Below are 124,488 nucleotides of genomic sequence, written 5' to 3' on the forward strand. Positions count from 1 at the left end.
TGGACCCTGCATGCCGGCCTCCTCTGCCAGCTCGGCTCCAGATCTCACCGGGCCGCCCACACACCCAGCCACCTTCCACTTCCGAGTGGTCTTGCCAATGTACCCTTTTCCTCGGCACCTTGTTTATTTACTCCTTTGTTCTCATTTGTCCCGAGTGAAATTTGGGGGCATCGTCCTCTATTTTCTGTTTGAACGACTTTGATTAGTTTTCCGCCGATCCTGGAGTTCAGGAATCAGCTGTCACACCCTGCGTGGGGCCCGAGGACTAGGGTAGGTTCTTAGAATGGATTATTAGAGGGTGTGACTTTGGGGAGGGTTAGGGCAGGCATCTAAGTTCATCGACATTTTGCTTAAATACGTAGACCCTCACAAAGAGCAGTCACACCAGGTTCGGAGGTCCCTAGTGCGCACACAAGGCAGCATCGGCTTGTAAAGGCTGGATGGCAGGTAAGGAGGTGAAGCTGCGGTGGGCTATAGATGAACCAAGGTGAGCCGTGGGGGCTTCGGGAAGGCGCTGGGTCTTGGCCAACAGCTGGTAGACAGTTTTGAGAATCCCTGGATGATACCTGGGCGTGGAGGCACACACCCGTGATCCCAGCGACTTGGGAGGCTGAGGCAGGAGGATTGCAAGTTCTAGGCCAGCCTCAGCAATTGAGCAAGGCCCTAAGCAACTTAGTGAGACCCCGTCTCACAATAAAAAAGGGCCCCTGGAGGGTTCAATGCCGGTGTAAGGTCTGATTGGGTGGTGCACACAGTTTTCTTCTGTGGTCGTGGAACCCGGGGCCTCCTGCATGCCAAGCCAGGGCCGTACCCCAGGCGGCTTCTCAGCCCTCTGCCACACATGGAAATCTCTAGCGGTTGGGGGGGGTGTAACATGGGACTTGATCTCATTTCTTTTCCCAACATCGTTCTTAGTTATGGATGGACACAGGACTTTATCTGTGGCGCTGAGAATCGAACCCAGTGCCTCACAGGTGCTAGCCGAGTGCTCCACACTGAGCTCCATTCCCAGCCCCCTAATTTCCTTTTTAAATTTTAATTCTACTTATTTTTTTGTGCTAGGGATTGAATCCAGGCCTTGTGCCTGCTAATCCTTTTGCCTCTGAAAAACACCCCAGGCTCTCCATTTCTTTTCTGGGGTTGTGGGGTATGTGGTATGGGGGTTCGATCCCAAGGGCACTTAACCACTGAGGCATATCTTTATGTGTTTTATGTATTTTTTATTTTGAGACAGTCTCCTTAAGTTGCTTAGGCCTCCCTGAGTTGCTGAAGCTGGCTCCAAACCTGCAATCCTCCTGCCTCAGCTTCCCACACCACTGGGATTACCTGCAAGAGCCACTGGTCTGGTTCCACTTCTTTCTTAGCCAATGCAATGCACTTATATTTTATCCACTCTATTTTAAATGCCATCATTTAAAAAGGTGTTCTTTCCCCTGGAGGTTTTGGAGAATGTTTTTTAAAAATCGTCTTAGTTGCAGATGGACACAATAACCTGTATTTTATTTATTTTCATGTGGTGCTGAGGATCCCACCCAGGGCATCACGCATGCCAGGCAAGCGCTCTACCCCTGAGCCACAGCCCCAGCCCCGGTAGGATGTTTTTGATGTCAACTAGACACTAAAAATGTTCTCTTATGGTTGTTGCATTCTGTGGCTTGTGTTTTAAAGTTTACTTATGAGTTCTATGGTCCAGATATTTTAAATGTTGATGCCGCGATACTTCCTAGCATTCTTTTATGACTGTATTTGTAAAATTGAGTTTAGAATGGTATTTCTAGTCTGCAGAGAGAAATATGATTTTACTATTCTTTTGAAATTTTTAGATGACTTTAATAGTGCAAAAGTTGTGTATTTCCATGCTCACATATAAAAATTGGTATCTAGCTCTTCTGATACAAATTCTAGGAAAAATAATTTGGAGATGGTCTCACTGTTTCTCAGGTTGGCCTCCAAACTCCTGGGCTTAATCAGTCCTCCTGCCTTAGACTCCCTAATGCTGGGACTCAAGTATATGCCACCAGGCCATGCAACTTAGGAAAGTATTTTTTTAAAAAGATATTTATTTGTAGATGGACACAATAACTTTATTTTATCTGTTCATTTTTATATGGTGGTGATTCATTGACTGGAATCTCCTGTTTTTGTGAAAACTGGCCCATTGAGATACTCAGTTTGATTCTGTGGCACTTAGCAAAAGTGACTCCATTTGGTCTGCCTGGGTGTGTTGGCCTTGGTGCAGGAGCTGTCCCCAACAATGGCCTCCCACCTTCTCCTGCTGCCTCCATCCTCCTGGAAACTGTTGGGCTTACTTCCCAGGCGTGGCGAGCTGGGGTCTACCAGGGACTCCTTTGTCTGCTCTCTGTGTGGATTCTCTTTTCTCCTACACAATTCCCTTCTCTTTGTTTGGTTGGGTTGAAAGGCATTGTCAGAGGGCTCCTTAAAAAGAGTCCATGGGAGCCTGGATGTGGTGGTGCCTTTCTGTAATCCCAGGGACTTGGCAGGAGGGTCACAAGTAAGAGACCAGCCTCATCAATTTAGGGTGACCTTAAACAACTTAGTGAGACACGGTTTCAAAATTAAAAAAAAAAATTAAAAGTACGACTGTGGGTGGAACTCCGTGGTAAAGCACCCCTGGGCTCAATTCCCAGTACCACTAAAAAAAAAAAAAAAAAAAAAAAAAAAAAAAATCCACAGGAAGTGAGTTTGCTAAGACAATGAGAATCTGAAATCGTCTTCACCTTTTTTCACACTGGAGGATACATGTGGCTGCAGATAGAATTCAGGTTGAAAAGGGTTTTCCTATAAAATATTTCCATCACTCTGGAATTTTCTTTTAGTGAAAGAGATACTTTTTAATTGTGTAAGTGTTGCTAGTATTTATCTTTTATTTCTAATTATTCTGTTCTTGCTTATGCTGGGATGAAACTCAGGGCTTCACACATGCTAGGCAAGTGTCCTACCACTGAGCTACACCCCCAACCCAGTTGGTATTTCTGAGTCAAACGGGGACCATCTTTGTTTTTATTTTCCTACCTTTAACTCTTTATTATACCCTGTTTATTTTGTTCTGCCTTTGGGAACATTTCCTTAACTTTCTCTTCCAACTCTGCTATTGTTTAAGGGTTTATTTTTATTTCAATTCTTTTTGGTACAAAAGATTGAACCCCGGGGCACTTTACCATTGAGCTACACTCGTCCTTTTTATTGTTTATTTTTAGATGGGGTCTCACTAAGTTGCTTAGGCCCTCATTAAAGTACTGAGGATCCTCCTGCCTCGGCTTCTCAAGTCTCTGGGGATTACAGGCATGTGCCATTGTGCCCAGCTTTTTATTTTTTTAAAATTCTACATGACAATAGAATGTATTTTGACAGTTATAAAGTATGGAATATAATTTGCTCTCTTTCAGTCCCCAGTACTTCCTCTTCCTCTCCCTTCCTCCCATCCCCTGTTCCTTCCCTCTATTGCTATTACTTCCGTTATTTACTTAGATTTTTAAAAAAATTGTCTTTGGATGTACATGATGGTGAGATTCACTGAGATCTTTTCCCAGGATACCGAGGAGAGTTAGGTCAGATTCCTTCTACTGTTTTCCCCTAATCTCACCCTCCTCCCTTCCCTTCAATCCCCTTTGTCTACTCCACTGAACTTTCTTCTATTTCTAAAATTCCCTCTTATTTTGGATTAGCTTCCACATACCAGAAAACATTTAACCTTTGTTTTTTTGGGGGACTTTATTTCTTTATCTACAATGGTTAAGGATTTGTTTTGAGCTAGATTTCCAAAAACACATCCTATCAGATTTTCCTTGATTTTAAGACATACTTAATGTATGAGTAATATCTCTTATTAATCTGAGAATACTGATTTTTTTTTTTTTTTGGGGTGGTGGGATGAACTCAAAGATGCTTTACCACTGAGCTACATCCCCAGATATTTAAAAAATGTTTTATCTTCTGGCCGAGGCTGGCCTTAAACTTGTGATTTTTGTGTCTTAAATCTCCTGAGTTGCTGGGGTAATGGGTGTGCACACTGCATGTGGCTGAGAATATTGATTTTAATGTTTTGAAATTTTGTTCTTTTCATAAGGAAAACTTTTTAATTTACATTTTCTGCTACCACCCTCATCCTTTTTCTCTCTTGGTCTCTGTCTTTCTCTGCATTATTCTGTCTCTTCACCCCCTTCATGTTTGAGGATTTCCTCCTTTGGGTTATTAGTTTTTGGCTCCCTGTTCCAACAGACACTGAAAAGCTAAGAGAAGTCTGTTTGATCACGTCTTCCTTTAGGGATGATTAGGCAGCATGTTGGAGTTTTAAAAGTGTACATTTGGATGAAGAATAATGGTCTCCTCTGAGTCGAATTCTCCATGTAAAATGGAAAGCCATGACCTTGGATATCACTAGTTGTCTAATCTGATTCCACGTTTGTGTTTAATAGTGGAATCACCCCTCCTGCACCAAGCCTGGAAGAGAATGGCTTCCTTGGGTCTCACATCTTCTCTACAGGGAGGGAACCATCTGGGATCCTGGGATAGATGGATGGAGAAATTGAGGCCAAGAATTTAAGCGTATTGATCCAAAGTCACCCAGCTTGTAAATGATAGAACCAAAATGAATTCTCAGGTCACTAAACGTCATACCTGCTCTCCACCCTGACACCAGTAATAAATGGCCAGATCAGTAGCTTCAGGGTCTCACAGGCAACCTGAGTAGACAGCACGAGTCCATGAATGATTAGGCTGACAGGGCCTCAAGGACCCACAGGAATTCATGTCACCTATGTGGGTGACATGCCACCACCCTGCTCTATCTCTGAGAGGGCAGGTATCTTCTTCTCCTGCAAGAGGGCACAGCATTCCTAGGCTATGAGTTTCCACTACATTCTTCTGGACCAGTGGGTCCTTGCTTAGCTTGATTCACTTGCCAGTGAGGGAATTTGGGTTCCAGAGAAAAGAAAAAGATGACCCCAGGTTGCTGGGAAAACAAAATGGTACCCAAAGTCACGGAGAGGCGGATGTCCCTCTGGGGGAATTACAGAATGAGGCCCTAGGAAATAGCTTTCTCCACTTGTGGCTTTAAAGTGTACCCTGCTCAGGAGACGTCGGTACTGGTGTTCTGGGGGGTGCAGAGCCGTCCAGCCAGATGAGAGCAGCGGTTTCCACGGGTGAAGGATTTAGACCAGCCTCCTGGTTCTCAGGGCAAGTCCAGGCAGGAAGATCCCACTTGGGTGTTTTTTCAGTGGAAGCCTTTTTTCGCTTCTCTCTGCAGCGAGGTTCCCGCAAAATCGCCGGCAACGTACAAACTTCACACCAGAGCAACTCGTAGTCTTGAGAGACGCATTCCAGAAGAACAGGTCACCAAATTGGGAGACCATACAGGAGCTCGCCTCCCTGCTGAACCTGGAGGATATCATAGTGAAGGTTTGTCCCTGAGTGTGTCAGTCTCTGGGACCACACCTGCCCCAGGGCTTCGTGCACACTTTCAACCCTCATGGTAAAAAGTCCTATGGTTGACAACTGCATTGGGCAGACACACATGTTGAACACTCATATTTGAGTGTCATGACCACTCACCAAGGAACACCATGGCTCACCTCGAAGAATTGTCTGCCAAGGATGAGTAACAAGAGCCTCATCTGGACCCAGGCCTTTCTGACTCCAGGTCCACAATGCTGCATAGGCCCCTGTAGGGCTGGATCTCAGATCCTTCCATTGGGCTTTGTCCCTGTGTTGTCTTAGCCCATTTGATGTTGCTAAAACCAAACACCCGAGATCAGGTAATTTAGAAGGAGGAGAGGTTTATTCTGGCTCATGGCTTTGGAGGCTGCTGTCCAGTCCAGTCCAGTCCAGGCTTGGGTGGCCATGTCTGGTGAGGGCCTTGTGCTACATCACAGTGTGGCAGATGGCACTCATCCCGTGGGGTCAAAGTGAATGAGACCAGTGAGAAGGCACATGGGCGACTGGCTCTTCTACAGCCGTGCCTGTAGTTAATGCAGTGCTGGGAGGCCTAACCACTTCCTGAGAAAGGGCACGCATCCCTTCTTAGGCTGGCGCCCCGTGACCTCATCACCTCCCAGCAGGCCACCGCGTGGAGGGTCTCCAGCTCTCCATGCTGTTACACCGGGGACCAAGCCTCCAGCACACGAATCTTCACCCGAGTGACAGCGTACACATTTCGAGGTCAGCTCACTCAGGTCATTCGTAACCACGCGACTGTCTTGCCACTGAGTCCTACAGAGAGTTGAGGGCAGACCTCCCCACATACCCCAAGGGCATCCCGACTCCACTCGCCCACACTCCCCACTTTAAATGCTTCCTCTGGAGAACCAGAGCCACCACTGGTGGGGATCCCCTGTCCAGGCCCCTCACCTGGGGATGCCCTGTTCTACCAGTGCTGGTGGAGTCCCTCTTCACGCTGGGGACCCAGGACAGCAGGAGGTAGAGAAGCCCCTTCTTCACAGAAGTAGGAATGCAGGCAACACTGGCGTCCTGGAGCAACGACCTCACTCCCCCGAGGAACTCGAGGACACCTCTTTGGGCTCATCTCCTGTTTTCCCTTAATCTTTTTGTGGGTTCTGTTTAGTTACACGTGACAGCAGAGTGTATTTTGACACATCCTTACATACCTGGAGCAAAAGTTCCCTGTCCTGTGCTTGGACACGGTGTGGGGTCGCCCGGGTGGTGTATTCAGTATGATCACAGGAATGTTCTGTCGGACTTATTCCACGGTCTTTCCCATTCCCTCCCCCCTCGGCTCCCCCAATTCCCGCTCCCGTCCAATCAGGGGAACCTCCACTACCCCACCCCACCCCCGGCCTATTCCGAGTCAGCATGGGCACATCAGAGAACGCCGGGCCTTTCGTTTTGGGGTTTGGCTGACTTCATTTAGCATGATTGTCTCCAGCGCCTTCCATGGATGGGCATGTCCCATAGTTACATTCTTCTTTATGGCTGACCTAGTCCCTTCTATTAACGGTTCCTCTTTGCTCTTTCAGACGTGGTTTAAAAACCAGCGCGTGAGATGGAAGAAGCAGCAGCAACAAAGGCAGACAAGTCCCTCCCCAGGACCCTCCAACCCCAGCACCCGAGCGAAGGAGGAGTCCGGCTTGCCAGTGACCCCGGCCAATGCTGACTCACAGGGGTCTGAAAGCTTATGTAACCAGGACTACGGGCCACTTGAGCCTTCAAGTGACGAGCAGCCTGGAGGGGCTGGTGTCCCTGTGCTGAATTCCTCCAGGGGGTCTCCACCTTGTGACATCGAGCAGACATTCCTGGGGACATGGGATCCTCCTTGGGCCAAACTTCCCTATGACATAGACCAAATGATAACACTGTATGATTTACCTGAAGAAGAGGAGCCCCGCCTAGAAAAGTACCTCTTCCCAGGGTGGCTTAATTGAGGGGCTGTGGCCTGCAGGCATCCTCAGGGTGACTGGACACTCACAGTCCCCAGCACAGGTCAGTGATCCAAATGGATGGAGGTGAAAAAGCAACCCCCAGTGGGAAAGGGAGGAAAACAATGGGCTCTGGACTGTCACCATTTCCCAGCAACAGTGGGCTCATGGCTTCTTAGCTTTCGAAGCTGGGGAACAAAGAGACAGTCAATATAGATAGCGAATACTGGGTCCAGAAGAGGACGTGGGGGCTGATGGCACGGAAAATCAAATGCTGCCCTTTCCCCCTTACCGTCCAGGCCCTGCCCCAGAAATTGTTCCTCCCTGCAGGGAGCTGACAGCGGCTCCTTAAGGTCTCCTAGCGGTTACCTCGCACCCTGGATCCTTTGGCCCTCACCCTGTGCCCCATCCTGGTCACTGGTCACTGTGCACCATGTGGAGAGATGAGGGGGAAGATGTTCTGTCGGACTAATTCCATGGTCTTAGGACATCACAGAGGTCACATGCAGGAGGTCACAGGACATCCAGAGGTGCAAAGGGGCCGGATGCTCTGCCTCTCTGGGTGCCAGCTCTGGGCCCCTTTCTGTGGGGAAGTTACCATTCTGGAAAGAACTCACTCTCTGCGCTTCAGTGAACCTGCAAAACTGACCCAGATTCTGACCAGGGGCCATTTCCTTTCTGGAAAGTGTGAAGCTCCAATGCTTAATAAAGACAATCTCGCCCAACCCTTGCTCTGTCTCCCTTTATGTTCTCTTGCCTCCGCTGAAAGGGGCGCCAGGCAGCCTGGTCCACCTGGGTGCCCTGGGGAGCTCCCGGGACCACTCGGTGATTCCTCAGGCCTCACCAGGACCAGCAGTACAGAAGCGGGCTCAGAAAAGGTGCCCTGCAGACAAGGAGCCTCTGGAGGGTGACACACCATGCTGGGGGGTGGGGGTGGGGGTGGTGGTGCCTTGGCTCCCTCCTGCATCCCAGCACCTTGCAGGGTCAGGCTGGAGGATTCTCAGTTCGAGGCCAAACTGGGCAACTCAGAGACACCCTGTCTCAAAAGCAAAAATAAAAGGGGCTCAGTTAATAAAATGGATAAAGAAGAAATAACACTAATTTGTTGAGGCTCACTTAGAATTCACCGTCCTCCTGCCTCGGCCTCCTGAGTCCCTGGGCCTACAGCTGTGCCCCCCCGCACCTGCCTAGCTGCGGGCCTTTTAGTTCCATGGGGCAGAACGTGCCTTCTCTGGCTGCCCATGGTGCTGCTCTTCCTCTTCCTTTCTCTCATCAGGAGAGCCTAAGCGGGTGGAACACACACAGGGCATTGCTTCTCACACACCTCTCTGTACATGTCCAGGAGCCTTGTTCCAGCGCTTGGAAGTAACCCTAGCCATGCACAGGGGGAAACCTGGCCGCTAGCGCCCCCTGCCGGCAGCCACTCAGCTCTCCCGTCAGCTTCACACTGGAGACCCTCTCTGGTCAGAGTACCGGAGGTTGGTTAGTGACTTTGGCCTCTCTCCTCAGGGAATCCAGGGGCATCTTAACACTATAGTCTGTCAGCCCCCATCCCTGTGACCTGTTGGGCTCTCCTGTTCTGCCCGTCAAAGACCAGAAAGCCCTGGAAGAAGCCCCAGGAGTGCTGACTGGTTCCTTCCCCACTTACTCATGCACTAACGGCCAGTGCATGCTCTTAATCTTCCTGCACACTCCTCGAGCCTGTCCTTCCAGACTCCCCCATGTATTCTGAACCTTGTTTGTGCACCCTGCACACTCCTAGGAATGAGGCTGGACCAAGGACCCTGCAGAAATCATCTCAGCTTGTCCCCAGGCCTCCTGAGGCTGGTGGCAGCCGAGCCCTTCCAAAGGGGCCCCAGCCCAGGTGCAGGCGGACAGGTCATGGCCCGTCCAGTTCGAGGGAAGGAAAAATAAACCCTGAATGATTCTCAAAGGCCTTTTCAAGATAGGGCAAGTAACTGTCGATCCTCTGCCCCACGTGTGCCTCCTCCCACACCAGCTGACCAGCGGCTCCCTGGCCTGGGCCGGCTTGAGGAGACTGTGGACAGCACCTGTCCCTGACGTTCTTGACGGAGGCAAGTTCAGTCCTCAACTCCTCTGTCTCTAATTCTCATCTTTCCCATAGTTTCTGTTTTGTGGGATTTCTGTTTATTGTTCTGGCACATAATCCTAATACTCATAACTTCTATGCCCTTTTTATGAATTACACCCTTGGATTTTTATGAAAAATACTTTCTCCCCTCACTTCATCCTTTACAACCTGAATTCCACTCTTTCTGATATGAAATTAGGACCGTAATTCCTTTGTATTTTCTTTGGCCTGTGTATCTTTCCCTGTCTTTTAATGTCAGCATTTACAATGCACTTACATCTGCTGTGTCCTTATATAGCACAGAGTAGGGCTGACGTAGTTTGTAATCCATTATGAAAAATATTTTTAATTAAATAAATCCTATTATTTCAATTATAAACCTATATCGCATATATGTATTTCATATAATAATATGTAAATTAAAACTATAAATACTAGTGGATCCTCTAAGCCTCGCTGGTACATGCCCATGATTTTTTCAGTGATTCCCCAGCACTTTCCCTTTCCCTCCCCCTTGATCTAATCTGTAATTTTATGTAAGGTTTTCTGTGTAAAGAAAAGCACCTTGATCACCGTAGAGTTAACCAAATTGTATATATTCAAGGTGTACAATGTGATATTTTAATACACAGAGACATTATGAAAAATAATCCCGTGCTCAAACCAATGAACATACCCACGGCCTCATCACTGTCTCTTTTACTTTCTTTCCTTCCTTCCTTCCTTTCTTTTTTGTTTCTTCCATTTGTTTGTGTGGAGGGAACACAAACTTCCTTCCACTCCTTCACCAAGTGGTCTGCATTCTTTGCATCTTCTATTTGCATCTGACTTTTCTGCTGTTTTCTTCTCCTAGAAGCCTTTATTTTTTATCATCCCTTTGGCCCTTCATAGCTGGAGAGAGCGCCTGTCATCTCTGCCCCTTGTGAAGATGTCCCTGGCCTCTGTTCCCTTCCTCTCTTCCCTCCTGGTCCAACATTCAATGCCACGATCTGAATATTCCCCTTTTGTACCTTCCCCAAAGAAAGTGAAACCCAGGTTCCTGAAGGCCTTCTTTCAGTTCCTGAAAACCTGGCCAAGGTGAGGGACCAGTGAGAGCCAGCCTGGGCTGGGAAGTCCAGATGCACCTTGTCTTGAAGGACACTGGCTTTCACTCGTGCTCAGTGGACCTGGTCAGGAGGTGCTCTCTGTGCAAAGCTCCTTTCTTGCATGTGCACCAGGACAACTGGTCCTTGGGATCCTGGTCAGACCAGCAAGCTTGGTAAGCTAGTGCTGTGACGTCACTGCTTCTGCACCCGAGCATACAAAGCCCCTCTCTCAGTGGGGACTAGCACAGGCCTGAGGCACTGTGGAGAGCATACCTGTCACTTCTCCAGCTGGTGACCATGAAGGACAGGAGGCGCTGCTTGACAGAGCACTCTAGGGACAGAGGCACTAGCTGTCAGCCTGTGGCTGCTGGACTCTTTTTGGAGCAGTGTCTGATCTCCCTGAGGTCTTTCCCCAAGAAATCCTGTGTCTCCCACGCTGTCTCTGGGCACTCTCTGTGACCTTTCCACAAGCTGCCCCTCTGCCCAGGCACAACCAGGCTGTGGAGAAGACCTGTTTGTTCTCAGTTCTCATCAGTAAGATTTTATTTGTTCTATTTCACAAAAAACTTTAAGCAAAACCATTGGCTCCCAATAATTAATATAAGTGATTAATAAATTTGCTCTACTGTCAATTTTTTAATCCTTTCCACTCCCAATTCACAAAGATACCACTGAATCCGTCACCTGAAACTCCACCCTTCTTTGGGCTTGAAATTAATAGTTTCGTTGCTCATTGACCCTTGGCCACCCACTTCCTGACTGAGAAGTTTGTCCTTTGGTAGTTTCCACCCCAGGAAGCATGAGATCTAGAGTATTCCAGAAGCTACTTCAAGGGTAAAACTATTGGTTCATGGCTTTTGCACTTGAAGTAAGACTTGGTTGGATGTAAAACCTTGTAATAAAAAAATCCGTATATATCTATCAACATATAATTGAGTTATTATAAACTGCATGTAATTAAAGTATAACACTTTTTAGTAGCAGCTTCATTGAGATGTAATTCACCAACCATAAAAAGTTCACCCTTTTAAAGTGTACAATTCAAAAGCCTGTGACAAGTGCAGATTTTAAGGTTTCCTTTCTCTGATACATGAGGGATTCAAGAGGACCCCGATTGCCTCTATTCCACCAAAGGTTGAGTGAAATATCCCAGGAAAACACAAGGAATAAACTAGATGCACGGAGTTATGAATTTCTGTCTCTGTTTCTTCTCGAGTGAATGCCCTAGTTTCCAGAAAGTTCTCAAATGTCTACAACAGAGGTAGTAGTTTTCATTATCTTGATTGTAGATATGATTTCACATGCATCATACGTAAAAACTCACCAAAGTTTACACATTAGCTGCATGTTGTATGATTTCATTTATATGAAATGTGCTGAAGAGGCAAATCCATAAAGACAGTTGATTAGTGGTTTCTAGAAGCTGAGTGGAGGGGGGACAGGAAGTGACTGCTGACGGGTGTGAGGTTTCTTTTGGGAGAGCAGACAATGTTCTGGAATTTGTGCTGATGGTCGCACAACTCTGGGGACTATATGAAGGGCGATGGAATCAGATATTTCATTTTTTAAGTGGAAAACATTTATTAATATTCAAATTCTTCTCATACAAGGCCATATAAAATTTCTTAGCATTTTAATTACACGTGTCTGTTTTCTATATAGTTACAGTGATATATAATAAAATTTATCTTTCCATAATTCATTGATTCAATACATTACTTTCATTAAACGTAAGCATTTATTTTCAAATCCAATACCTCAACAATTTCCTCTACACATAGTTTAGCAGGGCTAATTAGCATGAGATCTCTTTATTAAGAGACATATGATCTAAGTATTAATCATTGCTGGAGTTTGGTATTTTCATACAGCATTTTCCTTTTGCTTGATCACAACACCAAACACTTAAGGATATTGAAATCCAGTAAGAAAAGCCCAGAGACATTATTCTATTGATTCAAATTCCTAACACTGTAGTATTTAAACCCTTAGAAACAAAAACCTTAAAATCTGCACTTGTTACAGGCTTTTGAATTGTACACTTTAAAAGGGTGAACTTTTTATGGTTGGTGAATTATCTCAATTAAACTGCTACTAAAAAGTGTTACACTTTGATTATGTGCAGTTTATTGATGAGTGTATACTGATTTTTTTATTACAGAAAAATAAGGAGAATTTTAAAAGATAGTCTTAGTTGTAGGTGGACACAAGACCTTTATTTTATTTATTTTTATGTGGCGCTGAGGATTGAACCCAGTGCCTCACACGTGCTAGGCAAGCACTCTACCACTGAGCTACAACCCCAGCCCAAGGAGAATTTTTAAATGCAAAAGAAATAGTTCCAAGAAAAATCCAGTAGTTCCAAACCTAATATGAAAGCCTAAAGTTTGTAACATTTCCGGGAGAAATTCTGATCAAAGTGGACACAGGATTGTCCACAGACAGGGCAGTGGCTCAATTTCTACAAAGATTCTCTTCCTGGGAGTGTTATCAGTGTTTTGAAGTGAGAAGGGAGTCTGTTTTTAATTTATTCGTGTTCTCTATGTCTGTAGTATAGAATTCAGTGGACCAAAACGTTTGTCCCACTAAATTTGTTTGTCTGCTTAAATTTTGATGTTCATGCATTGTGTGGGAAATTCTCAGCACTCACTGGACATTGCCAGGACCGGAGTCATAAGGGCATTTCCCACACAACCCAGACCATCTCCTGGGGCCCTAAACAGTATCATCCCCAGGGCTGCAAAAATCCTTTCACTAGTGAGAGAATAAGTCTGGTATGGTGAACTTAGCTGAAAAGTGGAATTGGGCCCAGGGTCCATGAGATAATTGCGGGTTTCTATGGTTTTCCTCAGGACACGGGATTATTTACTCTGACGTGGAAATATGGGGGATGAGATAGAGAAGGGCAAGAGGAGAACGAGGGACACATTAAGTCCATTTGTTCCCAAACCTTCCGAGGCTAAAGGCAATCTAGCACTTCTAAAGATGCCAAACCTGTTGCAGATGTACCTGTCCAAGGACCTGCCCCGGCCTGGTTTTTGGAAAGAAAAAACCCTCAAGGATTCTTAAAGGCATTTTTGAAATAGGGAGACAGTAATACTGCCAGGGTCGTTGCTCAGTTGCCTAACTTCAGGTTCACTACCAACTTTTGGGCTCCAGGGGGCGCCACTCGTATACAACATGAGTGGGTTCTGGGTTCTCAGCTGCGGTCCTCTGATTCCTCTCCTGCCGGGGGGCAGCACCCCTTCTTGGTGGCACAGGGACCCTACTTCCCAGGTCCACGAACTGGTCTGTAGAAACCGAATTGACCCCAGCACTGAGACCCAGTCTCCGGGTCCCACTTTCCAACAAGCTGTCGTGTCCACATTCCCGGCTGTTTCCCGCAAGTCAGTCAGCGTCGAAGACCCGCCCCTTACCCTTGATGTCCAATCAGGAACGAGGGCTGGATCGCTTGCGGCCTCAGGCGGGCAGATTTTTTTTTTTTTTTTAAACGATTGTATACCAAATATTTAAATTTACAGAGAAATAAGATATTCTCCATGCAAATATTAATAACAATAATTGGCATACGAAAAAGCAGAAAATCCAACCAGACTAATAAGCAAGGAAGAAATTACAAAGGAAGTAAAAGATCTAAGAAAGGCACTCGATTCTATGGGCCAATTCTACCATATGTTCAATTAAATTCTAATCGCATGGATTCGGATTGTATGTATCCTCTTAATGTTTCTGCAATTCTAAAACAATTCTAAAATTAAAAGTTTATTTTTTTTAAAAAGTACCCCCCCAACAACCTTAGAAATGTTAGTTTTAAAAAAAATTCTCAATGCCTCCGATTATTGTAGAAGTTTGGGTTCAGAGAACATCGCCCCCTCCACCGGCCATCTGACTTTTATAATATGCGCCCTTTGACAGTTTTCAACCCCAAGGTTAACGGGTCGACAGATCTGGAGGTGGCAGTGGTGTCGGGAAGGGAGTGACCCACTCTGGTCCTCTCTGCTCCATGCCTCAGGGGCAAGTGCCAGGAAGGGCTCCCCTCTGCCCGCTGCCCCGATCATTCACTCCTCTCTTTCCTCTGACAGTGTCTGGTTGAGGGTTAGAAACACGGCCAGCCTGTCTGGCCTTGACAACTAACTTCCTTTCCCTCTTCCCTCCCTCTCTCTTTCTCTTCTCCTTCCTTCCTTCCTTTCTCTCTCTTGTCCTGCCCTCCGTCCTTCCTTTTCTTTCTTTCTTTCTTTCTTTCTTTCTTTCTTTCTTTCTTTCTTTCTTTCTTTCTTTCTTTCTTTCTTTCTTTCTTTCTTTCTTTCTTTCTTTCTTTCTTTCTTTCTTTCTTTCTTTCTTTTTCTTCTTTCTGATTGAAATCCAAGGGTACATTACTACTGAGCTATAGCCCCAGTCCCTTTCCATTTTATTTTGAGACAGGATTTCTCTAGGTTGCACAGGATGACCTCAAATTTGCAATCCTCCTGCCTCAGCCTCCAGTAGCTGGGAATATAGGTGACCTATCTCTTTTCTCTGCAGCTTCTAACTAGCTGACCTTGAGCAACTGGTTCACCTCTAAGGAAATGAGATCCTCAGTTTCTCCATCCATGAAAGGGAGATAATGATACCTAATATCTACTGCATAGAGATGTGAGAATTAAATGAATTAAAATTATGTGTACCGTGCTTTGAACAGTGCCTGGCAGATGTTGAGCGCCGTGTATGCGTGTTTTTATTTATTTTGAGAAGTACATGATATTCTGTGCATTCCTTTTTTTGCAACTGAGGCAAAACTGAGATGAGGTTAAAAACATATTTTGCTTTTAATTTTATATTCTTTGATGCTTAAAAACTTTTGCTACTTTAATGTTTCACTTTCTTGGGGAAATTTTTTCCCCTACATCCTGGCAGTAGAAACATTCAACCCTCTTAAACAGACTTCTTGTCTTAGGTAAAGTCACTAGAAAGACTCCTTCATCACTAAAAGGTGAAGCAAGTTCACTCTTGATTCCTTAGTAATCAGGAAAGGAAAGATATAGAAGTTTTGGAACATTTCTGTTAAACTGGAGTGACAAGATTATGGTCACCTGTCTTGGGAGGATGGAGGGATTTTTATAGGGAAACTCCTTGTAAAGAATAGAGGCCTGTATATTGGATTTATTTTGCATTCTAGAATCAGGCCCTAATACTGAACTAGTGTTCACAAGTGTACGTCTTTTAAAGAGGCCGAGAGAAGAAAGGAAAGCAAATTTACATTTATGACTTTTGCTATATTAACTTTCTTATCATTTCTGCCTCTCTTCACTTGCCATTGTTCCTTTCTAGTTACAATTCGAAGTTCTTTCTTTAGCCAATGCAGCTTTGCTCCAGCGACTTCCTTTGTGCTATTATTGGCAATTATATTATACTTCTATATAGAACTGACAATTACTATATGTTATAGTATAGTTATATGTATAGTTATAGACCCAACAGTACCATACATACGTAGATAATAATATAGTATTGTATCAATGCATCTATCTATCTATCTATCCCTCATCTATCTATATTTAAAATGACTTGAGCTGGGTACAGTGGTGCATTCCTGTAATCCCAGTGACTCGGGAGTCTGAGGCAGAAGGATCACAGGTTCAAACTCAGCCTTAGCAACTTAGTGAGGCCCTAGGTAATTTAGTGAGACCCTGTCTCTAAATAAAAAATAAAAAGCACTGGGGATGTTGCTCAGGACTTAAGGGTCCCTGGGTTCAATTCCTGGTACAAAAAAAAAAAAATTACATAATTGTCTTTAGCAATGCCCTTTGTTTCCTCAGGGGTATTCGAATTACCATCTGGGGTCCCTTGATTTCACTTGGAGAATTTCCTTTTGTAATTTCTGTAAGGGGGGGCCTGGAAGCAATGATTCTCTCAGTTTGTATTATCTGGGAGTCTTTTTCTTATTTTTGTCCATTCATTTATTACTATTTATTTATTGGCACTGGGGATTGAACCCATGGGTGCTTTACCACTGAGGCTACATCCCCAGTCTTTTTTTTTTTTTTTTATGTTTTATCCCCAGTCTTTTTTAGAGAAAAAAATTCTTTTTAGATAGAGTTTGAGCTAAGTTGCTTAGCAACCTGGCTAGAGGCTGGCCTCTAACTTGCAATACTCCTGCCTCAGCTCCCGAGGCAGGTGTTTACAGGTGTGCCCCACTATTCCCAACATATTATTTTGTCTTATTTATTTATTTATTTATTGGTACCAGAGTTGAGCTCCGGGGCACTTAACCACGGAGCCACATCCCCAGCTCTTTTTATATTTTATCTTGAGATAGGGTCTCACCTAAGCTGCTTAGGGCCTAAGTTGTTGAGGCTGGTTTGAACTCTCAGTCCTTCCGCCTGAGCCTTTCAAGTCGCTGGGATTATAGGTGTGTGTCACCATACCTGGCTTTATATTGTTTTTTTTTTTTTTTTTTGTTTTGTTTTGTTTTGGGTGCTGGGGATCGAACGCAGGGCCTTCTGCTTGCAAGGCAAGCACTCTACCGACTGAGCTATCTCCCCAGCCCCTGTCTTTATTTTTGAAACTTTGCTGGATGTAGGATTCCTGCTTGACTTTTTCTTTGAGTACTTTGACTCTATTATCCCATCGCCTGATGACCTCCGTTGTTTGTGCTGTAGGGTTGGCTGTAGTCTTATTAGGTTTCCCTTTGAAGTGATAAAGCATTTTTCCTTTCTGCTTTCAAGTTTTTCTCCTTGATGTTGGTGTTCAGCATTTTTACTCTGTGTGGGTCTTTGTTTATCCTACTTGGAGTTCATTGAACTCCATGGATAAGCACATTGTTTTTCAGTAAATTTGGAAAGTTTTTAGCCATTATTTTTCAGAACAATTTTTTTTCCTGCTTATTTTTCTTTCTTCTGGTCTGATACTCCCATTACATGTATTTATTTTGAAGAATAGTGTCCTGCAGTTCTGTTCCTTTTCACCATTCTTTTTATTCTTTGGATTGCCTAGTCTCTATCTTTTACTTTTTAAAAATAAAACGTGCTCCCTGTGATTATTTGAACACATGTCTAATAGCTACTTTTAAGGCTTTCCATATATCTGGCATGTGGACCCAGTTTGTTGGCAGATTGCTAGCCAGTGTGTTTTTGAGATGAAACTGAAGTCTCCGCAGCTGCTGGCAGGTGACACCCAAGTTTCTCTGCTTCTCCTGACGGATGGATCTGCAGCCGAGAAGTGTTGCAGCTCTTCATGGTGGGCTATGCCCTCCAGTGTGGCAGAAGACCCTGCAGTTCCCCATCAATTTCTTTTTCTTTCTGAGCTTTTGTCATTTTTGTCACTTAGTTTTTATTCATAATCCATAAACTTAACTCTGCAATCCAGCTAGACTTGGGAGGGAAAGAACTGCAGTGAGAACACAAAGATTATGGGATGTTGCGAGCAGATGGGGCGGAGGGGTGCTCTCCTGAGCTACAGAGGAAGGGTTTGGTGGTTCAGATAAACACAAGTCAAATGTATTCCAGTTGTCCACAGTCGATTATGGTGATCTTCTTGCTGGTCTTGCCATTCCTGGACCCAAAGCGCTCCATGACTTCCACGATGTTCATGCCCTCTTTCACCTTCCCAAAGGCCACATGCTTGCCACCCCACCACTCAGTCTTGGCAGTGCAGATGAAAAACTGAGAACCGTTTGTGTTTGGCCCAGCATTTGCCATAGACAAGATCCCAAGGCCGTATGCTTCAGGATGAAGTTCTCATCACGGAACGTCTCCCCATAGATGGACTTGCCGCCAGTGCCATTATGGCTTGTGAAGTCACCACCCTGGCACATAAATCCTGGAATATTCTTTGAAAGCAGGGATCCTTATACCCAAATCCTTTCTCTCCAGTACTCAGAGCACGAAAATTTTCTGCTGTCTTTGGAACTTTGCAAACAGCTAGAAGGAGACGCAGCCCAAGGGCTCGCCGTGGAGGGCAATGTCAAAGAACGCGGTAGGGTTGAACAGGGCTGACAGAGAAGGACCACAGGCGACAGTGGCATCTTGAAAGTGGGCGAGTTTTTGTCTTTGAAGAACGAAATCCACAGAACAGGATGAGTGAGTGCAACTCTCGGAGCGTAAGAGTTGAGGACTCTGCCGTGAGTGCTAGGCTAGGGGTTTATACAGCACTTGACTCACTGCTATTGGTCCGAACTTATGCTAATTAGGGTTTGGGAATGTACTAACGCTATTGGCCAATTCTTGAGTGCCAACTTTCATTCCATTTTCTGGTCACAGGTCAGGAAGTGGGGTTGAGGTCGTGGGATGGGGCTGCAGCGCTGGGTGGAGCAGGCTCTGCCCCAGGCATTCTTACTGTGCCCAGTCCTGGTGGCCGGAGGATAACAGGTCACGGCGCCTTGGCTCACCTGGGCTCGCTGCACCTGTATGGTGGGCTCCACGTGGCTGCGGGCAGAGCTTGCTGCCTGTGCGCCAACCCAATCGCCCGCCACTCAGCTGCCCCACCGCTCTGCTGCCATTTCTCTGTAGGGACCCGTGGGCTGGCTGCACGCTTGGGGGAGCCAGGCCATTCTTCTCTTTCCTAACCAGCATTGCCCAACAAAACCTTCTGCAGTGATAAAGATGTTCATATCTGCGCTGTCCACTGTCTTAGTCACTAGCCGAATGTGGCAACTGAACACTTGAAATGTGGCTAAGGTAACTAGGAAGCTGAATTTTGATTTTTAAAATTTAGATTCATTTACATAACCATACGTGAAGAATGGCTACCTTCTTGGACAACACAGTGCCACTTCATACTGTGAGTACCCAATTTCCTACCCAAATGTTCCTGAACATGCTTTTAGCACCTCTGTGGGCCTCTTTCCAGTCCATCTTCTTCCCAATACTCAGGGAAGGTCACACTGATGTGTGCGCCCCTAGACCCAAGGTGTGGGCAAGGGGTGATGTGGGGATGAACCAGGCTCCATTGTGCAGATGTGGATAACCCTCAAGGGTGCAGGACAGACAGGAAGAGGAAAGGGTGTGAGCTACAGATTGGGATGCGCCGTTTGTTCTCTTGCCCTGGGACCACAATATGAGAGATGGTTTTGAGAGCAGTGTCCTATTCCTTATCTCTGGTGGCTGCATGTGTATGCACTGTATGTTTTCTATTGCACATATATGTATACATGTGAATATGTATTTATATATGCATAACAGATATCTATATCTCACAATTTTTTTTATTTTATTTAGCTTTTAATTTTTTACAGACTGCATTTTAATTCATTGTACACAAATGGGGTACATAATTTTGTTTCTGTGGTTGTACACAATGTAGATTCACACCATTCGTGTAATCACACATGTACATAGGACAATGATGCCTGTCTCATTCCACCATTTTTCATACCCCCCTCCCTTTCATTTTCTTCTGCATATCCTGAAGTTCCCCCATTATTCTCTCATTCCCCACCCCCACCCCCATTATATTTCATCTTCCACTTATCAGGGAAAACATTTGGCCTTTGGTTTTTTGGGCTTGGCTTATTTCACTTAGCATGATATTCTCCAGTTCCATCCATTTATTTGCAAATGCCATAATATTATTCTTCTTTATGGCTGAATAGTATTCCATTGTGTATATATACCAGAGTTTCTTTATCCATTCATCTGTTGAAGGGCATCTAGGTTGGTTCCACAATCTAGCTATTGTGAACTGAGGTGCTATAAACATTGATGTGGTTGTGTTTATATCTCACAATTTGAAAAATGTTTTGTTTTTTTTTTAATTGACCACTATTAAGATCAAGTACAAGTTCTTCCCAGGGCATAGAGAGACGTGTACAGTCTGTCGTCTGCCTGTCTGTCCAACCTGAGCTCTCAGTCGTCTACCTGTCTCCCCCACTTCCTCTCAGCTCCAGCTGGGCCTTCTTGCTCCAGCCACAGGGCCAAGCTTCCGAGGCAGGTGTTTGCTGGAAGAGGTTGAATTGGCCCTGAAGTCAAATCCGTTTGCAAATCAAAGAAAGGAGTGTGATGGGGGTCAAGTGAGGACTGGAGTAGACCCTGTGCCCCCAGCGATGAGGGCAGCCTCCCAGCGGTTAGGAAGAAAGGTGTCTGCTTATATAAGAAAGCTGGAGTCAGTCCTGAAGGTTGCCGAAAAAGGAACACTTGCGGTTGAAGGAGCCATCAATCAGGTGGCCTGAACAGGTGGAGACTGGGCCACTCTCAGCGGAAAGCTGGGCTCAGGGCTCCGGTTACCAGCTGCTGGAAATCCAACGATCAAAGCTGAGGCCAGAAGGGAGGGAGAGGAGGAGACAGAGGCCTGAGTCAGTGGAAAGAGCAATTTCAGAGCACCTGAGGTGACTAAGAACCACCAGCAATGGAGCTGCGGATCAGTAACAATACAAGCCAACTCAGTGGTTCTCAAAGTGGGGTCCCCTGGACCAGAAGCATCACCTCGAACACAGAGCTAAATTCCCAGGCTCACCTTAATGAATATCAGAAATTCTGAGGGAAAAGAAGTGCCCACAAATCAATGTTTCAAAAGCTCTACAGGGTGGTTCTAATGTCCAATAAAGTCTGAGAACCACGAATCAAACTTGAATTGAGTTTAACTCGGAACCGGGCACTATTCTGAGTGTTTTACTTATCTGAACTCGTGGATCCACGTAACTGCGGTATAAAATAGAAGGTTTATCATTTTACAGACGAGGAAGGTGAGGCGGGATAGTTGATGCACCTGTCCATCTGAGCGCCAGCTGGAGGTGGAGCTACGACTCCACCCTGGAGAGCAGCTCTGGGTTCACCTCCGCTTTCTCTGCAGTGCTGCTCAGACTTTAGCACACAGCCCCCCGGGGACTGCAAAAGCACTATTGCTGGAACTCGTCCCTAGAGCCTGTGACCCACGAGGGTTGGGTCCAAGAATAGTCATTTCTCACAAGGTCCTGGGTGGTGCTGGTATATCTGGTCTGTCTCCACACGATGAGAACAGGCACACTGCCCTTCCTAGGGGAAGATTTAATCTCGCAGATGGAAATGTCCACTGGTACTTTTCCATGTTCAGAACCCCTGGCTAGGACTTGGCTAGGAATGACAGAAAATCCAATGGACTATCTTAAGCAAAACAAACAAACAAACTATATATATATATAATATTTGTGATTATATATTATAATATTATGTGATTAAAGCAGGGTCAGTCTGCATGTAGGCACAGCTGGACCCAGGGACCAGAGAAAGTCAGGATTCCCCCTTTCTCCACCTCTCCGTTCTGCCTGCCTCTCTGTCTTCCTTCTCAGGCAAGCTCCCTCTCACGATGACCCCAGGCAGCCTTGGCCTTAGAGTCTACCAGCCAGAAGCCACATAGGAACAGGTGTTCCCCTCCCAATTATCCCAACAGAACTGAACTTGGCTCTCACTGTTCAGATGGGGGTCCAAGGTCCATCCCAGAACAAGTGTTCCGGTTGGGTAAATGCAACATTCTCATTAGCCAGGTCTGGGCCGTAGGCTGACCCCTGGAGAGGCACAAGGTGGGCTCGGCTGCCCCCAGAGCACACAGACCAAGGGGTGGGGAGAGCTGGGGAGCTGGAGCACAAAAAGGGTTCCAAAATGGAGGTCGGACTGGCCAAAAGAATCCATGTCCACTTTGTCGTCCTCAAAGGACAGAGCACCAGGAAGCCAAAATGGTCCAACCCATTAAACTCTTATAAGGTGGGCCCAAGCCCAGAGATGGTGGTCACAGAGAACCCAGAGGTTGTGGTTTATTATTTCATTTGTTTAAAGAATCAGGCAGGGGCTGGAGATGTGGCTCAGTGGTAGAGCGATTGTGTGACATGTGAGGTCCTGAGTTTGATTCCCAGGATTGGAGAAAAAAAGAATCAGGCAAAAATAATCTGTGGTGTTAGAAGTCAGCCGAGTGATTAGGTGCATCCATTATTTTTTGCTGCATAACACATCTCCCCTGCCATTAGCAAGGTATGGATGATAGCTTATTATTAATAGAATTGTATTATCACCTTGCTCCTGAGAGTGGCCTGGGCTCAGCCTGGCAGTTCTCACTTGGGCTCTTGTTTTTTTTTGTTGTTGTTGTTTGGCCTCAGAGATTGAACCCAAGGGTGCTTAGCCACTGAGCCGCATCCCCAGTTCTTTTTTTTTCATTTTCATTTTATTTAGAGACAGGTCTTGCTAAGTTGCTTAGGGCCTTGCCAAGTGCTGAAGCTGGCTTTGAACTTGTGACCCTCCTGCCTCCGCCTCCTGAGCTGCTGGGTCACTCGGGGTCTTGCATATGATATAGTCAGATGGTAGCAGGAACTGGGGTCACCTTGGTGGCCTCCACCCTCACATCCCGGGCAGCTACTGCTGCCTGTTGGCCAGAATATCCACAGATATTCCTCACAGCACATCCAGGGATGAATCTTCCCAGAAAGGGAAGTGGGCGGAAGCCGTATTGTCTTCGGTGACCTGGCCTTAGAAACAACAGTGTCACCTCTACCGGACTTCTTGGTTGTCTCGGTCAAAAATGTCTGTCCGGGATCAGGAGGAGCCATCAGAGACCCCACCGCTTGGTGTGGGAGTGGGTCACTTTCAGAAGAGGGTGTGGACAGGAGACATTGCTGTGGTCCTTTTTTGCAAAATATACAAATGCTCCTTAAACTCCGATGGGGTCATGACCCCAGAGCCCGTGGTCAGTTTTATCATGAGTCCAAAATGAACGTGACCCACCAGTGCACACAGCCTAGCTGAGCAACCCACAGCGTCGCAGGCCGTCCATGGTTCCTTCTCACGACTTCCTGTGGCTCCCTGAGGAGCGGCAGGCGCCTGGCGTGGGCCTTGCCATTCCAGGATACGACCCAGATTCAGAACTCCAAGTACTTCTACTGAACGTGGTCACTTCCACGTCATCCGAAAGCTGAAAAATCCTAAGTCAGACCATCTTTGTTGGCGACTGTTTATGATATGCCAAGGAGGGGGAGGACTGGGAGAGGGGCGTGGGGGGGCCAGGGTGGCACTATTACTGGTGTTTAAAACCAGTTACACCATTTTTGAACGCCACCAGGGTGTCATTTCCAGGGTCTTTGCACATGCAGTCCCTGACTTCCGGTTATCCCCAACTGTGGGGACTACTGTCCTCCCCTGGCATAGGTGGAAATGGCACCCCACACTCCCTCCCCAGCCCTAGTTCTCTCAGCCCCGTGGCTGGCGAGACCTCTAGCCTGGTGCACACCTTACCTCAAACTGTCCCCTTTTTGTGTCTGCACACAGCTCTAGACCAGAGGCCCTCAGAGACGTCTGTCCATATCCCCCATTAATAAAAAGCCTTGGAAGTGTCTCCCCAGTCTCTGTGTGGCGATGTGTGTGGGTGCTTGTGGAATCCACAGGTTGCACTGTATTGATATGCACCGTATAAAGCATGTACTAAAATAGACACGCTTAAAGGATGAGATAAAGTGGTTATAAATAGACTTTCCAATGTTCTCCTACACCTAAAAGATTTGTCTTGAAAACTCCTGGAGAACCAGAATGAATTCCACAAGGACAGATCCCCTCAGGATCCCAACCACTGAACAGGGTGTGAAACTGTATCCAACGGTCCACTAGACTTGTGCTTTGTGCATCTTACAGGATGCATTATTCTCCACTAAAAGAGTTTGCTTAACAATAAGCCAGGAACTGTAGCACATGCCTATGATCCCAGCAACCTGGGAGGCTGAGGCAGGAGGATCACAAGTTTGAGGCCAGCCTTAGCAACTTACTGAGGCATTTAATGAGACCCTGTCTCAAAATTAAAAATAAGGCCTGGTGATGTGGCTCAGTGGTTAAGTGCCGCCCAGGGTTCAATTCCTGGTACCAAAGAATAAGTAGTAAGAAGATGAATAAAAAAGGTTGAAATTTTCAAGGCTGCATGACTTTGAGGTCAGGATATAGAGAAGGTGTATAAAATCCAAGCCACCTCTGGCCCAACAGGCCTGATGACAGATGAAGGTTCTAGTGAAGAGCCCGGGAAAGGGTGGCAATGCAGAGGGTTGCAGGGCGGGAAGCAGAGCAAGAAGCAAAGGGCTGGGTGCTCAGTTGTTCTTGGGATAAGCCGTGACTGGCTGCAGCAATGTGCAGATACCCGGTGTGGCATTCAAAATTTTATTTATAAACACACACACACACACACACACACACACACTGGGTGACTGAACCCGAGGGCCCTTTACCACTGAGGTACATCCCAGTCTTGCTCATTTGCTGAGGCTGGCCTCAAACCTGTGATCCCCCTGCTTCTGCCTCTCAAATTGCTGGGATTATAGGTATGCACCACCGTGCCTGGCTGCATCCTAACATTTAAAAAGAATTCTACTTCAACGAATATTTTATTTAAAAATATATGTGTTCCAGGGCTGGGGGTTTAGCTCAGTGGTAGAACACTTATCCAGCATGCCCACAGCCCTAGGATCTATCCTCAGTAGCACAAAAATAAATAAATGAACTTTATACATATGCCAACTATTTGCCAGCTCAAGTGCCAGGAGCTGGAGAGCCAGCGGAGAAGAAAGCAAAAGCCCCTGGGGGACTCCTCGGCTCTGCCAAGGTCTTTCCTCTGCCTTGACATCCTCAGCACAACAGGCGTATCTCCCAATGGCAGTTTGCACCCTGGACTCACCTCCTCACGTTGCGTACACAGGGACAGCACAGGGAGTTCATTCTAGTCTATCCCTCTCGTTTTAACTCAGCTTCACTGAAGTGACTTATGTGCTGTGAAACATACCCTTTTAAGTCCAATATGGATCCCATTGCTATTCACCTCTTGCTAATTTTAGTTCATCACATATTTTTGTATGCCCAAACAGTGTTTCCTTTTGCTTAGTTTTGAGCTTTAGAACAACAGCATCATCCTCTATAGTCTTATGAGTTTTACTTTATTCACAATATGCTTCTGAGATTCATCTTTTTCTTGAGCATCTGTAGTTCCTTCATTTTCACTAGCATATAATATTCCACCATGTGGATATACCATAATGTATTTATCCATACCCCTTTTAATGGGCAACAAATTTGTTTCTAACTTGCTGTACCAGTGGTGCTACTATAAACTCCCTTTCTCACCAGGTGCACATGGTCAAGGGATTCTTCTTAGCTAAGAACCTGGGAAGGGAGATGTCTAGGCATAAGGGAATCAAATCTTCAGTGTGGTTAAATGTTTCAAAATAACATCACATCATTTTCCAAAGGGTTAGACTAATTGGCAGTCTTACCAGCAACCTAATGTCCCACTCATCCCAGCCGTTACCTTCCACCATCTTAATTTTTGTCAACTTGAAGGTGTGAAGGTGTGAGATAGAGTTTGGGTGTGGCCTTTCTTCCTTTAGGTGTTCATATAATTAAGGGCTGGCTTGTAGTCAGATGGTTGGGATCAAGTGTGAGAAAGAGAACCTGTAGAGTGACGGTGGGGACAATGGGGACGGTGGGGATGGCATGGAGCATGGCCTCGGGGTACGCGGCAGGGACTGCAGAGGGTCCCTGCACAAGCAAGCGGCAATGAGAGAAGCCCGCTGCCATTCCTCAGCTGGACTCTTATTCCTGACCAGCCAGAGCACCTTTGCATATCAAACTAACTAAGTATTGAAGTGACATGAATCTCCAAGGAAAAGACCAACGGGCTGGTTTTTAATGACTTTATTTAAAGCAATGTTTCTATGCAATTAAGGGAAATTTCTGGGGGGGGGAACTATGAAAATCCATGTTATGTCGAAAGCTGATGTAACTGCACAATAAAAAGATCGGGTCCCTGTTTGGAAATGTGCCCTTGGCAGAGGACAGGTCCTGAGGAGGTGCTGGCTGGGGCCAGGACAGGTCCACAAAGAGGCAGAAGCGTGGCACGCGGGTCTGTCTGCCCTGCAGAGTGGTGATGGGAGGGGAGGACACTGCGCGGGTGACAGGGCACGTCAGAGGAGACGCCGGAGGCCAGCTCGAGGGAGGCGTGCGTGGCTGTAGCTGATGTGTCATGTATTCATTCAGTTAAACGTGTGCCTCTCTGTGCTGGGTTCTGGTGATAATGTGACCAAGACGGACTTTGTCCCCATCCTATGGCTCTCCCAGTCTAGGGTGGGACACAGACACTCGGATGCTGACCTCTCAGGTGGTCAGGGCTGGGATCCCAGGGAGCTGTGGCAGCCCATGGTCCTAGCGGGGCTGGGGGCTTTCTGGAGAAAAGTCATCGTGACTGAGGCCTGAAAGACACCTGGAACGAGTCGTGGGCAGCGTGTGATTTTCTAGTAGCCACATTAAAAGAAAGAGAGAAACAGGTGAAATTTAATAATATATTTTATTTAACCCAAGATATCCAAAATATGACCATGTCAACATGTGATCAATATAAAAAACTTCTTGTACCCGACCTGCCCGATCTGGCGGGTATTCTACACTTAACATACACCTCCATCCGCGCCACGTTCCAAGTGCTCAGGAGCACAGGGCGCCAGCTGCCACGACCATGGCATCCACGCGGCTGGAAGCACTGGCATCGCTTGAGAGCTCGTTGAAATGCAGAACCTCAGGCCCTCCTCACACCCAGGCCTCTGCCAACAAGACCCAGGGGACTGACATGCACATTCAGTGTTGGGGGAAAAACGGACCTAGTCCTGCACAAAGCGGCTGCGGCCTCCCGCTGCCCTCGAGTAGACACTCAGCCATCAAGCCTAGCCGCATCCATTCATCCGTTCAGTCACCTGTTTGGCATGTGGTTTACCTGAGCACCTATTATGTGCCAGGCCCCGTGCTGGGTCGTGCTGGGGACACAGCAGGAGCAGACAGACCTGATTCCTGCCTCTTGAAGCTTCCCAGCAGGCAGTTAGAAATGAGTACCCAAGTCAGCGTTCCGTCCTGGCTACAGCGAACACTGTGTGCTTAACGTGAAATCCCATGTGCAAAGCATGTCGAGGGAGGCCTGACCTGGCGTGAGTGGCAGCAGATCCAGAAAGTAACCCAAATAAGGGAAGAGGCCACGGCCGTGGCAAGGGGCCACCGGCAGATTACATGTCCTGCTGCAGGGACGGACAGCCACACAACCCCAGGCTGTCTGCAGTCACTGAGAGGGATCGCTTTCGGGCCTCGGAGCAAGGAGCAGAAGCGCTGGAATATAAGGTTACAGGAAGCCAGCCAGGGCGGCCGCGCTCCACGCACAGACGTGCCTGAACTGGAAAACCGGGAGATAGGGGATGGAGAACCAGGAAGGCCCACTGGCCGGGGGGGCATGGCTCGAGCCAAGGAACTAGTTAGTGGTCAGCTTTTCTTAAAAAAAAAAAAAAAGTCCTTTAATGAAACATATCTGAATTATCTGAAATGCTGTGGACTGACTGAGCAGCGGAGAAGAGTGGGCAGGGCGTGGATGTGCCGACAACTGCTGAAGCTGAGTGACGTCGGGGACCTGGCCGTTCATTCGCTTTTCTTTCTGTTTCTGTGTGTACTTGAAAATTTCCCTAAAATGAAGTTAAAAGTGTTAACCCAAAACATAACCCTACCGACATGTGATCAATATGAATATTTTTTGGTCCCAGATCTTTCAGATCTAGTGGGTGGTGACAGGGACATTGGAAACGGTTTTCAGTCACTGGAGAAGAAAGTAATTTAAGGCCACCCTCCTAAAGGAAGAAATCCCAAGATCAGAAATGTGGCCTTCTCCTTTAAGAACGGTGTCAAGAAAGAAAGTGGCTAAAGGCTCACAGGATAGGACCAGGACCCTGGGGTCTGCGTCCTGCTGTGGCCACTTACTAGGTGTGATCCTGAAGCAACTGAGAGAAACTCTAATGCCTCCCTGAAACATGACGAGTAACAGTAACGGCGACCTCTCAGGGGCTGTGGTGTGTGGCGGGGCACAAGCTCACCAGGCCCAAGGCCCTGGGTTCAATTCCAGCACCTTCCACCAAAAAAACAGAGACCACTGAATTCACGCACACAAAGACCTTAGCACGGTGCTGGGCACAAAGAAGGCACCGGGAGGCACCGCAGTCATTACTGAAGCACCCGCCATCAGATGTAGACAGCACGATGCCCCGAAGCAGATGCGCTGTGAGCTCCTTGACCTGGGACTCACTGTCTGACAGCCACCAGTACCGAGTGGATGGGGATCCCTGAGACGCGAGAGACTCTGTGGACCTTCCTTTCACACAAACTGGAAGCTCCAGATGCTTGTGAGACGCTGTGGAGGCTCGCTACATAGGTCAGGTTTACAGTGATAACTAAGAACTAATGGCAGAAAATGCCTTCAGCCTATGTAAGTGCAAAGGATACTTAGTATTTTATTCATTCTGTTGTGGTATTGGGGTTTGAACCTGGGCAAGTGTCTGCCACTGAGCTGCATCGCCAGCCTGCAAAGGATACTTACCATGCCCTTTAAAAGTCTGCCCTGGCTTGTTCTGGTGACAGGGAAATATGCACGCTCTTCTCTTCCTCCAGTCGTACAATTTTCTAGTAAATGTGATTCCTGAAAGTGTTTCTTCCTAAGCTAAAGCACAAGGCAATTTTTTTCCTTATTAAGTTAACTAAATGCAAGTGCCCACTCACGATGGGGTTAGCTGGGCTGCAAAGCGAGTCAGGGAGCCGAGCCGGGGAGTGAGCCAGAGATGGGCCGGAGAGGACGGGGCTAGGTCAAGGCCCAGCAGTCGACGGGGGAAGGGAGGGAGAAAGTGAGATGTCCAGGAATCCTAGTGGACAAGCCATGGAGGCTGATGGGGCTGGGGGTGGGGACAGGGAGAGAGGTGTCCAGGACGAGGCTCCCAGAGAATGGAAGGACCACCCTGAGACGGGCTGAGAGGAGGACAGGCTGGAGCTCAGGACATGGTATGCGTCATGGGCCCAAGGACCTCCAGGTTGCAGGGAGGTAGGGTCCACAAGGCCTCCAGATCCCCCAGGTCTGGGGCTCAAAGGAGGTCAGGGCTAAGGACAGGAGGGGTGACATCAGCACAGAGACAGGAAACAGACCATAGAGGGTAAAATGGCACAAAGGGCCGAGAGAACAGAGAAGTTGGTGAAAACAAAGAACTTTCAAAGAAGCACAGCACGGAAACGTCAGGGGACAGCAGACTCACAGAGCTGGCGGATGAGCTTTCGAAGGCGGGCAGGGCCAACATGGCCAATTTTTTGCCAAGCTGAGCACTCAGGAGGGCCCACGGAGCCAGGCTTCCCTGCGTCTGACGGAAGTCACAAAGAACGCAGGGTGGGGGGATGGAGCCTCGGTGCTGGACTGGAGCAGGGTGGAGTCTGACCCCCAGGGCAGCGAGCACTCCCCAGGCCGAGACCGAGTTCCTGACACCATTCTCCAAAAAAGGAACCAGAGGTCTTCTGGACAAAGAGCTGATTCTAGGGCTGGGACAGGGAAAGTCCAGTATGAGCCCGGGACATCTTGTAGTGCCAGAATAAGGTGCTCAAGGAGGAAAAAAAGGGGCAAAGAACATAGAAGCCAGCCTGAAAGGCCTCTGATGACCAAAGTTAGAACAACTTGAACAACAACAACAAAAAACAAATAAACAACAACAACAAAAATAAAAACAATTACGACAGTATTGAGTTCTATCCAAGGAATAAAATAAATATCTGTGAGTCCCTACTGATACAACTGCATAAATAAAAGAGAAGGGATAGATCTTCCATGTAGGAGTCTCAATAATTAATGTAAAAGGAAGAGGAAAGTAGGAAATTATCATTAAAATACTATAATAATGGCTACTGGCAAGATCCACTGATAAATGCCGAAAGTAGTGGGTGAAGTTTAAGGAGGAACAGGACATTTGCACAGCTTCAAGGTACCTCTCCCACATCTACCAGTCCTATTGCTAAGGTCTGGATAGGTTCCATGTTCCTCTCCAAGGTTCATGTGCCGGGAGCCTGGTCCTCCGCGTGGTGATGCAAGAGGCAGGAAGGCTGGAGAGGGGAGTCCAGTGGGAGACGGCTAGGTCACTGGGGCGTCTCCCTCAAAGGGATCCATGTAGTTCCTGTGGGAACTTGGTTAGTTCCCATGTGACTGGATTGTTATAGAAAACCAAGACTGGCCCCTCCCCACTCTCCAGCCTCCTGTCTCACCAGGTGCTCTCCCTCATACAGGCTCCTGCCATGATGTCATCTACCATGAGGACCTTGTCAGAGGCTGAACAATGGGGCCACCCAATCTTGGACTTTCGGTCTCCAAAACTTGAGCTAAACAAACCTGTTTTCTTCATACATTATCCAGAGAAAAACAGACTAATATGCCATAGTAGTTTCAACCCATGAAGACAAATTCTTTAGGTATTTTTCTCTCTGGGAAGGAGGCTTAAAACTCCATCCTTTGAGTGAGGCCTTTAGTGACTTGCTTCTAACCAACAGAGGAAGCAAAAAGGAAAATAATAACACTACAAATGAAAACCCGCAGACCCCACCTTAATGAAGGCATCAAGGTTAACATCACCTTGGTGAGGATTCTTCCCAAAGCCTATAAATCCAATCTAACATGAGAAAAATATCACACAAACCCACTCTACAAAATACCTGACCAGTACTCCTCAAAACTGTCAAGGTCATGAAAAACAAGGGACGTCTGAGAAACTGTCACAGACTGGAGGAGACCCAGGAGACACGATGAACAAAAACAACATGGCATCCTGGATGGGATCCTGGAACAGAAGAAGAACATTAGTGGGAGAGTGGAGAGGTGTGGACAAGGTCTGGAGCGTGACAGGACACTAACCAAAGTCAACCTCTTAGCTCTGACAAATGTGCCACGATTATGTGAGCGGAGACATTTGGGGAAGCTGTGTGTAGGTACACAGGTAATCTCTGCATTGTTTTTGCAGTTTTCGTACAAATTTTAAGTTATTAAACAAAAAAAGTTTGAAAAGTTTTAAGTCTACTAACTTGGCCACGAGTAGTGATGGGCAGAGTTCCAAACTACCCTCTGAGTCTTTGCAGATCCCCTCTCCTGTGCACCCTATTCCAGAAGTCCTTCCTGACACCTCACACTGAGTCAGATGCGTGCCCATCCTGGCCATGACCATCAGCTGGGGGGGTCATGTGTCCCACTGGACTGTGCTCTGTGAGGGCTGAGGCTGGCTCAGTCATCACTGCGTCTTGCTCAAGTTAGGAGTAACATGTGTCTCCCTGACTACACTGCATACCTCTCAAACAGGCAGAAGCTGTGCCTGGATTCTTCCGGCCTGACTTTTAACCCTTCTCAGCCCAGAGTCTGCCAGAACCCACCTTTCTAGTATCCCCTCCATTTACCCAATCCAGACACACACAAGGCAACATAAACAGTCCATCCTGCCCACCTACCAAAACAGGGTCAAATCACACCCCTCTGCCCCACAGAGCCATGTGTCCCCCAAAACAACCACTGTCAGAAATATTATAACAGTATTTGGGTGGCCTGCACAGCTCAGAGCCCTCTAAGGCAGACAGCACCGCAGGACTCCTCCAACCATGGTAGGTTGAGCCAGGTCGGACACCTCGACCCCCAGCAATCCAGTTCCCATCTGGGGAATTTGGAGTAGGAACAGAAGAGCTGAGGGAACCGAGGGGAGCTGAGGAGGAAGGCTGCACAGAGCTGGGGCAAAAGCACCCCCAGGGCCAGCCCAGTCGCCTGCAAACGGAGGAGTGGCGCAAAGTGAAGCAGAGACCACAGGCACCGGGGGCAGAGGGCCTGTGTGAATCCACTGTGGTCCTGTGGCCCTCGTTCATGTCTTTCTATTATTATTCCCACCCAATCCACTGGGGGCCAACACTCAAAAGGTGCCCAGACTCCGTTGATGACTGATGGTGCCTGAGTCTGTCCACGTCATTGTCACCTCTCACTGAGAAGCTGCAGTCACCTCCCCCTGGGTCTCCCAGCTCTCAGACCTCATTTCCATCTGCACTCCCTCCCTCAGTGACCCTGGTCTGGGCGTTCATGCCACCAATGTGCCACATTCCCAAATTTACAAACCAGCCCTGACCCCACCCCCAAAGGCTAGTCTCCCCATCCCCTTGGACGCTGAGTCCACCCCACCTTCCCCATTCAGTTCCCAGCACCCCCTCCTTCCCGACTCCCCCTCCTAACCCTACCCACACCCCATAGCTTGATGTTCCCTACAATTATGTAAAAAATCTGACCACCGCTCTTGGTACCGCCCTTGCCAAGATCCAGCCCCTCTGGACTGGACCATCGCAGTGGCCTCCCCAGGGGAGTCTGATGCCCGCAGGACTGGACTCCAGGGCTCACAGAAATCCTTTTAGAACTTAAGATCGTATCATTTTAGCTGGAAGGGCTCTGATTGCTCCCCATGCCACTCAGCGTCAAAGTCAAGTCCTCACCGTGGCCCACCGGGGCCCGCTGACCTTCTCCCACCTTGCTCATCTGCTCCTTCTGCTTCTCCAACAACAAGCATGCCTCGGGGCCTCTGACCTGGGAAGTCCTTTCTCCCAAAATATGTACATAGATGGCATCCTCCTTTTGGGTCAGGTCCTGCATCACATTATAGTCGAAGACACCTCCACCTACAGCCACCCTGTCCCCCCGCAGCTTTAAGCTCTTAGCACCAGTATTCCTTGTCACCCTCTTGCCAACAAGAGTTAGGCTCGGAAAAGTCAGGCTCACTACGTGACCCCAACGTGCAGAAGAGCCCAGGAAGTGCCTAAGAGCTGATGGGTGAACAAGCCAGTGAGCAAACCCTGGGGGGTCAGGCAGGGCAGGTGGACTCCCAGCAGCAGGAAGCCCAGTTCAAGTGGCTTAAATGATAAGGACCTAGTGCGTCCCTAAGGAGAAAGACCAGGAGCAACCTCGCTCCAGGTGATCTGGCGCTCCGAGGATATCACCAAGTACCACTGCCTTTCTGTCTCTTTACCAGTCCTTCAAAAAACAAACAAGCCAGTCTAAAACCATACTGCTAAAGGTGAGCTGACAACGCTTACATTCATCTAACTGAATACCACTTTTATTTTGGGGAGAGGGGTCCTGAGGATTTAACCCAGGGGCATTTTACTACTGAGCCACATCCCCAGTCCTTTCTTAATTTTGACATTTTGAGGCAGGGTCTTGTTAAGTTGCTTAAAGCCTTACTCAGTTGCTGAGTCTGGCCTCGAATTTGAGATCCTCTTGTCTTAGCCTCCTGAGTCCCTGGGGTGACAGGCGTGTGCCACCATGCCTGGCTTTAATACCATCCATTTAACAACTGTGAAAGCTGCAGTGCTGATGAACATGATGCTGAGGTTAGCTATCGCTCATGCAGGGCCTACTGTGGGAGGGGTACCAGGCAGTTCGTTAACTCTTTTACGCCTTCACTTCCTCGTCTATAGAATGGGAATAGTAGGTGACTATTAAGGATTAAGTCATAATGGTAAGATCTTGAAAAATATTAGCTTGTTTCAGTTAGTGACTGCCATGTAACAAATCATCCTAAAACACAGTCATAATATAGCAACCATTTATTTGCTCATAATTCTGCAATTTAGGCAAGGATCAGAGGGTGAGGGGACTCAGGATGGTTTGTCTCTAACCCAGATGGGGTCAGCTGGCAGTAGTTGGATATCCAAGACAGCATCCCTCACATCAGCTAAAACAGCCAGAACTGCTGAGTTCGGGTCAGTTCTGCTCAGGAGGCTGCTGAGTCTCTTTAAAGAGGTCAGGGTTCCAAGAGTAAAAGCAGAGGTCACTAGGCCTTTTAAGGCCCAGGTCCCACATTTGGTAAGTGCCACTTTTCATGGCACTCTAGTGGTTAAAAAATCACAGGCCTACCTAGCCCAGATTCAAGGGGAAGGAAGGAGACTCTGCTACTTCATAGGAGAAACAGTGAAGGACATAGGTGGTTGCCTTTCAGTGCACCATTTTAATCTCACAATAACAGCCTTGTCATTGGTTTTTCTACTTCAGTGCTTACATTTTTTCTACATCTTCCCAACTCACATGCAGGGAGGACCTAAACTCCTTAAAGGATGGAGACTGCCCAAGTCTCTAGGTTCCATCACACTCTTTTCTGTCAATGGAGTTAACACAGCTCCTGCACAGCCTCAGACGTCTCCTAGGATCCAGACCGGATTTCCTGTCAAGTGCTCATATTGCACGCTCTGCCTTTCTTTGTAATTTCACATTTGTGTGATTACCATTCCAACCCCTATCCCTGAGACTGAGTTCTTTGGGGAGAGAAACTGTTTTGTCCTCTACTGTGTTCCCAATACTGAGCACAAGGCAGAGGCAAGATGAAATGTCTGTGGAACGTCTTGAGTCCTCAGAAAAGTTTAAGGTGGCCCCTTTGAGTTGTGCAGGGATAGCCCCCAGGATACTTTGATCCAGATCTGTGCTCTCAAAATAGCTCAATCTGATAAACGGTGAGCCTTACTGTGTGCCAAGCCACTCCTCTAGAGGTTGGAGATAAAGCATGAAATAAATAAAAGCCCTGCCCTCATGAAGTTGATGGTATTGGGAGGGGCATGTCAGTAAAGAAGATAAATTGTACAGTATGTTTAATAGTGATATGATTGACATGAGGAAAAAATGGATATTAGTGGTATAAATTTTCAAAGGATGGTCATGGAAGATCTCAAGGTAAAGGTATTATCTGAGAAAAGAAGTAAAGGAAGTGAAGGGATGACTATGGGTAATCTGGGAGATGAGTCTTCCAGGTAAAGGGAACAGCAAGTGCAAAGGCCCTGAGGCCAGTGTAGCTGGAGCAGAGTGAGTGATGATAGTCCACCATGTCACAGAGATGATGAAGGCATCTTGCAGGCCATGCCGAGGACTCTGGGCTTTAACATGAGTGAGATGGAGTCATGGAAGTGTTCTGAGCAAGGGAGGGATAGGACCAATGTGGACGTTCAGAGTCCATTTGGCTACATGTGAGGAACAGACTCAATGGCTCCCAGAAAGACCATCAAGGTGGCTACCACAGTTCAGTTTGACCAAGATGACTCTAGAAATGCCTTCAGAAAAACAAGGAGATATGAGGTAGGCAATTAGTCAAGAGCTCAGGGGAGTGGTTCTGGGCTGGTTAAGAGAAATGTGAGATACACACGTCTGTTCCTATCTCAAATACTTCATAGACCTACCTGATCTAGCCCCTTCTGACATCTTCAGGCTCATCCGGCACCTTGGTAGGTCCAGAATCCCCACTCCTCCCCCAACCCCCATGCACACCCTGACCCACTTCCTAGCTTTGTGATCTTGGGCAAGTTACTAAACTACCTCTGCTCTCTGTATCCTTATTTGCAAAAGGGAGGTAACAATAGCACCTGTCTCCTACTACCGTTCATTCAAAATATTTTTACTGAGTGAGCTGAGTAGAGCTCAGTGATAAAGCATTCGATCCCCAGCACTGGAGAGAGGGAAAAAAGTTAAAGAAATTTTTACTGGGAATCTAGAGTGTGTGTGTGGGGGGGCACTGCCTCATGTGCCGGAGATATCCCCTCCCCGTCCCTCCTACCCCTTCCACAAGCCTGTCAACTCAACCTTCTGGATTTCTCTCCTACTTGTCCCCATCCTTCCTTCCCTACCATACCCCCTGCTCTGATCCATCCATGACCTTTCCTGCCGAGGAACCTGCTACAGAGACTGCCAAACCCCGGTCTTTTTACCAAACTATTCCCACATCGCAACAAAACTGGACAAGGCTCCTTTCCTTCTGTAGTGGCTCTTCCTTGTTCTCAGGACAAAAGCCAGCTCCCTAGATTGCCAAGAAAATGTCTCACGACTTACATTTATACAGAACTTTCAAAACGATCTCCACCACATAAATAACAATCAACTTCTTTCCATGACTACCTTTGAACATGCCATTCCAGCGTACTGCCCCGCGACACATCCTGCTGTCTTCAGGTCTTAGCTCAGCTCCTATTCTCCCCGGAAAGCCTCCCTACCGCTGCCTCCTCCGGGCTCTCACCACGTTCCAGATTGACTCCATTATTGAACAGGTACAGGTCCGGAACGACGTCCTTGCCTGTCTTCCATGACAGGAGCTCCCCTCAAGTCGGTGATGTCCCTCGTGACAAGGCCGCTTCAAGCCTCAGCTCCTATCTCAGCTCCAGAAACGCGAGCACAGAACCTGCACGCCGTGACTAGAGACCCACCTTCCGCACGCTCGACAGCTGCACACCTGCGCAAACCATGACCAAGGAGCCCCAATACACCTCTACTGTCTCCACCATCCGGGACCCCCGGCTGCTGATTGGCTACCTCAAGCCCCGCCTCCAAACGCGAGCGAAGAGAATTCTGGTCCTTGTAGTTTCCCAAAGGAAAGGGAGATAAAGAAAATGCCTCCTAGAACTTCATTTCCCAGGAAGCGCCACGCCCCAGTGGTGGAACATACCCTTTGTGAACCAGGAAGTTCCTGATTGGCCGGTTGGGAGACAGACATTTCCAAGTTGCCATGGAAACAAGACCACTTACCTGGAACCCCGGGAATATCTTTTTGCCTGAGAATCTCAAAATGCTTTGTTCCGCAATGATTCCAAAGAGGGAAACCAGACTTGGATGGGGTGAAGTCTGTACCCACTGCCTGCCTACTTCTCAGGTGGCACTAAAAGGACCTGCCAAGCGCACCTGGCATGTACCAATGGAGACACTTTTTTTACTCTGTGGGAACCCTGGTTTATGAGAGTCTAACATGGTGTTTTCCAGAGACAGAAGAGGGCCTTTACCTTTCAGGGTTTTAGTTTACCCCAGAAAAGGCAAATGTGGGCTAGGATCCTACCCAGATGTCTAGGAATCTATAGCCCCAGACCTTCTGCAGCCCCACAGCCCACTTTTCTCCAGAAGGGATGTATCCACACACAAAGCTCTTCAGGCACCCACTCCCAAAACTCCCTTCCCCACCATGCTTCTAAGGGCTGGATGAGGGGAACCAAGGCCCTGCAAACGCTCAGGCAGGCATGTGAGAAAGCTCTTTACTGGGGGGTACAGCAAGGAGGAGCAAGGCCATCTCCCCCTACCTGCCCCCACCCCCTCCTAGGGCCCTGGGACGAGGGGGGTCTCCCCTCCACCGGACCACCACTGTCTTTGGTACAATAAATAGAAAACAAGGGGGGATAGGGGGTCAAGGGTCCAGTCCTCAGTGGGGAGAGTGTGGCCAACCCCCTCTCCTTGACCCCCTGCCCCAGGCCCCAATCAGTGCAGGCCTCACCCACCCCAGCTGGGTAGCAGCAATTCCAGTCAAGGGGAGAGATGAGGATGGGAGCCCAGGGCCCCCAGATGGGGTGGGGGGTATGGCTTCAGGAGGGGCCCCAGGGAGAGGGCAGGGTCATGAGCTGGCTGCTGTACTCTGGGGTACACCACGAAGGCCTAGGCGAGGCCCCAGAGTGGCAGGGTCATCTGGGGGTGGGAGAGGTGGACGACCTCCTGTCATCCGAGTCCGGAGGGCTGAGGCAGCCGGGTGCTGGGGGGCAGGCGCTGGGTGAGGTGGGGAGCAGTCTGGAGGGCCGCCCACCAGGCTCACATCCATCAGCTCCGGGGGTGGTGGTGAAGTTGGTGACGGGGGACGGCCAAGGCATCGGGGTTGAGGGGGTAACTGGGCCCCTGTCCCCGGCAATGACGAGGCAGAGGTAGGGGCTTGATGTGTCTTGTGGGGCACATCACCCCCTGCCCAAGGGCGCAGCGGCTGGGAGGGTGGGACCTAAGAAAGCAAAGCAGGGGTTGGTAAGAGACCAAGGTCCTGAGGCCTAGGCATTCCATCACCGCCTCCTAGACCCTCAAAGCCCCCATACCTGGGGGCTGTTCATCTCACAGTCAGTGATGGGGGGCCCAGGGCCCCCACAGTATCTGTTGCTGTAGCGGTAGGTCCGGTTGTCACTGGAGGAGCCACTGGAACCTCCTGGAAGTACCGGGGAGGAGAGGCCACAGGTCTATTTGATGGTCTAGGCCCGGATTTATACACATTGGCCAGAGCCCATCTGAAGGATCCAGCCCAATCTTGAGATTTGGGGTCAGAGTTTTGTTTTGGGTGTTAAGAGTCAACAGAATTTTGGGGGTGTGAGCTCAGGTCCAGTCTCAGAAGTCACATCAGGGTCGTGTGGGGCTTGCCTGCTCCACCCCATTTTGGATTCAAAATTGGGCAGTTTCCAAGCTCTCATGTGGAGGCCCACTGACTAGGTCACACAAGCCAGGGCAAACCACAGCTGACCCCACCCCACTGTACCGTTCTGGGCACTGGGCACCCACCAGAGCTGGAGATGGAGCTGGCGGTGCTAGAGGAGGGGCACGTGTCGAGGGGTGCGGGCGAGGTGGAGGCACTGCTGCCTGCCGGGCCCGTGTTGGTGGCCTCGTCGGCCGTACGGCGGAAGAAACCATGCTGCAGAGCCCCCAGTGGGCTGATGCGGGCGGCGGGCTCATACTCCAGCATGCGCAGCACCAGGTCCTGGAAGCGGAGGTAGTCGGCGGGGCTGTGGCCCGGCTCCCCCGCCCGCCGGCCCCCGGGCCCGCCCGTCTGCACGCCCAGCACCTCCTGCAGCCGCCGTGTCCCGGGGCCCTGGTAATCCTGGCAGGGAGGGGGTGGGAGGGGGGGCAAGAGAGTGGCCGTCAGTGGGCAGGAGGGGCAGGGAGACACACACGGGGAAACAGAGGCACAAGAGAGAAAGTGGAAAGAGAGAAGCTAGAGTTGCGGGGTAGGAGGGAGAGACGGGGTGGGCAGGGGAGGAAGGAAAGGGTAAACAGGCGGAGAAGAAGAAAGGGGAAGACACAGGGAGGGAGAACAGGGAGAGGGAGCCCCAAGTGTGAGAGAGTGAGGGGCCAGCGGGGTGGGAGGAGTGGCGCGGGGCAGGAGCCGCACCTTCCTGAGTTCCTTTGTCCTTCGTAGGGTCCAGCCACCCCCAGGCAGCCGCTCAAAGTATTTGCGAGCCTTGGGTGCCTGCTCCAGCATGGGGGCCGGCGGGATGCCCAGCACCTCCACAATGCGGCTCATCTGGTCCACCTGTGGGCGGGCGGTGGTCAGGGGTACCAGGCCAGCCAGGCTCCACCCTTCCACCACCTCCAGTACAGCCCTTCCTGGGGGCGGGGGCGCACCTCATTGGAGCCGCTGAAGAGGGGTTCTCCCGTGTGCATCTCCACAAGGATGCAGCCCAGGGACCACATGTCAATGGCCAGGTCGTAGGGCGTGCCCAGGAGTACCTCTGGTGAGCGGTAGAATCGGCTCTGGATATACTGGTAGATCTGGGGAAGGGAGATAGTCAGGAGTTCCAGCCTCCCTTATTGATGCCACTGGCACCCCTAAAGCTAAGAGGACCCAACTGAGGACAAGCCCCCCAGATTCCCAAATTGGGAATGGAGGCTCAGCAACCACTTTCCAGAAACCACTGCCATCTTGTTTATCAGAATTCAGTCTCTGCTCGCCTGATTTAACCCTATCTCCACCCTGACTCCTTGCCCCCTCTTGGTGACCAGTCAGAGGCTGGCAGTCTCCAAAGCCCCCTACTTTTTATTCTTTATTGTTCTAGGGCACTGAGCAACATCCCCAGCCCTTTTTATTTTGTGACAGGGTCTCTCTGAGTTGTTTAGGGCTTTGCTAAGTTGCTGAGGCTGGCCTTGAATTTGTAATCCTCCTGCCTCAGTCTCTCATTGGCTGGGCAAGAAGGGGTGTGACATGGCCTCCGGCTCTTATGTAACCTTATTGCCTGTTCACATAAAGCTGCAAAACTGAAGGCCCCTTCCATCCCCAGCTTGAAGAGCACAGAGCAAACAACTTAGCAAAGCAACACCCCAGGCTCCAAAACGACCAACTTCACCGATTGCATCTGGCTATTTGAGAAATTACCCTTCCCCTTCCTAGTAAATAGTGTACCCGGTGGGCCTCTCCTCTACTTCCATTACGCAGGGGCCCTCGAGGGCAGCACCAGCCATATCCCCAACTCCAGTGCAACCCCTCAATGCGAATCTGTCGGTAGGCCTGGGCTAGCCCCGCCCCGCCCACCCTGCTAGCCCCGCCCCCAGGCGGGTCTGAGCCGCACCCGCTGGCCAAGCTGGCAGGAGCTGCCGAAGTCCACAATCTTGATAGCACTGCGCTTGGGATTGCAGAGTAGGATGTTCTCTGGCTTAAGGTCGCAGTGAATGATGCTGAGCTCCGGCGTAGCCAGAAAGAGCAGCGCCGTGCAGAGCTGCTGCGCTAGCTTCCGGGTCAGGTTCAGTGAGACGCCGCGGAAGTGTGTGTTGCGCAGGAGGTCGTACAGGTTGTAGGACAGCAGCTCGAACACCAGGCACAGGTGGTTGCGGAACATGAAATGCCGCTTCAGGTGGACTATGGGGAAGGTGAAAGAAACAGTAACAGAGAAGACAGGTTCAGAGAGGGCCAATGGTAAACCAGGGTCACACAGCAATAAGCACCTCAGCTTCCTAAGCACTGGCTAAATTGTTGTGTGCCCATGGGGACCACCCACCAGTCGATTCACATAGGAAGTTCTCTTTAAGTCTCTGTCAAACCTGATTAAAGACAAAAAAAAGGTCTTCGACACAATTCTACACTTCCTCATTTGATTTTATAGCACTGTTTTCATCATAGTTTTATTTATTTTTGTGGCAAAAAAACACTAGTTTTCCATTTGTAGTAAGGATGTAAATTTTCCTTTCAGGAGAAACACAGTGAATCCACTTGCTAATTCTAAGAGGAATCAGTGTAAGGAAGGAAGAAGACTAGCATAGATGTTGAGAGTCAAGGTCATCAAAATACAGCTCTGCTGAATACAAACTGTCACCTCACGCAAGTGACAACATGGAATGCCTGGATTCCTTATCTCCAACATGTGGGCAACAGCGCCCTGTCCCTCAGGGGCTGTGGTGAGGTCATTTATGTAAAATGTAAAGTGCTTATCACAAAGCCTGGCCCTTCATGAGCGCTTGATAAACTCTGACCATGGTTATCAAGCGAACAGGCAAAAATTACTAAAGCCACAGAGACTCAGTGAGGTTGAGAGGCACAGACCAGGCGCTGCCTGAAGGTGAAGCCCTTCCTGTACAGGGGGTAGGCAGCCCCTCCCTATCCCCAGGAGCACCCCCTGCCAGGTTCCCCCAGCCCAGCCAGTCCCGGCCTCACCTATGTAGTACTTCATCTCAGTGTCATGCTGGTTCATCAGCTCCAACAGCCGGAGCTCAATCTGGGCCTGGTTCAGGAAGGCCTTTTTGTTCTTGATGATCTTGATGGCCACCAGCTCCTGAGTCTGATGATCATAGGCTTTCACCACCTGTTGGGCAGAGCACGTGACCAAGTGAGGCGGGGGTGGAACAGAGCCAGGCACTGCTCTTCTCCCTGCAGCCAGGAGACCCAGCAATCACAGTACTACTACTACTACTACTACCAACTCACCATCAGCTGGGCACTGATATGAACTACCTTGTGTGGAGTCTTGTTATTTGTATTCTTACAGAAAAGTAAACCGGGGCACAGGGAAACATAGTGACTGGACAGCAGTCAGGACTGGAAGCACTGGATGTGTGGATCAATGTTAGTGGGTGCCTGTGCCCCCCAACCCCGGGACAGGGTGGAGGGTATCCTGCACCTGGCCAAAGGAGCCTTTGCCAATGAGAGAGTCAATCTCGTAGCGTTCCAGCCAGCGCTCGCCACTGCGCACAATATAGTCATGGTTGTCGTCATCATAACCATGGTTCAAGACCTTCTTCTCCTTCTTGGTGCTCGAGTCCTGGGGTGGTGCCTGCTGGGCCCGCCGCTTCTTCTTGGCATAGTACACCTGCCCAGCCAGTCAGAAAAATGGGGACTGTGAGCCTGAACCAGCCATGACCCCTCAGCAGCCAACCCGGGAACCCCGACCCCCTGCCCACCTCATTGATATGCTTGTAGGTCTTGATGAGGTCCACAGAGAGCTTGCGCAGTGGGGCTGAGGTCGCGTCCCGGAAGGCCAGGGGCAGCCTCCGAGGCAGTAGCCGCACATCAGGCAATACCTATGGGGCAGAGTGAGAAGACAGTGAGGACACGCCTTCACCTCAGACCTCATGGGAGAGAATTAAATGGGTTGCTGGCTCATCAGCGGCACACACGTCTGTAACTGGATATTGTCTAGCTCCCCCACTAGAATATAAACTCCCCAAGGGTGTAGACACGGATCCTGTCCTTGCTCAATTTCCAGTGCCTTGAGCAGGGACTGGCACGTGATGGATGCTGGCTAGAGATCTGTCCTGTGGATGAAGGAGTGAATGGTTTACCCTGACCTTTCACCCAGACCTGGGGCAGCTCTCACTCTTTTTGAACTCAGTGGGAGAGCCTGTACAGTACACCTGGGCTCCTCTAACATTCCACCTGAGATCACCTATTGGAGGAATCCTACCTCTAAGGTCCTCCGAACTCCATTTGCCCTCATCCCCTGTGGCCTTCCCAACTCCCCCCCACCCCCCAGCATCTCTACCCACTTCCTTCACTGCAAGTTTCTTGGACTGGGACCCTGGCCCCCAGAACTCCCGCTCCACCCTGCTTCCAGCTCTATGTTTCGGAGCCTTGTCTACCACCTCTGTGGACAGCTGCGCACCACTCAGGCCCAAGACCCTTCGGCTCAACCCTTTTCCCCATTTGACACCTCCAGGTCTTTCACTTTGAACTTTCTTTACTCAGTGAGCACATTTTGTCGGCTGTGTGCCTGGCACTGTTCTTAGCATTTTGCTTGTGTTTTGTTAACTTGTTTGACCCTAGCAACGACCCAGTGAGAGGATGACCCTGTGAGGGAGGCACTGTCATTGGCTCAATTTCCTAAACAGAAAGCTGAAGTATGGGGAACCTAATCAGCCCAGATGTCAGGATTTGAACTCAAGCTCCAAAAACTGACTGCCTGAAACTATTCTACTTCCATGGGTCTCACAATGTCCCCTGGAGACTGTCCTGCACAACTACTCCATCATTTGACCCTCAGACCTTTCTACTCCCAGTTTCCCTCTACCGCCAGGCAGGTGAGGAGCCAGCTGAATGCCTACCTGTGTGTGCTCCTGGGGCCCCGGAAAGCCAGAGAAGGGACCATGGCCTGGTGGGACGGCCATGGTGGGCTCAGAGGGCCGCAGGGGTGCGAGGCCTGGAGCGGGAGCCCGGCCGGGGGGCGCCTTCTCGCATCCTGCACCTCGGCTGCCACCGCCGCTGAGACCTGAGAGCAGGTGGAGGTGAAAAAACAACATGGAACAAGGGGATATGTGGGACAGTGCCAGGCAGGGAAGAGGTGGGAATGAGAGAGAAGGCAGGGTGGGAGGGAGGAGAAAAAGGTGCACAGAGCAACAGGTAGCAATAGAGAGAAGACAGAGTACATAAATGGGAGGGGGTGGCACGGCAGAGTCCCAGAGCAAATGATAATCAAATAAGCAAATGAGGCAGCACAAAGAAAAGAACACATACAAGGGGATGATTGGGAGCCAGACAGTGTGGGAGGAGGTGGATATGGACAGTGACAGGAAAGGAGGACAGAAAGACACCAGTAATTGGGGGAGGAGAAGACAAAAACCAGGGGTGCTCTGGGGAGAACTCATTCCTTCCTCCCTTTTCTAATCCTGGCTCTCCCTGGACCCCTTACACAAGACCTCACCCTCAAATAGTCTTCCCTGGACATCAGGATCTGCTCCAGTCCCACAGCAAGGACCCTCCACTTCAAGTAGACCCTTCCCGGTACATTCCCCCAATCCAGAGAACTCTAGGATCCCCCAAACCACAGCAGAGTCCTCTGTAGGTCCCTAAAACCATATCAGGATCCTTAGGGACTGCCAGGACACACCGAGGTTATCTGAGAACCCTTATGTGACAGAATCCTCAACCACCAGGGTACACCTTTCCCGGGGCACCCTTTCCATATCATGACAAGACCTCTTCCCTATATTAGGTTCTCCGAGACCTGGAACCATCCCTCCAGGAGGTCTCCCTATGCCATATTTTAGTTTTCCTGTGCCACCCACAGATCTTCCCCATATTACTTTAAGACCCCCTCCCAGGCAAGGCCAGCTCCTCCACCTCATGGGCTTATGGGGGAGGCACCTTTTCCAGTAGTTTGGAGCTACTGTCCTTTTCTCCCCTATACTGGATCTTTGCCCCCATCCTATTACCCAATATGCCTACCAGAAGTCTTTCTCCAGTCACCCCTCTATCCCAGGTCATTCTACAACAGTGTCTATTCCTAGAAGGCCCCCATAGCCAAATCCCCAAATATCACATAGGATTCTCTCCTTCCAGTGTCTGCCACAACAAAATCCTCTTCCTACAGAACTCTCTCCATGTCAAATCCCTTCTATCCCGTGCCTTGCCACTCCAGGACCCCTTCCTCTCTTGGAGCTTTCCCCACAAACAACCTCTTCCCAGGGGCCCTCCCACATTAGGACCAACTCTCCCAGCCCCCACCCCCTACCCGGGTCAGGGCTGGCGCGGGGCCCACGGGGGGCTGGGGCGCGCTGAGGCCCCCAGTGGGGTGGGCGAGCGGCCAGCATGGCGGTGGTGGTGGCAGCGGTGAGAAGGTGGCAGCCAGTCCCCGGCCCGGCTGGCCCTGCAAGCCCCGCGGCGGCGAGGGCAAGCGGGACAGGCTGCCCCGTGGGTGACAACAGCAGCCGCCGCCGCCGCGGGCGGGGAGAGGAGGGGACGAGGGTCAGCCCGGGGCACGCGGGGGAAGGGGAGAGCAGGTGGAGGGGGGAGGGGAGGGTTAACCCTCGCCCCACCGGCCCCGCCCCGCCCCGCGGCCACCTGCCCCCCGGGGACCCTGGTGTCCCGCCCTCCACCCAGGAGGCCCGCCCCGGCCCGCTGAGACCCGGCGGGCGGGGCCAGAGTTTGGCAATCCGCACCTCCCATGGCAACAACCGTGCCATTGGCCGTCGCTGCCAAGAGCTTAGCCAATCACAGACCAGGGCAGCTGTTGCTAGGCGACGACGAAGCGGCCGGCGGTGCCGAGCCCAAACAAAGGGCGGGAGTGGGGCCCGGCAGCCCCCTCCCAGCCTCCCTCTCAAGAAGGCTCCCTCGGGCTCGGCCCCTTCCAGGAATCCGACTATGAATAGCTAGGCACAGCTCGCACCTGCCCGATGCCCCCCTCCTCTTCTCCCTCGGCCTCGTGCTAACTCTCGCGGCGACGCAGGCAGGGCGGATCCCGTCCTGCCCTCCTTCCCGCAAGTGCGTGCCGCCCCGCCCGTTGCCGCATCGTTACCTGAGGGCGCGGGTAAGGGGACTCAAACTGCTCGGGGAGCCCGAGCTCAGACCTGCCCACTGGCTGAGGGTATCCGGCGGACGCGGCGAGCCAGGGCCCCGATTACCCAGTAATGCAACCAGCAAAATGGCGACCACAACAAACCGCCCCCCCCACCCCGCCTCAGGCTCCGCCCACTCTCCACTCCCCTCACGTGACCGAGGGTAACACTCTACGCCTGCGCTCTGCGGTGCTTACTGGCACACATGCGCAGTGAGCTGCCAACAACCGAAATCTGGGTTAGGACGGCTGCGCAAGAGTTGGCTGCAAGAGTAAGGGCTGTGTGACAGGATGCGATTCCAACCCCCCCACCAAGCAAAGTTGACCGAGGGCACAAGGATCCTGTTGTCTACAGACAACAGCAATTACAGAAAAATCAGCTGCAGGGAGCGACTTGATCAGTCTTTTAATAGAAAAAAAACCAACGATCAACAGTAGCAACACACATCTCTCGGAATCCAAACAGCTTTGAGCTTCAGTTCTTCACCTTTGGAGGTGGCCTGTGTGCAGAAGATAGGAGATTGGGGATGGGGAGTCGGTGTCACGGCTTGTCATCATTTTGGGGGTCCCCAGAACCATGACACTGCTGCTGCTTGGGAGGGAGATCTCTGTCTGGTGGATTACTGGGCCCCTGCTCACCTGTACACACCCACAACCACAGCGTGGTCTCTCTCATAGGGCTCTAGGGTCAATTGCTCCTGGGGCTTCATGTTCTCCTGCTGCATCTTCTTCACTTCAGAGGCAAACACAGCCTCAGCTGAGGCTGTGGAGTCAATGCAGTTGGCCTACAGAGGAGGAAGGATTTGTGATCTGCAGCAGGGAAATGGGCTGTTTCCCTTTTTTAGTGCTTTTTAAACCAGAAGTATGCTTTCATTAGACATTCAAGTGAAACCCAGGCTTTGCAAATGTGGTCAAAGACTTAACTGAATTAAGTTTTAATATGGTTCTAGCTGAAGCAGGATGTTCCTATTTAAAAGTCAGTGTTTAAATTTTAAACCCAGCTTTTTGTTTCCTCTTCTTCTTCCTCTTGGTAATATTAGCATGAAGCTGGGAACAATAAAGGTCGCAAAAGGCTAACAAATGATAAATCTTATGAAAGGCACATAGAGGAGTTTGTATCTCAAATTAAAACATTTTGAAAAATGAAGTCACCACTAATCTATTTCCCATTCCATGACAGGATTTGTTTGAACACTTCATATATGTTGATTAATTTAATCCTTCCATCAATCCTTTTTAAAAAAGGGCTAATATTTCTATGTTGCAAGTGAAGAAACTGAGTCATAAAGGTTAAATAACTTACTCAAAGTCACACAACTGGAATTCAAACTCAGATGGTCAATCTCAGCAATGATATACATGACCACCACTCTCTTGCTTCTTTTAGTCCAAAAGATACCTCCCTGGGATGCTGCCACCCCATCTTAGATTCCAAGCCCCCGCACCTTAATGGAAATCACAAAGTGTCCTCCATTGCGCAGAAAGGTGTGGGCATTCAGGGCCACAATCCGGGTTTGGTCTGGCTGGGCCACATCCGCAAAAATCACATCCACCATTGCTAAGGAGAAAAGGCAGAGTTGTTAAGGAAGTTAAAGTTGGATCCACCCAAGATCTTCCCAGATCCTCCCATGGGGCCTATGCTCCATCACCAGCAGGTTCCTGGAAGATTCTCCCTATTTCCAGTCTCAATTCCTTCAAATGATACCTTTCCCTCCACAGTGCCCTGAGATGGGTCTGAAACTGACGGTCACATCACTCATTCAATCCTCCCAAGTGGTTGCCACCTACTCTTGTAGCCAACCCTAGGCTGGATGTGGGGGACACAGGAGTAAGACCTGGATCCTGGCCTTGAGGTGCTCTGAAGTCTTGAGGATGCAGACAGACACATCATCAAAAAGGCAAGTAAGGTTAAAGGCAAGCGTGGGTACAGGTCTGTCAAAAGAACTACAGGACAAGGGAGGGGATGACTGCGTGGGAAAAAATACACAGAAAAATGAATGGAATGAAAATTTTTTAAGGCAAAAATGAATAAAAAAAAAGAACAGGTGGTTTAATGAAAATTGATTCTTTAAAAACCAGGAAAAGCGGACAGCAAATGTTCTTATCAATTGCCTCTGGGGGAGATTATAATATAAAGCTTTCCATTTTTGTACTATATTTTGGAAAAAAAATTTAATAGTCATTACTATTCAATAGGCCCCTCTGGGCCAGGCTCACTCAGCTTGTGCTTTCTGGGCTAGGATCTCACCAGACAATAAGGATCCCTGAAAGAGGCTTTAAAAGAAAATATAAAAGGGCTGGGGAGATAGCTCAGTCAGTAGAGTGCGTGCCTTGCAAGCACAAAGTCCTGGGTTCAATCTCCAGCACCGCAAAAAAAAAAAAAAATTAAAAAAAAAAAATTAAAAATAAGGAGCAATATAAAGATTAAGAAGAGGGGGAGACAAGACTGATTTTCCCAGGGCATCAGATACCTGAACCCCTGAAGCAGGGTTGCGAACTTCACTGCCTCTCTTGGTTCCCCTCCCCACTCTTCCACTCCTGTAGCCTCGAGAGGCCTGCTCACCCAATCTGACTCCATCTGAATCTGGGCTCCACTGGCCTCTTCCAGGAAGCCTGGTGTGGCATGCCTTACCTGCCTTGGGCCACCCCCCAGACCCCTCACCAATGAGCATGCGGTATTTGTGCGGATGCCGAGCATCTTCGATCACGGGAATAATGTTAGTCCTCTTCTTGGCCAAATTAATGAGGTCACGGCCAGAGCGGTGAGAAAACTCAACTGCATAGACCAGTCCATCCTAAAATAAATCCAATAATAACCAACAATCTTGGTCCTCATCTATGGAGAGACTACTTTGGGTCCGTCAATTACACATAGCATCACTTCAGACCCCACATCAAAGTGCGACTGTTCAATTACTGTTATTACCACACTCATAGTCCACAAGTGTAAAGTGAGGCAAGAAGTCACTGGCCAAGAGTCATTCAGTTAGCAGCAAAGCTATGCAATCCCAATTTGCCTGATGAGAGCCCAGGCTCCCAAAAGACTTAAAACGGGCAACTATAGCACAGAGATGAAGTAACCAGAGCTAAGAGTATTTGAAATAGGTCAGGCACTTTTAGGAATTCTCTTATTTACTGTCAAAACAACCTCATTCTCCAGAGTATTAAACTGAGGCTCAGAGAGGTTAGGTAACTTGCTGAAAGCCACTTCATCTTTAAATACCCAAGAGCCTGGGGTTTTTAACATGCCTATACTCATAAAAATGAACAAGAGGTCAAGAAGTGAGATGCATACGTGCCAGGTGCCCTCTATGGGAAATGGATACACATGAGAAATGCAAACTGGACACCATGAGAACTACTGGTTATTTCAAGAGAAACTGGATGACCAAATTTTGGGGATATGAATCTCACCCCCAACCTCCCATATGGGGGATTGATTCCAAGGAGTTTTATTACTGAGCTGTATCTCCAGCCCTTTTTATTTTTTGAGACAGGATCTTGCTAAGTTTCCCAGGCTGGCCTCAAACTTGACAAGGCTGGTCTTGGACTTGCAATCCTCCTGCCTCAGCCTCCTGAGTAACTGGGATTACAGGTGCGAGCCATCCCGCCTGGCAGGGGATGTAAATTTTTAAAGAAGGCAACAAAACCAAATAGTCTGATATCTCTACCCCAGTTTTGGGTCCCACTAATGCTGGTCACTCCATGCCCACACCTCCTCCCTCAAGGTCAAGAACCCAGGAGTACGGCTGAATGAGTATCTGCTTCAGGTTGCTCCGCTGACTTCAGGTACTGTGACAAAAGGACCTGGCCCAACAACACAAAAGGTGGGGAAGCAGCCAGGCTCCACTTCAGGCTGGCAAAGAGGAGGTGGCTCTTCCCTCCATCCACCTGTCTACCTGTTCACTCACCGGGCCTACGATGTCTGAGACATGAGAGACGGTGGTGCCCGAGGCTGCTCCGAGGTAGAGCACCTTGGCCCCTGGCTTTATGTGGATCTGGTCCACGCCACCGAGGATGGCTGCTGCCAGCTTGGAGCGAAAGGGGTTCCAGGCTCGGTACTCAATTTTGTCATCTCCCTCCTAGGTCAAGAGATGAAGATGGAAGTCAGTACTGGACTCTTCTACAGGACCCCATTACCCTTAACCCTAAGAACCCTCAGAAGAAATGAGCAAAAGAAATTGCTATACAGGAACTGAACATGGATTCCCAGCAGTGAACACAACGGGTATACCCCTGCCTTCTCGTGGATGTGGCTGACTTGGTGAGAAGAGGCAGCAGGAGACAGTAAACAGAATAGAATAATAGTAAGACCTGTGCAACCATCATTTTCCGTCCCAGCACCTGTTTATGCCACTCCTAGTTCCAAGCACAGGACACAACAGTGAGGAAGACTTTGATCCTGCCCTTAAAGGATTAAGAACACACTGAACTAAACACAACCTGGCATGTTAGGTAGTGACACGTGCTTAGAAAGAACATTGAGCCAGAAAAGATGTGAAGTGTGGGAAACATGGCAAGGAACATGTGACAGTGAGAAAGGCCAGGAAGGCTGGAAGATGACTTCTGAATCAGACCCGGAGGGCAGAAGGAGCCATGGCTGCTACCTGGGAAGGGCGCTCCAGGCAGAGGGAGGGCGAACAGGAAGGCCCTGAGCAGGCCCATGGCTGACCACGGAGAAAACGACACAGGAGAGCAAGGCAGGGGAAGGGCGGTAAGGGCTGCTTTTTAACAGACAGGGTGACATGAGCCTGCCCTGTCAGAAAGACCAGGTGATACCTAACCAGAGATGCAGAAGAGAAGGAAGCAGCTTTGCACAGAGCCAGGAGAGGGCAGAGCGAGGCGGCCAGTGTGGCTGGGGGAACTTGGGGGGCTATGGAGGAGACAGGGGTATGGAAGTTAGAATGGGCAGGCCACAGTGAGGACTCAAGACTGCCACCTCAACAGGGAGTCTTGCGAGGTGTTTGAGGAGGGGGTCACTGTTGAAAACACAGCAGGGTAGGGAGACATGACCGCTGTGACACCATCCGCTGGGCCTGGGAGCTTGGAGAGGGGCCCAGTTCTCACCGAAATGGAGACTCTCTTCTCTCCGTACACGGATTCTCCAGGGACCAGATTCTTGGTGACAAGTGCATCTTCCTTTCCACGACAAATGAAGACCCCTGGTGAGGGCAGAGAGCAGGGCTGAGGGCTCAGCTCCGCCCTGCCCTGTCCTGGGGCCGCCTACCACGCTCGCTCACCCTCATGGCGATGAGGTTCCACCATCACATTCTTTCCCGACTGGTTTCCTCTTTTTCCGCCCCGGCCACGACCCCGGTTGCCACCAGGCTGGAAGCCTCCACCTAGGAGGGACAGCTGTAGTAGGAGAGGGGGACCTGCAATCTCCTCCTGGAGGAGCAGGAAGGCCCCTCCACCCCCTCTCCAACTTCACCTACCTCTTCCTCCTCCTCCTCCTCCTCCACCACCTCCTCGGCCACGGCCTCTAAAGCCTCCACCTCGACCTCGGCCTCCGCCAAAGCCCCCTCGGCCTCCACCACGACCACCTCGACCACCTCGGTCACCAAAGCCCCCTCGGCCACCAAAGCCGCCCCCACGGGGACTGAAACCTGTGGTGGAAACAAAGACAGGAATCAGGGCAATGAAGCTTAAAAGACTAAATAGCTCTTTACCTGGCAGTCCCACTCAGGTGGAACACTGGAGGAGCAGGTGCCCATGTACACCAGGACAGTGTCCAAGAATGTCCAGGCGCAGGCAATGCTGAACAGACCTAAATGCCCATTGCCAGAACGGTCATGTACAACGGAGGAACGTTCATAATCAACAATGAAAATGACCCTCCGTCACACACCACAGACAGGTAAGTCTTAGAATTATAACGTTAAGTGAAAAAACCAAGTTTGAGAAGATCACGTCCAGCCCAATATTCTTTTTGTGAAGGTCAGCAACAACTAAAGTTAACGCCACACAGTGTTGATACGTGGGGTAACTGCCCCTAGTCCCCGCCCAGGAGGGGAGGGAATCATAAAGGCGAAATCATGATTTGGGTTATTGATTAGGAAGGAGTTATTAATTATGGTGTAGAGATAGAGGTGGAAAATGAAGAGATGCAAACCCTGCCTGTGAGTGCACTGTGGCAACAGGGTCCCCAAGATCCACCTAACCTTGCATCTGGAAGGAAAGCAACAACCCCTAAACAGAGGGCAGTTTAGCATGATGCTGAGCCCCGCTAACTCTTCTCCGTGCTTCCAAGTTTCCAACATTCTTCCCAGCTCAGGAAAAAAGTGAGGAAAAAAATAGGACGCAGTTGTGCACATCTGTAATCCTAGCAACTCAGGAGGCTGAGGCAGGAGGATCACAAGTTCAAGGCCAGCCTCAGCAACTTAGTGAGGCCCCAAGCAACTTAGTTGAGACCCTGTCTCTAAATAAAATATAAAAATGGCTGGGGATAACGCTCAGTGGTAAAGCACTCATGGGTTCAATCCTCAGTACAGAAAGAAGAAAGAAAAAAAAAAAAAAAAAAAAAAAAAGGGAAAAGGGCCCAAAATGTCCTCTAAAAATGGGCAACCTTCCACAAGTGGTTTAGGGATTGCCAATAAGATCAGAAAGTTTAACAAAAAATGGATTTGGAGAGATTTTGTTTTTGTTACTTCACGACACAGCAAACACTGTTCACAAAGTACAAAACAATGCATTAAGCAGGCAGAATTCTTGTGCTAACCAATTCCATATTTGACTTTTCTGTGATGATTTAAAAGCTTTGAAGTACTATTCTGAGTCATCACAAGTTCTTTTTTCTTTTTGGTGGAACCCAGGGCCTCACATATGCTAAGTAAGCCCTCTACCACTAAGTTACATCCCCATTCCTCTTTTAAAGTTGTATTTTGAAACAGGGTCTGGCTAAGTTGCCCAGGCTGAACTCGAACTTGTGATCCTCCTGCCTGACTCCAGGGTAACTGGGATTACGTGCACAACCATGCTGGACTTGAGAAACCACATGGGTTCTTAAAGCATAGTTAGTTTGAAAATTACTGGTGGTTTAATATTATCTCATGACATAATTTTTCAATAAAAAACTTACTGAAGTTTTTCTAAAGGTACATTATATTCACACCCTGTCAGTTTCATGCATTTAAATGGTATTAAAGATGAAACCATAACTTTATTTTTTTGTTTTCTATTCCTTAGAAAATGTAACTTAATAGCTATTTCTAATTTAAAATTTTTTAAAAATCAATAGTTAAATGTTCCAAATTCCCAAACCTGTCACCTGGAGTTACTTTGTATCTTCTGCTCCCTCTGCAGTCTACTTTCCACATAGCAGCTAATGGTTGATCTTTTTAGGATGGCAAATCAGGTCTCATCATTCCCCTGCCCAAATCCCTCCAAGGATTTTCCATCACAACCAACAACGAATTCAAAATTCCTTTCCCTGGAAGCCCCAAATCAATGAGTCCAACCTGTGGCGAAATCCTTGAAACTTAGAGATGCTGATTTAATTGTGTTGGGCATGAGGACTTTTTAGAGCTCCCCAGCTGGTTCTAACCTCAAGTCAGACCCACCAGATCAAGAATCGGACTTCTGCTGACTTCTCTCACCTCAGTGAGCCCCACAGTCTTCCCACCAAAGAGCAGTCCAGCTTCTAAATCTCCAGCATGTGCAGTTCCCACTGCTGGATTCCTGCAGAGAGTAGCACAGCTCCCCACCCCCAGTGTATTCAGGTCTCTGATCAAATATTCCTGATTCAGGAGGGCCTTCCTGGCTGCATGACCCTTACCCTGCTTTATTTCTCTTCATATTATCATACCTGCAATTTGAATACTATCACTGCTACCTCCTTCACTAGAATTATGCTCCAAATGCACAAGGATTTGTTTTAGTTACCGAGGCATCTCCACCACCGTGCGTGCACAACATCTGGCACAAAGTAGTGACCCAATAAACATCAACTGAGCAACTGCCTAATGACTGTTAAGCCCCTGGGAACTGCCTCAAGGAGAAAGCACCTTCTCTTTTTATTCAGAGAAAAGGTGATCAGGGCTGATGAGGAAAGCCCTGGTCTCTCCCCCACATCTGGAGGGAGATGGCCATGACATTGCCATTCATGACCCTAGAGAGAAGGGGAAGGATCATGATTATCAGTTCCCACCTCATAAAGTTGTAAAGATTAAATCACTTAATACACTTCACATAATACACAATCTGGTACACAGTTCAAACTGAGGGGAGAAGTCACCTCTTCCCACTCTGTAGCAGAGAAGCCCATGAGTCTCAACCCAGACCCAAAAAACACACCTGGCAAGGACCGGCATCTGCACAGGGCGCAATGGGTGCACGCGTAAGCTTTCAGTCCGGTACTCAACATATCCCTGTCCACTTCAGGTTCTGGGGCCCTCAGAAAAAGGTACTGAAAAGGACTCACTCCTCAGAAAAAAAACACAGGTTCACACACACTTTCCAGAAAAGTTCTGTGTTGGGGCGGCCTCCAGACCCTCTGGTTTAGAATCTGCACGTGTCCCACAGCTTCCCCCCATCTCAAAAATGGCACCTCCAACCTTCAGTTACACACCCCAAGCCTTAGTGAGACTTCACTCTGCTCAGACTCCCGCACAATCTGTCAGCTCTCTCTTCAAATTATATTCCCAAATCAAAACGTTTTGTCACCAAGTCCACTGATACCAATCTGGTCCGAGAGTCACATCATCTCCTAGGTCTAGGGAACAAATCCCCACTGATTTACCTGCTTTCACCCCTTGTTTCCACACAGATGCAAAAGAAGGACCCCTTTATAAATATCAGTCACTGCGTCTAAATCTCCCAAAGGCTTCCTCTCTCGCTCAGACTAAAAGCCTTACTTAAGAGCTGACTCCAGACAGTTTCTACAACTCCACATTTTACCCGGTGATAGGATAGAGCAAAGCTGGGTGGCGCATCCTCCCTTCCTTAGGCAATCTCAAGTCCAGAGGACGCCTGCAGGATCACTAGGGTCTCAGGATACACAGCTTAGCAAACCTTCCCTACTTCATGAGACTCCCGGTGAAGAGAAGGGTAGTTCATGATGGAGTATGTGGGGTGTGGACCCACAAAGCCCTTGTGGATTCCTCTAATCTCTCCATATCTGCACACACAAGAAGAAAACAAAACCTGTACTAGAGAAACAGACCCTCTAGGCAATGGTGGAAAACTCCCCAAACTTAGTGGAACTAGTTCTCACACTGAAGGAAGGTGGGTGCTAGCAAGCCTGATTTAGGAAGCTCTCAAACACTAGGGAGAGAAACACTATCTTTGTTCCCCTTGAGACAGAGAAGGATAACAAAGTCAATATGGTAAGTCAAGCACAAGCACTGTACAATTTTCTTTTTAAAAAAATTACTTCGCTTAATCCTAACAGAGTGCCACTTTATTGATGAGAAAGCTGAGGTTCAGAAAGGGAAAGCCACTTATCCAAGGTCACACAGTAGGCTAAGAGAGTGAGTCCGAAATGAACACTGAACTTAGTTCCTTTTGTCAAAGCCAGAACTCTCATCATTCCATCATCAGAGGGAATGAGTGAGGCAGAGTCATCAGAGTAAAAAGGTAAATAGAATAAATAAAAACTACTCATGTTCTGTGACTACCCTCCCTCCACCCGCTAATGCTGGGCTTGCTTAAGTTTCTCCTTCTGCAGAGTTGCGAATCCTAGGCTCCTAAATCTCCACTCCATCTCTGGGGATCCGCCCCCCGTGGAAGTGTAGAGAGCGCGAAAATGGCAAGAGAGGGCCGCACACTACCGAGCGGTGGTTCTCATCCACTCCGGCCCACTCAGAGGAGCTAGTCTGGGAGGCAAGAGGATGGTGGTGGCGCTGGCGACAAGGGGAGCTTTCCAGACCCAGTTCCTTGTCCCAAGATCAGAACTCTCCATCTTCAACCCAAGCCAGATTCCCCAAATCCATGCCCAGATGCCTGGATCCAGACTCCGGTTCAAGATCCTCAAGTGCCGCCCCGGCCCAATACCCGATATCCCTAAAGACCGCATCTCCTAGACGCCAAGACCCCAATCCCAGGACCAAGACCCTCGACTCACGACCGAAGCCAGTCATAAACCTTCAGACCGCCTGAGGTCAGGATCGATCGCGGGGCAGAACCAGGATCACCTCCCCACACGAGACTGGACCCCAGGCTCAGTCAGAACTCAGGCCAAGGCCCCATCCCTCCGATTCCGGCCTGGCACCCGGATTCCCGCCGTCTCCCGTCCCTCAGCCCGAACCCCAATGCCGGCCCGCACCTGGCTTCATGGCTAGCGCCGAAGTTGCGCGGATCGGGGAGTCGGCGGCGTCCCTAACTCCACGAGTCTGGAGCTTTCGCACGTGGAAAGGAGCGCAGGCGCGCGGCGGCGTATGGCCCCGTGACGCAACCACGCAGCCCCGCCCCCTGGGCTCCGGCCCCGCCTGGAGCTCCGCGCGGGCGTGGTAGGCGGAGATTCTCGGGCCTCTCTAGGCACCTCTTCCAGGCCCCGCCCCCTCCACTCGCTGTTAGCGCTCAGGCTGCGCTTCCGGTATCCGGCTTCCCTGGTGCGCACACTGGCTAGTGAGGACTTTTACTTTTTTATTTTATTTTTTTCCATGCCGGGAATTGAACTCAGGAGCGCTTAGCCACTGAGCCACACCCCTAGTCTTTTTTTAGATTTTATTCAGAGACGGGTTCTCGCTAAGTTGCTTAGGGCCTTGCTGAGTTGCTGAGGTTGGCTTTGAACTTGAGACCCTCCTACCTCAGCTTCCCCAGTGGCTGGGATTACAGAAGTGCGCCACCCTGGTGGGCTTCAGGGCTCTTACTGAGGCCCCCATGCGGACTGTACTCTCTCCCTCTTTTCTTTGTTCCTGGCACCCTAAGGCTCCCTGTACACCCAATATGCCTTCCCTTACCCATTTCCACCCCAAGAACAGGCATCTTTTCTGGGTTCACATTCATACCTTCGAAAAGCATTTACTGTGGACCTCGTATGTACCAGATACTATAAAAGTTAGGCGTAGTGGCGCACGCCTTTCATCTCATCGACTCAGGAGGCTGAGGCAGGAGGATTGCAAGTTAAGTCCAGCCTTCTTATCTTAGTGAGGCCCTGTCTCAAAATAAAAAAAATAAGAAGGGGTGGGGATGTGGCTCAGTGGTTAAGCGCCCCTGGGTTCAATCCCCAGTTTAAAAAAAAAAAAAAAAAATATATATATATATATATATATATATATATATATTTTTTTTTTTTTTTTTTTTTTCAAAACTGGGGGATAAGATGGTCAAATCTATTCTGGATTTCTAGGAACTGTGCAGTAATTCAAATGGATCCAGTTCAGGATCGTATTACCTATTTCTTACAGAATTTACTGTTGTCTTTCTAGTTAATTTTTTTTTTTTTTTCTGAAGGACAAAATTATTCAGAGAACAGTGCAGATTTGGACTGCCAGCCCTCTTTCTTGGAATCCTGGCACTATCTCCTGGTTCCAATGTACTTTACCTGCCAACTTGCTCTGTAGAGCTGAAATTGGCATTTTCAGCAAGTAATTAGTGAGTGCCTGCTGCTCTTCTGCTAGGGACACAGTGGTGACCGAGACAGCCCCAGGCCCTGCCCTCCAAGAGCTGCCTGGCCAGTGCAGGAGACAGACTAGCTCCTGCACAGTGTAGGCCCAGAGCACCTGGGTTGGATAAGGGAGGCACAGGCAGACAGGGTAGGGCTGAGGGGAGAGAACCACTTAGGACTTTTGCTGATACTCCCCATCATCTCAACTTCCTCTGAAGCTTCCTTTGACCTTCTGGCTCTAACTACCACGTGTTTTCTCCTGAAGATGGGGCTTCCATGCCACCTTTCCAGGCAGGGGGTTTATTCCCCGTCCACCCTCATACCCACTGGATAAGACCCTCCTAGCTCCTCAGTGTCATTTCTTTCTTTCTTTTGTTTGTTTTTTGGTACCCAGGGATTGAACCCAGGAGTGCTTAACCACTGAGCCACATCCCCAGCCCTTTTTTATATTTTATTTAAGGACAGGGTCTCGCTGAGTTGGTAGGGCCTCGCTAAGTTGCTGAGACTGACCTTGAACTCCTGATCCTCCTGCCTCAGCCTCGCTGCCACCGGGATTACAGGCATGTGCCACTGCCTCCTGGGTATCATTTCTAATCCCTTCTCCTTCTCCTCCCTAAGGAATCTTTGAAGTTTCCCTAGCCACTCTGTAGCACCTGCTTCATTACTGCCAATTCCATCCACTCCCAAGCCACTTCTGCTCTTTGTAATTTTAGCTCCCACAGGATTTACTGCTACCTACACTGCTCCCATCGTTATTTTTCATGATCTCCAAATCCATATAGATGGTCCTTCGACCATTCTGGCCTCTTGGTGCCTTGACCTCCTCCCCTCCTGTGTTCCACCTGGCCCGTCTGCCCTACGGTGGCACTTAGAGCTCTGCAGAGGTCAGGCATGGTGGTGCACACCTGTAATCCCAGTGAAAAGGAGCCTGAGGCAGGAGGTTCACGAATTATTGGAGACCTGCTGGGGCAACTTTGTGAAACCCTGACTCAACATTTAAAAATTGGAAAAGGGCCTGACTGCTCTTGCTCAACAATCCTCTGTGGCTCCCCATGGTCTTCAGAACAAAGCTGCCACTCCTCAGCCTATTTTTCCAATCCAGGACCTGGCCATATCTCCAGCCTCCTTTCTCACAGTCCCCTATCTTGTGCCAAAACAACCCTCCACCCCATCCCATCCCAAATGCCTGTTTGCCTGCTTCATTTGCCCAAACTGTCCCCTCTTTAGTAGTATGCTTTCTTTTCTCCTTCCTCCTCCATTCTCAAATAGCCAAAGCTGGTCATTTCTTTCTGACCCTGTTGAAAGGCTACATCCTCTAGCCCTGCCCTGCCACTGTGGGGATGCTCTTTGTCACTTTGAACCCCTTTAGCACACTCTGTTCCCTTCAGAGCTCTGGCTACCTTCTACACTGGTTAAGATCTTGGGTTTTGGAATCCCATCAACATGATTGTTGCTCCCATTCCACTATAGCCCTAACTGGTGCCTGGATTGCAGCCTGGTAAGACCCTGAAGCAGAGACATGGCCCCAGACTTCTGACCTACAGAAATTGTGAAACAATAAAAGTGTTTTAAGATAATAAAAAAAAAAAAAAAAAAAAAAAAAAAATTGAAAAGGGCTGGGAAAGTGGCCCAGTGGTAAGGCATTCCTGGTTTCACAGTATCAAAAACAATAACTGAAAACCTTGTGCTGAGGACACAATGGTGACTGTGATAGCTCTGGAGATCCCAGCCTGCTGAGGAAGAAAGAACCTATGTCTAAACAGTGACAGCTCTAAAACTATAGCCCCTACGGGATCTCACTTCAGTGCCTCTTGTTTTCTGTCCATTACCTCCTATCGGCTCTACCTTACTCCCTCTGAGGTGAATGCTCCCGCTGATCCTTCCTTCCCCCCTCCATTGAGCTGACTGCCTTCTCACTGTCCCTCACCCCACTGGGACCACATTACCTTTACCATCCATCCAGATTCCCCATTCATCACTGTCGCCACCGTTAGCACAAAAAGACAGGGCAGGTCGCAAACCTCACGAGTCATCTCAGCTGAGGAAGGGGACGCAGGGATGAAATGGTGCTGGTGAACCCACTTTCCTGGTGGAAAAATGAGCCACTCAACGAAGAAAGGGGCTGGGTTTATACAGGTTGTTTTGAGGGGTGGTCTAGTGAGCATACCAGTTTGGGCACTCAGGAAACAAGTGTGCGAGAATTAAAAAAATTGTCCCTGCTGGGCACTAGTTCCACTTGGAGAAGAATGGAGGGTCCGGGGTCTGCGTTCAGTGCTTATCTCTTTCCCTTCAGGGTCCCATTGTACTGTCACTGAGAAAGGATGTATCTGGGGAAGGATGGATGCTTTGGCTTCCTTTCGAGGGACTGTTCTGTCACTGGGAAGGAATGCGCTGAGAAAGCTATCAGTGTGTGGCTTTCTTTTTCGCTCCCTTTCTCAGGCCTCACTGTTTTTTTTTTTTTTTTTTTTTTTTTTTTTTTTTTCATTTTCCATATCTTATAGCCACACCTTCGTTCCCATCACCAAGCTGGGTTGATCCCACCTCTCCAGTTACTCTGCCCCAGCACCCTGGTTGTTGAGCGTGGACAGAAGAAAACCACCTGACCACGCTGGCTGGTTCTTAACAAAACTTGAAGCTACTTTCTGTACATACTGTCTTCACTTCTTCTCATCTTTTCTCTTGGACACATTTCAATCACACCCCCCCCCCCCCCATCACTCCACCAAAATAACTTTCTTAAGATCACTAAGGACCTCCATGTTGCTAAAGCCAATGGTAAATTTTCTTCCCTAATCTTATTTATCATCAGTGACATCTGACACTCCCCCTTGCTTAATATGCTTTTTTTTTATTTTTTCATTTGCCTTTTAGAACCTCCCACATGCTTTCCTAGTGCCCTCTCCTTCCATTTTTGACTTGTTGGTTGAATTAACACATTAAATCCTCACTCCAACTCATTACATCCTGTCCATAATTCCACTTTAAAGAAGAGGAAATTGAGTCAGAGAGAAAGTTAGTGCATTGCTGGGATTATGAATGATGAAGTCTCTCCTTCGTCCGATCATTTGTCTTTTCATCCATCCATTCCTCTAAACATCCATTTCCACATCCTCCTATTTCCGCATTCACCCTTTACCCAATCCGGTCACCTGTGTCTTCATCTCCGCATGCATCTCCACATGCATGTACCCATCCTCTCACCCCCAATATTCATGTCCCAGATTTCCCTCCTGTGCTGGGAGGAAAGTTGGGGGTGAGAAAGAAACATCAGCGTGCGGCTTGACTTGAGATATTTATTCAGTGCTCTCACATTTGGCCTCAATGGCTCAGCAAAGGGGTAGAGCAGGGTAGGGGCACATAGTGCATCCTTCAACCTCCAGAAGGGTCAGGTCTTGAGGTCTCCATTCCTGATGGATGACTGATCAGTCATAACTGCAAGAGACAAACACTTAGCACCTCCTCTTGCAGACAAGCCCCACCCAACCTGCCCGCTTCCCGTGAGGATCCAGATGCTCCTGCCCCCAAGAAGCCTGGCTCCCGCTCTACAGCCCTCACCATTGGGAGAAGTCCTTGGCTTTCCATTTATCCATTCCTGTCTCCTGGGGCACGTCATTGGTCTGGTCCCCGTCAAAGTTTCCACAGGCCCCACAGAGCCTGCCAGCATGGTCATTGCCAACCATCACAGTCAGCTGCCCGTCGGTTTCAAGTCGGACTTGGACCCCTCCCTTCTGGTGGACTATAATGGCGCCGTCGGGTGTCTGCTTCACAGACACAGATGTGAACACGACAGCTGGGAGATCCACTCGGAGACCATTCACCTGGTAGTGGGAAAACATGGAGGTGAAGCCAGAGCCATAGAAGAGCTGGGGTGTTATGAAGATGGAGGCTCCAAGCTAGAGAACAAGGTGCTAAAGCAGAGAGGCAGGTGCTGAAAGAGATGAACACCTGCAGACATGCGCTCGCTGGAGGAATGGTGCATGAGAAGACAGCTGGGGGGTCTGACCGGATGGGCAGGAGGATGGAGAGTCGATGGGTGAGAGGGACTCAGGGACCCACACGCATCCCAGGGTCGCAGGGGAAAGCACTTTGGCCCAGACAGATAAACAGTCAAACCCCAGGATCATCCTGCTTGATCCTAGTTTTCAAAATAAAAGAAAATTTGAGTCCGTTACTCGTTTCCTAACAAGAGCAACTTTAGTTTTGTAATGCTGAAGTCTGAAGATAAGGACTGATCTTAACAAATATAAGAGGAAATTTCTGTCTCTTAGTCATCAGCTGCAGACTCAGTAACCTTGTGAGTTTCTTCTTTAAAGAACTGTTGTCTATTTGGTGGATGATTGAATCCTTCTAAGGTTAGTCAGATTCCCTAACATTAGTTTTTCCAAAGCAACTTCTTTGAAAGAGATGTTTCCTTTTTTCCAAATGCCCTTGTTTGGGGGGCCTTCCTGTCAGATGATTGGAGAGACGGGTAGATAAGATAGGAAAGACAGACGCAGATCTGATGGACTGATGCATGAATATGTGGGTAGAAGGAAGGAAATAGGAAGAAAAATGAAAGAGAGGTGGAAAACAGATGCTGGAAGGGAAAAGAGAGGATGCAAGCAGAAGGGACAGGTGGAGACTCCGTAAATGGAAAGTTTCGTCAGCTGCAAGCTTTGTTTGCAAGTGTAACAACTGGATCCGAGTCATTTCCCTTTACCAAGCACAGTCTGGCACAGAGGGAGGAGGGCTGAGTTTTTTCCCTCTAGCTGCCAGGCTCTGAGCTGGGTACTGGGAGAAAACTGGCCATCAAGATGGTGAGGGTCCCCGCTCCCCTAAGGCCTAGAGTCCAGTGAGGCTGAACCCCTGGGAGTTTTCTTCTTGGGAGTTTGGTATGTGCTAAGCAGAGGCTGCCTAGGTGATCAGCCTCCAATGAAAACTCTGGTCAAAGAGACTCTAATGAACTTCCCCGGAAGTTCCCCTGGAGGATGACGCACGTCCTGCCTGATTGCAGGAGGGGAGAACTCGGGAACCTTGAGCTAGGTTTCCTGTGGACTTCGCTTGGTCTGTCTTTCCCCTTCATAGGTGCTTTGTACTCTTTCATTGTAATAATTCTCCAGAAGTACAACTATATGATGAGTTCTCCTAGTACATCTCAAAAGCTGGCCATGGTCTTGGGGGGAAAACCCTGACGGTCATGTGACCCCCAGACTGACCAATCATAGCATTCCATCCCTAAGGCCACAGTGATTGATTCCAGGGGTGGGCATGTTTCCAAACTGGCCCAGTGAGATAAAATCCTGGTCTTTAGTTGGATCAATTTCTGCTGAGGGAGCTAAACTGGTGGGGCATAGCTTGGGGAAGTTGGAGGGTTATCTTCCTATGAAAGGAAAGCCTGTCTAAGAATGAAGCTGATTTGGTGAACTATAAGTCTAAAAGATAGAGGTATAAATTCCTGATAATATTACCAAGGCACTGGATCCAACCACTCCTGAGGTTCCATCTGTGGATCTTCTAGTTATGTGGGCCAGTCAATTAATTTTTTGCTTAAGGTAATTCGAATTTGGTTTTCTTGCAACCATTAGAGTCTGGATTGAAACTGATAACTAAAACTAATAAGTTACTTGAGTGTGTTTTTGCTTTTCAAGAACTCAGCCCTATGGAAGGACTAAGTCTGAAATGTTGAGACAAAGACAAATTCAGAGACCAAACTATAGAGACCTTGATAAGGAAAACAGCAAGGCCACCAGGGAGCCAGGAACGTAGAACACTGCACTAGAAAGAACAAGGGCCAGGGAGATACACCCACCTGCCATGTCCCAACTTACCCACACGCCCTTGCCTGGGGTCACGGTCACCATACCATTCTGGAAGAAGATGTGGAATTGGCTCACAGCTTCAGGGTTTTTATGGCAGGGCTGGACATTAGCAACCACACGGTACCAGGGGATGGTTGGCCGTAGTGCTGGGCAGCGGGAAGAGATCTCGTAGACACCAGGGGAGCCGAAGATGCTGTTGGCCCCATCGAAAGTGGTGATGTTGGCACCCAAGGAGACGGTACAGACACCCTGGGCAATCCGGCAGTCCCGGGACCCTTCCTGGACCTCGCAGACATGGCCGGCTGGGCAGCCAGCTGCCTCACAGGTCAGACCAGTGCTGGAGGAGCAGGAACAGCGCTCACTGCAGTCCGAGGTCAACAGGGAGGAGTTTGTCTGTGCACAGAAAGGGGCCAGGTTAGGGTGGTACAAGGGACTGCCGCAATGGCCACATACCCGCAATCTTCTGTTCATGCAGTGATTTTGCAGTGGACTCCCATTAAGAAATGGAGTGTATTTTCCCTACCCATGAGCCTGGGCAGGCCTTAAGATTATGCTTTGTCAATCAAACACAGCAGAAGCAATGTTATACCAAGTTCATGTCTAGACCTCAAGAGACCTGACTTCCCACTACACCTCCCACTCCATCTCTATCTCAGAACCCTGCCTAGTCACCATGAGAATAAGCCCAGGCTAGCTTACTGGAGGATGAATGACCACATGGAAGAGAGAAAACTCTCAGCTCGGGCTACCTGTTAGGATTTGAATATGGTTTGTCTCCCCAAACACATATGAGAGTTTAGATCCCCAAAGGCTTATGTTAGTGGTAAGAAGAGGGTGAAAACTTAATCCAAATGGTGGAAACTTTGTAAAATGATTAGATTCAATAAAGTCACTCAGGTGGAGCACCCCTAATTGAAGCCTGGTGGCTTTATAAGGAGGGTCAGAACATCCATTGACAGAGATACACATACACTCCTGACATGATGGGATGCAGCCAATGTGGGCCCTTGCCAGAGCCTGCACCATTGCTCTTTGGACTTCCAGCCTCCAAAATTGTGAGTGGAACAAACCTCTTCTCTCTATAAAGTAGCCTGTCTTAGGTATTTTCTTAAATTCAATGAAAAGTTGACTAATGTACCACTGTAGACCAGTCACCAGCTGACCCACCAGGTGACTACAGATGCAAAAGTGAGATCAAGGGACAGCCAGAAGAACTGCCCAATCCAAACTGCTATCGTAGGCTTACAAATTAAATAAACAGGTGTTGTTTTAAGTCACCACATTTTGAGGTGATTTGTAACCCAGCAAAAGCTAACTGATACAGGTAAAGGTGGGCACTGGAGCTATCCCAGAGACCTAGTACCGACACCTGTTTCCAGAACACAGAGCCCTGGAAATCCACTTCCAGGAACTAACTGTTGTGGTTTTCTCCTCCGTGATCAGCTGCTCTTCACCTCATTTCCAGCCTACTCCTTATTCAGATCCTTCACTCTCTTGCCCAGGGCTGGATCCTCAGACCTTCTCTCTCTCTCTCTCTCTCTCTCTCTCCCTGTCTCTTCACCTGCCCCCTCCATTCACTACCTGGTGATTTCATCAAATTTTATGGACACAAAATAGTGTCTGATTCTCAGTGGGACCCTGACCCAGAGAGGGGTAATTATTCTAATAACATTACAAGGACAAGCTGGCACAGTGGCGCACACCTATAATACCAGTGGCTCAGGAGGCTGAGGCAGGAGGATATTAAATTCAAAACCATTTCAATAAAAGCAAGGTGTTAAGCAATTCAGTGAGACCTGTCTCTAGATAAAATACAAAATAGGGCCGGTGATGGGGGCTCAGTGGCTGAGTGCCCCTGAGTTCAATCCCTGGGACCCAAAAATAATATAAAACAAAATAAAATAACATTACTGGGACAACAAATGAAATCTGAATAAAATCTACAGAATGTTAACTTGAATGAATGTTAACTTGAATGTTAAATGAATATGTTCCTACAGACATATTCATTTATATGGATCATATAAATGAATTTCTTTCATCTGAGGAATACATGCTAAAGTATCTATGAGTAAAAGGGAATTTCATTTGCAACATTTCTCAATTGAGAATTGAGAGAAAATAATGGTATATATTTACATACAGAGAGAAGATGATAAAGCAAATGTGGCACAAAACTAGCAAAGGAAACCCCTCCCTGGCAGGTGGGCAGGAGTGCTTTGTACTATTCTTAAAATTTTTCTTTTGCTTTTTTTGTACTAGGAATTTAATCTGGGGGCACTTTACCAAGCAGCGACATCCCAAGTCCTTTTTTTAAAAAAATTAATCTATTTTGAGACAGAGTCTCACTAAATTTCTGGGGGGCTTGCTAATTTGCCAAGGCTGACCTGAAACTTAGGATCCTCCCATCTCGCCCCCTACAACCTCTGAGCTGCTGGGATTACAGGTGTACACCACCACACCCACCTTCTTATAATTTTTCTTATGTTTGAATTCTTCAAAACTAAAAGTTTGAAAACTTTGAAAGAAAAATGTCAACGTAATGAACAGAATAAACACAGTCATTCTTCAGTTTCAGGACCCCCACAGGACAGCAAAGCCGGTAGCTGTTCAGGTTCCTTATATAAAACGGCACATACTACCTACGCACATCCTCCTGCATACTTTAAATCTTCTCTGGATCGCTTATCACACCTGGCCTAATGTAAATGCTACAGACAGAGCTGTCGTACTGCATATGTTGTTTAGGGAATAAAGACAAGAAAAAAATCTGCACCTGTTCAAAACCGATGCAATTTTGTTTTGAAATATTTCCTGTCTGTGGTTAGTTGAATCCATGACGTGGACCCTGCATGCAGGACTGATGGCACTATCTATATTGATGATGCCTACATTTCTGTCTGTGGGCCATGCATCTCTCCCGAATGCCAGATGCACACATCTAATAAAACTTCCATCACAGACAGAGGGCACTGGGCTGGCATGAGGAAGCAAAGGCAGAGGGGTCAGGGGTAGGGTAGGGAGGTGCAGGCAGAGCGTTGGGGTGGGATGAGGAGGCACAGGGAGATGACCTAGCAGAGGGGTTTCTGGATGGCTTCTGGCAGGCGGTGAGACCCAAAGGAAGAGTAGGATTTTGGATCCACTTGCAAGTGCTGCGAGTTAAAGCCACTTGCCTTTTCTGTGTCACATTTCTTTATTTGTAAAATGGGGGAATAGCAAGAAGAGAGAGGCCGAAGGAGATTTTGTGACCCACACAGGAGAGGAGGAAGAGATCAGAGTGGTGTGGCCACAAGCAAGGAGTGCCTGTGGCAGGAGAGGCGAGGATCAGATATGCTGCCCTGGAGCCTCCAGAGACAGTGCCACCCGGCCAACACTGAGACTTCAGCTTGGCGATCCTGCTTTCTGACTTCTGACCTCCAAAACTGTGGAGGAATTTATTTTCTCTTGTTTTAAACTACCAGGTCTGGGATAATTTGTTACAGCAGCTGCAGGAAACTAATACAGGTTCTCCGCATGGAGTCACTCAGCTGGGATATGATGCTCGGTCCTCTGTCCCCATCCATGAGCAAGCAGGTCACTGTAGAAGCTCTGAGTCTCCCTGAAGCTCCTCCACTCACCCCTGCCCACCTCAAGTCCCTGCTCACCGGCAAGTATTGGCCATTGTAGATACAGCCGCAGTCTCGGGCAGGGATGCAGACGCCCTGGGAGAGCAGGAAGCGGTCGTCACATTCGCAGCCCTCAAAGCAGCGGGTGGTGCAGCCTGTGAGGCCTGAGAGGGCTGCACAGGAGCCCTGGCAGGAGTGTGTGCAGATGGAGTAGTGGCTGTGGGCGGGGCACTCGAGCGCTGCAGAGAGAGGGGACAGGGTGGGGTGACACCTTCAGGATGGCGAGGGTACTCATTGCCCAGGGCTGGGTGATGCTGAAGACAGATGATGAAGACAACTCTGAACTTTGTCCTACAGAGCTCACATCTGGTGGCACTGAGAGCAAGAGCCCCAAGTGACCGTGTTGCATGGGGAAGGAGAAACAGAGGGATCAGGGATGGGATGGGGAAGTACAGGCAGAGGGGTTGGGGGAAGAGGGGGAGTGGGACTGGGCAGACACAGGAGAAAAACAGGGGCCATGAGGACCCAGGGACACACCCAGATTAAGGCCTGGGCTCTGGCTAAGCCACTGGAGGCTGGTGCGGTTGCCCTGCGATGGTCACTGGGGTAGGAGAAAGAGGGATCAGCTTTAGGGAAAAAATTCTGAGTTCAATTGGGAACACAGCAGGTGTGAAGGATGCTGAGGACACTCAGGGGAAGATTTCTAGGAGGCCACTGGACCCCTGGGGCTAGTAGTCAGGGGACAGTTCAGGGTTGGAGATAGACAGTGTCCACTGTCACCACTGGGGACAGATCCAAGGCTATTGGGTATGTGATGGCCCCAGGCATAGGTCCTTTCCTGAGAAGACTAAAGGCAACAGCTCTGCTTTGACCCATGAGGGGTCATTACCTTGTCCTAGAGAGTCTTGAGGGAATCTGTCCCTTCCTTGGGGATTTGAAGGAGAGGTCAAGTCCTGTGTGGGAATCTCATGGCCGTGGCATTGTCTTGGGGGCTTGGGATGAGCCACAAACTCAGGCGTGTGTGTGGACTCCTGACCTTCCCAACCCTTCCTCAGAGGCCAACACAGAGAGAGCTGGACAGAATGCAGGGAAGAGGTGGAGGTGAAGTTTGAGGTGAGTGGGCCCCTGACAGGGGTCTGAGGAGGCCAGTCAGAGGAGTAGGAGAGAAACTGCAGGGGCTGCTGTTGGGGGGCTGGGAGGAGCCCTGCAACAGGGAGGGACCCTTCCCTAGCCACAGACAGAGAAGGGACCGGTCAGGCCTCCTCTGAAGGGCCCATGGATACTCACGGCAGAAGCTGTCTGTCCTCCAGGGCTTCACAGATGAGCCAGAGGCCTGACAGGCTGCTGTGTAGGCTGCCAGGCTCCGGCAGAGGACGGCTTTGTCACCCTTTTGGGCACACATGTCGTACACACATTGGCGGAAGTATTCAGAGGGTTTCAGCACCTCGTGGCAGGCCGCGAAGGGGCCGTGTGGGTCTTGGAGCTGCCCACAGGCCTTGTTGTCCTCATAGGCTTTGGTTTCCTCTGCCAAGCACACAGGGCAGCCCTGAGACCCACACCCCTCAGAACAACCCTCCTGGGAGGAGTCGGGGTCCCTCCAGGCAGTTCCAAAGGCCTCCACGCTGGAGGCCACTGAGCCAGTAGGAAGGACAAAGTCGTCACTCCAGTTGCCATTGAAGTTCCCACAGAGGCCACAGATGCGCCCATGGTAGGAGCTGGGGATGGATATGAGGACGTGGGCGTCGCCATCAAAGAGGAGCCGCAGCCCCTTGGTCGTCTGCAGAATCATGTTTCGGCCTTCGGCGGTCACCCGCACGTGATCCACAGACACGGGCAGGGCCACAGCCTCGCCATTCACGGTGACCTGGATGGAAGGGTCAGGTGGGTGAGGCCCCCCCCCCCCCACACTCCCAGGTGGGGAGCTGTGTGCTCCTCAGGGTAGAGCTGCATCTCCCTCTGTCCTACTGGGGTGGGGTCAATGTCCCCCTCAGCCCCTGCAGGGTGAGGTAATGGCTCCCTCAGAACCCGCTGAGTGGGGCTGTGTGCCCTCAGAACCCCAGATCAGGGTCATGTCCACTCACCTGTGGCCCTTGAGCCAGGCTCACAACCTGGTCAGCCACAGTCACCCTCAGGCGTTGGGATTCTCCAGACGATGCGTTGTTCTTCTCAAGCACGATGGAAAATTCCTCATCACCAGGCTTGCGCTCGCAGACTTCAGCCAAGACATAAGAGCAGGAGCCATGCAGGTCATAGACACGTCCATCGAGGGTGACATAGTGGATACCTCCACTGGCCAGGCAGCGACCGCAGCCCGTGGGGTGACAAGCCTGGATGCCATCCTCTATTCGACACTCCTCGTAGGGCCCGCAGTCTTCGCCCTCCTGGCAGCTGACCTGGCCACCTGGCCCGCACTCACAGCGCCGCTCACACTCGGGGCCGGGGTAGAAGGCCGCGCCCAGTGGGTAGTAGCGGCCGTCATGGAGGCAGCCGCACTGGCTCACGGGCACACAGGTGTCACCACTCAGCACGAAGCCGGCATCACAGACACAGCCCTCACGGCAGGTGGACTCACAGCCCTCAGGTGCTGAGAGGCTGGGGCAGCTCACTGGGCAGGAGTCTCCACAGAGCTCATAGTGGCTGTTGGCAGGGCACTGGAGAGCTGGGGGGACACACGGGGGATGAGCTGGGCAGGAGCAAGGGTGGGCAAGAGGAGGCCCCTGGTGGGAGAACCTGCTTAGGTGTGTATGGTTGGGCTTAGGGATCTGATCCAGAACATCTGGCAGCAGGACTCAGTGTGGGTCTCAGGTGTGTGGGGGAGGGGCAGCTCAGACCCAGGTGTGTGTTACCTGACCAAGAATTTTTAAAGACCAGTGGCTGCCCGGTGAATTTGATTATGTTCATCTGAGTGGGATAGGATTAGAACCAAATGGTATCTAACGGTGTGAATATGACTGGGGTATGGGGCCAGATGTGCCTCGGGGTATCAAGCTGTCTGAGTGGACCTAACTTCGATGTCTGCCATGACCAGGGGCATCCACAGTGTCTGACAGGGCATGTGCATCTGATTGGATGAAGCTGACTGGGTAAACTTGAACCAGATCTGCTAGAAAGGAACTGCCCAGGACTCTCTGACTGTGAGCTTGAATGAATCTCCCTGGAGCTGTGTCAGAATCCTGATTCCATCTGGGTTTAACTGCTCTGGGTGTGTCAGTGTATAATCTAGTTAGACAGCACGGAAGCTATGTGACCAAATTTGTGCGATTGGTTGTATTCTATTGTATAAGACAACTCAGGGGCATCTGAACAGGTATGTAGCTCACTAGATCTTTCTGATTGGGGTTCCTGGCTTCGGGTCAGCTGCCAAGTTCATCTGACTAGGGTATCTGAGTGCATGAATTCCTCAGAGTGTACTGGACTCTGGGTTTCTGCCCAGGTGTATCTAACTGGGTCCAGTCCCTCTCTCGCTACCATGTCTGATCTGGTGTATTTCAGTGTGTGAATTCCAAGGAGTCTCTCAGGAGATACCTGACTCAGGGGAAGAAGAAAGGCCCCGAGCCCAGTGGAGGCAGGAGGGCGCTTAGAGTCCTGGGAAAGGGGTGGGGGCGACTCCCACTATGTGGACTATGTATGGATGGGTACTTACGACAGAAATCAGGCTTCCTCCACTCTTCGAGCTGCGCCCCAGCGGCCTGGCAGGCTGCCACATAGGCGGCCACAGCAGGGCAGAGGCCTCCCGGGTGGCCCTGGGCCTGGCAGGCGTCCAGCAAGCAGGCTTCAAAGTACTGGGCAGGTGGTATGAGGCTGTGGCACGGTGCCAGCGGGCCGTCGGGGGCGGAGATCACGCCGCAGGCGTTGGGGCCACCAAAGGACTCCTGCTCTTCGGGCGTGCATGGTGGCGGGCACGGCCCGGGCACGCACTCCCCGCAGCCAGGTTCTCCTCCCACCTGCCAGCCTTCGGGTTTCCCACCCACCGCTGTCAGGTCGTCCGCGGGATCCTTGTTGTAGTTACCACACAGGCCACAGAGGGCGCCCGCGTACGCCGCTGGCACGCGCAGGCGCACGAAGCTGTCCCCGTCGAAAGTCAGGGAGAGCCCGAAGGCCGTGGTCACCACCACGTCCGCGCCACTCAGGTACGCATGCAGGCCTGAGTCCATCTGGAAGGGTAGCGCCACGAGCTCGCCGTCCACCTGCGGGCGTGGGAAGGGGCGGCAGTGAGTGGAGCAGACTCGGGGTCTAATCCTATCTCCACCACATACTAGCCGTGGAACCCTAAGCCCTGAATCTGCCCTAAGCATCTGTAGACATGTGTCATTGGCCCCTGTGGCTACTCTGAAGCAGGTACTTTCTGCAGACTCAGTTTACAGAGGAATACACTAAGGCTCAGAGAGTGGGAAGCCACTGATCCAAGCTGTGGGATCCTAAGGCTGTATCTGAACCCGTTCATCATGTCAGTGCTAAGGTGTAAAAGGTACTGTGGGGATCGCCAGGCCCCCTACTGTCTGGGGCAGCCCCGAGAGCTGGCATGTGCTTCTGTCTGGCCCACATCCCTGCTCACCTGTAGCTTCTGGGGCCAGCGGGCACTGAGTGTCAGGCTGTGGTTGTAGATATGCAGGGTGACACTGCGGGTGTAGCTGACAGCCTGGCTGCCCCGGTGCTCATTGACCACAGTGACAGTGAAGTTTTCGGTCCCCTTGGGTGGTTCAGGGCAGGGCCCACTCAGTAGGTACTCGCAGGTACCTTGGAAGTCGAATCGGTGGCCATCCAAGGTGGTGTAGTGGGGATCGCCCCAGGCCTGGCACTCAGCTGTGCTGACAGGTTGGCAGCCATGCTGGCCAGAGGGCAGCAAGGTACATTGTTCACCCAGCCCGCAGCTGACAGGTTTGCAGACCAATGAGCCACCCTCAGGTCCACAGTGGCACTGCTGAGAGCAGGTAGCATCAGTCCAAAACTCACTGCCAGCCTCGTAGTAGGTGCCATTGGCCCAGCAGCCACAGCCGCCGTCCAGGGGGACACAACGCTCACCACTCAACACGAAGCCTTCATTGCACTGGCAGCCCTCAACGCAGGGGCCCTTGCAGACAGCTGGTGTCGGGGAAGGTTCAGGGGGTGGGCAGCTGGCTGGACAGGGGGTGCCGCAGAGCTCGTAGTGGCTGTTGTCAGGACAGGAGATCTCTGTGGGTGGAAGAAGGAGGGTGAGAGAGAGAAAGAACAGCATTGGGCCTGGGGTCCTGGAACAGGGAGGAAAGAGACAAAGGGGAGCAGAGAGAGAGCAAGAGACAAAGGACGGAGAGAAAAAGTGAGAAACAGACACAATCAAAGAGACGCACAGAGAAATACTAAGAGAGACACAGAAACAAACAGAAAGATCCAGAAGGACGAGTGAAATCTCTCAGCTCCCAGCCGCTGCTCTGCTTCCCCAACACTCACCACAGCCGGCCTGTGTCCTCCAGTCCTCGATGGCAATTCCAGCAGCCTGGCAGGCGGCAGCATAGGAAGCCAGGGCCTGGCAGAGTATGTCTTGGGTTCCCCCGCCCAGGCACACATCCAGAACACAGCCCGTGAAGAAGCTTTCAGGCGGCACATGGGCATGGCAGGAGGCGAAGGGGCCGGTTGCGTTAGGGGCCAGAGGTCCGCAGAAGCCGGGACCCTCATACTCTTCCAGCTTCTCCTCTGGGCAGGTTGGGCAGGACCCTTTGCATTCATCCCAGCAAAATGGGTCCCAGCCTGGAACGCGCCAGCTGCCACCCCAGGTGGGTATTGAGGGAGCCACTGTGCCATTAGGGAAGACTTGATCATTACTGGGGTTTTTGTCCATGTTCCCACAGAGTCCGCACACTGCTTCACTGTAGCTGCTGGGCAGCTTCACCTCTACCTGCCAATTCCAGTCATAGGTGACTTGAAGCCCAAAGTCAGTCACCAGCACAGCCTTTGATGCTCCATGGGTCACTGAAATCCGCCCACCAGCCACGGAGACAGGCAAGGTTGTCAGCACACCATTCACCTGGGGGAGAGAGGGAGGCAAACAGGGGTCACAGAGGGGAGGGAGGTCCCAGCTCTGGCCCCTGCCTCCCTCTCTCATCCTGCCAGCAGGTGGGAGCGGCCAAGGTCTTTATCAATATGTGGCCGAATAGTCATTTTATAAACATGGTGGATGTTCTCATCCAGGCCCTGAGGTATGAGACCTCACATCCGCTTCTTTTTCTGGTTCTCTCTCTTGATCTCTCTCCCCTCCCCCTTCACTAGGGTTTTCTCTCTCTTCTTGGAGATCTCTCTCTGTCTCTGCATTTTCTCTCTAGATTTTTCTCTGTCCCTCTCCCCGCCTTTGCTCTTTTCATTCTCTGTGCTTCTCTGCGCCTGGACATCTCTACTCACTCCTGGTCACTTGCTGAGCGCCTATCCTGTTCCATGCCTTCCTTTCTCCCTGTGAGCTGCTAGGAATCTGCATCTTCTTCTTCCTGGGCAGAAAGGGTGGCCCCTCTCTCTCTTCCCAACTCTGTGACTTTCTCTTCATGTCTGAGTCTCTAGGCCTCTTGTTTGTTCCCTGACACTCTCGGGTGCTTACCTAGGCCCAGCTCTGAGCTGAGCCCTTGAACTGCACCACTTCTTTGTGGGCTGGGCCTGCTACGATGCCCATTCAACAGATGAGGACCCTGAAGCCCACCAAGTTAGCACTCGCTCAACATGGCCGAGCTCATGAGGAGGAGGGCGTGCCGACGTTCAGACCCAGGTCTTTTACAAAGGCAAATGCTAACGCGCTGTGTTAACACCCATAGCAAAGGGTTAGGCTTCATTCCCAGGGAAAGGATAATGGTTTGCTGTAATTGTTATTGTTTCTGTTGCCAATTTGATTCAGGCCTAGGTGAAGATGGAGATACCCCCCCCTTTTTTTTTTTTTGGCACATGGGATTGAACCCAGGGGCACTTGGCCACTGAGCCACATCCCAGCCCTTTTAAATATTTTATTTAGAGATAAGGTCTCACTGAGTTGCTGAGGGCCTCACTAAATTGCTGAGATGGGCTTTGAACTCAAAATCCTCCTGCCTCAGCCTCCCAGGCCGCTGGGATTACAGGATGCACCATCACACCTGGTGAAGATGGAGAATTTTGAGCTCCTCACTGTGGCTGTCAGGACACTACTGGGGGGCTCAGAGGACCATCCTGCTGAACATACCCGGACTTTGCCGATCTCGTCCTTGTGGATGGAGATGTTGGTCTCGAGGGTATTCACAGTGACAAGCTTCACATAGGACACAGCGGGATTACCCCGGTTTTCATTCTTGGTGGTGACGGTGAAGTGATTCAGGTTCTCAGAACTGACCCCTTGACAGACTGTTGTTGCCAACACATAGTTGCAGGTGCCCTGGAAGTCAAATGCCCAGCCATCGAAGGAGTGGTAGTGTGGGTCACCCCACAGCCAGCACGTGACCTCAGAGATGGGCACACAAATGCCCTGGCCATTCTCAACTTTGCATGTCTCCTGTGGCTGGCACGTCACATCCTGGCATGGATCTGAGGGCAGAGGAGAGAAGACCTTGAGGGGGGCTGTCTATCGTAAGGGTGGCTACTCCCCAGTATCTGCCCCAGTCTGTGCCAGGGATGCTGGCTCTGAAGGTCACCGCATGTTAGACCAGATTCCAGGGTCCTCACACCCAAAACCCAGACCCTAGAGTTTGCTGTGTCCAAGACTAAGCCCTGGGGTTCCCCCAGGTGTGACATGCAGGCTCTCTGAAGGACTATGGCCACAGTCCAAGTGTGAAGGGTCCCATTTTAGGCCCTAGAGTCCTTTTCTCTGGGATCTATTTCCCTATGTTGTTTGAGACCCAGGTCCTGCTTTCAAGATTCAGGCTCTGGGTTCTCTAGATTGAGAGCCCCAGGGACACTGAGACCTGCACTTCAGGGGTCCCTATGTCTGAGATCCCAGTCCCAGGTTCCCCCATGCCTGAGCTCTCAGCCCCCTGATCTCATACCCAAGACGACGGTCCTGGGGGACATTTTGATGGGAACCCTGTGCCAGGGGTCCCAACATTTCGTTCTCTGGCCCTGGGATCCCCATATCTAAGTCTCTTGACCTGGGGATCTTGCACTACAAGACTTCATTCCTGGGGGTTGTTTCATCTAGACTTGGGGGTCTCATTTCTGAGTTATTGTTCTGGACGGCTTCTGTATCTAAGAACTCATACTTTATGTCACTATCTCCACAACACCAACTTTTGGAATCCTCTGTGTCACTTCAAACTTCCTCCACTCTCCCTCTGAACCAGTTATCAATTTATTGCCTCCTGCTTCTAATCCAGCTGCATAGTTAAACTTTGTCTCTAGGGGGCGCTGGAGAGTCACTGCAGGAGGGTCAGTCCCTCATTGGTTCCAACCTGCTCCGATCTCCTCCGCACTTCCTGCCCCTGGGTGTGCCGGGCTGATGACATTTGGGACGCTGGCTCAGGGGGTTTCACTGGCCCCAGCTGGCTTCCCAGCAAATCACCTAGGCACTCCAGCTGGTAGGTTCCCACTGAGTTTTGCTAGTATCTCAGTGGGGGTGTCCTTCCTGTGGCCATGCCATCTTCTCTGCCACCCAAGGGACTACAGTAGGGTCCTCTTAGGTGAGATCTCAGGCTCCCTGTATCTGCCATGTTCCTATTCTTCAGCATTCCCTTTTCCTTTCCTTTTCTTTTTTTAAAATTAGTTTGTTTTTGAGATAAGTTCTCATTAAGTTGCCCAGACTGGCCTCTGTGGGTAGCTGGAATCACAGGTGTGCCCACTACCCAGCTCCCTTACCCTTTGGTAGTTATTCCCCTCTTAGTAGTAAATCATTCTCTTTTTTCTTCTTTCTTTCACTTCCTCTCCTTCTCTCTCTCTCTTTCTTTCTTTCTTTTTTTGGTAGCAGGGATGATTGAGCCCAGGGGCACTTAACCACTGAGCCACATCCCCAGCCCTATAAATCATTCTTTATATAAACTTTCCGTATTCAAACGTCTGTGTGGTATCTGTCTCCTGACAGGACCCTGATTGACGCACCTCCACCTCTGGTGGTCCCTGTTGTTCTGTTCTCAGCCCCGAGGGTCTCAGCCCCCGCCTCTCAGTTCTGGAAGTCCCATTCTTTAGTCCTTGGGGGGTTCTTGCCTTTCCCCGCCTAAGAAACCAGCCCCAAGTTGGCTTGTGTCCCAGATTTAGTCTGGGGATCCCGTGTCTGATGCTGTACCTAGAAATCTGATCCTCTGCTGGAGGGGTCCCTGTAGCCAAAGTCCTTCCTTGGTGGGGCTCTGCTTCAATCTTGGGACTGGGACTCTTCCTGAGACCTCAGAACTCTTGCTTTCTACCCTTGTCCCCTGGTGTCCCAGTCTTTCCTGATCCCCAGTGATGACATCTGAAGCCTTGATCCTCATCCACAAACCAGTGGTCAGCAAACCAGGGTGCCACTCGTTGCCCTTTTTGTAAATAAAGTTTTTTTTTAAAGCCACGCCCCTTCACTTGCTTCCTCTGTGGCTGCTTTCATGAACCCGGGCAGAGCTGAGCTGTTGTGACTGAGAATATGTGGCCTGCAAGCTTACATATTTCCCATTTGGCCCTTGACAGAAAAAGTTTGCCTGTCCCTGCCTTATACTGAGGGCTTCTGACATCGTCTCTCCTGGGAAACCCGGACCTGGAATCCCTGCTAAGTGTCCTTGGCTCCCACGATGTTGATCTCTGCTCTTGACATTGAGAAACCCAGCCCAGGGTCCAACACCTAGCCCTCTGCACCTCCCACAAGAAAACCACCTTGACGCCACACTACCCTCGCTCCCAGGTCTCTGCCCTCTTCCCACAGCCCCGGAGCCCAGCACCTTTGGGGCCAGAGCTGGAGACGCAGCTCAGGACGCCTGCTTGGGGCTCGCACACCTCCTCCGCCGCACAGGTGTGATTCTGGCACACCATGCCTTCGCCAGCGTGGCACACACACTGCTGCTGGCAGTCGTCAATCAGGACTGTCTCCTCTGGCTGTGGAGACAGAGGGCATGCTCATCAGGGATGGATCCCACGGGTGGGCGCCAACTCTGGCATCTCCAGTGATCCAGACGCAGAAGGGTCCAGAGAACATGAACATGGTGTCTTTCGGCAGAGTGGACCTTGGCGCTGGGGCCCAAGCCATCCATCTATCCATTCATTCATTCATTCATTCCCTTTCACGCATTTCCTGGCTCTTTTATTCCAAAATATCCACTAACCATTGCTTAACAGGAGAAGTGGTGTGAATAGTAATTAAGAGCAGACTCACTGGCTTTGAACCTGTTTCTGCTATTTCCAAACTGGAAAACTCTGGACGACATTACTTAACCTCTTTATGCCTTGGTTTCCTCATCTGTACCCTGCAGGCATCTGTAGACTGCATATAATAATAGCATCTGCCAAAGAAAGTGTATCTGAGTTGATTCATGGAATGTACAGATGAAATGAAAAGGGACCTCCTTCCATCATCCAGACCGAAGAGGAAAGTGGCTGGGTAGAGATGACATAAGATTGCGATGTGCAGGGACGTGGAGATTCATTGCACTGTTCTGTTGACATTTGTCATGTTTGAAATTTTTCATCATAAAAGTGTTTATGTAAAATAAAAGCAGGCTGGTAGTAAGCACCACTCACATATTTACTGTGATTTCTAGTATTGCTTGTGTGAGAACAGCAGAGAGGGTCCCTGCCCTTAGAAAGCTCTCAGTCTTGTGAGGGTGACAGATTTGAAACAAGCAAACACTCAAGTCAAAGGAAAAGGATTCACTGTGGGAGAGGGATACAGAGGGGATTGGCAGCTGGTCTGAGAGAGACAAAAATCTCATCTTTGTGGTCATGGAGGCCACCTTTGCCCAGACCTGGGATACAAAGCTAAACTAAATTGTGACCTGGGGAGCCAGGGAAGGGTTTAAAGCTTCAGAACCCATGGTCATATTTATAAAGGTCTTTCCCACTTCCATGTGGAGGGTGGACCAGAGGAAATAAAAGCAGGGGCTGGGAGAGGACAAGCTGGACCAAGGTGGGATGGGAGAGGGGAGGAGATGCAGGAGGATAAGTGGACAGGCTGTGAGGTCCTGGGTCCTGCCCTAAATGTCCAAGCTCCTACCTCATAGTAGGCGCCTTTGTAGTAGCAGCCGCATTCCTGGATGGGCACACAGGTTTGGCCATTGTAGAGGAAGTCAGGGTCACATTCACAACCCTCAGCACACAGTTCCGGGCACTTCAGGGGCGCACTGAGGGCCGAGCAGCCGAGAGAGCAGGTGTCTGCGCACAGCTTGTAGTGGCTGTTCGGGGGGCACTCCATGGCTGCAAGGGAGGGGTGCCGATCAGGGCGTCGGGAGGAAGGTGCCGCGCGTGCAGGGTCTGCCCGCCCCCTCCCCACCCCTCCGGGCCGCCCTCACTCACGACAGAAAGACTCGTTCCTCCAGGGGCCCACTTGGCCGCCCGCCGCCTGGCAGGCGCTCACGTAGGCATGGATGTTGCTGCAGAGGATGCTCAGGTTGCCCCCGCCCAGGCAGAGGTCGAAGACGCACTCTTCCAAGGGCCCCTGGGGGGCGACCAACTTGTGGCAGGCGGCCAGCGGCCCGGTGGTGCTGGTGAGGATGCCGCAGAACTGCTCCTTCTGGTACTGCTCCTCCTGCTCCGGGCTGCACTTGCACTCCTCGCACTCGGGCGGGGGCGCGCAGGGGGAGACCGGCACCGCCTGCTCCCAGGAATTGCCGAACTCGTTGGGGTTGGCGGCCTGTGAGCCGTCGGGCTTCTGGAAGTCATCCTTGGGGTCGCCATCGTAGTCTCCGCACAGGCCGCACATCTGCTGGTAGTAGTTGCCTGGGACGGTGACCCGCACGTAGTACATCATGTCGTAGGCCACGCGCAGCCCGAAGTCGGTCTCGATCACCACGTCCGAGCCGTGCTGGTAGGCGCGCACCTGGCCATCGGCCAACTCCACTGGCAGCTTCTGGTCCACGCCATTCACCTGGGAGGCAGGGAGGCCAGCTTCAGAGGCTACACTCGGAGGACAGGGTCAATACCTCCCATGTCCCTGCCTTTGTGCCCTCACCCATCTGGGCCTCAGTTTTCATGTTTGTAAAGTGAGTCTAATAATGGGGTCTTGGGTCAGAAGTGCGGGTGCACGCCTGTGATTCCAGCTGCCTGGGAGGCTGAGGCAGGAGGATCTCGAATTCAAAGCCAGCCTTGGCAACTTAGGAAGACCCTGTCTCTAAATAAAATATAAAAAGGGCTGGGGGTGTGACTCAGTGGTTAAGCACCCCTGAGTTCAATCCCTTTATTTCCAAAAAAAAAAAAAAAAAAAAGGTTCTGGAAGTAACCTGAACCACTTACAACCACTTAGAACTTCAAAATGTGACCTCATTTGGGAAAAGGGTCTTTGTGGATGTAATTAGGGTGATATCTCAAGGTGAGACCATCCTGGATTACAGTGGGCCCTAAATTCAATGATGGGTGTCCTTATAAGGTCAGAAGAAGGGAAGACACAGACACACAGAGAAGGCCACAGGAAGACAAAGGCAGGGATGGAGTGCCAAAAAACTCCCGGAGCCACCAAAAGCTGGAAGGGGCAAGGAAGGATGCTCCTCTACAGACTTTGGAGGCATCTGGCCCTGCCATAGCATCTAGAATTGTGAGAAACTAAATGTTAACTTAAGCTCCCATTCTGAGCAATTTGTTACAGCAGCCACCAGCAAACTAATACAGATTTCAGTGGAAGCAGCAGCTCACCAGCTAATCTTAATATCAACAGTGCCGTGGTTGACCCTGGAGCCACTTGCCTGGCCTCAAGCACAGCTTGCCCTTACCCTTTCTGTGTCCTTGGGCAGGTGACTCGTCTCTCTGTGTTTCCCCAAATATCAAGTGGGAATTAGGGGCCTACCCCATAGGATTATTTTCAGGATTGGACCAATTAATACCAGTAAATTGCTGAGAGAAGTGGCCTGGATGGGAGGCAGGGTGCTCTGGGAGCACTTCCTGTGATAAGGAGCTACGACTAGAGGTTTTTATTATGAGAGTGAAGCAGCACTAAGGGTTTCTGCTGTAAGCATCAGTGGGTGGAACGCAGGCTACATTTCTGGGGAAATGAGCTCCAAACCCATGAGCTGAGGACCAGTGGAAGACTCTGGGCCCCGGGAGAGCCTTCTAAATCCTTATCACGGGTGTGGTGCACACTGGATTCTTCCAGAAGCGTGAGGCATCAGGGGAGACAGCAGGAGAAAGGCAGGCTCTTGGCTGAGTGTCCTAAAAACATAATCAGCCTCCATATTGTCCAAGTGGGGTTGAGTAGTGACTAAGGGCAAGGGTTGACCTCTGTGCCTCAGTTTCCTCTTCTGCAAAATGGGCATAATGATGGTTCCCAACTCATAGGGAAGCCATGGATTCAGGGAGATGCAAACAAGAACACCAACAACTCCCACGTGTTTGGAGCTAACTGTATACGCCAGGCACTCCTTTAGGACTTGGGATATTGCTAGGGAATACATTAAATCGTGCGATGTGTGTGCAGTGCACAGTGAGCACTCCATAAAGTCATCTATTAATCAGATTATTTGTCAGCTATTTATCAGCTATTTTGTCTGTTATTTATCACCATGACTGCTACCAGGAAGATGGCCGTTTGCCTGTATTTCAGTGGGCTCTCTGGGGAAGTCCCTCCAGTATAGCTGAAATGCCAGTTTCTACATGAGGCCAAATCCTTCTCGGCCCACAAAGCACTGCAGGGCGACACAGGGACCAGCACACAAGCCCGGGTTCAAATCCTGCCTCTGCTGGGGGACTCTGGCCAGTGATGGGACCTCTCCCTCTAAAAACAGGAAGTGAGTCACGGTGCCTCCAACGCTGGTGGCGGCAAGAACACAGTGGCAGCGTGCTGTTGGAGTGCTAGGCAGCCATCAAGGTCTGGGGCAGGGTGTGGAGGCTGGAGCTGCTTTACTGCTGTCGTGATGGTTACTGAGTGGGTGGCAGGGGTCACCTACAGCCTGTCCTCTGTGCTTGGGCCTTTCCCACCCTGAGTGTTCCCAACTTCCGAATGCACCAGTGGGTGGGAGGCCAGGGAGGTGGCTGGGCAGGGACTGAGAGTGGAGTGCGGGGGAGGAAGCGGAGAGATGATCAGAATGGACAGTCAGGAGGCTGCAGGAAAGAGACTGAGCCCCGGGGGAGCGGGTCCCAGGTCCCTGAGGCCTCCTCCCTCCTTGGCTTCCGCCGTGGGCCCTGACCAGCTCTCTCCTTGGGACCCCTGGGCCTCCCACGTCCTCCTCATGCTCTGTGCATCCTGAGCTGAACCTCATCCCTGATCGCTTCCCCCATCCGTGTCCCCTCCCTTGAGTCCCTCCCCTGCCCTTACCGTGACCTTCCACTGATTCTGCTCCAGCCGCAGGGTGTAGTTAGCCACCTGGACTGTGATCGCCTTGGTGACACTGACTTGCCCATTGCCCCAAGCCACATTCTCCTGCAGGACGGTGAACGGGGGCAGGCCAGGCCGGGCGCTGCAGGTCTGAGCCAGCACATACACACAGGTGCCCATGAAGTCGAAGCGCTGGCCGTCGAAGGTGGTGTAATGGGGGTCTCCGGACGCCTGGCAGGTGACGGAGCCCACCGCCACGCAGCCCAGGACTCCATTGGATGGCTGGCAGGCCTCCTGAGGGCCGCAGGAGGCGGGCTCACAGGACACCAGGCCGCCCTCCTGGCAGTGGCAGAGGGATTCGCACCCGGGTCCGGGGTAGAAGCTCTGGCCTGGCGGGTAGTAGGCGCCCTGGTGGATGCAGCCGCAGGAGGCCAGGGGCACGCAGGACTCACCGCTGAGCGCGAAGCCGTCATCACAGACGCAGCCCTCGTAGCATTCCGAGCCACAGCCGCCGGGGACTGGGAGGTCTCCACAGGACAGCGGGCAGCCGTGGGAACACGCCTCGTAGTGGCTGTGAGGTGGACAGCCCAGGGCTGCAGGGAGAGGAGCTGGGCATCAGGAATCCACCATCTCAGGTGACACAGCTGACCCCACACACACAGGGGGCCCCATTAAAAGAAGCCCTATGTCCGGCAGGCCTGTCACAATTTCATCCTGCTCGGTTTTATTTTTTCAGTCCCAGGGACGGAGCCCTGGGCCTCGCACGGGCCAGGCACGCGCTCTACCCCTGACCTTCCCCAGCTCTGAGCCTGATGACGAAGACTCTGTCCCAACGTGACCAAGGTTCGGGATCGTCTGAACTGTCTTTAATGACTTTATTTAAGTTGGGTACAAACCGCTGAGGCATGGTACATCTTTCCAGCGTGCAGGTGTTCGTGCGTGTATGATCTATGCAATGTATTTGTAGTGTTTCTAGCTCCTTCCTTTTATGTGGTAACTAAAAAAATATTTGCTGTTTTTAGTAAATTTTAGGTATTCAGTAATAGTTAATGATTTAAAAAGAATTACTGGGCTGGGGTTATCACTCAGTGGGAGAGCACTGGCCTAGCACACGTGAGGCACTGGGTTTGATTCTCAGCACCACATATAAATAAATAAAATAAAGGTGCACTGATGACTAAAAAATATCTTAAAAACTAATTACTAATGCTGCATTATATTATTTAAAGTATTTAGTGTTGTCATGATTAAAAAGCAAACAAACAAAAACCACTTCTCTTTTCCCTCCAGTCACTCCAGTGGATAAGACAGGCAACTTCCTCCAAAAACCCAAAACAAGACAAAATGAAAAGACTACAACTGAACCAAATCAAGCCTCCTATGCTGTCTGATATGGTAGCCACTAGCCACTATAGCCATTTAAATGTAAATTAAGTAAAACTAAATAGAAGTGAAGATTTAGTCTTTAGTCACATCACTTCTATGTCAAATGTTCAATAGCCACCTGTTGACTCTGGGTGTGGCCATGGTATTAGCTCTGACCACAGGACATTTGCAAATAGGATACCAGGCAGAGCCCCCAAAAGGGCGTGTGCATTGGGGCTTGTCTGCTCTTGTTGGTCTTAGGTATTTTGAGAGCACTTTACAAAGGAGCCTGGGCTGCCCTCCTGAAAGCTGAGACAAAGTGAAGCAAAGAGAGGCAGTTCCAGTCAAGTCACCTCCTAAACCAATACACTGAAAACTGTCAGAAGGGTAAAGGCATCAGAGATGAACCAGCCTCAGTTGAGCTGCTGTAGAGTACAGAATCAATCAAACTGGCCCAAAACAATACAGTCCAGCAGCCCCCAGCATCTTAAGCACAAATAAATACTTTTGCTTTAATGCACTAAGTTTTGGGGTTATTTGTTATGCAGCAACAGCTAACTGATACAGTGATTTTTTTGAAAAAAAGTCTTTCAAGTATAGAAGTATGTTAATTTAGGTTAAATTGTGTTAGGAAAAAAAACATAAAAAGAATTAGGACATCAGTTTGGGAGGGTGAGGATATTTTCCTGTCCCTCCATAGTGTCCCTGGTGCCTAGAACAGTCCCTGGAACATAGTAGGTATTCAACAAAACAGTCATGCTTTGATAAAAGACAGGGATGTGTTCTGAGAAATGCATCACTAAGAGGTTTTGCTATCGTGTGATCACCACAGAGTGTACCTACATGAACAGCTATGATGACACCAGGGGAAAGAGTCTCATGGGACCACCATCATAGATATGTGGTCCCTCGGTGACCAAAGCATATGAATAATTGAAGGCACTTATATTGAAGGAGATAAAGGAACGATGTGACGTTCATGGATTTATCATGTCTCTTTTCAACAGTGGTGTGTGCCAGTTGGTGCTGTGTTAAAAGAGTAACAAAAGTCAAGTAAGATGTCAATATATGTCAATCACTGTGGACACTAGATGAGGGGTCGATGAAAGTGCATATCCTAGCTTGCTTTTGAGGATGTCCAAAATTTTCCATAAGGAAAAGGTTTTCAGGAGTCAGAAGTTAGCCAGAATCGGTGGGGCACACCTGTCATCTCAGCAGCTCAGGAGGCTGAGGCAGGAGGATCACCAGTTCAAAGCCAGCCTCAGCAACTTAGGCCCTGAGCAACTTAGTGAGATCCTGTCTCTAAATAAAATATTTACAAAGGGCTGGGGATGTAGCTCAGTGGTTAAGCACCCCTGGGTTCAATCTGTGATACCAAAAAAAAAAGGAAAAAAAAAAAAAAGACAGAAGTTACCATTTGCTGGAAATTTTATCTTTTGCAATTATTTACACTTAGGATGAAAATATGCGGTTCCGTTTATATAAAAAACCTTTAGGAGTCAGAATGGAGGTTACCTTGTGGGGCAGGGGACTGGAATCTTTTATTTTCCTTGAACTTGCAACTATTTACAGAGATTTGTTCTTCTACTGAAAGCCGAGCAAGCTGTTTGTTATGATATGTACGTATTCTTAATATGTGTATCACATTTCAACGATAAGTAAAAAAATTCAAAACTCAGGGGAGGGGATGCTTGCCTTTCCAAATTTCATTCAGAGGCAAGAAAAATGTCTTCCAGCCATTTCGGCACTCACGTCTGAAGCCAGGCTCTCCAGCCCACTGGCCCTCGGTGGCCAGGCAGATGTCATAAACGAGTGGAGTAGGCCAGATGGTGACCGAGCACTGGAGAGCGAACCAAGCTGCTCTGAAAGGCAGCCCTTCTGGCTTATCACTGAATGACAGCTGTCACATGAGAATCAGACCTAGGGCCACCAGATGTGCTCAGTCAGCCACCTGCATTTGTACTGCCCGTGACTTCCCAGCTGTCTTGTGTAACTGAGAGTTTCTGGACCTCAGTTTCCCCATCTGCTGAATGGGTATCTATGACCCTAACCCATACCTCATGAGGCCGTTGTAAGGATTAAGTGAACTAATGATATTTGTGCATTAATGAACAAACATAAGGCTGGGGCCCCCAGCTGCCACTCTCGGTACTCACGGCAAAACTCCTCAGTCCTCCAGGGTTGCACGGTGGCCCCAGCAGCCTGGCAAGCATCAGCGTAGCTGGCTAATGCCTCGCACAGTAGCTCGGTCTGGCCGGGCAGCAGGCAGAGGTCATAGACACAGTCCCGCACTGCACCCTGGGGGTCCAGCTTGCTGTGACACTCCCGGAAGGGCCCCGAAGGGTCAGCAAGGATTCCACATTCCTTCTTGCTCTGCACCTGCTGGGTCACCAGGGAGTCCAGCTTGGGACAGTCACCCGGTTTGCTCGCTCCACAGTTGGCGGGGCTTGGCTCCTCCTGCCAGCTGTTTCCGAAGTCCAGAGCGTTGGCAGCTTGACCTCCACCCCGCAGAGCCAGGTCGTCAGCCGGGTCCCCGTTGAAGTTCCCACAGAGCCCACACAGGGCGTTAGCATAGCTGCTGGGCACCTTGACGGTCACTAGGGCATTCCAATTGTAGGTGACGGTCAGGCCAAAGTCTGTTCGCACAACGGCGTCTTGGCCCTGGCGGAATACTTGCACCTGCCCATCTGCGGCTTGGAAGGGCAGGTAATAAAGGATGCCATCCACCTGGGCAGAGAAGCGGGAGGGCGAACGGGTCAGGGCATTTGTGGCTCTGCGGCCCACCCCTCTCTCACTTGGCTTCAGGGACTCTGACCTCCTTGTTAATCTCTTCAAACATCATGCTGGGTCCTACTTCAGGACCTTTGCACAGGCTGTTCCTCTTTCTGGAATACCCCCATCACTCTCCATCTGGTTTCCTCTGACTCATCTTTTTGATCCAAATCCCTTATGATGGCCTCAAAGTCCCCACTACTCTCCAGTTTAATCTCCCAGCACAGCCCAATCCCTGCCCTCGGCAACTCCAGTCACGCCGGTATCTCAAACACACCAAGCTCATCCCGGCCTCAGGGCCTTTGCACCTGCTGTACCCCTTCTTGGTGGCGTTCTCCCCGTCTTCCACATCCCTACTCTTTGCCTGGTGGCTGGCGTCTTATACTTCACAATCTGTTTAAAATTGAACCCGCCTACCCACAAGTCCCTACTTGTCCCCACCTTTCTGACCTCGTCTACCAACTGCTCTATCCTGTCTCCCAACTTCATTCCCAACATGCATCATCGCCGGCCTCTGTGCTGTTCTCCTGTGTTCTTCAAGCTCAGTCTAACTCTGTTCCCTCTGCCTAGAAGACACCACTCTTCGTCTGGTGGCCTCCTCCTCATCCTTCAGGCCTCAGCTGAGATCACAAGCCTGATCATAGCCAGCCCACACCTCATCTCCTACTCCAATCCTCACTCCAGCCCTGCTGGCCACCTCGCTGTTCCTTAACTCCTCCAACTTATTGCTGTCCCAGGACCTTTGCACTTGCTGTTCCTTCTTCCTGGAACACCCTTCTGTCCACTTTTCTCCCTGCTAATCCATGTCTTTCCTCAGGAAAGGCAACACAGTGGAATGGTGAAGAGTACAGACTCTGGTCATACATATGCACCATGGAATATTACTCAGCCATAAAGAAGAGTGATATTGCATTTGCCAGGAAATGGATGGAACTGGAGGCTATCCTGATAAGTGAAATAAGCCAATCCCAAAGAACCAAAGGCCAAATGTTCTCTCTGATATGCAGAAGCTGACTAGAAATAGGCAGGGGAGCAGGGAGTGGCGGTTCACTGGATTGAACAGGGTGGAGTGGGAGGAAGGGAGGGGCAGTGGAATGAGTTGGTTATCACTTTCCCATGTTCAAATATGAATACACAGCCAGTATAACTCCTCATCATGTACAACCACAAGAATGGGAAGGTCTACTCTGTGTATGTGAATGGTGGTTCCTTATGCTCTTGGACAGAAGGAGAGAGTCACACAGCCAAGGAGGGGCAGTGTCCCCTGGATGAGGGACCTGGGCCTTAACCACTGGCCACAGATCTTTGAGCAGGCCCCCAACCCTAACCTGAATCCAGAATCCCTAATCTTAGGTGGTGCTTCCTGCCTCCCCCAGCCCGGGGCGCCCTGTCACTCACCAGCACTTGGCCAGGGTACTCCCGGCGCACGGCCACCTCCACACCGTAGGCCTCCACTCGCACGGCGCGCGTGTAGCTCACGGTCTGGCTGCCCCGATGCTCGTTTTCCACCAGCACCCGGAAGGCGGGCAGCCCCGCGTTCTGGCCGCACGAGCCCACCAGCAGGTACATGCAGGTGCCCATGAAGTCGAAGCGCCGGCCGTCGAAGCTGACGTAGTGCGGGTCGCCCGACGCCTGGCAGCTTCCGAAGCTGGTGGGGTAGCAATCCTGGAGGCCGTTCTGGACCTGGCACTGCTCGCCCGCCGGGCAGCCTTGCGTGCTCTGGCAACTCACCTTCTGGGTGGCGCCGTCGCAGGTGCAGCGCTGGCGACACTGATCGTCCGCCCACACCGCCTGGCCGGGCGCCAGGGGCCGACCCTCGTAGGTGCATCCGCACGACGAGGCTGGCACACAGGCGCCGCCGCTGCTCACGAAGCCGGGGAGGCACACGCAACCCTCCACGCACGGGCGCCCCGAGCAGTTGGCCGGCGCCGCCTCGGAGTTGCAGGTGGCCGGGCAGGCGGGGCCGCAGAGCTGGTAGCTGCTGTTGGCCGGGCAGGACATGGCTGCGGGGGCGGGGGAATGGCAGCGGGTCAGGGGGCCCTCCGCGACCCGCAAACCTTGCGACTCCCCGGAGCCGGCCATCTCAGGCAGTGACATTTCCATCCTTCCCAGGGCTCAGGTCCCAACCCTCAGAGGTGTAGGTAACCCTCTCCATCCTGTTCTCTGGAGCCCATCAGTGGGTAAAGGGGGGGAACCCCCTTCCAAAGGCACCCAGAATCTGCCTCCTGGTCCTGTCCAGGGCAGCAGCCTCCTGCCTGGTCTCTTTGCTGCTGCCCCCACAGTAGGTCCTCAGCCAGGTCAGGTCTCTTCCTCCTACAGCTCCATCTTTCTCAAGGGAAAAGTGAGGGTCCTCCCAAAGCCCACAAAACCCCCTCAACCTGTCCACATCTCTTTCACTCACTCCCTGGCCAACTCTGTCCCGGTCCCAGCGGACTCCTCCCCAGTCCTCAAATTCTCTCCTCAGGGCCTTTGCATGACCAATCTCTCCGCCTGTGTCATCCTCTCCTCATAGAGTATGGTATAAGGTCAAGCCCAAGGCTCCCCAAATTCTGGTGGCCTGAGTTCAAATCCCAGATTTCCCCTTCCTAGCTGTGGGATTAAGAGTGAACGACTCTCGTGGAATCTAAAAAGGTTGATCTCACAAAAGCTGAGAGTAGGATGAATGGTGGTTACCGGAGGCTGGGGAGAAGACGGTAAAGCAAAGATTGGGAGAGGTTGATCGATAGTGGAAAGTTAGTTTGGGAGGAGGATCAAGTAATGGTGTGTGATTGATAGCAGCATGACTATAGATTACAACTACACATTTTACGTTTCAAGAACCTAGAAGGATTCTAAACATTTTTACCATAAAGAAATGATAACTATTTGAGGAGACTGACATGTTTAACCTGATTTTCACATTGCACAATGTGTACATGTATCAAAACATCACTTGTTACCCCATTAATATGTACGATTTTTATATTTTCATGTAGTAGTTAAAGGTTTAATTTAAAAAAACATATTAAATTTACCACCTTAACCTTCAAAAAAAAAAAAAAAAAAAGAGTGAACGACTCTCATCTTCCCTGTGCCTCGGTTTCCCCATCAGGAAAGTGAGACGATATGGTGCTGACCTCACAGGATTGATGCGAGAATTAAGTGAGTTCGTCTATGCAGAGGCGCTCGGTGAATATCACTCTCATTACAGAACTGACTCCATCACCAGACCCTGCTCTCCGCTCCAGTCACCTGTTCATAAAGTCCTTCCCACACCCTCCACTTTGTGAGCCTCTCAGATACTTCTGTTTCATGAACTTGCTTTCTTTTGCTTTCCAAAGATATGTCATGATTTACTTGCTTACCACCTGTCTCTCCCTTGCCCCCTAGGTTATAGGAGTGGGAATCTGATGGTCACTGCTGAATTCTCAACACTAAGGACAGGGCCTGCCACTCTCGATGCTCAGTAAGCACTGCAGAAATGAATGGGTGGGTAAAGGAACCACCCACTGGTTCCTCTGGGGGTGGAGGGAGACTTACTGGGCAGTGGGGTCACAGCAGTGACCCACACAAATCCCAAACAGCCTCCATGTCTCCCCCAGGTTTACCACTCCTCTGAAGTGGTCTTTTCTGTCTCCTGAACTCCCCTCTGGGAGTCTTACAGGGGCAGGGTGGGTCCCCATGGGTCCTCACAGGGCCAGGCGGTGGATCAGGAGTATTTGTTGAGTGAATGAGTGACTGATTCAGTGGATGAACACCTGCTTACAGAGCTTGGGCTTTATTCAGAGGGCAATGGGGAGCTATGGAAGGAGTAGGAGCAAAGGGAGACCATTGTATTTCTGTGTCAGAACTCTGCAGACTGTTTCTCCTGCCAAGCCTCTGCTCACGGTCTTCCCTGGGCCCAGAACCAACATCCTCCGACTTATTTTTCTGGCTACTTCCAACCCCTCCTGCAGATATTCTTTTTCTAGGAAACCCTCTCCAAACTCTCCCCAAGATGGATCAGGAAGCTTCTCTGGTGTCCCACAGTCCCCTTGAACTTCCCGGGTCCCAGTCCTGACCACCCTGCCGGTGCCTTCCCCATCACAGCCCAGGCCACTCTAGATTGTTGCCGTCTAGTGACATGTCCACCCCAACCCTGGGTTCACTGTGGACTCAACCTGGCTGTGTTGGCCACTCCTGTGTCCCAGGCACTGTCGAGCACAGGCTGAGCCACAGTAGGTGCTCAGGTATTGAACCGGAGCAAGCGGTCCCCTGCCCCTCCCACGTGCTCCCGAGCCCGCCCCCCAGGGCGTCGCTTACGGCAGTTGGCTGGTGATCTCCAGTCTCCCACCGCGATGCCGAGCTCCACGCAGGCCTGGGCGTAGGCGCTAAGGGCGCGGCACAGGGTGGTTCGCTCCCCGCCAGTCACACACATGTCGTACACACAATCTTCCAGGAACGGTCGGGGGTCCAGGGTTTCATGGCAGGCTGCAAAGGGGCCATCAGACACGGTCAGCATGCCACAGACACGGTGGCCTTCGTAGTGCTGGGCCTGGCCAGGGGTGCAGGATGGACAGTTTTCCTGGCAGCCGTCATCGCACAGGTAGTCGCCGTCATCCAGCTTCCAGCTATTGGCAAACTCCATGACGTCAGACACCTGCTCCCAGTCAGGTGTGAAGAAGTCATCGGTGGAGTTGCCATTGTAGTTGCCGCAGAGACCACACACCTGGTCTCGGAAGCGCTCGGGCAGGCTCACTGTCAGCCGGCAGTCCCAGTCATAGGAGACCACCAGCCCGAAGTCCAGCTCCACCACAGCCCGTGTCCCACTCTGGTACACTCGCAGGCGACCCTCGCTCAGGGAGACCGGCAGGCGCGAGCGCTGATTGTCAATCTGCAGAGGAGGTGGGGGCGGTCAGACCCTGGTGCGTTCTCCCCTTTGGCCCTTTACCTCTTCGGCTCAGCTCCCCTATTCCAGCCACATTCCCATTCCTTCCTCTGTTATCCTATGGAAGCCTTGTGACTTTTGCCCTTACAATTCCCATGGCCCCAAATGTTCTTCCCCCAGATGTTGCTACAGCTCACTTCCTCACCTCCTATGAAATATTTGCTCAAATGTCAAATGGCAACCCCTGCCTGGCTTATTTTAAGTAGCAACTCTCCCCTAGTCCCTGTTCTCTTTCCCTGTTTTCCTTTTTTCACACAGCTTCTAATTTTCTAAAATATAATTGGCACTGGGTGTAGTGGTGCCTGGCCTGTAATCCCAGCAATTTGAGAGGCTGCAGCAGGAGGATCCCAAGTTCAAAGTCAGCCTCAGCAACTTAGCTAGCAAGGTCCTAAGCAACTTGTGAGATCCTGTCTCAAAAATAAATAAGTCGATAAGTCAATAAATGGACTGGAGATGTAACTCAATGGTAAAGTGCCCCAGGGTTCAATCTCCAGTACCAATATATATAATTTGCAGATCTCTCATATTTATCATCTAATTCCACCAGAATGTCAGCTCCACTAAGATAAGTTTTTGTCAGTTTCCATCACTATTCTAGTTTCAGTGCCTACAACAGAGCCTGGTAGAATAGCAGGTGCTCAATAAATATATGAAATCAGTGCTACATTACATAAACACCCCTCAGACACTTACTCTGTGATTGGCCCTGAGTTGGGAGATACTTAGTATACAACAGTGACCAAGACTGCCCCATGCCCTCACCCTCATGGGTTCCAAATCCACTGAGAAAGAGAACCCATCACTCAATAGTGACAGTTCAAGTGGTCAGGACCAGGACTAGGGAGGCACAGGCAAAAGACACTGGGCTGGGTCAGGAGCCTAGGAAAAGGACCACACCCAATCCTGCCAGTCAAGGAAGGTTTCCTCAAAGAAGGGACAGCTGAACTGAGCCTTAGAGGATCAACAGGAGAGAGTCTGGAAATCACGGAGGAGGAAACCAGTACTCATCGTTATCTGTGTGGAGTAGGAGGGAAGGTAGATGAAGAGGGAAGTAGAAAGAAGACTTTTTATAATATGCCCTTTTTATTTTGAGCTGTGCAAAAGGTTTACTGTTTTAAAAAATTAGTTACCACAATATGGGGGAATCTCCAAAGTATTATGCTAAGCAAAAGCAACCTTACATAAAAGGCCTCCTATATTATATGATTCCATTAATATGGAATCATTATGAAGAGTTTGGTTTGGTTTGGGGTGGGACTAGAGACCGAACCCAGGGTCCTCTATCACTAAGCTACTCCCCAGCCATTTTATTTTATTAAGACAGGGTCTCCCTAAGTTGCTGAGGGTCTTAATAAATGGCCTAGAATTTGTGATCTTCCTGCTTCATCCTCCCAGTGGCTGTGATTGCATGATTGCACCACCATAGCTGGTTGATGTGAAATTGTTAGCCAGGCAAAACTAATCTGGGGGGGGGGGGACTAATCTGTGGTAGAAAAAAATCGAGACTGCGATTGCCTAGCTGGGGTTGTGGCTCAGGAGTGGAGCCCTTGCCTAGCACATGTGAGGCACTGGGTTCGATCCTCAGCACCGCACTAAATACATAAAACAAAGGTACTGTGTCCATCTACTTAAGACATAAATCTGGCACATTAACTTTAGTCATTGGGGTCACTTCAGAAATCTCCCTGAAATGTTGGAAATGTTTCTTTTCCTTTTTCTTTTGTCATATTGCAAACCATGTGGCATACGCTTTTTATCCCATCATCTCTCTGAGCACACAACATCTCTAGAAGTTTCTAGAAAATTTTCTAGAGGAAAGGGTTTTAAAGGTCCTGCTCCTAATTTTCAAGTCCTCCCTTCCCACCTCCCCACCCTGGGGTCCACCGCTCTGCATCCTCTGCCCCATCACAAAGATTCTGGTTTTCGGCTCTGGGCTTGGCCTCTGCCTTCAGACTGGGAGCTCCTGGGTGTGAAACCCGGGGCCTCCCAACACTTACCCGCGCGAAGCCAACTTCCCCGCGGGCCAGGGACACGGAGTGGCTGTAGGCGCGCACGGTGACAAAGCCCACATAGGAGACCAGACGGTTGCTCCTGTGCTCGTTCTTGGCTTCCACACTGAAGGCGGGCAGGGACTCGTCCTTCCCACACAACTCCGCCATGGTGTAGGAGCAAGTGCCCATCATGTCGTAGCGACGCCCATCGAAGGTGGTGTAATGAGGGTCACCCTGGGCTTGGCAGACGGCCGTGGACTCGGCCACACACGAGGTCTTCGTGCCAGTCGCCTGGCAGCGCTGCCCAGCTGCACACCGCACACCTTGGCAGGGATCCGCAGCGGAGCGCCCAACTGCAGAGGGGTGGGTTGAAACCCAAGTTAGAAAAGTCCACAGGGGCAGATCCTGGGGTCCCCCCGCCACGGGGAACTTGGGCCGTTTCCTCACAACCGCACACTGTACTGAACTCTGAAATCTCCCCGGGAGAGAGCCGCTCAGGTCTCCCCGAAAAGCCCAGGTTTTCTGATTCCCCAGTTTAACACAGCTCTGCCCAGGAGCGTGGAAAGTAGCAAAGAAAGGCCAGGACAGTCCCTGAGATGTTAATTTCCTCTTCCCCTCTCTTCCCTGCCTTCCCATCAGGCTGGAAAGACTAAGTGATATTTTAAAGGACGAAAATGTAAGACAGAGACTATTCAGCAAAATGGAAATGACTGTGGAATAGGCTTCCCAGGTAGGCCTCCGACCTCACCGACCAGCTCTGGAACCCAGGTCTGATTCATTGGAATGCTGGCGGCCTCGATTTCTTCATTTGTAAGTGAGGACATTGATAATACCTCTCCATCAGGATCTGAGCGGGGATGTGTTGTGAGGTTTAAATAAGCTAAAACTTTAAGTTTGGAACCGAACCCTGTGTCAGATGTAACCACCCACCCGTACCCCATTCTATTACTCAAGCCAAAAGTGGCCCCTTGAAGCCAGGTGGTATTCACGCCCTGGAAGGCAGGGAGAAGGGGCATTTGTGCCAGGACAGGGAACCCCAGTGTCTAGGGCCCTATCTTGGAGGAGATCACCAAGGAAGAAACAGCCCCTCCTTGTGAGCCTGCCTGTCCTCAAACATCCTTTCCACCTTACCGTTCCTAACAAGGCTCCCCCTAAGTAGGCCTAAACACCCCCACTACCAACCAGAAGTGCTTTACACTCAACAATCACTGCCGCCACTAAAACCCGGTGGCCGGGGTGCAGCTTTTATCCTGGTTTTACTGAAGTAGAAACTAAAGTCCAGAAAGGTGAGGTCACGTGCCCAGGGTCTCCCAAGCAAAGCTGACATTTAAACCCCAGGGAACTCTAACATCTGCCTCCTCACATGCCACCTGCACTGCCTGGTGGCAGCTCCTCAATTGACTGAGCCTGAGGTCCCACATAGGACCTCACGTCAAAATGTGAAGTAACTAGAATACCCTCTTGGATACCCTGAGATACGCCCCCATGGTTATTATTCTATTATTCATGGTTATTATCTAACCTTCTCAGTTTAGGCATCTACGGTTTTAGATGAGATATGAGAGTGGCAGTTAACAACTGGTAGAGCTGTATTAGTTGCTAACATATAAAAATATTTCCGAATGGGTTGGAAAGAAGCTGCTGACCTGACCTGTCCCCAAAGACCCTTCTACGTTGGCACCTGAACTCTCCCCTGGTATCCCATCCCTGACCTCCTCAGAAGCCAACAGGCAAGGGGTGATGCTGGTATAATGGGGGCTTCCTGCTCTGGCTGGGGTCTCTTCTGACTGGTTGTGCCGTGAATCACTCTGGTTGCTAAATATCTAGAATATTGTTCCTGGGTGTATGTGTGGGTGGGGAGGGGGGACTGGAAAAACTGAAGGAAGGGTGTCAGGGAAGATGGAGATGAGAGGTGGACAGCTCAGCTGAGCCAGGGAGCCTCAGAGGAACAGGTAAGTAGGAAAGGGGTGGCCAGATGGGCGGGTGCCCATCACTTACTCCGGCCACAGGTAGCCGCCGTCCCATAGCCCACGGCCTGGGCTAGCCCGAAGGTGAGCAGTCCAAAATCGGTTGTAGCCTCAGCCGTGTGGATCGATTGAGAAGTGTTGAGGTCCACTTCAGCATATGAGAAGGGACTGTCTGGCACAGTCAGCCAGTTGAGATCGGCTCCCAGCGTGTGCCCATCCATGGTCAGCCCGCCGGTGTCATTTGTCTGGACCACCACCAGGGCCAAGCCCTCAGAGTCTGGTATACTCTTGATCACATAGGCAGGGCAGTAGGCTGCCACATCTGGGATCAGGACCAGATAGGGGTCATAGGTCACATCATTCCTTACGGCACCCGTGCCAAACAGCACGACCTGGATGCCCACATCTGCAGACAGGGCGAGCGGCTGGGTCGGCTTGATCTGAAACTCAGCCACGTCACCCATCTGGAGCACACGGGAGCCAGTTTTACCGCCCTGGTTGTAGGTGAGCTTTGTGGTCCGGCTGGCCACAACATAGACCAGATCATATTTAGACTGGGAGGCCAGAGAGGGGACCACGTAATTTGTGCCCCAGGCCGCTGTGGGTAGCAGCTGTTCCATCACAAAGTCGCACTTAGTGTGCTTCTGGGCACAGTTGTGGCCAGAGAAGACAACTACGGGGTTACTGGCTGTGACTTTTGACCCTGAGAGATCAGCTTTGCTCTGTAACTGGACTGCTTCGTAAGGGTGCAGAGTCACCTTTAGGACTTGGCCGGCTGAGTAGGATTTGCCCTTGAATGTCACTGCCCCCTTCAGGTTGACACTGACCTCAGCACCGGCTGAGCCAGCCAACACGGCAAACTCCTTGACATTTCGGGTGGAGATGTCAGTAGGTGTGACCACAAAGTACTCTGTGCCCAGGGCGCTGACAGGTTGCAGCAGTGTCAGATCCGCCGAGCTGGGCTTAGCATTTAATGCCTGCACGGAGATGAGTTGGTCAGAGTGGATCTCCACAGCTCTCTGGAAGGTATTGCTGCCCATCATCTCAGCCTCAGCACTGATGTTGACCGTGACTGATTCACCGGGCCTCACTGTGACCGTCTGCGAGGTGTTATCTGCCTGGCAGAGGATGGAGACCGTAGCGGTGCTTTCTGACACACTGGAGATGAAGAGCTGGAGATTGGCCTTGCTGTACCCGGCCTGGTAATTCTGCAGGAAAGCCGTGAGGAATTCCTTCCCGCCAGCATTCTTGGGGTCCGCTGCGGCCTCCTGGGTCCACCCTTAAGAAAACGCAGTTGTGGGTCTATTTATCTAATCCTCCCCAGACAGCCAAGCCCTTGCCCTCTGTCTGAAATAATCACACCCCCACCTCTTCTCTTTCTTCTTATTTATGCAATATTCATCCATAAACTCACTGGCTTCTGCTTTTCAAAAGCTGACTGCTTTAAATGGGGCTCTCAGTTTCAAGCACTCCCGGGACCAGGCCAGTGACACAAACATAAGAAACAGCCCAGGTGGTGACTTTGGAAAACCAGAGCACACGCACACCACCTAAAGCAGGTTGTTGCTACTAGATGTAGCCGGTTATTAGGAGGGATTGTGACCTTTTCCTTTTTAATACTTAATCTTCCCTTCCTTTTATTCTTCAGTACTGGCAATTGAACCCTCCACCACTAAGTTACATCCCCCGTCCAATTTCTTTTTATTTATTTATTTTGAGACAGGCTCTTGCTAAGTTGCTGAGGCTAGCCTCGAACTCAAAATCCTCCTGCCTCAGCCTCCTGAGTGGCTGGGACTACAGGTAGGCACCATGGCACCCAGCTAGGTTCCCATTTTTCAAGAAAAACAATCTGAATTTTACTGGGAAATCGCCAATTCAAAATTGTTATATGTATCCAAGGGCACACACTGGCTGAAGTCAGCTGCCAGTGTATGATTTCTGTCTTAATAGGACTTAGGGGTTTATCTGAAGAGGATAAAAGGAGGAAGGGGATTTTGAGAGTGAGGACAATGTGTCTTCTAGAGAAATAGAGGGAAGCAGGGCTTCTCAACGTCCCTAAATAGGGGAAGAGACAGAGACAGAGATACACAGAGAGAAAATGGGCAAATTCCAGATTTCTCTGCAGAGCCTAAAGATCTCTCTTGCATGTCAACTAGCCAGGGGGGACATTGAGAGGTAGATTGTGCAGAGGACACAAGTGACGGATACTAACCCAGGCAGGCAGAATTTTCCAGATTGGAACAAGGACATGGACAGGGGATTGATCTGACTTACCCCACAGGAGGGCTGCTCCAGCCCAGATCGTCCACCAGCTCCACAGGGAACCCATGCCTGCAGTAGGGAAACAGAGGGGGTCATAGGAGGTTGGCCTGCCGGTCCTGCTACACTGTCCTGGAAAGGACAGAAGGCGCCAGTCTTGGGGCAAGGTGTACTTGGGCACCAGCAAGACTGAGGAGGGAAGAGAAGTTGGGAGGATGGGGAAGGTGGGCTCGATCCAAGGGCCTGGTGTGTGTGTGTGTGTGTGTGTGTGTGTGTTTGTGTGTGTGTGTGTGTGTAAGGCTGTCTGTCCAATAGGTGGTTGGATGAGGTGGGAAAGGCAGGAACCAGGGACGAGAATGAGGACTTGGATATTCAGAGGGTCCAGGGAGGAAGAGAAGGAGGTCTAGAGCCAGAGGCAAGAGCAGGGGACTTGCCGTTCCACTTCTGTAGGGGAACCCAGCCCTTCTTACCTGCAGGTCCCTGGAGCTATAGGGTCAGCCTGCAGGCTGGGTTATATAGCAGAGTTTCTTAGCCCCTCAGGCCACGCCCAGGGCCACCTGCCAGGCAAATGATGCCAACTTCCTGAAGGAGGCTACTGATCTCAGGGCCAGGTGGAATGGGGAGCCCTGAAGGCCTGGGCAGGGTGGAGTCCAGCCTGGGTGCTGAGCAGGGTGTGAGAACAGTTGGTGGCTGTACCCTTGGGGCCTACAAGAAATTTTGGTCCTGGAATGGTGGCATTCCTGAGGGAGACAGCTGGGGAGCAGGATGCCCAGCCTGGGTCTGGGCAGGGCTGGGGTGGAGTGGGGAGCGGGAGCGAGGGAGGTGGAGGCAGCATTCATTATGTTTGCTGGCTCCCTGGCCAGATTCTTTCCTTTGCCCCTGCCAGGAACAATAGCGAAGGGCCCGTATCCGGGGTCCTGACTCCTCCCCAGTCCCCATGGGCTGACAGTTGGTCCCAAGTAGCCCACATCCTGCTTCTAGGCACCAGTCTGGGGCCAGTGTCTGGAGATGGACATGGCTCTGAGGCCCTGTCCTAAACCCACCGTGGGGGACATGATGCTTCCATCGCTAGTCTAGTTGAGGCTGTATGTGAAGAAGGCCAGAAGCCTATGATTCCTGGTTCCATACATACGTGTGGGTTTCACTTCCTGTGGAATTATTTAGTTTGGGATTTGTTTTGTTTTGTCCTGTGGGGATTTTTTTTTTTTTTTCCCATTAGAAGGGACTGGCTGAACAGGTTTTGGGTCACTGTGTCCTCTGAAGCACTCCAGAATTTGCCTGAGTTGAGACATGGGGGTCCAGATGGCACACACGGAGCAGAAGAAATAGCCCAGAGGTCCCACGAACTTTCTTAGATGGAGTTAGTGCTTCCTGGAGGGCTGCCGGACCTGTGCTGTGCGCTTCTCCTCCTGACCTCTGGGATCCTTGTTTGCTGAGGAGTCTCCCCCGGAAACAGCAGCTGCGAAGCCTAGTTGTCCTCTCGGTCAACACCCCAGCAGCTGCTGCCCCCGGGACTCCTCCTTTCTTATCACTGAGGCCTGAACCTCTGGGCAGCCATGGTGGGTGGGGGCTTTTCCCTCCCTGGGGCTCTAGCCACCTCCACACCCATCCAGGGGAGGTTCTCAAAATAGAAGATAAAGGCTCAAAGTTGACTGGAACCTAAAGTCAACCAGGAGAGTGAAGCGAATAAACAAGAGGCTGGATAAAGGCCAGAGATAGCCAGAAACAGGCAGGGGTGGGGGACCCTTGAAAAGAGGGAGCTTTGGGAAGAGGGATGTCTTGGTGCCTGAGGAGTCTGAGGACTACTGGGTCCCTGAAGAAAATAAGGACTGGGAGGTGAGGACCACGGGATTCCTGAACAGGAAATAGTGACTGCAAACAAAGATGTCAAGACTCCTGGATACCCCTCTTGTCATGTGAGACAGATGAATAAGGATGATTCAGGGGGATGATTCTGGCCCTCAATCCCCTCTAAACTGGTCTCCCTTGGTTAATATCAGAGAGAAACCTTCCCCTTCAAAACCCATCGGTGCTTTCTGCAGCTGGAGCCCCCAGCGGAGTGGGAATAAATCTCACAAATACTCTGTATTTGACAATCCTCTGGGACTTCTTCTGCTTCCTTTCAAGTGTGTTATGACACACCCCTGTGCCCTACCCCATATAATACCTGTTCTCAGGAATCCCATTGCTGACCCCGGAAATAACCCCTGGGGACACTTCCTTATGGTCAGAGAAACCACATTTATTCTGCCGTTGGCATCCTTGCTCTGAGCCCAAACAAGGGCGTTTGTGCACCTGAGCCTTTCATCCTCTCTCTGTGTATCAGGGTTAAATAGCTGTACTTGGCACACCATCCCAGACCCCTGGGACCCTTTGGCTTGTCTGAGCTTTATAGACCAAGGCACAGTTGGGGAACATTTACTCTCTCCAGCTACATTCAGTTTTGCCAGAGAGATCTAACTTCATTCTAACTTCCTCCCTACACGCTCTGATTCCCAGGATCTGACTTCCACTTGCCTAGGAACTGTTTTGCTAAACTCTCCAACGACCTGTTACTTACCATATGGTTCTAGCTCCTTCTCTGGAACATTTGACATCCACACATCCTCTATAAAACTGTCTAATGCCTCAGTTTCTATGACATCACTTTCTTCTGGATCTTGTGTTACTTTGGTCTGTTTCCTAGAATCACCCCTTGAATATTGGTGATTCTCAGACATTCTCTTTCTCTCTCTACTTCTTTTTCTAATTTCTCTTTCTTCCCTCCAGAAATTTCACCTATGCTATCGGACAGAAATTTTTGCAGTGATGGAAACGTTGTATATTTTGTGTTGTCCAACATGTGAGGCTGTTGAGCACTTGAAATGTCACCAATGTAACAAAGGAACTGAATTTTTAATTTAGTTAAAGGGTTACTTGTGTGTAGTGTCTATAATAGCACAAAATCCTAGAGCTGTTGGTAGCACAGGACCCATTTCCTCTACTTATCTAGCTACCTATTTATCCACCCACCCGCAAATCTAATAACTTGTTCTTTTTTAATACCCCTTTGCCACTCTCCTTGCCTCTTTATAGGCAGTCATTCTGATGTGATTCATGGGTCTATTTTAAAAACATTTTATTGAAATAAAATACACATATTAATAAGTACACAAATCATAAATGTATACAGCTCATTAAATTATCTCAAGATGAACACACCCTGTAACGATCACCCAGGTCAAATCTTCAAAAAGAACATTCCAGCATCCCAGAAGCCTCTAAATATTCCCATTCACTCCATACCTCCCATAGGTAACCACTATTTTCACTTCTAACACCACAGATTATTTTGCTTGTTTTTGAATTCTGTGTGAATGGAATTATAAGTTTGTATCACTTTGTAATTGGCTTATTTTAATCAATGGTATCCTGGTACATATAATTACAGTTCATTTTCATTGCCCTATGCTACAAGTTGTATTTTAAAAACTGAGTATTTACCCATTCTGCTATCGAGCATCCAAATTATTTCCGCTTTGGGCTAATGGATTTGGTCTTTTGGTGCACACATACACAATTTCTTTTGGGATCTAGTACGAAGTTTCTAATTATACATTTGCCAGGTTATTGGGCTCAGATTCAGATGCTACCAAATGTTTCAAAAATTAATGTACAAATTTAAACTTCCATAAGCAGTATATAACCATTCTGGTTGTTTCACATCTGCACCAATATATTCCAGAAGTATTGTGGTATTGGATTATCATTTTAATTTGCAGTTCTTTGATTATCAGAGGTTGACCACATTTCATATATTTATTGACCACTTGAATCTCTTATGGTTTGTAAATTTGGCAATGTACTTATTTAAGTCTGATAGGTTGTCTTTTTATTATTGATCGGTATGAATTCTCTGTATCTTCTGGATTCAAATCCTTTGGTTGGTTACATGATTTGCAAACATTTTCTTCCATTCTGTGACTTCTTTGTGTTCTTAATAATGATAAATTCTTCAATTTTAATGTAGTCTCTCTTACCAACCTGTTGTTTTTGTGACTAGCTTCTCGCAAGTATGTTGAGTCTTCTAATCCATAAATATTGTATGTTTTTCTATTTATTTAGCTCCTCTTGGATTTATTTCACCAGAATTTTGAAAAATTTCTGCATATAGATCCTGTACATGTTTTGCTAGACTTGTACCAAAATAGTTCATTTCCTTTGATGAATTTAATTTCAGATTCCATATTTTCATTGTTAGTGTATAGAAATGCATTTGTTTTTTTTTCATGTTGATCCTATATTCTGCAAACTTACAGGATTTACTTACTAGTTCTGGGAAGTTCCATGAGATTTTCAAATGCAGAAAATCATGTCATCTAAAAACAGGAAGAATTTTATTCCTTTCCAGTTTTTATATATATATATATATATATATATATATATGCATTGTTTTTGCACTATGTACTGGCTTGAACTTCTGCTGTTGTATTGAATGAGTGTGAGAGTGAATAAACACCCTTTCCTTGTTCCCCATCAGGAACATGTTCAGTCTTTCACCGTGAACTATGATATTGGCTGCAGTGTTTTGTTAGATGCTATTTATCAGGTTGAGACCATTTCCTTCTATTTCTGGTTTGCTGAGTTTTATCAAACTCGGTGTTGGATATTGCCAAAGACTTTTCCTGTATCACACGAATTTTCTTCATTAGCTTGTTAACATGGTAGACCACATTAATTTATTTTTGAATATTAAACAAGTCTTGCCTGCCTGGTATAAAAACATCCTATTTGGTTGTGGAACATAATTTTTCTTACACATTGCTGGATTCAGTTTTCTAATTTTTTGAGGGTTTTTTTTTTTAAATCCAAGTTCATGAGAGATAATGTCTAATTTTCTGTCTCTTCTCTCCACCTCTTTCTTGTTTTTGTAGTGTGTTTGCTTAGTTTGAACGTCAAGGTAACATTAGCCTCATAGAATGAATTGGAAAATGCTCTCCTCTGCTTTCTGGAGCAGACTGCATAAGATTGGTTTTAATTCTTAAGTATTTAGAAGATTTTTCTGGTGAACCTATTTGTGCCTGGAGATTTCTTTCTCTGGAGCTTCTTTTTAAGTTCAACTTCTTTAACAACTATTCAGATTATCCGTTTCACATTGGTTGAATTTGTAGGGTTTGTGAGTTTTGAGGAATTGATCTATTTCAGCCAGGCTGCCAAATTTGTGAGCATAGAATCGTCCATATTATTTCCTCATTACCATTTTAGTGGCTAAGGGTCTAAAGTGATATACCAGCTTTTCATTACTGGTAATTTGCACCTTCTCTTTTCATCTTTGTCACAAGTATTTCTTATTAATTTTGTTGAACTTTTCAAAGAACCAGCTTCGTTTCATTGATTTTTTTTCTATTACGTTTTTCTTGTTCAAAGTTATTGATTTCTGATCTTATCTTTCTTATTTCCTTCCTTCTGATTGCTTTGTGTATTTTGATCTTCTTTTACTACTTTCTTGGTTGGAGCCTAGATTATTGGTTTGAGAACTTTCTTCTTTCCTAATGTAAACATTTAGTGCTATACATTTCCCTTCCTCATCTGCATCTCACATATTTTGATATGTTTGATATTTATTTTCACTTAATTTTGTTTTTTTTTTTTCTTGAAATTTCCTCATTGGTCTGTGGATTACTTAGATGTGACTTGTTTAACATCCACATGATTGGATGTTATTCTATTATGTTCAGAGAACATACCCTAAATAAGTTCAATTCTTTGAATTCCATCGTGTTTGACTTATTACCCAGCATATGGCCTATCATGTGATGCTTGCTTTCTGTGCCTAGATTATTTTACTTAACATAATGACCTCTAGTTCCACTCATGTTCCTGCAAATGACAGGATTTCATTCTCTTATGATTGAAAAATATTCCATCATGTACACACATTTTCTCTAACCATATATCAGTTGATGGACATTTGGGTTGTTTCCATGAATATAGGGTGTCTCCAATTTTTTGTGTCCTCTTCAATTTCTTTCATTGGCGTTTAATAATTTTCATTAGAAAGATCTTTCACGCCTTTGGTTAAATTTATTACTAGATATTTTTGTAGCTTTAGTTTTGGTAGTTGGAATTGAACTCAGCAGTGCCTAACCACTGAGTCATATTGCCAACCCTTTTTATTTTTTATTTTGAGACAGGGTCTTGCTAAGTTGCCCAGGTTGTCCTTGAACTGGTGATCCTCCTGCCTCAGCCCCCAGAACTACTGGGATTATAGGCGTGTACCACCACACCTGGCTTGATTTTGCAGCTATTTTAAATGGGTTTGCTTTCTTCATTTCTGTTTCTCATAATTTACTATTGGCGTATAGCAATGTTACTGATTTCTGTCTTTTAGTTTTATATCCTGCAACTTTGCTAAATTAATTTATTAGTTCTAATAGTTTTTGGTTGAATCTTTGGGATTTTCCATATTAAAGATCATGTCATCTGCAAACATAAACAATATGACTTCCTCCTCTCCAATTAGGATGCTATTTTTCTTGTTTCATTGTTATAGCTAAGATTTCCAGTACTATATTGAATAAAAGTGGTGAAAGTAAACATCCTTCCCTTGATACAGACTCTAGAAAGTTTTCAGCTTTTTTCCCACACTCAGTGTGTTAGCTGTTGGTGTAGTATAAATGGTCTTTGTTCTGTTGAGATGTGTTCCTTTGTTACCTAATTCGTTCAACACTTTTATCATGAAGGGGTGTTGAATTTTGTCAAAGGCCTTTTCTGCATCTACTGAGATGATCATATGATTTTTTCCAAACAAAGATGTCAAGACTCCTGGATACCCCTCTTGTCATGTGAGACAGATGAATAAGGATGATTCAGGGGGATGATTCTGGCCCTCAATCCCCTCTAAACTGGTCTCCCTTGGTTAATATCAGAGAGAAACCTTCCCCTTCAAAACCCATCGGTGCTTTCTGCAGCTGGAGCCCCCAGCGGAGTGGGAATAAATCTCACAAATACTCTGTATTTGACAATCCTCTGGGACTTCTTCTGCTTCCTTTCAAGTGTGTTATGACACACCCCTGTGCCCTACCCCATATAATACCTGTTCTCAGGAATCCCATTGCTGACCCCGGAAATAACCCCTGGGGACACTTCCTTATGGTCAGAGAAACCACATTTATTCTGCCGTTGGCATCCTTGCTCTGAGCCCAAACAAGGGCGTTTGTGCACCTGAGCCTTTCATCCTCTCTCTGTGTATCAGGGTTAAATAGCTGTACTTGGCACACCATCCCAGACCCCTGGGACCCTTTGGCTTGTCTGAGCTTTATAGACCAAGGCACAGTTGGGGAACATTTACTCTCTCCAGCTACATTCAGTTTTGCCAGAGAGATCTAACTTCATTCTAACTTCCTCCCTACACGCTCTGATTCCCAGGATCTGACTTCCACTTGCCTAGGAACTGTTTTGCTAAACTCTCCAACGACCTGTTACTTACCATATGGTTCTAGCTCCTTCTCTGGAACATTTGACATCCACACATCCTCTATAAAACTGTCTAATGCCTCAGTTTCTATGACATCACTTTCTTCTGGATCTTGTGTTACTTTGGTCTGTTTCCTAGAATCACCCCTTGAATATTGGTGATTCTCAGACATTCTCTTTCTCTCTCTACTTCTTTTTCTAATTTCTCTTTCTTCCCTCCAGAAATTTCACCTATGCTATCGGACAGAAATTTTTGCAGTGATGGAAACGTTGTATATTTTGTGTTGTCCAACATGTGAGGCTGTTGAGCACTTGAAATGTCACCAATGTAACAAAGGAACTGAATTTTTAATTTAGTTAAAGGGTTACTTGTGTGTAGTGTCCATAATAGCACAAAATCCTAGAGCTGTTGGTAGCACAGGACCCATTTCCTCTGTTGGTGTAGTATAAATGGTCTTTGTTCTGTTGAGATGTGTTCCTTTGTTACCTAATTCGTTCAACACTTTTATATCATGAAGGGGTGTTGAATTTTGTCAAAGGCCTTTTCTGCATCTACTGAGATGATCATATGATTTTTTCCTTTCATTCTGTTTGCGTGTTTTATTATATTTATTTTGGTCTGTACATGTTGAACCATCCTTGTATTCCTGGGATGAACTCCATTCCCACCTGGAATGGTCAAAGTGAATAATGTAATATGCCCTTGAATTTGATTTGCTAGTATTTCCTTGAGGGAAACACTATATCTATATTCATCAAGGAACTGGCCTGCAGTTTTCTTTTCTTTATTGCTTTTCTTTGTTGTTATTGTGTCCTTTTCTGATTTTTGTATCAGGAAAATACTGGCCTCATGAAATGTGTTAGGAAGAATCTCTTCCTCTTCAATTTTTGGGACTAATGTAAGAAGAATTGGTATTAACTCTTCTTTAAATCTTTGGAAGAACTCAGTGGTGAAGCTATCTGGTTCTAGGAGACTCTTTCCCCCAGTGTTGGAGATTGAACCCAGGGACACTCTACCACTGAGCCACATCCCCAGTCCTTTTCATTTATTTATTTATTTTTTTGGTGGGGTAGCGGGGATTGAACTCAGGGGCACTAGACCATTGAGCCACATCCCCAGCCCTATTTTGTATTTCATTTAGAGACGGGGTCTCACTGAGTTGCTTAGTACCTTGATTTTACTGAGGCTGACTTTGAACTCACAATCCTTCTGCCTCAGCCTCCTGAGCTGCTGGGATTACAGGCGTGTGCCACTGTGCCCAGCTCCTTTTTTTAAATTTGGAGACATGATCTCATTAAACTGCCCAGGTGGGGCTTCAACTTGTGATCCTTCTGCCTTAACCTCCCAAGTCACTGGGAATCACAGATTTGTACAATACAACCCAGCCTGGGAGACTTTTTATTACCAATTCAGTCTTGTTAATTGTTCTTGGTCTGTTCAAGCTTTCTATTTCTTCATGATTCCACTTTGGTAAGGTGAAGTGTCCAGGAATTTGTTAACTTCTTCTAGATTATCAAATTTGTTAGCATGTAATTGTTCATAATAATCTCTAATGATCCTCTGTAGCTCCATAGTTTCCATTGTAAAATCTCCATTATCATCTCTGATTTTATTTTTTTCTCTTTGTCTTAGTCTACCTAAGGGTTTGTCCATCTTGATTATTTACAGTTCTTGAAGAAAACAAAGAGAAATGGGATTATGAATCCATTTGTAGTACATGCTGAAATTAATAAATCACCCAGTTTATCAAGTATTGACCAAAGCCCAAACAAATAAATAGCAGTTTTACTTATAATAGCCAAAGGCTGTCCATCAATACAATGGGATACTACCTGGCAATAAAAAGGAATGAACTGTTGATACACGCAATGATAATGGATAAATCTCAGAAAAATTATGCCGAGTGAAAGAGTACATGCTGTATGGTTCTATCTACATAAATTTCTAAAATGCAATCGGTTTTTAGGATAAAGGGGTTAAGAGATAATAGGAAGAAGAGGATATAAAAGGGCATAAAGGAATATTTGAGGATAGTGGATGCATTCATTGTCTTGATTCTGGTGATGGTTTCATGTGTGTACATGTGCCAAAGCTTATCAAACTGTATATTTTAAATATGTGCTATTTATCATACATTAGATATACCTATTATTATAAAGCTATTGTTTTCAATAGCTTGAAAAAATAGGTATAAATATACCCCAAGTATGTGCAGAATCTGTATGTTGAAAGGGATGAAATGCTAAAGATGGCTATCAAAGAAGATCTAAAGAGAGAGACATATTATATTCATGGTTTGGAAGAGTTCATATTCCCGATTCCCTCCAAATTGATCTATGGAATTAACACATACAGCAGGGTTTTTTTTTGTTTTTAATATTATAGGTAGATATATGCATAATATATGCATGAAGGTTACTTTTCAAGTTATTTTAAAAATATCTTTATTTTATTTATTTTTATATGGGGCTGAGGATTGAACCCAGCACCTCACATTTGCTAGGCAAGCAGTCTACTCCAGCCCCTACTTTTCTAGTGATTGTTAGACACTTGCAATGGATTTTCCCTACTTTTATACCTTACCCATCCTTGACTTATATTATTACTGCCTTCTAAGTGGTTCAGAATTCCCCTCCACTTCCACCCTGGGATTTTTGAATCTCCTCATTCCTAGGCCTTTGATAGCCATACAGAGGACAGGGTGAGCCTAAATTGCTGAGGCTGGTCCCAAATTTGCAGTCCTCCTACTTCAGCTTCCAAATTGCTAGAGTCCACCAAACATATGGAGCCCACAGATGAGATTCATTTGGCCACACTGTATTTTAAAATGCTTGAATTAATTATCAACATTTAAAATTTAGAAGATTTTACATGAAAATCTGGATTTTCACTTTTTTTTCTTCAGCATCAGGGATCAAACCCAAGTCCTTGTGCATGCTAGGCAAGCCCTTTATGGCTGACATACAGTTCAACCCTCAGATTTTATCTTCTTTGGAAACATCAGATCTAGCAACAGTAGGCCCGCGTTCTGGCCTGGCTGTCGTGGTGGGAGCTTAGTTTCAGCTGCCCGCTGTAGATAGAGACGAGGTTCTCTGTCAGCCTGGTCTTCTTTACTTACTTGCCTTCTGGCTTCTGTATACATTCAACCTCACCCAGGGCCCCCAAATCCCATCTACGGGAACATCTTCACTCAGAGCAGGAGCTGTTCAGGACTTCTTTTAGAAGTAGTTTTGTGGGGAGGAAGAAAGTCCTGGGCGTGAACCAGAAGCAGTGGAGTTTAGTCAACTGGGCTGTTCCAGGTTCTAGGTTCTCACACGTTAAATGGCTTCTGTGTGCTATTTTAACTGGGGGGGGGGGGGGGAGATAATAATAGGGTGCAGGTAAAGACAATAATGCTCACTTCAAATCCCACTTTAATTTCATGATTAGCTCAGATAATGTGTATAAAGCACTTAAAAATCCCTGGCACAAGGTAAAAGGTAAGAACTCTGTATAATTTTTGATTACTCTTACTGTCTAATTCCTAAGGTTGTTGTGAAGATTAAATAAGATAATGAGGTAAAGTACTGAACAAAGAACCAGAAGCAGAGGACATAGCAAGTTTCTTACATGTAGTTTAGGAAGAGGCTATTTACAATAATTATCCATATAAATACCAAAAGGATACATTGATTTTTCATTGCTAGAGTGGGCAGAAAGAACTTGATGATAATTTGGGGTGTCTGGGGAATAAAGGCAAAGCTTTCAGATGAGTTTGAGACTAAAGCCTGGAAACTGGGAGGTTGGGAGGATAGGAGGCTAAGGTGATGGATTCCATTTGAAGTGATGGATTCTAAGTCCAAGTCAAAACCTGGGATACAGAACCAAGAGTTGTCCCTTCAGAGGGGAAAAAGGAAGGATTTATTCCTGTCATTGTTCTCCTCTTGAGGGCGAAATAAACGAGGAAGACAGAGACTAGATCTGATGAGTCTTTGGGTTCCTCCAGCATATAACTGGCCAGAAACAGAAGTCATTAATTTCCTTTGTGGCTTAAAGGGATTTCCTCATTTAAGCCTTATTTTCTTCACATGTAAATGAGGAAAAGCAAACTAATCTTTAAGGATTCTTTGGGATGATCCTGGTTTGCAATTCGCCTGGTCAAAAGTAAATGCACAAATAGTATTCTGTGTAACAATCCACAACATTCCCACTAGATAGAAAAAATATATCAACGACTGAAAATATCAAGTGCATACACAAGTGGTGTCAGTTAAGTTAAAACAGCTTGATAGTGTCTACTAAATGTAAACACATACTTGTTCCCAAACCAGATACTTCACTTTGAATATACTCCCTAAAGAATTAATGCATGCTTACCCTCCATACCCAAAATGGACTTGAATATCATAGCACAAAGACAGCAAGAATAGAAAACATCCATTCTGAGATATATTCACAAATTGAAACCATCTAGAGTGAAAAATGAAGGAACTATTTCTATACACATCATGAATAAATCTCACAAACAAAATGTTAAGAAAAAAAAGCCAAATACATCACAGACATGTTATTGAGATATGATTTGTATTCTCACTCATTTGGGCTTATTTTTGTTTTTTAACTTGACTTGGTTTCCCTTTGATTGGTTTTTCCTTTAAGGTAGTTCCTCCCTTTGCTGACCTATATTGTTATTTTTCATTTCCTCCTCATGAAATATTTTGCTGAGAATGTTCTGTAGTGCAGGCTTTCTATTTGTAAATTCTTTTAACTTTTGTTTATCATGGAAGGATTTTATTTCATCTTCAAATCTGAAGATTAGTTTTGCCACGTATAGGATTCTTGGTTGGCAACCATGTTCTTTCAGAGCTTGAAATATGTTGTTCCAGGCCCTTCTAGCTTTTAGAGTCTGGGCTGAGAAAACTGCTGATATCCGTTTTGGTTTCCCCCTTTATGTAATCTGATGCTTTCCTCTCCCAGCCTTCAAAATCCTATCTTTATTTTGTATGTTGGACATTCTCATTATAATGTGCCTTGGTGTGGATATGTTGTAATTTTGTGCATTTGGTGTTCTGTAAGCCTCTTGTATTTGATTTTCTATTTCATTCTTCAGGTTTGGGAAATTTTCTGCTATTATTTTATTGAATAGTTAGTTCATTCCTTTGATTTGTATCTCTGTGCCTTCCTTGATCCCGATAATTCTTAAATTTGGACATTTCATGATGTCCCATAGTTCTTGGAGTTTCGTTCATGATTTCTTACCATCTTCTCTGTTTGGCAAACTCTATTTTCATGATTAAACATTTTGTCTTCATTGTCTGAGGTTCTGTCTTCCAAGTAATCTATTCTGTTGGTGATGCTTTCCATTGAATTTTTTGTTTGGTTTATTGTTTTCATCATTTCAAGGATTTCTGTTTGTTTATTTGCTTGTTTGTTTTGAGAATCTCTATCTCTTTGTTGAAATGATTTTTTGCTTCCTGCAGTTGCTCTTTCAACTGCTTAATAGAGTGATCATCCATTGCCTGAATTTGCTCTCTTATCTCATCCTTAACTTCACAAATCATTTTAATTATGTATATTCTGAACTCCTGACATTTCTTCTACTGTGCTGTCACTGGATTCTATTAATATGGAATCTAGGTTTGTTTGGAACATTTTCTTCCCTTGTTTTTTCATGTTGTTCACCTATCTTCTCCTCTAGCAGTGCAGATCTGAGGTATTGCAGTCTCCCCCCTATAGGCTTATAGTGACTCTACAGGTTTCCAAAACCTCTTCTTTAAGGGGGAGATCAATATTAGCAGCACCCAGTACAGACAATATGCAGCCCTAAACCAAATAGCCCCTATGAATATGTTAACAATATTGTCATAATAAACAGAGAGGATAAATTCAATTATTAGCTACAGTATAACAAATAGATTTGCAATAATGTCTGCAGTTTCTAATGAAGGACAAAGAGGATGGGGAGGGGTGTAGGATGTAGCTGTTAATGGAATAAGAAAAGAGTATATAGAAGCTCTAGATCGTACAAAGAGTGAAAGTGTAATAAAAAGAAGTTTGTTGTTAGCATGAGAAAAAGGAGGAAGAGACTCTGAGGAACAGATAAACAAAAAGAAAATAGAGCAAGAAAAATAAAGAAATAAAAGCCTAAAAAATTTTCAAAAATGAGGAAAAAAAACTACACTATAACAATCACATAGTATTCAAACCTCCCAGTCTTCAGTAGCCTGATGCATGAGAGGTACTACCTGATAATGAGCATCCAGTCTCCAGCAGGCATCTCAGAATGGGATTTGCCCCACCTAAAGATGAGAGTTACTGCTTCCAAGATAATCCAAGATGGCTGCTCTGGCTTCCAAATGTGTTGGCAAATGGGGAGCTACAGCTCAGGGTATGGGCGTGGTTGACCAGGCATCCTGGAGGCAGGGTGTGGTCAGTCTGGTTGAGGGGTTCTAGAGACTGGGCTCAGTCAGTCTGTCTGGGGGTCCTGCAGGTCCTGGCTATTGTCTCAAAATGGCAGCAGCCATGTGCAACCAAACCTGCTGGTACTGTGACAGTGGACTTCCGGGAAACAGCAAGCAGCTGGCAATCCACTGGCAGTCTGCGATCGGTTGCAGGTTACCAGTGCACAATGAGCAGGTGGACCTCAGGTGGTGGGTGATAAGTAGGTGAAAGGCAGGCAATGGGTAGACAAGAGGCAGGCAAACAGGCAAATGGTGGATAATAGGCATCAGTCAGTGAGCAATCTGTACTCAAAAATGAGTTTATATGCTGGCAGACTGCAGGTGATCCCAGTGGACATATGGAGTAAACAGCAGGGAATTGATAAACAACAAAGACTGCCTCACGGAGAAATAGATTTCCTCTGCTTGAAACCAGATTTACAGAGCAGCAAGGAATGCAGACTCCCTCTAGTTTGCCATTCTGGATCTGTCATCGTAGACATGTTAATGAAAACTCAGTCCTTGTCACCAATGTCAATTCAACAATGAGGACAAAGCCTTGATAAAAAAGAAAAGAAGTTGTATAACTTTGCCAGCAAAGGAGAAATACAGGCGAGTCCTATCTCAGAGGCTGTGATTCTGCCCACGGGGGAATAGGGCACTTTTAAAGGGACAATTCAAAGGCTCCATTACACGTGTTCTCAGTTGGAGTTATAAATCACTTATTAATTTGGGAGACAATCACTTATGTAATATTCTGGTGCCATCCCAAAGACTGAATTACTTCATTCCTGTGGTGGGTGTGTGTTCAAGGACAGATAACTTTGCCTAGGATGAGGAAGAAAGATAATCCTGTTTCCACTGAGATTAGGGAGGGGGAGAGAATAGGGAGGAGCAGGGAGAGAGCAAGAGAAAGAAACATGTCCTTTTAAAAAGAAGTCAGAGTGGCACAGCAGCAAGGACTGTATTAAACCATACAGTGGACCACTGTTACACTGTCCCACTATCAATTTCTAAATTCCATTTCTATGGAAAATGGGTGGCAACATCTCCTAGCTGATTCTTGCTGAAGGAGGGACAAGTGTGTGTGTGGGGGTGTAACCCACAGTCCTTGTTCTCTGTCAGGTGGGGCAGGGACAGTCAGGGCACTCAGCATCAGGGCAGTCCAGAGGTCTATGGTGGCAGTTGGTGGGTAAGTGGACAGGGCATACATAGGGCAAGGATCTCGCTCACACAGCAATAAACGAGACAGCAAAATATTACATTTTTTGTAAATGATGAGCACAAAAGCAGTTAATACTTCAGCCAGTCTCTGATAACCACAAAGACAGTAATTCACAATCATGTCAGTGAAGAACAGATGGAGTTTATCTATGTAGGAGGTTAGGAAGATTTGTAGGTCTGTGAGACCTGCCTGGCTAAAATTGACTCAGGACAAACTTGTGACTCTAGAGTCCTTTGTGATCGTTATTATTAGGCACTCCCATGTAAGAACCCTTTCTTTATAGCCTCCAGTTTTATTTACTTTTGGTAGGACTGAAACCAGTGTACATCTCAAGTCACACTGAAAGAGCCATTGTCTCCCCTAAATGTCTATGTAGGACTGTGCTTCGGTTATACTCTCCTGCCAGGTGCTTAAGACCACATTGATCAAATCGACCCTCTCCCTATCTTCTACTTACTGAGAGTCAGCTGAGAGTCTGCAGAGATAACTCTCGGAAACTTGTGAGAAGGTTCTTGGCTCCTTTAGTCTTCCTCTACCAGTGGTGTTATCTGCCAGGAGGGGTCAGGGTCTTGCTGTCCATATGTGACTTCTCCTAGAAGCATCATGGACATTTTCCTCTCCAAGGACCCTCCTCTTTGCAGAATGTGCACTGGCTGACTTCCTGTTCTCTAGGGTCCTCTTGATCCCCCTGATCAGCAGAAGGGGTGACTCACTGGATTTGTAGGCCTGAGAGAGGGGGCCCATTGTTTTCGGGGTTCTGGCTGATCTTAGAGGACAGGGGCCAAAATATTGACTACTTTTTCCTTGGTCCTTTTATTTCCTTGACTGTGGTTCCCCATTTTTTGGTTTTAAACATCCATCAGGTCAGTTTCGCCAGTCTTGTCAATAATATTGTTACAACCTAAAATAACTTGTGGGAGTTATGGGTTTTAACTTCCATATCTATATTTCATAGTCACCTCTTCCATTTAGCGGGGGTCAGTATTGCTACTAGAAGCCAGCTTTGTATCCTGTCTGTCCTGTAGGTGATGGCTTAGTATCTTAAATTAACTCAGGTTGATTTACTAGAAGCAGTACCTCTGAAAAACATGAACAAGAAACAGTTGTAAAATTTACATGAAAATACAAAATGAAATTCACAGAGAAAAAATATTCAGTTTGTATAATAGCTACAAACCAAGAAACATGGGTGTTATAATCTTTGACCTTTATTCATTTATTGTATCCCCTGTTTATTTTGAGATCACACTAATGTTTACAACAAAAATCTACATTTTGAACACAACTTTAAATGAGCTCAAGTCCAGCTTATTTTGGAGCCACCCTAACATGGAGTAAAGAGAGAGTCAGAGCCTCATCTCAAGGAAGGCGGGGCTGTGGACAAAGAACACGACACAACATCACATCTGAAACAGGAGTCAAACAAAGGGGAAAAGAGCTTTTAACTTTTCTTTTGTGGAAAAAGTGACAAAATGTTTCCATGTTTTACAGTGTCAGCCTTTAAACAGATTAGGCTCTCCTTATTACCTTCCAAAAACACATTTAAATTTCTATCCCAGTGTAAAGAGTAACACAAAATTATATATATAATGACATAAATGAATGCAAACCAAGTATGGAATTTCTATTTAAATCTGAAAGAGACTATTGCTACCGACAATTTTAGTTTGGAGAACAACAACTTGGTAAAGTGTTCTCACAAGCTTTACATTTTAAAAAGATTTGTATACTTGAAGAACCCGAGTGCATCTAATACACAAAGAAGCCAGTAATGGTTAGCATCACAATGGTACAGAAGTCCTTATATTAACTTAGTTTAACTTTTTTAAAGTTTAAATTAGAATCCATAGTATATGGTAACAATAAACACAGGTCTGCATGGGTTAGCAGTACTAGCAAAAAATCCAAGGCTAGTCTTAAAGTTCTTGTACATTTAGGAAACAGTGTTAATGACCAGAAATAGACTTAGTCAAAGCAAACAGATACAAGACAGGTCTTCAAAGGGCAGTATCCTCTATGTCAGATACAATGTATAAAAGAGAGCACCTACTGGTTATCTTGCTGGTTAACTTACATAAACTCTCATTTTATAAACTTTAAAGTGTTATTTACATAACACTTAGACGAGGCTCATACAAACAGTTCACAGATGTATACATATGTCTCCTCACATATATTTAGGGTGTCAACAATATTGTTACAACCTAAAATAAGTTATTTATTTAGCTACTTATGAAGTAAGTAATCATTTAAAAGACTTTAAAGCAGGTACACACCCTAATCCCTTAAGCTTAGTTTCCCTGAGAAATAAAACCTAACAGATATAAGAAAATTATCTGGACAGATCAGAGCACATCAGTGTTTCAGACCTCGCTTTATATCAGTCCCTTAAAATCTGAACAACTTTGACTGAGTGTGCTAATTATAGTCAATTCAATCACATGCACAAACTTTTTGAGGTTTACCTTCCTCAAACCTTCTGCTACTTACTTAGATGTTCTACAACTTTTTTGTACAAATAGTTTTGTCCTGTCTTTCATCTTGGACTTTAACATAAGAATATTACTTGACCAGAAAAAATGCTTTCTCATCCAGAAACATTTCTTTTACCTTCAGTTTTCTGTACTAAAACACAATTCCATGCCTATAACTTTCTTGTATCTCTTTTCTAGTTTCAGGCCCTTTTGAAAATTCATATTCTGAGACAATCCTTATGAATGCTATCTGTGTATGTAATTTACACAACAAATTTCATCCCAGGAGAGGGTGGGGCAATCTGGCATACACAAAAACTGTGCCTTGATCTTTTTTCTCCAAGGTGGGTTGGAGCACAGGGTATTTTTGAGCCTGAACTGCCTCCCTTATCCTTACCACAATGCCACCGACTTCAAGTGAGTCCCCATCTGTACCCAGAGGTACAATTGACAAAAAGCCTAAAGAGGCTCCTTTGGCCTTTTCCGTACACTAGGCATGTTGATATTCAATGGAGGAGGCCCTTTCCATCCTTCTCTTTCAGCTTCCCTGAAGATCCCTTTGCAGAGTCTTTCCATAAAGCATGGGCTGGCTTTATTTCTGGTTTTTCTTTCCTGGGTGCAGTTGTTCATCCTGCCCGGCTCCTCAGCCATTTGGTTAGATGGGATGCTGTCATGGCAAGGATTGCTCTGCCCCAGTGATGGACATCCCCTGGCCAAACGGGCTGCCCTGACAGGTCTTAAAGGGGGAGACCATTCCTGGCCCCAGGTCACAAGGTAACAGTGCTAGAAAACCTACTGCCACATCCTTTGTGGCCAGCAGCCTCCACTCTCTGTGACAAAGGGGTCTGGAAGGCAGGGCAGAAGCCAGGTGGTCTTTGCCCATGATTCTACAGGAAGCTTTCCTGGGATTTTCTCCCTCCCCAGTCCAGGGCTGGTGTCCCTGACCCACAGTGAGATGACCTGTGGCTGCTGGGGCGGGAATGCCAGCCTGGGGTTGAAAGGCTCTCAGTCTTTCCCAGCCCTTTCTTGGGGTGTCCCGCTGTCCTTGCACACCAGAGGCAGTGCCCTTTGCACCCTCAGCTCAGTTTCTTTTCTTCTTTTTTATGGACTGCATTTTGATTCATTGTACACAAGTGGGGCACCGGTTTCCATTTGTATGGCTGTACACCCTCAGCTCAGTGTCTGACCGTTCAGACTCCTGATCGCACAGCTGCATAAATACCTGTTCATACAGAATCTCTTCCATATACTTTACCTCTGACAGACCAACTCCAACTACAAGATTTATAATAATCCAGAAAAACCACTCAAAGGCCAGATTGTGTTCCAGTAGACCACCCTTCCCTCAGACAGGCCTGTACCTGTGGGTGACCATTCAGCTGAGATCTCTCTTTGCAAGAGACTGCCAGCAGGAGAAAGGCAGCATGGGCCATGTCTTAAAGGGCCAGTAACAGATAAGAAGAAGAAGAAGAAGAAGCAGAAGGAGGAGGAGGAGGAGGAGGAGGAGGAGGAGGAGGAAGAAGAAGAAGAAGAAGAAGAACAGAGACAGACAGAGAGGTTCCCCCAAATCAGGACTGAGCATGGGGACCTTTAAAGCAGAGAGACCTGCACATACAGAACTTCCACTAACTTCTCATCAACAGACCAACTCCAACTGCGAGATTGTGCGATTCAGGAGGCCCTTCAGAGGAAAGATGTCAGGAGAACACCACCTTTTTCTTAGGCTTGTACCTATAAGTGACCCTTTCAGACAGGAGCTTTCCTGAGAGACGATTACAGGATCCACGCAGAATAGAGCTTAGGCTTTTAGCTGTAGGTGACCCTTTCTTTCAACTACTTCTGACAGACCTACTCCAACTGCAAGATTGTACAAAAAGGAAAGAGATACAGACAGCAAGAGAGGATCCCCCAAACCATGGCCCACAGGTGGATGTAAGAACCCAGAAACCACTCCGGATTCGGGAACTCACATAAGAGGTTTTATTAAGCAAACACAGTGTCTCCCTGCAGGGAAAGAGAGAAAATGTGAGGAAAAGAGAGAGAGTGCATGCAAGAGAGAGAGACAAAAGTGAGGGGGAGAGAGAAAGAATGAATGTCAGGAGAAGAGAGAGAGAAAATGGTGGGGGAGCTATTCTTAAGCAGTCGAATTCCGTGGGCTAACGGGACTAATAACGGGGAAGGATACTTGCAAGCTGACTGACGAACCAATAGCCAGCTAGGATGTTCACAGACTGACAAGAAGTTGGGAGGCAGGGAAAGGACTGCAGCGTCAAGGGCAGGGGAGCAGCTTTGTATTATTTTACGGTGGGGACCGTTAAAACACCCAGCCATGATTTTCCTCAAGACACTACCTCTAGGATCAATACAGTATTGCCATGTCTTAAAAGGGGCAGTAACAGATACAAACAGGCAGACAACCAAAGGAATTCCCAAACCCAAGGCCAACAAGCAGATAAGAACATAGAACAGACCCAAAGGAAATAAGTATCCCTAGGTTTTCAAGTCCCATTTAACACTAGTTAGTCAAGTCTCCTACACTAGTTGTATCAGTGGACCACATTATGCTTTGACTGTGGCCCTTGCTGTTCTGCCACGGTGACTTATTTTTAAAAGGACCTGTTTCTTTCTCATCTCTCCCTCCCCTCCCCAGTCTCTCCTTCCTCCCTAATCTCAGGGGAAACAGGATTGCCTTTCTTTCCCATTCCAGGCAGAATTATCTGTCCTTGAGCACACACCCACTGCAGTAACAAGGTAATTCAGACTTTGGGGATGGCACAAACATCACAGAAATGACTGTCTCCCAAATTAACACGTGAATTACGACTCCCACAGAGAACACTAGGAATGTGGCCTCTGAATCACCTCTTTAAAAGCCCCTGTTCCCTCTGATGGGCAGAATCACAGCCTGTGGGACAAGAGTCTCCTGTGCTTCTCCTTTGTTGGCAAAGCAATAACACCTTGTTTTCATTTTCTCAAAATTATGTCCTTATTATTGGATTGGTATTGGGGACATTGGTATTGAGCTTTGGGTGATAAATCTGGCACCCAGATGGGACCCAAGAGAAGCCTCACTCTGCCTTTCTTGGGCAGGCCTGGCACTCCAAGCAGCTCCTCTTCCCGCTGAGGATGTCAGGGACTGAGAACTGACTGAGGAGAGAGGAGACAGGGAGTTAATTAGCCTCAGCTCAAACCAGAGGATGTTCCTAGAGGAAAGGGAGGGGCTGGGGGACTGTCCCAGCAGCTGCCTAAGCTCCTTTTGCTTCAGGAGCTCCTCCTTCTCTTCCTGAATGGTACAGGTTGTTCCAACTTGGTCCACTTTGAGAAAAAGGAAACTGAACTCAGAAAAGTAACAACAACCTTGGCCATCTGGCAAGCCCCCCTGTGAGCATGCCGAGGCCCTTCTTTGCACACATCTGGTTCCATTTAATGGGGACGCTGGGTCCCTCTTTGTGGGGGCATCTGTGGCACTACTGTGTTATTGAAAGTCCAGTCCTTGTCCCCCAATGCCAATCCAAAATGAGGACATGGTTTCCAGAAAATGAAAAAGAAGTTTCATTACTTTGCCAGCAAAGGAGAAGCACAGAAGACTCCTGTCCAGAGGCTGTGCTTCTGCCCATTAGGGGGAACAGGGGCTCTTAAAGAGGTGATTGAAAGGCTACATTCCAAGTGTTCTCTATTGGAGTTTTAATTCACTTGTTAATTGGAAGATAGTCATTTATGAGATATTCTGGTGCCATCCTCAGAGTCTGATTTACTTCATTCTCATGGAGGACAGATAATTCTGCCTAGGATGCAGAAAAAAGGCAATCCCTGAGATTAGGGAGGGGGAGAGAATAGGGAGGAGCAGGGAGAGAGCAAGAGAAAGAAACATGTCCTTTTAAAAAGAAGTCACAATGCACAGCAGCAAGGACTGTATTAAACCATACAGTGGACCACTGTTACACTGCCCCACTATCAATGCCTACATTCCATTTCTATGGAAAACGGGTGGCGACATCATCAAGCTGATTCTTGCCGACAGAGGGACAAGTGGCGGGGGGGGGAGAAACCCACAGTCCTTGTTCTTTGTCAGGTGGGGCAGGGACAGTCAGGGCACTCAGCATCAGGGCAGTCCAGAGGTCCATGGTGGCAGTTGGCGGGTAAGTGGACAGGGCATACATAGGGCAGGGATCTCGCTCACACAACAATAAACGAGACAGCAAAATATTACGTTTTTTGTAAATGATGAGCACAAAAGCAGTTAATACTTCAGCCAGTCTCTGATAACCACAAAGACAGTAATTCACAATCATGTCAGTGAAGAACAGATGGAGTTTATCTATGTAGGAGGTTAGGAAGATTTGTAGGTCTGTGAGACCTGCCTGGCTAAAATTGACTCAGGACAAACTTGTGACTCTAGAGTCCTTTGTGATCATTATTATTAGGCACTCCCATGTAAGAACCCTTTCTTTATAGCCTCCAGTTTTATTTACTTTTGGTAGGACTGAAACCAGTGTACATCTCAAGTCACACTGAAAGAGCCATTGTCTCTCCTAAATGTCTATGTAGGACTGTGCTTCAGTTATACTCTCCTGCCAGGTGCTTAAGACCACATTGATCAAATCGACCCTCTCCCTATCTTCTACTTACTAAGAGTCAGCTGAGATTCCTCAGAGATCACTCTCGGGAACTTGTGAGAAACCTCTTGGCTCCTTTAGTCTTCCTCTACCAGGGGTGTTATCTGCCAGGAGGGGTCAGGTTCTTGCTGGCCATAATGACTTCTCCTGGAAGCATGTGGGCATTTTCCTCTCCAAGGACCTTCCTCTTTGCAGAATGTGCACTGGCTGACTTCCTGTTCTCTAGGGTCCTCTTGATCCCCCCAATCAGCAGATGGGGTGACTGACTGGATTTGTAGGCCTGAGAGTGGGGTCCCATTGTGTTTGAGGTCCTGGCTGATCTTAGAGGGCAAGGAGCAAAATATTGATTACTTTTTCCTTGGTCCTTTTCCCCCACGACTTTGGTTCTTCATTTTTTGGTTTGAAATTTTGTGGAGTGCAACTTAAGAACAGACCAATCACCACTGAGAAGTCCAAATTTGATAGTCTTTATTACTGGCCACCTAACTGTTTCACACAATGTCCCCAAACAGTCCTGACCGCTAGCAGTGTAGGGGTTTTTACACCATCAGTCAGTACGTCAAGCATAATTGTCTGTTGCTATGACTTAAAATTACAAAATAACATCATGAGATCTGAAATCATTAGCAGAGAGAAAGTGGGTCAAAATCACCCTACTTAGGTACAAACTAAAGAATGGTTACTAACACCCAAACAATCACTGTTGACATCACTGTTAACATGGTACATTGTTTAGGAAAAATAGGAATCAAAAAGAGTATGATTTTTCATTATATAAGAATTGTCGGTGAGGATGTGGGGAAAAAGTCACACTTTTACATTGCTGGTGGAGTTGCAAATTGGTGCAGCCACTCTGGAAAGCAGTATGGAGAATCCTAAGAAAACTTCTAATGGACCCACCTTTTGACCCAGTTATCCCACTCCTCGGTTTATACTCAAAGGACCTAAAATCAGCATACTACAGTAACACAGTCACATCAATGTTTATAGCACCTCAGTTCACAATAGCTAGATTGTGGAACCAACCTAGATGCCCTTCAACAGATGAATGGATAAAGAAACTCTGGTATATATACACAATGGAATACTATTCAGCCATAAAGAAGAATAATATTATGGCATTTGCAAAAAAATGGATGGAACTGGAGAATATCATGCTAAGTGAAATAAGCCAAGCCCAAAAAACCAAAGGCTGAATGTTTTCCCTGAGAAGTGGAGGATGATATATAATGGGGGTGGGGGTGGGGAATGAGAGAATAATGGGGGAACTTTAGAATATGTAGAAGAAAATGAGAGGGGTGGTATGAAAAATGGTGGAATGAGACAGACATCATTGCCCTATGTACATGTATGATTGCACGAATGGTATGAATCTGCATTGTGTACAACCACAGAAATGAAATTATGTACCCTATTTGTGTACAATGAATCAAAATGCAGTCTGTAAAAAGTTAAAAACTAAATAAAAATAATAATAAAAAATTTAAAAAAAGAATTGTCATTTTGTATTGCCAAACATGTCATGCTAAGTAATTGATGATGGGTACAGAGGAGCAGTGTTCCTATTGGAGAAGCATTTCCTACATAAAATGGAGTCTCAGAGCAAAATGGCATCTGTTCAGTCCTTGCCCACATAGCCTGGCCTGTAACATTTCCGGGGAACCAAATCTGTAAGCATGTCACGTTAAACATGAATCAGGCCAGTTTCACCTGTCTTGAAGTGCAAGTAACAAGTGATAACTTCAATATTCATAACTTTACAGTTACCCCTTCCATTTAATTGGGTTCACTATTGGTACTGGAAGTCAGCATTATGTTCTATCTGTCCTGTAAGTGATTGCTTATTGCTTCCAATTAATTCAGGTTGTTAAGTAGTTCTTCTGAAACAGTTACAAAGTTGGTTCTTGGTACATACCAAGCCCTATTTATGTGTTATTTTGAGACAGGGACTCACTAACTTGCTGAGACTGGCTTTGAATTTACAATCCTCCTCCCTCAGCCTCCCAAGCCACTGGGATTACAGGCATGTACTACGGGGTCAGATTGTGTTCCAGTAAAATATTTTTCTCTTAGACAATCTTATACCAATAGATGGCCCATTCATCCAAGATCTCTCTTCTACCAGTAAGAAGAACAGCATGATCCCTGCCTTAAAGGGCCAGTAACAGATTTAAAAAAAAAAAAAAAAAAAAAAACAGAGATAGACAACCATAGGGGATCCTGAAACCATGGCTGATAGTAGGGAAACTTTAAAACAGACAGACCTGCACACACAAATTTCTTCCACTTACTTTCCCTCTGACAGACCAACTGTAAGACTGTACAATAATTCAGATATCTATTCAAAGGCCAGTAAACATTATTTTTTTCTTAGACAGGTTTATACCTATTGGTGGCCCTTTCTTTCACTTATTTTACCTCTGACAGACCAACCTCAGCTGTAAGACTGGACAAAAAAGAATCACAGACAACCAAACAACCCAAAATCATGCCCAACAAATGAAAACCTTGAAAACAGACCGGTCAAGATCTTTCCCAAGGGACTACTTATAGGATCCATGCAGAATTCCTTCTGGTCTGTTCTAGGTACTCATCTGTTTGTTGGCCTAGGGTTTGGGAATTCCTCTGGTTGTCTGTCTGTTTGTATCTGTTGCTGCCCCTTTTAGGACATGAGCAATACTGCATTGATCCTAGAGGTAGTATCTGGGGGAAAGTCATGGCTGGTGTGTTTTAAGGGTCCCCACCTGTGGGCTATGGTTTGGGGGATCCTCTCTTGCTGTCTGTATCTCTTTCCTTTTTGTACAATCTTGCAGTTGGAGTAGGTCTGTCAGAAGTAGTTGAAAGAAAGGGTCACCTACAGCTAAAAGCCTAAGCTCTAATCTGCATGGATCCTGTAATCGTCTCTCAGGAAAGCTCCTGTCTGAAAGGGTCACTTATAGGTACAAGCCTAAGAAAAAGGTGGTGTTCTCCTGACATCTTTCCTCTGAAGGGCCTCCTGAATCGCACAATCTCGCAGTTGGAGTTGGTCTGTTGATGAGAAGTTAGTGGAAGTTCTGTATGTGCAGGTCTCTCTGCTTTAAAGGTCCCCATGCTCAGTCCTGATTTGGGGGAACCTCTCTGTCTGTCTCTGTTCTTCTTCTTCTTCTTCTTCTTCCTCCTCCTCCTCCTCCTCCTCCTCCTCCTTCTTCTGCTTCTTCTTCTTCTTCTTATCTGTTACTGGCCCTTTAAGACATGGCCCATGCTGCCTTTCTCCTGCTGGCAGTCTCTTGCAAAGAGAGATCTCAGCTGAATGGTCACCCACAGGTACAGGCCTGTCTGAGGGAAGGGTGGTCTACTGGAACACAATCTGGCCTTTGAGTGGTTTTTCTGGATTATTATAAATCTTGTAGTTGGAGTTGGTCTGTCAGAGGTAAAGTATATGGAAGAGATTCTGTATGAACAGGTATTTATGCAGCTGTGCGATCAGGAGTCTGAACGGTCAGACACTGAGCTGAGGGTGTACAGCCATACAAATGGAAACCGGTGCCCCACTTGTGTACAATGAATCAAAATGCAGTCCATAAAAAAGAAGAAAAGAAACTGAGCTGAGGGTGCAAAGGGCACTGCCTCTGGTGTGCAAGGACAGCGGGACACCCCAAGAAAGGGCTGGGAAAGACTGAGAGCCTTTCAACCCCAGGCTGGCATTCCCGCCCCAGCAGCCACAGGTCATCTCACTGTGGGTCAGGGACACCAGCCCTGGACTGGGGAGGGAGAAAATCCCAGGAAAGCTTCCTGTAGAATCATGGGCAAAGACCACCTGGCTTCTGCCCTGCCTTCCAGACCCCTTTGTCACAGAGAGTGGAGGCTGCTGGCCACAAAGGATGTGGCAGTAGGTTTTCTAGCACTGTTACCTTGTGACCTGGGGCCAGGAATGGTCTCCCCCTTTAAGACCTGTCAGGGCAGCCCGTTTGGCCAGGGGATGTCCATCACTGGGGCAGAGCAATCCTTGCCATGACAGCATCCCATCTAACCAAATGGCTGAGGAGCCGGGCAGGATGAACAACTGCACCCAGGAAAGAAAACCAGAAATAAAGCCAGCCCATGCTTTATGGAAAGACTCTGCAAAGGGATCTTCAGGGAAGCTGAAAGAGAAGGATGGAAAGGGCCTCCTCCATTGAATATCAACATGCCTAGTGTACGGAAAAGGCCAAAGGAGCCTCTTTAGGCTTTTTGTCAATTGTACCTCTGGGTACAGATGGGGACTCACTTGAAGTCGGTGGCATTGTGGTAAGGATAAGGGACGCAGTTCAGGCTCAAAAATACCCTGTGCTCCAATCCACCTTGGAGAAAAAAGATCAAGGCACAGTTTTTGTGTATGCCAGATTGCCCCACCCTCTCCTGGGATGAAATTTGTTGTGTAAATTACATACACAGATAGCATTCATAAGGATTGTCTCAGAATATGAATTTTCAAAAGGGCCTGAAACTAGAAAAGAGATACAAGAAAGTTATAGGCATGGAATTGTGTTTTAGTACAGAAAACTGAAGGTAAAAGAAATGTTTCTGGATGAGAAAGCATTTTTTCTGGTCAAGTAATATTCTTATGTTAAAGTCCAAGATGAAAGACAGGACAAAACTATTTGTACAAAAAAGTTGTAGAACATCTAAGTAAGTAGCAGAAGGTTTGAGGAAGGTAAACCTCAAAAAGTTTGTGCATGTGATTGAATTGACTATAATTAGCACACTCAGTCAAAGTTGTTCAGATTTTAAGGGACTGATATAAAGCGAGGTCTGAAACACTGATGTGCTCTGATCTGCCCAGATAATTTTCTTATATCTGTTAGGTTTTATTTCTCAGGGAAACTAAGCTTAAGGGATTAGGGTGTGTACCTGCTTTAAAGTCTTTTAAATGATTACTTACTTCATAAGTAGCTAAATAAATAACTTATTTTAGGTTGTAACAATATTGTTGACACCCTAAATATATGTGAGGAGACATATGTATACATCTGTGAACTGTTTGTATGAGCCTCGTCTAAGTGTTATGTAAATAACACTTTAAAGTTTATAAAATGAGAGTTTATGTAAGTTAACCAGCAAGATAACCAGTAGGTGCTCTCTTTTATACATTGTATCTGACATAGAGGATACTGCCCTTTGAAGACCTGTCTTGTATCTGTTTGCTTTGACTAAGTCTATTTCTGGTCATTAACACTGTTTCCTAAATGTACAAGAACTTTAAGACTAGCCTTGGATTTTTTGCTAGTACTGCTAACCCATGCAGACCTGTGTTTATTGTTACCATATACTATGGATTCTAATTTAAACTTTAAAAAAGTTAAACTAAGTTAATATAAGGACTTCTGTACCATTGTGATGCTAACCATTACTGGCTTCTTTGTGTATTAGATGCACTCGGGTTCTTCAAGTATACAAATCTTTTTAAAATGTAAAGCTTGTGAGAACACTTTACCAAGTTGTTGTTCTCCAAACTAAAATTGTCGGTAGCAATAGTCTCTTTCAGATTTAAATAGAAATTCCATACTTGGTTTGCATTCATTTATGTCATTATATATATAATTTTGTGTTACTCTTTACACTGGGATAGAAATTTAAATGTGTTTTTGGAAGGTAATAAGGAGAGCCTAATCTGTTTAAAGGCTGACACTGTAAAACATGGAAACATTTTGTCACTTTTTCCACAAAAGAAAAGTTAAAAGCTCTTTTCCCCTTTGTTTGACTCCTGTTTCAGATGTGATGTTGTGTCGTGTTCTTTGTCCACAGCCCCGTCTTCCTCGAGATGAGGCTCTGCCTCTCTCTTTACTCCATGTTAGGGTGGCTCCAAAATAAGCTGGACTTGAGCTCATTTAAAATTGTGTTCAAAATGTAGATTTTTGTTGTAAACATTAGTGTGATCTCAAAATAAACAGGGAATACAATAAATAAATAAAGCTTAAAGATTATAACACCCATGTTTCTTGGTTTGTAGCTATTATGCAAACTGAATATTCTCTGTTAATTTTATTTTGTATTTTCTTGTAAATGTTTTAAAAATATTTTTAAAATTTTTTTAGGTGTTGATGAACCTTTATTTTATTCATTTATTTTTATGTGGTGCTGAGAATCAAACTCAGTGCCTCCCACATGCTAGGCAAGAGCTCTA

General features: G+C 48.1%; 3 protein-coding genes, 1 long non-coding RNA gene and 1 pseudogene across 8 annotated transcripts; 1 reads left to right on the forward strand and 4 right to left on the reverse strand.

Moving 5' to 3' along the window:
• The first annotated feature begins 376 nt into the window (after nucleotides 1–376).
• Nucleotides 377–7,097, forward strand: LOC306648925. The gene is made up of 3 exons (XR_013760528.1): nucleotides 377–447; nucleotides 5,267–5,412; nucleotides 6,993–7,097. It is a non-coding gene; the product is annotated as an uncharacterized lncRNA (long non-coding RNA).
• A 10,856-nt stretch (nucleotides 7,098–17,953) lies between these two features.
• Nucleotides 17,954–18,453, reverse strand: LOC306648984 (peptidyl-prolyl cis-trans isomerase A-like; annotated as a pseudogene). The gene has a single exon. The product of its transcript is annotated as a peptidyl-prolyl cis-trans isomerase A-like (transcript).
• An 18,908-nt stretch (nucleotides 18,454–37,361) lies between these two features.
• DYRK1B (dual specificity tyrosine phosphorylation regulated kinase 1B) lies at nucleotides 37,362–45,737 on the reverse strand. Of its 4 annotated transcripts, XM_079119538.1 has the most exons (12): nucleotides 44,795–45,558; nucleotides 43,389–43,552; nucleotides 42,249–42,368; nucleotides 41,969–42,157; nucleotides 41,506–41,653; nucleotides 40,427–40,713; nucleotides 39,486–39,632; nucleotides 39,253–39,393; nucleotides 38,926–38,961; nucleotides 38,646–38,841; nucleotides 38,192–38,298; nucleotides 37,362–38,100 (listed from the first exon to the last, which is right to left on the reverse strand). In XM_079119538.1, exons 1-12 carry the CDS (start codon nucleotides 45,243–45,245, stop codon nucleotides 37,729–37,731), a joined length of 2,358 nt encoding a protein of 785 aa, XP_078975664.1. In that variant the 5' UTR covers nucleotides 45,246–45,558; the 3' UTR covers nucleotides 37,362–37,728. The 4 variants fall into 4 exon arrangements, with proteins under 4 accessions (XP_078975664.1, XP_078975666.1, XP_078975665.1 ...); XM_079119540.1 differs by lacking the exon at nucleotides 44,795–45,558 and adding an exon at nucleotides 45,578–45,737 and having other exon boundaries at nucleotides 38,646–38,961; XM_079119539.1 differs by lacking the exon at nucleotides 38,926–38,961 and having other exon boundaries at nucleotides 44,795–45,557.
• Nucleotides 45,738–46,005: 268 nt separating this feature from the next.
• Nucleotides 46,006–55,990, reverse strand: FBL (fibrillarin). Its single transcript, XM_079119541.1, has 9 exons — nucleotides 55,878–55,990; nucleotides 51,052–51,222; nucleotides 50,857–50,958; nucleotides 50,684–50,778; nucleotides 49,528–49,698; nucleotides 48,279–48,411; nucleotides 47,062–47,174; nucleotides 46,256–46,401; nucleotides 46,006–46,116 (listed from the first exon to the last, which is right to left on the reverse strand). The coding sequence occupies exons 1-9, from the start codon at nucleotides 55,885–55,887 to the stop codon at nucleotides 46,092–46,094; spliced, it is 966 nt and encodes a 321-aa protein (XP_078975667.1). The 5' UTR covers nucleotides 55,888–55,990; the 3' UTR covers nucleotides 46,006–46,091.
• A 4,482-nt stretch (nucleotides 55,991–60,472) lies between these two features.
• FCGBP (Fc gamma binding protein) lies at nucleotides 60,473–96,226 on the reverse strand (the record flags this gene model as incomplete). The annotated part of the gene is made up of 20 exons (XM_079119536.1): nucleotides 60,473–60,593; nucleotides 60,717–60,979; nucleotides 62,969–63,352; nucleotides 66,604–66,803; nucleotides 67,852–68,428; nucleotides 68,646–69,223; nucleotides 70,208–70,751; nucleotides 71,120–71,736; nucleotides 71,992–72,565; nucleotides 73,736–74,073; nucleotides 76,383–76,536; nucleotides 77,651–77,850; nucleotides 77,950–78,520; nucleotides 80,897–81,489; nucleotides 84,418–84,988; nucleotides 86,432–87,036; nucleotides 89,315–89,885; nucleotides 91,937–92,283; nucleotides 93,929–95,176; nucleotides 96,172–96,226. 20 exons carry the CDS (start codon nucleotides 96,224–96,226, stop codon nucleotides 60,584–60,586), a joined length of 9,000 nt encoding a protein of 2,999 aa, XP_078975662.1. The 3' UTR covers nucleotides 60,473–60,583.
• Between the last annotated feature and the right edge of the window lie 28,262 nt (nucleotides 96,227–124,488).

The sequence above is a fragment of the Sciurus vulgaris genome (genome assembly GCF_902686455.1).
Source record: "Sciurus vulgaris genome assembly, chromosome: 17".
Lineage (NCBI taxonomy): Eukaryota > Metazoa > Chordata > Mammalia > Rodentia > Sciuridae > Sciurus > Sciurus vulgaris.

Bases quoted from the DNA above. Each gene is read 5' to 3' on its own strand.
- DYRK1B (XM_079119537.1), bottom strand. From the start codon at position 45,245: ATGGCACGGTTGTTGCCATGGGAGGTGCGGATTGCCAAACTCTGGCCC. The intron at 40,714-41,505 runs GTGAGGCCGGGA...CCTTCCCCATAG, and splicing joins TGAGATGAAGTACTACATAG to TCCACCTGAAGCGGCATTTC. The intron at 38,299-38,645 runs GTGGGTGCCCAG...CGGTACTTCCAG, and splicing joins CAGCTCCATCTCCAGCTCTG to GAGGTTCCAGTGGCTCCTCC.
- FBL (XM_079119541.1), bottom strand. The intron at 50,959-51,051 runs GTAGGTGAAGTT...TGTCCCTCCTAG, and splicing joins AGGAGGAGGAGGAGGAAGAG to GTGGAGGCTTCCAGCCTGGT. The intron at 50,779-50,856 runs GTGAGCGAGCGT...TGCCCTCACCAG, and splicing joins GGAACCTCATCGCCATGAGG to GGGTCTTCATTTGTCGTGGA.